General features: G+C 47.9%; 8 protein-coding genes across 17 annotated transcripts in view; 2 read left to right on the forward strand and 6 right to left on the reverse strand.

Moving 5' to 3' along the window:
* The window catches only part of WDR46 (WD repeat domain 46), a 14,213-nt gene extending 13,896 nt beyond the window's left edge, over positions 1-317 (reverse strand). For both annotated transcript variants that reach the window (XM_044305969.1, XM_044305968.1), the window contains exon 1: positions 277-317. In XM_044305969.1, coding sequence (XP_044161904.1) covers positions 277-303 — 27 coding nt within the window. In that variant the 5' untranslated portion in view covers positions 304-317. The remainder of the gene's footprint in view (positions 1-276) is intronic.
* Positions 318-24,292: 23,975 nt separating this feature from the next.
* Positions 24,293-30,898, reverse strand: RPS18 (ribosomal protein S18). Its single transcript, XM_044268676.1, has 6 exons — positions 30,836-30,898; positions 30,143-30,241; positions 29,947-30,033; positions 29,769-29,870; positions 27,634-27,725; positions 24,293-24,412 (listed from the first exon to the last, which is right to left on the reverse strand). Exons 1-6 carry the CDS (start codon positions 30,836-30,838, stop codon positions 24,337-24,339), a joined length of 459 nt encoding a protein of 152 aa, XP_044124611.1. The 5' UTR covers positions 30,839-30,898; the 3' UTR covers positions 24,293-24,336.
* A 52-nt stretch (positions 30,899-30,950) lies between these two features.
* VPS52 (VPS52 subunit of GARP complex) lies at positions 30,951-52,552 on the forward strand. The gene is made up of 20 exons (XM_044268588.1): positions 30,951-31,040; positions 31,609-31,681; positions 32,174-32,226; positions 35,698-35,773; positions 36,367-36,434; positions 36,687-36,862; positions 37,630-37,780; positions 38,043-38,143; positions 44,762-44,894; positions 45,667-45,724; positions 47,133-47,266; positions 48,239-48,394; positions 48,652-48,770; positions 49,015-49,138; positions 50,001-50,096; positions 50,266-50,373; positions 51,057-51,122; positions 51,195-51,306; positions 51,384-51,502; positions 52,254-52,552. Exons 1-20 carry the CDS (start codon positions 31,032-31,034, stop codon positions 52,398-52,400), a joined length of 2,079 nt encoding a protein of 692 aa, XP_044124523.1. The 5' UTR covers positions 30,951-31,031; the 3' UTR covers positions 52,401-52,552.
* Positions 52,553-53,620: 1,068 nt separating this feature from the next.
* On the reverse strand, positions 53,621-62,168 carry RING1 (ring finger protein 1). Of its 2 annotated transcripts, none has more exons than XM_044306173.1 (7): positions 62,109-62,168; positions 59,478-59,571; positions 59,236-59,396; positions 58,873-59,088; positions 58,484-58,783; positions 55,092-55,269; positions 53,621-54,262 (listed from the first exon to the last, which is right to left on the reverse strand). In XM_044306173.1, exons 2-7 carry the CDS (start codon positions 59,553-59,555, stop codon positions 54,161-54,163), a joined length of 1,035 nt encoding a protein of 344 aa, XP_044162108.1. In that variant the 5' UTR covers positions 59,556-59,571; positions 62,109-62,168; the 3' UTR covers positions 53,621-54,160. The 2 variants fall into 2 exon arrangements, with proteins under 2 accessions (XP_044162108.1, XP_044162107.1); XM_044306172.1 differs by having other exon boundaries at positions 59,236-59,399; positions 62,109-62,148.
* A 2,417-nt stretch (positions 62,169-64,585) lies between these two features.
* On the reverse strand, positions 64,586-75,800 carry HSD17B8 (hydroxysteroid 17-beta dehydrogenase 8). Its single transcript, XM_044306313.1, has 9 exons — positions 75,728-75,800; positions 74,656-74,858; positions 74,466-74,582; positions 70,648-70,743; positions 70,461-70,546; positions 70,208-70,292; positions 68,244-68,286; positions 67,049-67,123; positions 64,586-64,784 (listed from the first exon to the last, which is right to left on the reverse strand). Exons 1-9 carry the CDS (start codon positions 75,771-75,773, stop codon positions 64,768-64,770), a joined length of 768 nt encoding a protein of 255 aa, XP_044162248.1. The 5' UTR covers positions 75,774-75,800; the 3' UTR covers positions 64,586-64,767.
* A 4,273-nt stretch (positions 75,801-80,073) lies between these two features.
* SLC39A7 (solute carrier family 39 member 7) lies at positions 80,074-86,590 on the reverse strand. Its single transcript, XM_044306094.1, has 8 exons — positions 86,473-86,590; positions 85,671-86,122; positions 84,168-84,336; positions 83,940-84,005; positions 82,687-82,809; positions 82,485-82,607; positions 82,092-82,288; positions 80,074-81,064 (listed from the first exon to the last, which is right to left on the reverse strand). Exons 2-8 carry the CDS (start codon positions 86,115-86,117, stop codon positions 80,813-80,815), a joined length of 1,377 nt encoding a protein of 458 aa, XP_044162029.1. The 5' UTR covers positions 86,118-86,122; positions 86,473-86,590; the 3' UTR covers positions 80,074-80,812.
* Positions 86,591-102,380: 15,790 nt separating this feature from the next.
* LOC122946427 (origin recognition complex subunit 4-like) lies at positions 102,381-117,937 on the reverse strand. 2 transcript variants are annotated; one of them, XM_044306055.1, is made up of 6 exons: positions 117,869-117,937; positions 112,533-113,092; positions 108,320-108,499; positions 106,349-106,408; positions 104,579-104,699; positions 102,381-104,488 (listed from the first exon to the last, which is right to left on the reverse strand). In XM_044306055.1, the coding sequence occupies exons 2-6, from the start codon at positions 112,986-112,988 to the stop codon at positions 103,983-103,985; spliced, it is 1,323 nt and encodes a 440-aa protein (XP_044161990.1). In that variant the 5' UTR covers positions 112,989-113,092; positions 117,869-117,937; the 3' UTR covers positions 102,381-103,982. The 2 variants fall into 2 exon arrangements, with proteins under 2 accessions (XP_044161990.1, XP_044161989.1); XM_044306054.1 differs by having other exon boundaries at positions 108,320-108,502.
* Positions 117,938-129,904: 11,967 nt separating this feature from the next.
* PHF1 (PHD finger protein 1) overlaps positions 129,905-142,485 on the forward strand; it is a 19,365-nt gene continuing 6,784 nt past the window's right edge. Inside the window, exons 1-7 of one of the 7 annotated variants that reach the window (XM_044305530.1) lie at positions 129,905-130,090; positions 140,032-140,222; positions 140,821-140,914; positions 141,007-141,102; positions 141,182-141,282; positions 141,363-141,511; positions 141,675-141,770. In XM_044305530.1, the coding sequence (XP_044161465.1) occupies positions 140,049-140,222; positions 140,821-140,914; positions 141,007-141,102; positions 141,182-141,282; positions 141,363-141,511; positions 141,675-141,770 (710 nt within the window). In that variant the 5' untranslated portion in view covers positions 129,905-130,090; positions 140,032-140,048. Of the gene's footprint in view, positions 130,091-130,114; positions 130,382-140,031; positions 140,223-140,820; positions 140,915-141,006; positions 141,103-141,181; positions 141,283-141,362; positions 141,512-141,674; positions 141,771-142,485 lie in introns of those variants that run through there. The other 6 variants (XM_044305535.1, XM_044305529.1, XM_044305536.1 and 3 more) reach the window with 6 other exon arrangements.

Consider the following 142,485-nt stretch of genomic DNA (forward strand, 5'->3'; position numbering starts at 1 on the left):
TCCCAGCATGCTCAGACAATATTGGGTGTAGTAGTGCTGTGTCAGCTAGAGACCACTGATGTACTGTCTATGAGGGCTAGGTGGCTACTCTATTACACCAGTCTAAGTAATGAAGGCTATGCCACACAGAACCATGTATGCTAGACTGCTCGGCTACAGAGACACTACAAGTCCCAGCATTCCCGCCTCCAGGTAGGTATAACTGGCGGCAGCCGAGCCCCACAAGTCGTCGGGGTTCACAGCCAAATCCACGGGCGTTACACACGTGGGTCTCACCCGCTTCAGAGGCTTGGTAGTCGCCATGCTGAAATCCTGCTCCTTAGCGGAAGGGAACAATAAAGTTACAAAAAAAAAAACTGTCTCTAGTATGTACGGAATAATAAAGTTTTCTACTTACGCTTATGGTAAGTAAGGGCAGCGGCGAGTGAGCGCCATCTTTAGTGTGGTGAGGTGAGTGCTTATACTGTGGTTGCCATCTCAGTAATAAGTAAGGGAGGTTTTATATTTTTTTCCCCATCATAATTACTAAAACTCAGCAAGTGAATATGAATGACATTAAATGTATACTTTATATCAAAATCATATTTGTGCATTTAGTTCTGTCATTCACTTGGTTTTAGGTTGGTTTTTTAGTCTCATTTGTCAGGCTGAGTTCACACTTCAGTTATTTCCATCCGTTATTGTGACCAAAAACCCGTAGTGAAGCCTCCACAGAGATCAGGCGTAATGGAAAGATTTCCTCCTGTTCTGTGATTTTGACCCGCGCCTGGTTTTGTCTCACAATAGCCGATGGTGTGAACTCAGCCCTAGGCCTCATGCACACGACCGCGCTGTGGATCCACAAAACGAAGATGCCAGCCGTGTGCATCCGGCAATTTACGGAACAGTGCAGTATTACGCTGTGCTCCATGTGGCGGCCATTTTGTCCCGGGCAGGTAATGTTTCGCTACCAGGGTTCTACAGCAGACCGCATAGTGGCGCACCAAGGCGTGTGTCCTAATACCGGTGCAGCGCTCTGCAGTATACCAGTGTAGACCCCCCGCGTAGCGTGGGGGGGCCAGGGGGGCCATTGCCCCGGGCGCCAAATTGTAGGGGGCGCCAGGCAGTAAAATGAGGGTGATGGAAGCCTATGGCTCCCATCCCCTCCGTTCCGCCTGGCCAGAAGCTTTAAGACGCAGTAGAGCGGAGCAGGATTTCAGGAGATCGCGATTATATCACCGAGACCTCCTGCGCCGGGTCTCGCGAGATGATGTGATGACGCGGCACAGGAGGGCAGGGTGATGTGTTCCTGACCGCCTGCGCTGGGACGCCCAAGCAAAGACTTCAAGAAGTGATGAAGAGAGGTGAGTATAATTATTATTATTATTTTTTTTATGTAAGTACTGGGGGCACTATGGAGGTGGGCAGAAGAGATACAAAGGGGCCCAGTATATTTAGAAAGAATGGGCACCATTTTATATTATACAGGGGGCCATAATATATAATAATTAGGGTCCATTCACACGTCCGTTTTTTCTTTCCTGATCTGTTCCGTTTTTTCAGGAACAGATCAGGACCAGATCTGGACCCATTCATTTTCAATGGGTCCTGGAAAAAATCGGACAGCACAATGTGTGCTGTCCGTTTCCGTTGTTCCGTTCCGCATGTCCGTTTAAATATAAAACATGTCCTATTCTTGTCCTGAAAAATCGGATCCTGGTACAATACAAAGTCAATGGATCCGCAAAAAACGGATGACATTCGGATGTCATTCCGTATGTCATCCGTTTTTTGCGGATTCCGTTCCTGGAAACACATAACAAATTTTTTTTATTTTTATTTTTTTAAATTTTTTTTCAAAGAAATCCAAACAACTTTATTTGATTATTGAAATGTATACATGTTTCCGTTTTTTGCGGATCCGCAAAAAACGGATGACATACGGAAACATTTTCAGGAACAACGGATCCGCAAAAAACGGACCGTTTTTCAGGATGAAAAAAAACAGGACGTGTGAATGGACCCTTATACAAGGGGGCCATTATATGTAATAATTATACAGCGGGACCATTATATATTATAATTATACGGAGGGCCCATTATTAATAGCCCCTCTGTATAACTATAATATATAAGGGCCCCCCTGTATATTATATATAGTGACCCCTCTGTAATATTAGGATATATAATGGCCCCCTCTGTATTATTGTTATATATATATATAATGGCCCCTCTGTATAATTACTATATATAATGACCCCCCTGTATTATTATAATATATAATGGCCCCCTCTGTATTATTAGGATATATAATGGCCCATTATATATCATAATATTACAGAGGGGCCATTATATATAATAATAACATAATAATAAAACTCTGCGTAGATGAGACGCGGCTGAACGAAGGTGTCATGGCGGTCTTATTTCCGAATGAAGACGTTGAGGAAAGTCTATATCACAGGAGATGTCAATGGATGGATGAGGTATGTGGTGCTGTATTCTCCTGTATATTTTGTAGTGATGTATGTAATGTCCAAACACATATTTGTTATACAGTAGGGTTGGGGGGGGGGGGGGGGTGGATTGAGAATTTGGCCCACCCTGCCGCATCCTGGCCCCAGACTTCAGGTCACACTGTGCGTGTGTTCTGAATTCTGGGGCCTCACACCCATCTACTACATTATCTGTACTCAGAGAGTTATCTCTGTGTTATCTGAGGTGTTACATAGGACTGCTACATTATCTGTACTCAGAGTTACCACCATGTTATCTGTGGTGTTACATAGTACTGCTACATTATCTGTACTCAGAGTTATCACTGTGTTATATGTGGTGTTACATAGGACTGCTACATTATCTGTACTTAGAGAGTTATCACCATGTTATCTGTGGTGTTACATAGGACTGCTACATTATCTGTAAAAGGGGCGAGGCCACAGGTTGGGAAGGGGGGCGCACTACATGGCTCGCCCCGAGTGCTGGCAACCCACGCTACGCCACTGGGACCATGTGACAGAACACGTATGTGATATGTCATAAATGAGCCGCAGACAACTTCCTGTACAGATCGCTCGCCCTGGGGTGTTATACAGACGCCTCTGACAGGTGCCATACAGCGGTGTCCGTTACCAGGGAGACCCAGCGGAAAGAAAATGGTATGTATTTAACCCCTTCAGTATCGAGACATTTTTCACCTTAAAGGGGATGTCTGAGTTCAGAACTGGACCCGGACATATTCCCGTCTTCACCCCTCAGCATTTCATGCTCTCCCTTGCCCTACGTTGAATCGCGCAGGACAAGGGCTTTTTCATTAGATGAGGTGACGTACCGGGGCTCCGCTAGGTGGAGGCTTCCGCCTAGCAGTGAGCCCAGTGACGTCACCGGCATGAATGGACAGGCTTTAGTGCTGAAGGACGAGGCCAAATTTTGGAAATCTGACTTGTGTCACTTTATCTGGTAATATCTCTGGAACGCTTTCACTTATCCAGGCCGTTCTGAGATTGTTTTATGACAGTACTTCATGTTATTGGTAAATTTGAGTCGATAGACATCACCTTTATTTAGAAGAAAGAAAAAAAGAAAATTTGGAAAAATTCTCAATTTTTAAAAATTTTAATTTCTCTGCTTTTAATTTCCCCACTTCAATGGGGCCGCAAAATATGTGGACAGCACTCTGTGTACTGTCTGCATCTGCTGCTCCCTTCCGTGGCCCTGCAAATATTATAGATCATGTCCTATTCTTGTCCATTTTGCGGCATTTCTATAGGGACCTAGGAGGCACGATACCTAGGACGGGCGGACTCTGGGAAACTGATATGCCTTGTTTAAATCGACGACTCTTGTGAGTAGAATAAATCCGTCTTTTAGCCCAAAGTGCATGCGGCGCCTCACTATCCTGCTCCTTGATTGGATGTGAATAGACTGTGGAGCTGCACCGCACCAGGACGTAGTAGCACTGTTTGGCGACATAAGCAAGAAGAATTGGAGGAAGGATCTGGCATCGGACTTGACTTTTGTTTGTGGATTCCAGGAGAGCAGCGCAGTCCCTTAACCCCTTCACTACCAAGCCACTTTTCATCTTAAATCCCAGGCCACTTTATGTGGTAAAACATTTGGAACGCTTTTACTTATCCAAGCCGTTCAGGGATTGTTTTCTCGTCACACATTGTACTTTATGACAGTGATAAATTTGAGTCCATATACTTCACCTATATTTATTAAATAATCCAAAATGTACCCAAAATGTGCAAAAAATTAGAATTTCTCTACTTTTAAGATAGTTATACCTCATAAGATACTTATCAATCAACATTCCCCATGTGTCTGCTTTATGTTGGAATTATTTAGTAAATGTCATTTTAATATTTTTAGGACGTTAGAAGGCTTTGCATTTTAGAAGCAATTTTTTCCCCAAAATTTCCAAAACAATTTTTTTTTAAGCACCAATTCAGTTATAAAGTGATTTTGAGGGGCTTACGTAATGGAAATCACCCATAAATGACCCTATTTTAGAAATTACACCCCTAAAATTATTCAAAACTGATGTTACAAACTTTGTTAACGCTTGAGTTCTTCCACAAGAATTAAAGGAAAATGGAGTTAAAATTTCACTTTTTTGGTCGATTTCTTTATGTTAATCAATTTTTTTTCTTGACAGCAAAATAAGCCTCAATATGCATTACACTGATTCTGCAGTTTACAGAAATACCCCACATGTGGTGGTAAACTGCTCTATGGGCACGTGGCAGTGGTCAGAAGGGAAGGAGCGCCATATGGATTTTGAAGGCAGATTTTGCTAGAATGATTTTTAGGCACCATTTTGTATTTTTTTTTATCAAATCAGGTTTTATTAGATTTTCATAATAGCAACAGACAATTGTATGCTTCGGTGTCATCATCTACATAGATTATACAATTGTAAAACAATACAAATTTCCATTAAATGTCTATACCAGGTCTTGGGGCTAAATCTTATGGATTCCTTGTACAGTTACAATATCAGATATGCCACAAATATTTTATTGTTTATATTTTTTTGGTATAGCATCGAGTGGATGCAAAAAGAAATAAAATAAGTCTGTTTCTGCCATGCCAGTAGTCCAGTCAGGAAAGAGAATAAAATACAATTGTTTTACTTATACCTTATCGGTTGTAGTAGAGCAAGAGCTAGAACTTAAATCTGTAATGGGTTTAGAAATAGAGTGGAGCAAATAATAGAGCAAACAATGACAGGTAGCAAGGGGTAACTAATGATTTTACTGTATCTTAACCGGGGGTCCCACACTTTCATAAAAGAATCATGTCTATTGGTCTGGCAGCTAGTCAGCCCCTCCATGCGACACAACTGATGTACTTTCTGTAGCCATTGTTGTTCAGATGTTGGTTGAGGTTCTAACCATATCATTTAGCCGCTGCTAACATATGTGTCGCCAGCGAGCTTTTGGATGGGCGATATCGTGGTGAAGGATGGGCCAATAGCACCAAGCCTGCCGTGAGAGTAAAATCTGACGGGCCATGGTGTTTTTGAATTATTGTCCAGAAAGAGCTCACCACCGGGCAAGACCACTAGATGTGACTCAATGTTCCTACTCATAGATGACATCTCCAGCATAACTTTGTGTCTGATAATCCCATTCTAAATAAAAAACCAGGGGTTTTATACCACCCCGATACAAGTTTGTAATGGTTTTCTTGCATCTTGACCCAAGTTGAGAAGCCATGTGAGTGCCTTAAGATAAACTTTTTATCTGCATCCAAATGAGTTCTTTTTCCCATGTCTTCAGAAAGGGGGATTCTTCTGATGCACGAAGCAGAAGATGAGAATATAAATGCGTTAATTTTAGTTTTTTTGCTGTTGTGAAGTAGGATTAATTGTTTATACCAAGATAATTGTCTACTTGCTGAGTTGGCAGATAGGAATAATGAACATATTACCTTGAAGTGTTCATATTGTAGAAAATGTACCACTATGGAAGGAGTAAGCGATTTTAGTTATATAGTCTATTTATTTATTTAATGCACTTCTATAGGGCTACTATATTCTGCAGCGCTTTACAGACATTAGCATCCAACTGTCCCCAGTGGGGCTCACAATCTAAGGTCCCTATCAGTTTGTCTGTGGAGTGTGGGAGGAAACCGGAGAACCCGGAGGAAACCCACGGAAAACACGGGGAGAACATACAAACTCCATGCAGATGTTGTCCCTGGTCGGATTCGAACCAGCTCTGCAGGTACCGTGCTACTGTGGGATTTTGTTGTCTGGCAAACAGTAAGCAATGTTAATTCCTTGCAACTTTGACCAGAATGTTTTCTTACTACGTGTGGTAATAATTGTGCAGGTAGAAGTGGTGGGATGCTTTTGAAAATTGTATTGGAGTTTGTGAGAGTTCGCCATACTTTACCTGCGCCCTTTACTAGCGTGTTGGATAATGTTTGTATATCATTATTATCCGGTATCCAAAGGATTTTCAAATAATCAGGTCCCAATACCATTAGGTCCGAGCGTTGGTAAGGTTCCGAGGAGGGGGGGCTGCTGCCAAATCAAGCCATCTTTGTAAGTGAAGCGCAGTATAATACTGCTTTATATTAGGGAATCCTAGGCCTCCCCTATATTTTTTTTTAGTAAGTATTTGCTTGAGTCGAGGTTTCTTGCCTTTCCACAAGAAGGTGGAAAAGTAATTCTGAATGGTGGCGAAGAAAGACTCAGGCAAGTACATAGGCAACGTCTGTAAATAATAAATAATCTGGGGGAGTATGTAAGTCTGTGGCCTACCCAAGATAAGTACGGAAAGTTATACTCCTTAAGTAATTTGGATAGTTTGAGCAGTAGGGGTTGAAAATTGTATGAGTAGAGTTCTAGTTTATTCGGGATTTGTATCCCCAAGTACTTTATGGAGTTTTCTGCCCAATGAAACGGAGAGGATTGAGGGAGATATTGAGCAGATCTGATTTGGAGTGGTTTATTTTGAAGTTTGAGATGTCGCCATATAGTTCAAAAAGCTCTAATAATCTAGGCAAGAGATCAGTAGTAACAGATCATCTGCAAAAGCTGATATGAGATGTGTTTCTGAGTTTTGGCTGAAACCTTTGATAATATTATCTTGCCTAAGTTTTTGTAACAGAACTTCCATAGACAATATGAATAGGGAAGGGGATAAAGGGCATCCCTGCCTCGTGCCGTTCGTTATGCTGAAAGGAGGGGATAGTGTGCCATTAACCTTGACACGCGCAGATGGGGTTGTGTATAATGTAAAGATTGCCTCTATGAAAGCATCCAGGAAAATTAAACTGTGTTAGTGTGTGGTGCACGAAGTCCCAGGCGACCCCGCCAAAACGTGGCCTGTTTTGTGAGCGTGCTAGAAATATAGAGTTGAGTAAGCGTAATACATTAAATCTACCCGCTCTTCCTTTAACAAAGCTCATCTGATCAGGTTTCAGTATATTAGGTAGCACAGTGGTAAGGCGTCTAGCAAGTAACTTGGCCCATATTTTGATATCCACGTTTAATGATGAGCTAGCTCTGTAGCTGGAACAGATGTTGGGGTCTCTGCCTTCTTCAGGCAGTATTGTGAAATGTGCTTCAAGAGCTTGCTTTACCCAAAAGAAGTCGACTACATAAGAGGGCTAGGCCAGGTAATACAATATCTTGGAATTTTTCAGAGCAGCTTAAGGTGAGACCGTCAGGGTCCTGGACTTTTACCTAAGTGGAAGGAAAGCATTGTGTTTGTACCTTCTCGTATTGTCACTGGTTGTGTTGGAGTTTGTTGGTCTATCTCGGAGATTGTGGGGAGGTGTAGATCTGCAAAGAAGGATCGAATACTAGCTTGCTTGTTAGATGTGCGGGCTGGGGTGCTTGAGCTAGCTAGCTTGTATAATGAGGAGTAGTGGTCACTAAATGTTGCTGCAATTTCGGAGGTGCGGGTTCCTTTATTACCTGTCTGGGTGGTTATGCTTCTTAATTAAGGCAGTCATTAATTTGCCTCCCTTATCCCCGTGAGCGTATATTTTTTGTTGGTAATACAATACATTTTTTGCTAGTTTTGTGTTCAATAACAATTTGAGTTGATCCCTCAGTTTAGACAGTTCAGTGAATATGAGGGGTGTGGGGGTTTGTTTATGTAGCTTTTCCTGGGACCCAATCTGAGATAGGAGATCTAGGATAGCTTTTTCCCTTCTTTTTTTGACCCTCACACCAAGTGCTATTAAGAGGCCTCTCAAATATGATTTATGTGTTTCCCATATTATAGGTTCAGTAATATCAGGAGTAGGGATGAGCGAACTCGAACTGTATAGTTCGGGTTCGTATCGAATTTTGGGGTGTCCGTGACACGGACCCGAACCCGGACATTTTCGTAAAAGTCCGGGTTCGGGTTCGGTGTTCGTCGCTTTCTTGGCGCTTTTTGACGCTTTCTTGGCGCTTTTTGAAAGGCTGCAAAGCAGCCAATCAACAAGCGTCATACTACTTGCCCCAAGAGGCCGTCACAGCCATGCCTACTATTGGCATGGCTGTGATTGGCCAGAGCACCATGTGACCCAGCCTCTATTTAAGCTGGAGTCACATAGCGCCGCCCGTCACTCTGCTCTGATTAGCGTAGGGAGAGGTTGCGGCTGCGACAGTAGGGCGAGATTAGGCAGATTAACTCCTCCAAAAGACTCCATCCATTGATCGATCTGCAGCTGTGGATCATTGAGCTGCTGATACTCAATTGCTCACTGTTTTTAGGCTGCCCAGACCGTTTGTCAGTCACTTTTTTCTGGGGTGATCGGCGGCCATTTTGTGTCTTGTGGTGCGCCAGCACAAGCTGCGACCAAGTGCATTTAACCCTCAATGGTGTGGTTGTTTTTTGGCTAAAGCCTACATCAGGGTGAAGCTGTCACACCAAGTGCATTTAACCAGCAATAGTCTGTTCATTTTTTGGCCATATACTACATCAGGGGCAAGCTGCGCCTGTCACCAAGTGCATTTAACCAGCAATAGTGTGGTTATTTTTTGGCCATATACTACATCAGGGGCAAGCTGCGCCCGTCACCAAGTGCATTTAACCAGCAATAGTGTGGTTATTTTTTGGCCATATCCCAGTCTAATTCTGTCAGTAAATCTATACCGGTAACCCAGCGCCTAAATACTAGGCCTCAAATTTATATCCCGCTAAATCTGTCGTTACCGCTGTACTGTTGTGGCTGGGCAAGTTATTTAGTGTCCGTCAAAGCACATTTTTTGTTCTGGGTTGAAATACAATTCCCAATTTAGCAATTTCATAATTTAGTGGTTTCTGCTGTATCAGAGCTATTTGAAATCTATCCCTAAAAGGGTATATAATATTCAAGGTGCACATAGGGTCATTCAGAATAACTTCACACACCCGCTACTGTGCATTTCCAAGTCTAATTCCGTCAGTAAATCTATACCTGTCACCCAGCGCCTAAATACTAGGCCTCAAATTTATATTCAGCTGAATTTGAATACAATACATTGGGCCAAATAATATTTTTGTTGTTGTGGTGAACCATAACAATGAGGAAAACATCTAGTAAAGGACGCGGACGTGGACATGGTCGTGGTGGTGTTAGTGGACCCTCTGGTGCTGGGAGAGGACGTGGCCGTTCTGCCACATCCACACGTCCTAGTGTACCAACTACCTCAGGTCCCAGTAGCGGCCAGAATTTACAGCGATATATGGTGGGGCCCAATGCCGTTCTAAGGATGGTAAGGCCTGAGCAGGTACAGGCATTAGTCAATTGGGTGGCCGACAGTGGATCCAGCACGTTCACATTATCTCCCACCCAGTCTTCTGCAGATGGCGCCTGAAAACCAACCCCATCAGTCTGTCACATCACCCCCATGCATACCAGGGAAACTGTCTCAGCCTCAAGTTATGCAGCAGTCTCTTATGCTGTTTGAAGACTCCGCTGGCAGGGTTTCCCAAGGGCATCCACCTAGCCCTTCCCCAGCGGTGAAAGACATAGAATGCACTGACGCACAACCACTTATGTTTCCTGATGATGAGGACATGGGAATACCACCTCAGCACGTCTATGATGATGACGAAACACAGGTGCCAACTGCTGCGTCTTTCTGCAGTCTGCAGACTGAACAGGAGGTCAGGGATCAAGACTGGGTGGAAGACGATGCAGGGGACGATGAGGTCCTAGACCCCACATGGAATGAAGGTCGTGCCACTGACTTTCACAGTTCGGAGGAAGAGGCAGTGGTGAGACCGAGCCAACAGCGTAGCAAAAGAGGGAGCAGTGGGCAAAAGCAGAACACCCGCCGCCAAGAGACTCCGCCTGCTACTGCCCGCCGCCATCTGGGACCGAGCACCCCAAAGGCAGCTTCAAGGAGTTCCCTGGCATGGCACTTCTTCAAACAATGTGCTGACGACAAGACCCGAGTGGTTTGCACGCTGTGCCATCAGAGCCTGAAGCGAGGCATTAACGTTCTGAACCTGAGCACAACCTGCATGACCAGGCACCTGCATGCAAAGCATGAACTGCAGTGGAGTAAACACCTTAAAACCAAGGAAGTCACTCAGGCTCCCCCTGCTACCTCTTCTGCTGCTGCCGCCTCGGCCTCTTCCTCTGGAGGAACGTTGGCACCTGCCGCCCAGCAAACAGGGGATGTACCACCAACACCACTACCTCCACCATGTCACACTGCAGCGTTCAGCTCTCCATCTCACAAACATTTGAGAGAAAGCGTAAATTCCCACCTAGCCACCCTCGATCCCTGGCCCTGAATGCCAGCATTTCTAAACTACTGGCCTATGAAATGCTGTCATTTAGGCTGGTGGACACAGACAGCTTCAAACAGCTCATGTCGCTTGCTGTCCCACAGTATGTTGTTCCCAGCCGGCACTACTTCTCCAAGAGAGCCGTGCCTTCCCTGCACAACCAAGTATCCGAAAAAATCAAGTGTGCACTGCGCAACGCCATCTGTGGCAAGGTCCACCTAACCACAGATACGTGGACCAGTAAGCACGGCCAGGGACGCTATATCTCCCTAACTGCACACTGGGTAAATGTAGTGGCAGCTGGGCCCCAGGCGGAGAGCTGTTTGGCGCACGTCCTTCCGCCGCCAAGGATCACAGGGCAACATTCTTTGCCTCCTGTTGCCACCTCCTCCTTCTCGGCTTCCTCCTTCTCGGCTTCCTCCTCCTCATCCAGTCAGCCACACACCTTCACCACCAACTTCAGCACAGCCCGGGGTAAACGTCAGCAGGCCATTCTGAAACTCATATGTTTGGGGGACAGGCCCCACACCCCACAGGAGTTGTGGCGGGGTATAGAACAACAGACCGACGAGTGGTTGCTGCCGGTGAGCCTCAAGCCCGGCCTGGTGGTGTGTGATAATGGGCGAAATCTCGTTGCAGCTCTGGGACTAGCCAGTTTGACGCACATCCCTTGCTTGGCGCATGTGCTGAATTTGGTGGTGCAGAAGTTCATTCACAACTACCCCGACATGTCAGAGCTGCTGCATAAAGTGCGGGCCGTCTGTTCGCGCTTCTGGCGTTCACATCCTGCTGCTGCTCGCCTGTCTGCGCTACAGCGTAACTTCGGCCTTCCCGCTCACCGCCTCAAATGCGACGTGCCCACCAGGTGGAACTTCACCTTGCACATGCTGGACAGACTGTGCGAGCAGCAGCAGGCCATGGTGGAGTTTCAGCTGCAGCACGCACGGGTCAGTCGCACTACAGAACAGCACCACTTCATCACCAATGACTGGGCCTCCATGCGAGACCTGTGTGCCCTGTTGCGCTGTTTCGAGTACTCCACCAACATGGCCAGTGGCGATGACGCCGTTGTCAGCGTTACAATACCACTTCTATGTCTCCTTGAGAAAACACTTAGGGCGATGATGGAAGAGGAGGTGGCCCAGGAGGAGGAAGAAGGGTCATTTTTAGCACTTTCAGGCCAGTCTCTTCGAAGTGACTCAGAGGGAGGTTTTTGGCAACAGCAGAGGCCAGGTACAAATGTTGCCAGCCAGGGCCCACTACTGGAGGACGAGGATGAGGAGGAGGTGGAGGAGGATGAGGATGAAGCATGGTTACAGCGGAGTGGCACCCAACGCAGCTCGGGTCCATCACTGGTGCGTGGCTGGGGGGAAATGCAGGACGATGACGATACACCTCCCACAGAGGACAGCTTGTCCTTACCTCTGGGCAGCCTGGCACACATGAGCGACTACATGCTGCAGTGCCTGCGCAACGACAGCAGAGTTGCCCACATTTTAACGTGTGCCGACTACTGGGTTGCCACCCTGCTGGATCCACGCTACAAAGACAATGTGCCCACCTTACTTCCTGCACTGGAGCGTGATAGGAAGATGCGCGAGTACAAGCGCACGTTGGTAGACGCGCTACTGAGAGCATTCCCAAATGTCACAGGGGAACAAGTGGTAGCCCAAGGCCAAGGCAGAGGAGGAGCAAGAGGTCGCCAAGGCAGCTGTGTCACGGCCAGCTCCTCTGAGGGCAGGGTTAGCATGGCAGAGATGTGGAAAAGTTTTGTGAACACGCCACAGCTAACTGCACCACCACCTGATACGCAACGTGTTAGCAGGAGGCAACATTTCACTAACATGGTGGAACAGTACGTGTGCACACTCTCCACGTACTGACTGATGGTTCGGCCCCATTCAACTACTGGGTCTCTAAATTGTCCACGTGGCCAGAGCTAGCCTTTTATGCCTTGGAGGTGCTGGCCTGCCCGGCGGCCAGCGTTTTGTCTGAACGTGTATTCAGCACGGCAGGGGGTGTCATTACAGACAAACGCAGCCGCCTGTCTACAGCCAATGTGGACAAGCTGACGTTCATAAAAATGAACCAGGCATGGATCCCACAGGACCTGTCCGTCCCTTGTCCAGATTAGACATTAACTACCCCCCCTTAACCATATATTATTGTACTCCAGGGCACTTCCTCATTCAATCCTATTTTTATTTTCATTTTACCATTATATTGCGAGGCTACCCAAAGTTGAATGGACCTCTCCTCTGTCTGGGTGCCGGGGCCTAAATATATGCCAATGGACTGTTCCAATGTTGGGTGACGTGAAGCCTGATTCTCTGCTATGACATGCAGACTGATTCTCTGCTGACATGAAGCCAGATTCTCTGTTACGGGACCTCTCTCCTCTGCCTGGGTGCTGGGCCTAAATATATGCCAATGGACTGTTACAGTGGTGGGTGACGTGAAGCCTGATTGTCTGTTACGGGACCTCTCTCCTCTGCCTGGGTGCTGGGCCTAAATATCTGACAATGGACTGTTGCATTGGTGGCTGACGTGAAGCCTGATTCTCTGCTATGATATGAAGACTGATTCTCTGCTGACATGAAGCCAGATTGTCTGTTACGGGACCTCTCTCCTCTGCCTGGGTGCTGGGCCTAAATATCTGACAATGGACTGTTGCATTGGTGGCTGACGTGAAGCCTGATTCTCTGCTATGATATGAAGACTGATTCTCTGCTGACATGAAGCCAGATTGTCTGTTACGGGACCTCTCTCCTCTGCCTGGGTGCTGGGCCTAAATTTATGAAAATGGACTCTTACAGTGGTGGGTGACGTGAAGCCTGATTCTCTGCTATGACATGCAGACTGATTCTCTGCTGACATGAAGCCTGATTGTCTGTTACGGGACCTCTCTCATCTGTCTGGGTGCTGGGCCTAAATATCTGACAATGGACTGTTGCATTGGTGGCTGACGTGAAGCCTGATTCTCTGCTATGATATGAAGACTGATTCTCTGCTGACATGAAGCCAGATTGTCTGTTACGGGACCTCTCTCCTCTGCCTGGGTGCTGGGCCTAAATTTATGAAAATGGACTCTTACAGTGGTGGGTGACGTGAAGCCTGATTCTCTGCTGACATGAAGCCAGATTGTCTGTTACGGGACCTCTCTCCTCTGCCTGTGTGTGTGCTGGGCCTAAATATCTGAGAATGGACTGTTGCATTGGTGGGTGACGTGAAGACTGATTCTCTGCTGACATGAAGACAGATTCTCTGTTACGGGACCTCTCTCCTCTGCCTGGGTGCCGGGGCCTAAATATCTGAGAATGGACTGTTCCAGTGGTGGGTGACGTGAAGCCAGATTCTCTGCTATGGGACCTCTCTCCAATTGATTTTGGTTAATTTTTATTTTAATTCATTTCCCTATCCACATTTGTTTGCAGGGGATTTACCTACATGTTGCTGCCTTTTGCAGCCCTCTAGCCCTTTCCTGGGCTGTTTTACAGCCTTTTTAGTAGCGAAAGGTTCGGGTCCCCATTGACTTCAATGGGGTTCGGGTTCGGGACGAAGTTCGGATCGGGTTCGGATCCCGAACCCGAACATTTCCGGGAAGTTCGTCCGAACTTCTCGAACCCGAACATCCAGGTGTTCGCTCAACTCTAATCAGGAGTAGTATTTGGCTCAAAAAAAGAACCAGAGTTGGCTTGTAAGATGTTAAACTTCCTTCTTATCATCTAGTAAGGTTTCATTAAGACACCAAGTCCAGACCTTCTTAGGTAGATCCCTAATGGACAAATGTATTAGGACTGAAGCATGGTCTCAGAAGGTCCTATATTTGGTTTTTTAAGAGCCAGTATGATACTGTCATGAATAAAAAGGTAATCTGGCCTTTGGTTGGATTTATGTGGGTTTGAGAAGAAGGTGTAATCTAGCTCAGTCGGGTGCAAGGTCCTTCAGGCATGCGAGAGGCCCAACAATTGCAGACGGTTCCTTAGTCTGTTAAGACTATTTCTAGACTGTGCTGAGGACTTTGAGGAAGAATCCAATGAGGGATTAAGAACCAAATTGTTATCCCCCCTCCAGTACTGTCGGGCGGTAATAATTCAATTAAGAATGATTAATTATGGTCATAAAAATAATATAAAACTTAAAATTAGTCATAAAGTGGAGGTCCCACCGTAAGATAGGCCCTTCTGCGAATGCCTGCAGGTCTTTCAATTTGCCCAGTATCCAAGAAACCTGAGAAGTATTTCGGGCATAGATATTTGCAAATGTGTATGTCGTATTACCTATTCTAACTTTTAAGAAAAGAGCGCGACCATCTGAATCTTGGTATTTTGATATGTAAGTAAAGGGGACATCTCTGTGAAAGGCAATGGACACCCCCGTTGAAGCTGAGGCATCGCTTGGATGGTGAAACCAAGACAAGAAGTAGTGTGTAGGTATTTTCGGTATTTTATGTGTTTTGAGGTGCTGTTCCTGGAACATCAGCACGGACAGCCTATCCCTTTTTAGTATCGTCATTACATGATTTTGTTTAGTAGGTGCGTTAAGCCCCCTGACATTGTATGTGCCGACTATAAGATCCGCCATCTATCTGGGTATAAAGAGAGTGGTTTACTCTACTACTGGACTCAACTGGCAAAGCATTAGGCAAATAGTAAACGGGGAAACACAAACAATAACAAAGAGTGCAAGCAAATAGTGCGCCACCTGGTCAAATATAAGATGTCATGTACGCAAACAATTCTGCAGTGTGGCGTCTCGTGACATAAACTACGCAATACAGTATACAGCCAAGATAAACAGGAGGGTAGAAGTAAAGTTGGAATGGGATGAAGGAGCATAGAAAGGAAGAAAACTTAGAGGAAAGAGGAGAACATCCTGAGCCGAGACACATCGTGTCTACTCCATGAATATAAGAGTATAAGCATGTATATTATGCTTGATCTACATATTAACCCTTAGTATCTCTAAAACATGTAGGTGGGGAGTCTCCTGTAGAAGGTCTTCCCCCATACAAAGCGAAGGCAGCATAAGGGAGCAACAGTATAAGGGGACGAGTCGGTCCCGCGACACCACCGTCCACCATGTGTGGTAGGTCTGGTAAGGAGACATCTGGTGGAATCGGCAACCAAGATTGTGCGAGTATAGGGGGTATTCCCAGGCGGTCCTACGCTTCTTTGAGGTCGTCGGGTGTGTGGATGATGATCCGGCGGCCATCTTGTATGCATCGCCATGCAAAAGGGGTATGGCCATGTGTAGGGCAGCTGGAGTTCCCTCCATTTCTGTAGAAGAGGACGGAGCAGGCGTCTCTTCATTAATGTGGTAGGGGAGATATCTTGGTATAGATGGATCTGATAATCGTCGTAACGCAGGTCAGGTTTATCTCTGCTTGCTTTCAAAATGGTGGCCGTGTCCACAAAGCTAAGTAAGCCGCATATAACATCTCTAGCTTGCTCTCCTCCTTTGGGAGTCGGACACAAGGCCCTGTGTATCCGCTCTATAATGATCCTAAGTAGCTCTTTCTGGGCCTAGAAGAGAGGTGAATATTCGCTGCCCCACATCTTCCAAGGCACCGCTGGCGTCTTTCTCTGGCAGTCCTTTGATTCGGATGTTTTTGCAGCGACTTCTATTCTCCATATCTTCTTTTGAGGTGAAGGCTTTGTTAAGCTGTGTCTCCTGGGCTCTTACCATATGTCCTGCCAGATCTCAGAAGTCGAGGGAGCTAGCGACTACTTTCTCTACCCTATGTCCTATTGTCTGGATCTCTTTCGTAATCTCTGAAAATTCCTGTAGCATAGGGTACAAGGCATGCAAGATCGTTTTCTTTAGAAATGCCTTGGTGATGGGCTCGAGATCACTTCCCTGTGGGTTTAGGCTATCCACATCTGTGTCAGAGTCTCCCTCCACATCTGAAGCCACGCCATCTTGGATGTGCGTTGTGGTTGAGGAGCCGTTGCTTTATGCAAGAATTTTTCCATATCTACTTGCTGTTTGGCGGCAGTTAGTGAAGCAGCAGGGTCCCTTGTCTTCTCTTTGCCGATTTTGATCAAGTTGTGGATGCTTCTGACAAGGCTATCACTGTGTCTGTGTGGCGCTGCTAAATCGTGCAGCCATCTCCCTCTGCGGTCAGGCTCCGCCCCCCAGGCACCATTTTGTATTTGAAGAAACCCTGACAATCCCCTACAGTGGAAACCCTCAAAAAGTGACCCTATTTTAGAAACTACACCCCTTAACCACCTCCGGACCGCCTAACGCACATGTGCGTTCCGGAGGTGGCAGGCTGGCGCACAGTCACGCATATACGCGTCATCTCGCGAGACGCGAGATTTCCTGTGAACGCGCGAGCGCGCTCACAGGAACGGAAGGTAAGCGAGTGGATCTCGAGCATGCCAGCGGCGATCGTTCGCTGGCAGGCTGGAGATCCGAATTTTTTAACCCCTAACAGGTATATTAGACGCTGTTTTCATAACAGCGTCTAATATACCTCCTACCTGGTCCTCTGGTGGTCCCTTTTGTTAGGATCGACCACCAGAGTACAGTCGCACCAAACACCACACCACACTACACTACACTACACTACACCCCCCCCCCGTCACTTATTAACCCCTTATAAACCCCTGATCACCCAATATAAACTCCCTGATCACCCCCCTGTCATTGATCACCCCCCCTGTCATGCTCCGTTCAGACGTCCGTATGATTTTTACGGATCCACGGATCGGATCCGCAAAACGCATACGGACGTCTAAATGGAGCCTTACAGGGGGGTGATCAATGACAGGGGGGTGATCACCCATATACACTCCCTGATCACCCCCTGTCATTGATCACCCCCCCTGTAAGGCTCCATTCAGACGTCCGCATGATTTTTACGGATCCATGGATACATGGATCGGATCCGCAAAACGCATACGGACGTCTAAATGGAGCCTTACAGGGGGGGTGATCAATGACAGGGGGGTGATCAATGACAGGGGGGTGATCACCCATATACACTCCCTGATCACCCCCTGTCATTGATCACCCCCCTGTCATTGATCACCCTCCTGTAAGGCTCCATTCAGACGTCCGCATGATTTTTACGGATACATGGATCGGATCCGCAAAACACATGCGGACGTCTGAATGGAGCCTTACAGGGGGTGATCAATGACAGGCGGGTGATCACCCATATACACTCCCTGATCACCCCCCTGTAAGGCTCCATTCAGACGTCCGCATGTGTTTTGTGGATCCGATCCATGTATCCATGGATCCGTAAAAAATCATGCGGATGTCTGAATGGAGCCTTACAGGGGGGGGTGATCACCCTGATCACCCCCTGTCATTGATAACCCCCCTGTAAGGCTCCATTCAGACGTCCGCATGTCTTTTGTGGATCCGATCCATGGATCCGTAAAAAATCATGCGGATGTCTGAATGGAGCCTTACAGGGGGGGGGATCAGTGACAGGGGGGTGATCACCCTGATCACCCCCTGTCATTGATAACCCCCCTGTAAGGCTCCATTCAGACGTCCGCATGATTTTTTACGGATCCATGGATCGGATCCACAAAAGACATGCGGACGTCTGAATGGAGCCTTACAGGGGGGGTGATCAATGACAGGGGGGTGATCCGGGAGTCTATATGGGTGATCACCCCCCCTGTCATTGATCACCCCCCTGTCAGGCTCCATTCAGACATTTTTTTTTGGCACAAGTTAGCGGAAATTTTTTGTTTGTTTTTGTTTTTTCTTACTAAGTCTCATATTCCACTAACTTGTGTCAAAAAATAAAATCTCACATGGACGCACCATACCCCTCACGGAATCCAAATGCGTAAACATTTTTAGACATTTATATTCCAGACTTCTTCTCACGCTTTAGGGCCCCTAAAAAGCCAGGGCAGTATAAATACCCCACATGTGACCCCATTTCGGAAAGAAGACACCCCAAGGTATTCCGTGAGGGGCATATTGAGTCCATGAAAGATTTAAATTTTTGTCCTAAGTTAGCGGAAAAAGTGAGACTTTGTGAGAAAAAAACCCAAAAAATCAATTTCCGCTAACTTATGCAAAAAATAAAAAATTTCTAGGAACTCGCCAGGCCCCTCATTGAATACCTTGGGGTGTCTTCTTTCCAAAGTGGGGTCACATGTGGGGTATTTATACTGCCCTGGCTTTTTAGGGGCCCGAAAGTGTGAGAAGAAGTCTGGGATCCAAATGTCTAAAAATGCCCTCCTAAAAGGAATTTGGGCCCCTTTGCGCATCGAGGCTGCAAAAAAGTGTCACACATCTGGTATCGCCGTACTCAGGAGAAGTTGGGCAATGTGTTTTGGGGTGTCATTTTACATATACCCATGCTGGGTGAGAAAAATATCTTGGTCAAATGCCAACTTTGTATAAAAAAATGGGAAAAGTTGTCTTTTGCCAAGATATTTCTCTCACCCAGCATGGTTATATGTAAAATGACACCCCAAAACACATTCCCCAACTTCTCCTGAGTACGGCGATACCAGATGTGTGACACTTTTTTGCTGCCAAGGTGGGCAAAGGGGCACATATTCCAAAGTGCACCTTTCAGATTTTGCAGGCCATTTTTTACAGATTTTGATTGCAAAGTACTTCTCACACATATGGGCCCCTAAATTGCCAGGGCAGTATAACTACGCCACAAGTGACCCCATTTTGGAAAGAAGACACCCCAAGGTATTCCGTGAGGGGCATGGCGAGTTCCTAGAATTTTTTATTTTTTGTCGCAAGTTAGTGGAATATGAGACTGTGTAAGAAAAAAAAATAAAATAAAAAATCATCATCATTTTCCGCTAACTTGTGACAAAAAATAAAAAGTTCTATGAACTCACTATGCCCATCAGCGAATACCTTAGGGTGTCTACTTTCCGAAATGGGGTCATTTGTGGGGTTTTTCTACTGTCTGGGCGTTGTAGAACCTCAGGAATCATGACAGGTGCTCAGAAAATCAGAGCTGTTTCAAAAAGCGGAAATTCACATTTTTGTACCATAGTTTGTAAATGCTATAACTTTTACCCAAACCATTTTTTTTTTTGCCCAAACATTTTTTTTTTTATCAAAGACATGTAGAACAATAAATTTGGCGAAAAATTTATATATGGATGTCGGTTTTTTTGCTAAATTTTACAGCTGAAAGTGAAAAATGCAAAAAAATCGTTACATTTTGATTAATAACAAAAAAAGTAAAAATGTCAGCAGCAATAAAATACCACCAAATGAAAGCTCCATTAGTGAGAAGAAAAGGAGGTAAAATTCATTTGGGTGGTAAGTTGCATGACCGAGCGATAAACGGTGAAAGTAGTGTAGTGCCGAAGTGTAAAAAGTGCTCTGGTCATGAAGGGGGTTTCACCTAGCGGGGCTGAAGTGGTTAAAGAATATATTGGGGGGCAGGGCACTTACTCCTCTAATGTTAGGGAATTTGGAAACACTTAACTGTGAAAAAGAGAAGTTTCATTTCTTCCAATAAAATGTTGCTTTAGCCCCAAATTTTTCATTTTCACATGGGGTAACAGGAGAAAAAGTACCCCATAATGCATTACCCATTTTATCCTCAACACCCCATATGTGGTGGAAAACCTGCTGTGTGGGCACATGGCAGGATTCAGAATGGAAGAGGTGCCATATGGCTTTTGCAGCTCAGATGTTAATGGATTGGTTTTCATTTTTTGAGTGATTGTCTTATGTCGGGGCTCATTTATTTTTTGCAGGATGAGGTACATGAGACTTTGATCCCTTGGTATTACACTTTGTGAGGCAAGGTGACAAAAAAAAATTAAAAACTGTTTCGGCTGTTTTTTTTTTTTTTTTTTTACAGCATTCACCTGAGGAGACATCTCTTGTGATATTTTTATTGATGCGGCAATACCCAATGGGCCAGATTTATCATGACTGACAGCTCACTCCACTTTAACATATGGGTAAAGTCAGATTTATGATCGGCCCTTTAAGACTGTGATAAATGTGGTTTGACGGTAGCAGTTTATCCGTCAGTAAGCAGCTTTACAAAATTCACATCTTTACGAAAAAGTCACACGTTTTTATGAAAAAGTCGCATGTTCTATTAAAAAGTCTCATAAGATAAGCGTGGTCCTCACTGGAGTGAAATTGCGACTTTTTTTAATAGTCCCAATAGTAAATCTGTTTAGAGATTTATTTACATAAGAAAACACGCCCACTTTCAGAAAACTGGCGAGCATAGCGCAGAGCAGAAAAAAGTCGCAAATTTGTGCGCAGTTTTAGCGTTTGGGACTTTTTCACTCCATTATTCTGACCTGAGCTAATGATAAATCTGGTCCAATGTGTATTATTTTTACACAGTGAAAACATTTTTGAACAAAATAAAAACTTGTTTGTCTTGCCATTTTTTTTTCGGCGATGGTCTTCGGTAGGGTCTCTTTTTTTTTGTGGTATGAGAACATTTAATTGGTACAATTTTGGGGTACATAAGGGTATTTTCACACTAGTGTTTTTCTTTTCCGGCATAGAGTTCCGTCACAGGGGCTCTATACCGGAAAATAACTGATCAGTTTTATCCCCATGCATTCTGAAAGGAGAGAAATCCGTTCAGGATGCATCAGGATGTCTTCAGTTCAGTCTTTTTGACTGATCAGGCAAAAAAGAAAACCGTAGTATGCTACGGTTTTATCTCCGGCAGAAAAAACTGAAGACTTGCCTGAATGCCAGATCCGGCATTCAAAATACCGGATTCGTCCGTCCGGTCTGCACATACCGAAAAAAAAAGGTGAAAAAAATAAAACCGGACCAGTTTTGCTGGATGACACCGTAAAGACGGATCTGGCATTTCAATGCATTTTTAAGACTGATCAGTCAGCATACGTTTTGCCGGATCTCTCTGCCGCAAGTGTGAAAGTAGCCCAAGACTCTGATCACTTGGTATTCTACTTTGTGAGGCAAGAAAATGTTTTTTTTGCACTAATTTTATATTTATTTTTACAGTGTTCATGTGATATTTTTTATAGAGCCGGTCGATACCTAATGTGTAAAAACAAAACACTTACTTGAAAACTAATTTTTTGGTTTAACTTAAAGGGAACCTGTCACCCAAAAATCGCCTATTAAGCTGTTTACAGTACCTTATAGTGCTGTATACTCGTTTCTTGATGCACTTTTTGTTCGTTTTCCCGCATGTCTGCTCATTCAGAAATCGTAGTTATATTCAGCTGCTGCCCCGTGCTTCAAGTCAGGCTTGAAGTCACGGGGGCAGCGGCCTCGGCGTCTTAACAGAGGCAGGGGGCGGGGAGAGGGCCATGTAAGACGCTGACGCCGCTGCCCCCGTGACTTCAAGCCTGACTTGAAGCACGGGGCAGCAGCTGAATATAACTACGATTTCTGAATGAGCAGACATGCGGGAAAACGAACAAAAAGTGCATCAAGAAACGAGTATACAGCACTATAAGGTACTGTAAACAGCTTAATAGGCGATTTTTGGGTGACAGGTTCCCTTTAAAGGGAACTTGTCACCGGGATTTTGTGTATAGAGCTGAGGACATGGGTTGCTAGATGGCCGCTAGCACATCCGCAATACCCAGTCCCCATAGCTCTGTGTGCTTTTATGGTGTAAAAAAACGATTTGATACATATGCAAATTACCCTGAGATGAGTCCTGTACGTGAGATGAGTCAGGGACAGGACTCATCTCAGGTTAATTTGCATATGTATCAAATAGTTTTTTTTACACAATAAAAGCACACAGAGCTATGGGGACTGGGTATTGCAGATGTGCTAGCGGCCATCTAGCAGCCCATGTCCTCAGCTCTGTACCCCAAATCCTGGTGACAGGTTCCCTTTAATTTTTTTTGGTCCCACTCTGGGACTTCAACTTTTGGGGGTCTGAGATCCCCTTTATAATGAATTACAATACTTCTGTATTGTGATGCATTGGCAGTAAGTGTATTACTCACTGCAATACACCTACCGGTTCCTGCCTGTGAGATCCAGGGGGCCGGATCTCACAGGCTGACATGGATGGCATTGGGCTGCCATCACAGGGACCCGATAGGTGCTCCCTCCTGCTCCACACATTGCACATGCCACGCTAACCGAGGCACATCTAGGGTTAAGGCGATGGCATCGGTGTTATCACAGATGACACATACTGCAGGGGTCCGGCTATCAGTCACAGCTGGACCCCTGAAGCTGATCGGGCAGGTGCAGCTCCTGCACCCGCCAAATCAGCAAGCAGTAGTACTACAGCACTGGTATTTAAGCCACAGTAGCCAGGTACTGGTACTGAACATGTTAACTATTTAACTAGCTTAGTGTTAATTGAACCCGCTTCACAACGGACTAGCAGCGCTCATAGTAAGATGCAACCCAAGTTTTCTCTCTGTATATTTTATAAGACTCCGCGGCTTCTGTAGCCGGCTCCTGTGCACCATCCATCGTGTAGTGACCAGAGCTGGTTACTGCAGCACTCCCTCCAAAGGGAGCAGCTGATTGCCACCCCCCCCCCCCCATTCTGTCACAACACCTTTAAATGCGTATTCCCATCTGGGACATTGATAACATATTGCATAAATGCACGCTGGGGGGGGGGGGGGTGTTTTAAAAAAATAGCCAAGAGCCCACAACAGTACATTTATAAGATGTGGCCCATTCCCCCCCCCCCTTTAAAGGGGTTGTCCGGGTTCAGAGCTGAACCCGGACATACCCTTATTTTCACCCCGGCAGCCCTCCTGAGCCTGGCATCGGAGCATCTCATGCTCCGATGCGCTCCAGTGCCCTGCGCTAGATCGCGCAGGGCACGGGCTCTTGTGTTTACAATAACACACTGCCGGGCGGTAACTTCCGCCCAGCAGTGTGTTCGGTGACGTCACCGGCTCTGAGGGGCGGGCTTTAGCTCTGCCCTAGCCGTTTTACTGGCTAGGGCAGAGCCAAATCCCGCCCATCAGTGCCGGTGACGTCACCGGGGTTCCTGTCAGCCCCATAGAGAGCCCGGTATGTCACCGGAACTCAGAAAAATGCCTTTGCCCTGCGCGATTTAGCGCAGGGCAAAGGAGAGCATCGGAGCATGAACTGCTCCGATGCTCATGTCAGGGGGGCTGCTGGGGTGAAAATGGAGGGATGTCCGGGTTCAGCTCTGAACCTGGACAACCCCTTTAACTGGCTATTTACACCAGTGAGTGCCCCATCTTCCATGTATCATTCAAGCCAGGATTCTCATTTGGTTCATGGGACCCAGAAATCACATTGCTTATGGCTGAAGACCACACATTCTTGCTCCATACACATGTACACTGGGCCGAGCACGCACGCATCCTAAACAGGAAGAAAATCTAGCGCAGGAGCAGTGAATCTCTCCACAAAAACTAAAGGAGCAGCGGCTGAAAGCCAACTGGCCAACCTTTATCTCCCCGACGTCGGGAGGCCCCATACACATTAGATGGTTAATCAGATATGTACCAATAAATGCTCTGATCACTCCACCTGCAGGAAGAGCCCCTCACCCAGGATAGCGATTAGCAGATGACCCCTTTCCTGGAGGAAACCACACTCCACGAGGGGTCCCACGAAGATGACAACCTCTACTAATAACGAGATGACGCCTCGGATCTTTGTTTTATACAGAACTTTATTAACAGCACAGGCAGGGCGATTACTTCTTCTTGGACACACCAACTGTACGTCCACGGCGGCCGGTGGTCTTTGTGTGCTGTCCTCTCACACGCAGACTGTAAGGAGAGAAGAAGTGGTGCGTTATTGAGGAACAATACAATAAGACATCAACCCCCAGCAGTTTCTCCTCAGTTACTGTCCTCTGGTTTACAGAATATGAAGGGATAAGGTAAAGTCGCTGGACAATCAACCACTGAAGGATGGTGACCACCACCTCCTATTAAGATCCATTATCTCCAACAGAAAAGTAACTCCTGACAAAAAAGATCAGCTGGGGGTTAGACAGCAGATCCAAGCAGGTGCATGACCACGACCACCAGCAAGAGAAGTCAGGACGTTCTGCTCCTCCGATTCATCAGCCGGGGCCGTCATCTGATGACTAGAACCAGCACTGACAGGCCACCAGGTGGCAGTGCACGGGGTATTGGACAACAATTAATGTGACTAAATTCCTGACAGCTTTTAGTCTACCAGTGTTCTTAACCAGGACACTATTTCCACATTACAAGACAGTAAAGTGGTGGTTGCGCAGCGATAGATATTGATGACCTATCCTCCGTAAATATCTGACTGCCGGCGTACCGGGCGTCAAGTGATCAGCGCTGTGACTTCACACTAATTATAAGTACTGCCTCCATTCAGGTGACTAGAACGAGTACGTCCAAGACACAGAACATGGAAAGCCACCTCTTCAAACAGCTGATTGGCGGGGGTGCTGGGCCCCCGGGTATGACTGCCAGGAGCCACAAGCTATACAGTTACACAGATATGCCTGCACATGACAGTATTACTGCAATTGAGTTTTGAAACATTTAAGGCTACTTTCACACTTGCGTTCGGGGCTCCGCTTGTGAGTTCCGTTTGAAGGCTCACAAGCGGCCCCGAACGCATCCATACGGCCCCAATGCATTCTGAGTGGACGCGGATCCGCTCAGAATGCCTCAGTCTGGCACCGTTTGGCCTCCGCTCAGCAGGCGGACACCCAAACGCAGCTTGCAGCGTTCGGGTGTCCGCCTGGCCGTGCGGAGGCAAATGGATCCGTCCAGACTTACAATGCAAGTCAATGGGGACCGATCCGTTTGAAGTTGACACAATATGGTGCAATTTCAAAACGGATCCGTCCCCCTTTGGCTTTCAATGTAAAGTCTGGACGGATCCGTCTGACTAACTTTCAGACTTAGATTTTTTTTTTCTGAAAGATAATGCAGACAGATCCGTTCTGAACGGATCCCATCGTTTGCATTATAGGAGCGGATCCGTCTGTGCAGACACCAGACTGATCCGCTCCGAACGCAAGTGTGAAAGTAGCCTAAGTGTATTTAAAGCACCTTTCCTACCTGTAATGTAGACAAATTTAGTGAGACTCTTGTTTTTCACAATGTGTTTCAAATCTGGTTTGTATTCAGTTGTTGCTATTCGAGGCAATTCTTTAAGGCTACTTTCACACTAGCGTTAAAGTTTGTTCGGTATTGAGTTCTGTCATAGGGGCTCAAGAAAAAAAAAAAAAAAAAAAAAAAAAAAAAAAAAAAAAAAAAAAGGTAGTTTTGTCCCCCTTCATTGTCAATAGGGACAAAACTGAACCGAATGCTCCAAAACATGTTCCGTTCAGTGGGTTCCCCAGAACAGAGAGAAAACAGCAGCACGCTACGGTTTTCTCTGTCCTGGGAGGAGGAGCAAGACAGATCCATCATGATCCCCAATGCAAGTCAATGGGGACAGATCAGTTTTCTCTGACAACAGAAATTGATCCTTCCCCCTTTGATTTTCAATGGAGTTCATGATAGATCCATCCTTGCTATGTTAGAAATATATTAAACATATTACAACCAGATCCGTTTAATTGGACACAGGCGGTTGTATCATCAGTAACGGATCCAGCAAAAACGCTAGTGTGAAAGTAGCCTAATGTGTAAGAATCATCTCAATTTGAGTTGTGGCTTTATCTGTCACCAGCAGGGCTTTCATATGTGGGATGGTACTTTGGGGGGGTCACGTCCAAAAGCAGGTGCCCAGCCTGACATTAAAAATAAATGACCCCATCATGTTTAAAACATGGCAGAGGCAAGATTGGGGTTAATGAGTCACATTAACCCCCAATCTTACTGGCTGCCTGACAGTACATATGTTTTTTGCCTGACTTTGAGGCCGGCTACTCTTGCACTGTGTGGGGTTGGGGTACCTGGCTGCTCAGTGCACACCGACTCCGAGGACACTCAGGAGGCGGCGGCTGCTGCCATTCGCCAAGCTCACTAGCTCAGACGGCGCAACAGTTTATTCCCTCCCACGTCCCTCCTCCCTCCTTTAATTAGTGGCCCATTCATTGGTAGCAGTGGTGCGGGCAGCTTCAGAGCCCACTCTTTTCATTGGGCTCAGCAGCAGCTGTGTCATAGGAGGGAGGGACGCCACTGTCTGGCCGGAGAGAACATAGTGGCGCTGAGTGCGGCACACGCCATGTTCTCTTATAAGAGGAGATACTAGGCTGCGCAGCCGAGATAGTAAGAGACGGAGCGCTCCCCTGCAAGCCGCAAATGAAGGAGCCGCCATCCTTATGAGTGAGCAAAATAAATGGCTGCACAACCCCTTTAATTTGGGTTCTCTAATCAGTTACAAATCCCAGCAGATCCAGACAACTGGCAGCATGTGTTGTAGTCAGAGGCAGAACCTTGAGACCAACTCCAGAACACAGCAGCGATCATCACTGGGAGCTCTACGGCTATGATAGAGCTCAGCTCGTGCGCCGGCACCATATCTAAACTCACTGTATATGTAGTCATTACTATATGCAGCCTTTCCCCATTCACTTGGAGGACAGAGCCGCAGTACCTGACTGCCTGGTAGTGAAGAGGCCGCAGAGCTCATCCAGGCACAACAACCACTCCCAACAGCTGATGGGCAGATGTCCAGGACCTGATATGGTCTATGCATTAATAATGCCCTAGAATTGAATTAAAAGGGTATTCCAGTTCTATCCTGCCATCCTTGTCCTATGGATAACTAGAAAACCCCATTAAATCCCCATCTGGGTCTCTAAATGCAAACTGATGGCTGCAGCAAAACCGGATGTACCAAATCCACAAGTGTCATGGCAAGGAGGAGGCTTGTTTATAGCACTGCAGCCGAGAAGCTGGATCAGAACTGAAGTGTGAACTAAAGACTCCTTCCCACCAGAGATCCAGCAAGACTGACGTCTCCAGAATAAAAGCAATCCAGCGGATACAGGACAATGGAAGAAAAAGCCGTAAACGCTCAAGTCCGTGTTAAAGCACCAGACACTCACCCCCAGAAGTGACGCAGGCCTCTGTGCGCCTTGATCTTCTTCAGCCTCTCCAGATCCTCACGGAGTTTGTTATCAAGGCCGTTGGCCAAGACCTAAAAGTAACAGAACAGTCAGTTCAAGCCCCAAAACACATTCCTCTTATAAGCCACAGAAATCCATGGTAACTGCCATAAGGGGGTCTGCGGAGAACAGGGCCACATGTAGAGGTGCACCTAACCCCCCCACTATAATATAAACTGTTTTATGCCTCTGTACAGACAGACCTCACCACAGAGCCCGCTTCAGAGTTGGCTATTTAAAGGTCTCTTAACAATAAGCTAATCACAAATTGTCTCCCCTGCTGGGACCTTCAGCAATCAGCTGGGATCTGTGAGAAAACCTGACAGTAGGGCTTCCTGCACACAAACGTGTGCGCCGCAGTTGCCGTATTGCGGGGTCGCATTTGCGGATCTGCAATACACGGGCGCCGTACCTTGGGCATTCTGCATCTCGGATGCAGACCCATTCACCTCAATGGGACCGCAAATCCGTAGATGCGGAATGGTGCAGGACGGAAGCAAGGAAAGGAACCCTACGGGAGCACTACGGAGTGCAGCCGTGGGGTTTCGTCCCGAAATTCCATTCCACAAAAAGATAGAACATGTCCTATCTTTTTTGCGAAACAGACTGACCCTGGACCCATTAAAGTGAATGGGTCCGCGATCCGCTGCACGCATCTTGTGACCCCATTGAAATGAATGGGTCGGCATCCGTTCTGCAAATTTGTGGAACAGATGTGGATCCATTTATACGGTCGTGTGAACGCACCTTAAGGCTTCACTTTCCCTATAGCACCTCCACAGGGGAAGTAAAGTATTACACATAGATTCCCATCAATGAGAGTTTTCTGTGTCATGCAGGACACGTCCTCCAGATACTCTCCAGTCCTGGTAGGTGTATGGAAATGGGTTTTAACCACTTTAGTCATTAAATTGGTGCTTGCTGTGACAGACAAAAGCGATCGGCCAAAAGCCACCATCGAAATAAAATAACCCATCAACCATGGACAACTCAACGACAGGAGTGCCATTATTAAGGAAAGAGGGATAAGTGGCCACTGGCCTCCGGGAGCCGTCACCTCTCCTGACTTGCCTGCATACCCCACGTAACAATTCTGGAACCTCTGTACTTATGGCCATGTAGTGCCGATCCTTTATTATCCCTGCCAAGAGTTATGAATGAATTGCCAGCAGTCTGCAGTAAAGCTACAGTAGTAAACCAGTTGGGGCGACACCCCAACAATGATTGGACAGTCAGACACAACCAGTACTGGTAACACCCATCTGTACCCTTTACTGCTGGCAGGAATAATACCGGAATGGAACATATGGTCTTAAAAATAGATGTTCCAGGAGTAGTTATTACATGGGGAATGCAAGTAGTTACCAAGACCGACATGTCAGGAGAGGGGACGGGTTCTCTTTAGGCTACATGCACACGACCGTATGTGTTTTGTGGTCCGCAAAAAAAGGGATGACGTTCCGTAAGGCATCTGGTTTTTTTTGCGGAGCAACGGAACAGACATACTGATGCGGACAGCACACGGTGTGCTGTCCATGTTTTTTGCGGACCCATTGAAATGAATGGTCTGCATCCTATCAGCAAAAAAAAAAAAAAAAAAGGTCCGGACACAAAATACGGTCGTGTGCATGAGGCCTTAGGAGGCTAGTTCCAAAACAAAACTCTGGATAGGAGAAGAGTCTGATTGGCAGGGATCTGACTGCCGGGGCCCCTGGTGATTATGAGAACTGGGCCCTTCCATTCAACTCTATGGGACTGCCAGAGACAGTGGATATTGAGCGCCCACCCATCTCCAGCATCCGATTGCGCTGAATGGAATAGCAGCTCACCTTACTGGCCTGTCTGGAACTCTATTCAAATGAGGTGAACAGGGACCCCCATCCTTGTGATCGGCAGGGAGCCCAGAAACTTATCCGCAATGCTGTGGATAGGGGATAAGTTCCTGTAACAGGATAACCCTTTTTTGGGAAACAGGTCAATCTTCCCAACCTAGCGGGACGCTGTTGAGAAAGTGGCTGCCCTGATCAGTCATGCCCACACCGAGTGCCACAACGCGCCCCCCCCAGACCACGCACCTGGCTGTATTTCCCGTCCTTGACGTCCTTCTGTCTGTTCAGGAACCAGTCGGGGATCTTGTACTGACGAGGATTCTGCATAATTGTCACCACGCGCTCAACCTGCCAGGAGATCACATGTTAAATCACAGACCCGGACCGAGTGGGGAGAAGAATCACCCTCCGGCCCATCACCCACCTCATCCTCAGTCAGTTCTCCTGCACGCTTTGAGAGGTCAATGTCAGCCTTACGCAGGACCACGTGAGCGTAGCGACGTCCGACACCCTGTGAGAGAGAATGACGTTACTGAGGTGGAACTACAGCTACCAGCCTAGGACATACGGAGCGTTGTCGACATTGCATCCCTGTGTCCAGCTGCGCAATTACGACTCACCTTAATGGCGGTGATGGCGAAGGCGATCTTCCTGCGCCCATCAATGTTGGTGTTCAGGACACGCAGAATGTGCTGGAACTTCTCGGGGATTACGAGCGACTAAAAGGAAGAAGAAAATAGGAAGAGTTGTTATTCTCCAAGTGGGCCTTTTTTACATGCTTCTCAGCACATCTGCTTGCTGTCAGTGAACAAAAGCATCCATATTTACATCCAGAGGCAATAAACCTGTACAGACACGCTCACAGCAACCGTACAAACTCCAGAAACATTAAGCTTCCTATTCACTGACAGCAAGCAGAGTCACTGAAAATGTGGAGGAATTTAAACAAAACTCCATAGAAAGCTGCAGGGGCCCAGAAAACCAGTATAACGTACAATAGACCCATTATTTTTGCTCCCCGCCAAAAATTTGAAGTCCAGGGCCCTATATACAGGCAGGGACCGGACACTACATACCGGTACCTACCGATATACCCACTTTCTGCACTTCCACATAAACAGGCGGCACACTGGGACCTGTCACCCCTTATAATGGCCTGCCAGCGGGACTGCCCTCCAAAATACCCCCACAAAAGGGTCACCGGGACCCCTAGGGACACAAATCAGCAGCCATCACGGCCGGGCGAGCTCTCCCCAGCTCAGATGGCGCCAGATTGCCGGTAACCCCATCTCCTTCCCCGCTATAACACTCACCATGGCGGCGGCTTCAGGGAAAGAGAGAAAAAGGAAGTGACGCGCCTCTCCTTTTATACAAGAGCCCGCCCCTCTACCTCACTTCCGGTAACTGAGCTCAAGGGTTTCTGGGGAGTGTAGTCTGTCTGGAACCCGGAAGCAGGGTCGGAAGTTAGTGGGATTGTGCTGTGTTGTGCAGTGTCCAGAGCTCTCAGAGATGGCTGAGGTGAGATGATGGGGGTGATTGTACCGTATGTCTGCTCTGATGTGGGCGTAGTCCCCCCTGCGTGTTACTGTGGAGATACGGCCTGTAATTAGACTGCAGCTGAGGATGTCACTGCTGACAGGTGCATAGAACTACAAGTCCCATAATGACTTGCAGGTCAGATTTAGAAGGGGGTTTGGGTGACTGCTAGGAACACTGTAATCCTGTCCTGTGCAGCTGCATAGCCAATTCCCGGCCAAGATCTCTGCTTGCTGTCAGCAGATGGAACATTATTCTTTACACCTATACCCTAAAACCCCTCACAGACCCAGTACTTCTCACATCTGGAGGTTCGTTACAGCGGGGTCCAGTCTAGACCGCCCCTGGACACCTGCACTGATACATTGCAACAAATCGTCAGCACACGAGAGGGATTTCTACTGCTGAGGTGGCAGAGGATTGGAGGCAATTGTAACAAAAACTCAGCTGTGACCAATATTTGAACCCTTCATCCTGAGACTTATTTAGTGACAGCAAGCAGAGATCTCGCAAGCATTGAAGAATAAATCTCTGTCAAATTTCCTTCCAGATGGAGGAACTGACCCTGAACCTGGGGGATCTGGACCTGACCTCCGATGACCTCACCCTGGACACGGTGAGCAGTGAGTATCCGACTACTGACCCCATCATCCCTCCCTCTTGTCACTCTGCCACTCGGATCATGAGGAGGAGGCCTGATACGTGGGGGATAGTGCCAGGGGGCCGATAAGGACTTTACAAGGGGCCCCGGAGCTACATAGAGGAGGACGGGAGGCTCTTGGGCCGCAGTATAAATGCAAGCTTCTAGTGCAGGGATCAGCGACCGTCAGCACTCCAGCTGCTGGGAGACTACAACTCCCAGCATGCACAGTTACTCAGCTATTCTTGTAACTCCCATAGAGGTGAAAGGAGGATTCTGGGAGTTGTAGTTTTAGAACAGTCGGAGTGCCGGAGGCTGCTTATCCCTGTTCTAGTTAATTGGCTTTGTAGATGATCAGTCCGGTCCCTCGGTGGGTTGGGGGTCTCAGAATGGGGGTCCGGCGGGGGCTGCAGTCTCTTCACCCTTATATGTCCTCTTAAATCTACACGTCACCCACTGACCTCTCTCTGCTCAGTCCACATTCAGGAGAACCTGGAGGACGCTCTTGTCCAGGAAGCCCTGAAGACGGTGAGTGATCTCAACGCTTTGTGCGGATACGTCTTTTTATTCTTCATGCCGTTCCCCTCTGCAGAGTGCGCGCACGTCCGTCACCCAGCTGCCGATCTCTCTGCTCTCCCCCTCCTTTCTCTAAGGCCTTTTTCACACGACCATGTTTTTTTTTCCGTTTACAGGCCGTTTTTTCATTCCATATACTGAACCATTCATTTCAATGCTTCCGCAAAAAAAAAAAAAAAAGTGTTCCGTATGTATTCCATTTCCGTATTTCCATTTTATTAAAAGATAGAACATGGCCTATTATTACCTGCAAATCACGTTCTGTGGCTCCATTCAAGTCAATTGGTCCGCAAAAAAAACGGAACACATACAGAAATGCATCCGTATGTCTTCCGTATCTGTTCCGTTTTTGCGGAACCATCTATTGAAAATGTTATGCCCAGCCCAATTTCTTCTATGTAATTACTGTATACTGTATATGCCATACTGCAAAACGGAACGGAAAAAACGTAACCGAAGCGGAAACAAAAAACGGATGTGGAAAAAATGGTCCACATAACACTGAAAAGGCCATACGGTTTTGTGAAAGAGGCTTAAAGGGAGTCTGTCACCAAAATATGACGTTGTACACCACTCACACGGCTCTCTAGCACCTATCCGTGATTCAAATGGTACCTGTGTAATTTTCTTCTGAGTTTCACCAGCAGGAAAAACGCACTTTAATCCATATGCAAATGAGGGCTCGCAAGTGCCCGGGGGCGGCGTTCAGTGTGTAGGTGCCCGGGGGCGGCGTTCAGTGTGTAGGTGCCCGGGGGCGGCGTTCAGTGTGTAGGTGCCCGGGGAGGTGGCGTTCTGTGTGTAGGTGCCCGGGGAGGTGGCGTTCTGTGTGTAGGTGCCCGGGGAGGTGGCGTTCTGTGTGTAGGTGCCCAGGGGCGGCGTTCAGTGTGTAGGTGCCCGGGGGCGGCGTTCAGTGTGTAGGTGCCCGGGGAGGTGGCGTTCTGTGTGTAGGTGTCCGGGGGCGGCGTTCTGTGTGTAGGTGTCCGGGGGCGGCGTTCAGTGTGTAGGTGTCCAGGCTGCTCTGCCTTCTTTTTACGTTACTCCTCCCCAGCCTCTTCCTTGGCGCGCCCTGCAAGTCCCTTGCGTCATCCACAGGACCGGCCGATATCCACGGGCATGTGGACTGTGATGCCCATTGTGGGCACGGCATCGCTACATGTAGTGCGCATGCGCCGGCCTCCGGTCCTCCTGTTTGCTTCTGATCCACAACTCCCACATGCCCTGCTGTAGGCTGATACCTGTAGGCTGTTCGGGCATGCTGGGAGTTGTAGTTTTCCAATAGCTGGAGGGCCGCAGTTTGAGGATGCCTGCTCTAGTCACGGGTTTCACGCCTGTGCTGTCGCATGCGCACTACATGTAGCGATGCCGTGCCCACAATTGGCATCACAGTCCACATGCCCGTGTCGGCGGCGCACTGCGCACGCACAGTACATCGGACGGTCCTGTGGATGGCGTAAGGACTTGCAGGACGGGCCAAGGAAGAGGCTGGGGAGGAGTAACGTAAAAAGAAGGCAGAGCAGCCTGGACACCTACACACAGAACGCCGCCCCCGGGCACCTACACACAGAACGCCGCCCCCGGGCACCTACACACAGAACGCCGCCCCCCCGGGCACCTACACACAGAACGCTGCCCCCGGGAACTTGCGAGCCCTCATTTGCATATGGATTAAAGTGCGTTTTTCCTGCTGGTGAAACTCAGAGGAAAATTACACAGGTACCATTTGAATCATGGATAGGTGCTAGAGAGCCGTGTAAGTGGTGTACAACGTTGTGTGTTTTTTTGCGGTCCGCAAATAGCAGATCCACAAAACACAGATGACGTCCGTGTGCGTTCCCCAATGTGTGGAGTGGCCCGGACAGCCATTAATATAACTGTCTATTCTTGTCCGCAAAGCGCGGACAAGAATAGGACAGGTTATTTTATTTTGCGGACCACGGAACGGAGTGCTGAAGTGAATGGGTCCGCATCCGAGCCGCCAAAATTGCGGCTCAGATGCGGACCAAAACAACGGCCGTGTGCATGAGGCCTAAGGCTTCAGAAAGCAAAGCACCCATAGCAGACTGCAGGGGAGGGAGGGGGAATCATCTGATACTCAGCCTCGGGTGAGAGGTAGACGTAGCAGCATTTCAGTGTAAACCGTAATTGTTTCCATTCACTGTCAGCAAGTAAGGACTAAGGGGTCATGCACACGACCGTATTTATTTTGCGATCTGCAAAAAGAACGGATGACGTCTGTGTGACATCCGTTTTTTTTTTTTTTTTTTGCAGATCCATTGTAACAATGCCTGTCCTTGTCCACAAAACGGACAAGAATAGGACATGTTCTATTTTTTTTGCGGACATACGAATGGTTCCGTATACGGGCTGCAAAAAAAAAAAAAACACTGGACACTGGTAAGAAATATGTTCGTGTGCATGAGCCCTAAGGGTGCATTCATGCAACTGTATATATTTTGCTGTCCGCAAAATGTGGATCCGCCAAAACTACTTGTGACGTCCGTGTTGCATCCGTTTTTTTTGTGGACCCATCGTAACAGTGCCTATTCTTGTCTGCGTAACGAACAAGAATCGGTCATGTTTTGTATTTTTTTTGCGGAGCTGCGGAACGGACATACAGGTGCAGACAGAACGCGGTGTGCTGTCCACATTTTTTGCAGACCCATTGAAATTAATGGGTCCTCATCTGATCAACAAAAAATGCGGATCGGATGCGGAGCAAAAATACTATTGTGTGAATGGGGCTTAAAACACAGTGGGGCACATTTACTATAGTGTCTGCGCCTTTTATGTTTTTAAGCAGAAAAATGCAGTTTTAGACTGTCTTATTTTTTTTGTCGCATTTACTACTAAAAATGTGCCAGTTTTTAAGGCTTTTGCACCTCATAGCCTATTTAGATTTTTTTTAGACTAACCTTTGCGCCTATTTTCTGACTTATTTATGTAGGTGCGCGATTTTTTCCGCCTGATTCAGTTGCAAAAACAGTCTAATTTCTACTCCACTCCAGGCCTGGCGTACTTTTCTACATCAGTTTGGAGTGGAGTTGCCTAAAAAGTGTCACTTTCACGGAGACATGCGCCTACTTTCAAGCTCATTTGCGCCGCATTTTCAAGCGCATACAAATTAGACCAGTCTTAGTGAGTATGAACCTGTCGTACTTAGAAACAACCACTAGAGGTCAGACTTGTAGCCATACGCCAAGTCTAATTCATCGAGAGCGAAGTGACTTTTTATAAATGCTCGGCAAAAGACAGACAGGCGGCCAAGCAAATAAATGTTATGCTTAAAAACGGGCAAGTTTGATGAATGTGCCCCAATATGTCAGGTAGGTTATTGTGTGTGATTTATTAACCAGTTAATTATCTTGTTAGTAATTGATTTCTCTCCCCACCCTCTTCCATTGGATCCGCCGCCATCTTGCTCAGGGTGTCGACCTTCGGCAATACTCGAAACAAGTGGAGCTGGAGCTGCAGCAGATTGAACATGTGTCCATCAGAGACTGTATCCTTCACGCCCTGCAGGGATGAGCCCAACCACCACGTCCCTCTGCCTCCATCCCCCTGCCCTCTGTCCCTCTGCCTCCATCCCCCTGCCCTCTGTCCCTCTGCCTCCATCCCCCTGCCCCCGATACCTCTGCCTCCATCCCCCTGCCCCCCGATACCTCTGCCTCCATCCCCCTGCCCCCCGATACCTCTGCCTCCATCCCCCTGCCCCCCGATACCTCTGCCTCCATCCCCCTGCCCCCCGATACCTCTGCCTCCATCCCCCTGCCCTCTGTCCCTCTGCCTCCATTCCCTCTGCCTCCATCCCCCTGCCCCCCGATCCCCCTGCCTCCAGCCCTCTGCCTCCATCCCCCTGCCCCCGATCCCTCTGCCTCCATCCCCCTGCCCCCCGATCCCCCTGCCTCCATCCCCCTGCCCCCCGATTCCTCTGCTTCCACCCCCCTGCGCCCCGATTCCTCTGCTTCCACCCCCCTGCGCCCCGATTCCTCTGCTTCCATCCCCCTGCGCCCCGATCCCCCTGCCCTCCGTCCCTCTACCTCCATCCCATTCCCCTGCTCCGTCTCCTCGCCTTTTTCCTCAGCTTGTTTGCAGACATAGAGCAAAGTCAGAACATCGCCTCCCTCCACAACCAGATCATCGCTTGCGACGCCATCCTAGAGGTGAGGTACCCTCCAGCCACTGCCCGGCTCATATCTGCATGCTTGTCTACCCTGAGATATGATCATGAAGTTACCGGCCCAAAGCCTGAGGCTGCACTACTGAGAGATGTCTCTGACATCATGTAGTGCAGTCTCGGGATTGCGCCCCACGGTGTGTTGAGCAGCGGTCAGTAGTGTGGATGTCTGTGGGGCAGTTTCTGACATGACGTCTCCTTACTCCTGTCATTTGTGTTTTTCAACGGCTGATCGCAGAGGATGGGCCTCATGCTGGGTGGCTTCCAGTCTGACCTCAGCTCCATCAGCTCAGAGATCCAGTCCTTGCAGGAGATGTCACTGGCCATGAACATCAAGCTGAAAAACCGCCAGACAGTGAGGAGTGAGCTGAGCGAGCTGGTGGACGAGCTGATCATTCCCAACACCATGATAAGGTACAGGAGGGAAGGCAGCATGCACACAGAGCGACGCCTGGTGACCGCACAGACAGGCAGTGATTAGAGAGATACCCATAGACAGCCAGTAAGTGACCGAGACGCCCCCCCGACAGCCAGGGAGGACTGAGACGCCCCCCCGACAGCCAGGGAGGACTGAGACGCCCCCCCCCCCCCCCCCCGACAGCCAGGGAGGACGGAGACTCCTTCCGACAGCCAGTGATATATTAGACACACAGAGAGGCCTACAGACAGCCGGTGACAGCACAGACAGGCAGCGATCAGAGAGAAACCCATAGACAGCCAGTAAGTGACCGAGACGCCCTCCGACAGCCACTGCCATAAGTGACCGAGACACCCTCCGACAGCCAGGGAGGACGGAGACTCCCACCCCCCCCCCCCCCCCCCCCCCCCCGACAGCCAGGGAGGACGGAGACGCCCTCCAACAGCCAGTAATATATTAGACACACAGAGAGGCCTACAGACAGCCGGTGACAGCACAGACAGGCAGCGATCAGAGAGAAACCCATAGACAGCCAGTAAGTGACCGAGACGCCCTCCGACAGCCACTGCCATAAGTGACCGAGACACACTCCGACAGCCAGGGAGGACGGAGACTCCCACCCCCCCCCCCCCCCCCCCCCGACAGCCAGGGAGGACGGAGACGCCCTCCAACAGCCAGTAATATATTAGACACACAGAGAGGCCTACAGACAGCCGGTGACAGCACAGACAGCCACAGACGCCCAGTTTTCTCTCTGTTGCAGTGTAATCCTGGAGGTCCCGGTCACAGAGCAGCAGTTTGTGGAGCAGTTACAGGAGCTGAATAATAAGATAAATTACGTGAAGGAGCAGGCGTTCAGAGACACTCAGGCCTGCGGGGACGTACAGGACACTCTGCACAAGCTCAAGATAAAGGTCTGTATCTCCTCATAGTCTTTTTGGTGCCCGGTGACAGCCTCGGGGCATGAAATGTGCCATTAGTTGTTGTCCCCTACTGCATTGGAGTGTATGTAGCTGATGTACTGAGGCCTCCCCACCTGGATCCCCCGATACCTGCTGACCAGCAGTGGATCCCCCAGGATCATCTAATCTCCATGATCACCCCGGGGCAGTGATCTCTGTTATCTTCTTTTCTGTCGCTCTCTGCACTCCTCATGGCTGTTATTCTGGATTTCAGGCCGTGGCTAAAGTTCGAGAATTCATTCTGCAAAAGATCTACTCCTTCCGGAAACCTATGACCAATTACCAGATCCCCCAGAATGCGCTGCTCAAGTACAGGTGGGTGGGTGAGAATAATTCAGCAACAGCTAGAGGTCAGAGTGAAAATGAGCCGGCTCCTCCTGTCCTTCTCTTAGGTCTTCCTGGCAGACAACCACGCTCCCACCCTCTCAATGTGCAGGGCCTAGAGAGGTCATTTGTCAGGAATGTGTCCGACTCTAATATCTGCCATATCAGGTTATCATTGCTTCATTCGTATGCAGACTCCCTGATATTCAGTTCACCACCTGCTCCTAGTGTCATACTTTTCTCATATGGTCACGTCTCTCTCAATAATACTTGCTGGATGTGAGATCTGTGTGTTCAGGATGCTGTTGTCATCACTAGCTCTCATGTATCAGCACAGCTTCTTCTACAGCTCATGATAGATCTTGAAGATGGTGAGGATTCCCCCTCCCTCCCCCTTCAGAGTCTGCCATGGGTGTTCTGAGTTCTCTCTACACTTGTACACAACCTTTTGTGAGTCCCCCCCCCCCCACCTGTAAATTGCCTTGTGTTTGCTTTCCTGTCTTTATACAGGATGCTTCCTGCCTCTCCACACTCTTATCTGCTGTGTACAACCTTCTCCCCCTCCCTGCTGCTGTCTCTAATACTGAGAGAAGGGTGGGAGAGAGCAGAGAGAGTTGTCAGAAACAGCAGCTAGGTGTATGACTTACACACACACACTGTAGAGGCAGAATGGTAGGACATTTCTAATGAAAATTATTTTGGAAGTTCCTTAACCACCTCCGGACCGCCTAACGCACATGTGCGTTCCGGAGGTGGCAGGCTGGCGCACAGTCACGCATATACGCGTCATCTCGCGATACGCGAGATTTCCTGTGAACGCGCGCACACAGGCGCGCGCGCTCACAGGAACGGAAGGTAAGCGAGTGGATCTCCAGCATGCCAGCGGCGATCGTTCGCTGGCAGGCTGGAGATCCGAATTTTTTAACCCCTAACAGGTATATTAGACGCTGTTTTCATAACAGCGTCTAATATACCTCCTACCTGGTCCTCTGGTGGTCCCTTTTGTTAGGATCGACCACCAGAGGACTCAGGTAGGTCAGTACAGTCGCACCAAACACCACACTACACTACACCCCCCCCCCCCGTCACTTATTAACCCCTTATAAACCCCTGATCACCCATGATCACCCCATATAAACTCCCTGATCACCCCCCTGTCATTGATCACCGCCCTGTCATTGATCACCCCCCTGTCAGGCTCCGTTCAGACGTCCGTATGATTTTTACGGATCCACGGATACATGGATCGGATCCGCAAAACGCATACGGACGTCTAAATGGAGCCTTACAGGGGGGTGATCAATGACAGGCGGGTGATCACCCATATACACTCCCTGATCACCCCCTGTCATTGATCACCCCCCTGTCATTGATCACCCCCCTGTAAGGCTCCATTCAGACGTCCGCATGATTTTTACGGATCCATGGATACATGGATCGGATCCGCAAAGCACATGCGGACGTCTGAATGGAGCCTTACAGGGGGGTGATCACCCATATACACTCCCTGATCACCCCCTGTCATTGATCACCCCCCTGTAAGGCTCCATTCAGACGTCCGCATGATTTTTACGGATCCATGGATACATGGATCGGATCCGCAAAACACATGCGGACGTCTGAATGGAGCCTTACAGGGGGTGATCAATGACAGGCGGGTGATCACCCATATACACTCCCTGATCACCCCGTCATTGATAACCCCCCTGTAAGGCTCCATTCAGACGTCCGCATGTTTTTTGTGGATCCGATCCATGTATCCATGGATCCGTAAAAAATCATACGGACGTCTGAATGGAGCCTTACAGGGGGGGTGATCAGTGACAGGGGGGTGATCACCCTGATCACCCCCTGTCATTGATAACCCCCCTGTAAGGCTCCATTCAGACGTCCGCATGTTTTTTGTGGATCCGATCCATGTATCCATGGATCCGTAAAAAATCATGCGGATGTCTGAATGGAGCCTTACAGGGGGGGTGATCAGTGACAGGGGGGTGATCACCCTGATCACCCCCTGTCATTGATAACCCCCCCTGTAAGGCTCCATTCAGACGTCCGCATGTGTTCTGCGGATCCGATCCATGGATCCGTAAAAATTATACGGACGTCTGAATGGAGCCTTACCAGGGGGGTGATCAATGACAGGGGGGTGATCCGGGAGTCTATATGGGTGATTACCCCCCTGTCATTGATCACCCCCCCTGTCATTGATCACCCCCCCCCCCCTGTCATTGATCACCCCCCCCCCCCCCTGTAAGGCTCCATTCAGACATTTTTTTTGGCACAAGTTAGCGGAAATTTTTTTTTTGTTTTTGTTTTTTCTTACTAAGTCTCATATTCCACTAACTTGTGTCAAAAAATAAAATCTCACATGGACGCGCCATACCCCTCACGGAATCCAAATGCGTAAACATTTTTAGACATTTATATTCCAGACTTCTTCTCACGCTTTAGGGCCCCTAAAAAGCCAGGGCAGTATAAATACCCCACATGTGACCCCATTTCGGAAAGAAGACACCCCAAGGTATTCGCTGAGGGGCATATTGAGTCCATGAAAGATTGAATATTTTGTCCTAAGTTAGCGGAAAGTGAGACTTTGTGAGAAAAAAAACAAAAAAATCAATTTCCGCTAACTTATGCAAAAAATAAAAAATTTCTAGGAACTCGCCATGCCCCTCATTGAATACCTTGGGGTGTCTTCTTTCCAAAGTGGGGTCACATGTGGGGTATTTATACTGCCCTGGCTTTTTAGGGGCCCGAAAGTGTGAGAAGAAGTCTGGGATCCAAATGTCTAAAAATGCCCTCCTAAAAGGAATTTGGGCCCCTTTGCGCATCTAGGCTGCAAAAAAGTGTCACACATCTGGTATCGCCGTACTCAGGAGAAGTTGGGGAATGTGTTTTGGGGTGTCTTTTTACATATACCCATGCTGGGTGAGAGAAATATTTTGGTCAAATGCCAACTTTGTATATAAAAATAGGAAAAGTTGTCTTTTGCCAAGATATTTATCTCACCCAGCATGGGTATATGTAAAATGACCCCCCAAAACACATTCCCCAACTTCTCCTGAGTACGGCGATACCAGATGTGTGACACTTTTTTGCAGCCAAGGTGGGCAAAGGGGCACATATTCCAAAGAGCACCTTTCGGATTTCACAGGCCATTTTTTACACATTTTGATTGCAAGGTACTTCTCACACATTTGGGCCCCTAAATTGCCAGGGCAGTATAACTACGCTACAAGTGACCCCATTTTGGAAAGAAGACACCCCAAGGTATTCCGTGAGGGGCATGGCGAGTTCCTAGAATTTTTTATTTTTTGTCACAAGTTAGCGGAAAATGATGATTTTTCTTTTTTTTTTCTTTTTTCCTTACAAAGTCTCATATTCCACTAACTTGCGACAAAAAAAAAAAAATTCTAGGAACTCGCCATGCCCCTCACGGAATACCTTGGGGTGTCTTCTTTCCAAAATGGGGTCACTTGTGGCGTAGTTATACTGCCCTGGCAATTTAGGGGCCCAAATGTGTGAGAAGAACTTTGCAATCAAAATGTGTAAAAAATGACCGGTGAAATCCGAAAGTTGCACTTTGGAATATGTGCCCCTTTGCCCACCTTGGCAGCAAAAAAGTGTCACACATCTGGTATCGCCGTACTCAGGAGAAGTTGGGCAATGTGTTTTGGGGTGTCATTTTACATATACCCATGCTGGGTGAGAAAAATATCTTGGCAAAAGACAACTTTGTATAAAAAAATGGGAAAAGTTGTCTTTTGCCAAGATATTTCTCTCATCCAGCATGGGTATATGTAAAATGACACCCCAAAACACATTCCCCAACTTCTCCTGAGTACGGCGATACCAGATGTGTCACACTTTTTTGCTGCCAAGGTGGGCAAAGGGGCACATATTCCAAAGGGCACCTTTTGGATTTCACCGGTCATTTTTTACACATTTTGATTGCAAAGTTCTTCTCACACATTTGGGCCCCTAAATTGCCAGGGCAGTATAACTACCCCACAAGTGACCCCATTTTGGAAAGAAGACACCCCAAGGTATTCCGTGAGGGGCATGGCGAGTTCCTAGAATTTTTTATTTTTTGTCGCAAGTTAGTGGAATATGAGACTTTGTAAGAAAAATAAAAAAAATAAAAATCATCATCATTTTCCGCTAACTTGTGACAAAAAATAAAAAGTTCGATGAACTCACTATGCCCATCAGCGAATACCTTAGGGTGTCTACTTTCCGAAATGGGGTCATTTGTGGGGGTTTTCTACTGTTTGGGCATTGTAGAACCTCTGGAATCATGACAGGTGCTCAGAAAGTCAGAGCTGCTTCAAAAAGCGGAAATTCACATTTTTGTACCATAGTTTGTAAATGCTATAACTTTTACCCAAACCATTTTTTTTTGGCCCAAACATTTTTTTTTTATCAAAGACATGTAGAACAATAAATTTGGCGAAAAATTTATATATGGATGTCGTTTTTTTTGCAAAATTTTACAGCTGAAAGTGAAAAATGTCATTTTTTTGCAAAAAAATCGTTACATTTTGATTAATAACAAAAAAAGTTAAAATGTCAGCAGCAATAAAATACCACCAAATGAAAGCTCCATTAGTGAGAAGAAAAGGAGGTAAAATTCATTTGTATGGTAAGTTGCATGACCGAGCGATAAACGGTGAAAGTAGTGCAGTGCAGAAGTGTAAAAAGTGCTCTGGTCATGAAGGGGGTTTCACCTAGCGGGGCTGAAGTGGTTAAAGGCTATTTACACCTCCAGGGAACAAATTTTTTTTATGATTGCATTTTACTAGTTTGGGGCTAAAAATCATTTTTTCAGTTGGTCCTTATTAAAATATTGAGCGGGTCTGTCACAAAGGGTTAACTGTTTAGCTATGTGAATGTTACTTTCACTTTCACTTTGTGCCGGTGTTCCGTGATATTTCCACTACCCATGAAATTTCCCTACCCTCGTCACTTCCTGTTGTGACGCGGCTGCCCCGGACATGACGTTCCCAGCTTTGGAAGGAGGTGTGCCGTGCCGCTCAGGCGCACAACGACGGGGTAGGAGAAATTTCACACCAGAGTTGGGGAGAAGGGGCCACCTAATGCGCTTGCGCCTTACCTCTCAGCTGGACACCGGCCGACACTGCGCATGTGCCGGGAGCCTCAGCAGCGGTTAGAGAGTAGGGAAAAATGACGGGCCAGTGCGCAAGCGTGGCTAACTACTCCTGTCGGGATACCAGCGGACAGGGAGATCTCTTATACCGTACATGCATCCGATCACCGCGCCTGCACAGTGTGGGGGTAGGGAGATCTGATGGCCATTTGTTCTGTTAAATCTCTCTACCACTCACTGCGCACGTGTAGTGTCTGATCGTCTGGAGCCAGCTGATAGGTAAGGAGCAAGCGCATTAGGTGGCCCCTTCTCCCCCACTCTGGTGTGAAATTCCCCTACCCCGTCGTTGTGCGCCTGTGCGGCGCGGCGAACGTCCTGTCTGGTGCGGCCATGTCACAAAAGGAAGTGACGAGGGTAGGGAAATTTCACGGAACACCGGTCATCTAATAAAACTTATCTCTAAACTACTGAAAGGTCATAAACACTTATTTAAGGCCTGTATTAGACCTGCAGAGGGCTGGCCAGATCATTGCTAACAAGAGTTCGTAGGAGCATTCATTCGCCATGATCTGCCACCGCACAAGTGCCGCCGATGAACGAGCTCGTTCACTGGGCAATCGCCAAAAATCATTGTTTGCTGGCAGCAGATCGTGCCGGAAAATAACGATTCTGTATGGGGATGAGTGATGGCATTAGCGATCACTACTCCCCATACTATTGAGGAGATCACCTTCACTGACGAGCAGTCGACTGTCAGGAAGACCTGCTTCCTTCCCGTCATAATGCTCATCTGCAGGTGTAATACAGCCCTAAGCCACATTATTATCAGTAAGAGAAGAATTGCGCTAGTAGTGTATAGGAGGTCAGAGATAAGAAGCCGTCTGCTGAGCTGCATGATGAAACAGCTTGAAAATACAGATCCTGCTACTAAAGAATCTCAAAGCTGCACAGAGAAAAGGGCTCAACATTTTTAATAAAGGCTAATTGAAGAAATTATTTTTACCTCAAAATGAGTATGATGCAATAATGAAACAAAATTGTGTGCATAGCCTTTGGTTTTGCATGAAGGAAGCAAAATGAACAAGCAAAACAGTGCAAAGGTGTCCCTAGCCATTAATGATAAAATCGGAGAGGGAGGAAGTCGTTATCCTCCTATTTAGGGCTCAGTAAATAATTCTAGGAAATATAAGACCTGGGATTTCTACTAAACCAATGCAGCAGAATTTTGGTCCTGACTCTGAATAGTGATCGGGCTCAGGCATTTCCTGTGTGTCAGGAGCTGGAGGTAAACTGCAGGGAGGGGTCAGCACTGGGGATAGCTGGAGGTGAGTACCTTTTATTTTTTATTTTTTTATTTTTTAAATATATTTTTAGCTCCTCTGACCCGGCTGCCAATGATTCTTGTTGCTCTGTAGAATCCCTTTAAGAGCTCATCACATCTCCCATATACCTCCTTCCGCTCTATATACATATAATCTACACCTACAACTTCTCTACAGGTTCTTCTATCAATTTCTCCTGGGGAACGAGAGATCTGTAGCTCAGGAAATCCAGGACGAGTACGTGGAGACCATGAGCAAAGTCTACCTGTCCTACTTTAAGTCTTACACCAGCCGCCTGATGAAGGTGCAGGTGAGGAAGGAGAAATGGCGGATAAGCAGCGGCGGCGTACGGAGGCACAGCATATGTTTTATAGGCATTGATTCTTCCCCGTGGAGAAGTCCTGTGCATCCGTGACATGTCCTGCCCCCATGTGTCACGTGACCCAGGTTATATGACTTGTCCCAATACACAGGACACATCCGTGGACTGCCTGATAGGATGACACACGGTGACCCCGCACACGTCCTATGGCATTTAAAGGGAATGGCCCAGGAACATTTATTACCCATACACAGTGAGACACTGCAGTGACTGCTGGGACCCCCAATGATCACGACAACGGGGTACTGCACATGTGTGACCACTGCGCCATCCACAGGCTATAGGATTGACGAGCACAGCACGCGGCTATATCTGTCAGTCCTATAGAAGTGAACTCAGCGGCGCCCACTAGGGAACCTTGGAGCCCTTGTTCTTGTCAACGCAGGGGCCCCAATGGTCGGACCCCCAGCAATCATACACTTATCATCAAGGATAGGTGAAAAAAATGTTTTATGGGCCAATCCCTTTAAACCTGTTGGCAACCGGATGCTGGACACCCTGGGGTGGATGAATGCCGTGCACTGGACTTATCCATGGACTGTACCAGTCGGGTGTATGCACTGGTGTAATAGAGGTAGGTGGGCAGTATTATAGGTATCGGGGGCAGCCTCTCCGCTCCTCTTCCTTACATGATTGGGTGTATGGCGAGTGCATGATAACGTGTTCTCCTTCTCACCCCATTTTTTATTTTTTATTTTAGTATGAGGAAGTCGCAGAGAAGGATGACTTGATGGGCATTGAAGACACAGCCAAAAAAGATATCCTGATCCATGAGACCCCCCCCCCCAGTCACACCTGATACCCATCATCTGTAGATTAAAGGGGTCTTCTGGACGTTACATACTGAAGACCTATCCTCAGGTTACGTCAGTAGGGTTCTGACTCCTGCAGGTTGGTGCCTCTTCCTCTGTGACATCATGTCCATCAGTCCTATTTAATTGCAGTACCAAGCACAGCCACTATACGATGTACGGCGCTGTGCTCAGTCTACGATGACAAGATTCCCTCGCTCATCTGAGTGCCGCCGGCCCCTCAGACAGCTGACCAGCGAGGTGCCAAGAGTCAGAACCCCACTGATCTGGTATGGGTGACCTACCCTGAGGATAAGGCTACTTTTACACTACCGTTTTTTTGTGGATCCGTCATGGATCTGGCAAAAACGCTTCTGTTACAATAATACAACCGCATGCATCCGTCCTGAACGGATCCGGTTGTATTATGTCTTCTATAGCCATGACAGATCCGTCTTGACGACCATTGAAAGTCAAAAGAGGACGGATCAGTTTTCTATTGTGTCAGAGAAAACGGATCCGTCCCCGTTGACTTACACTGTTTGCCAGGATGGATCCGTTTGGCTCTGCTTTGTCAGGCGGGCAGCGTTTTGGTGTCCGCATCCAGGGCGGAATGGAGCTGATGAATTCTGAGCGGATCCCTTTCCATTCAGAATGCATTAGGACAAAACGGATCCGTTTTGGGCCGCTTGTCAGAGCCCTGAACGGATCTCCCAAACGGAAAGCCAAAACGCGAGTGTGAAAGTAGCCTAAGTCGTCAGTATTACAGTCCCGGAAAATCTCTTTATCATGAAAAATGAAAACCAAATACTGTGTAAAAAATGACAATAAATGGGTTCTGCCAAGATGACAAGTTATTCCCTATGCACAGGATCGGGTATAACAGATCGCTGGGGGTCCAACCGCTGGTACCCACACCGATCCCGAGAAGACAGGTCTGTCTCCCCGGTATCTAATGGAGCGTCAGGTTGAGCACGCTCCCTGCACTCTATGGGACTGCTGGAAATAGCTGAGCTGAATCGGCTGTCTCCGAAGCGGCATGACGCATGCACGACCTGCGACTCCATTGGATCGGGGAAACGTGACCACTGATCTTTAGGATCGTGGGGATCCCAGCAGTCGGAGCGCCAGCGATCTGTTATCCCCTATCCTGTGCACAAAGGATAACTTCTAAACCCCTTTAAGAGCATTAAAAAATAGTTATCCCCTTTATCCAACACAAGCTGAAAAAAGCTAAGAACGATCTGGTCGCTAAGGCCCAAAATGTGAGGTTTAAGGGGTTAATTTTGTGATGATCTTGCTCCTCCTCGATATTGGCTGTGTACCTGTCCCGTCCGCCGCTGTGAGGCGTCTATTTCCCTTAACCCCGAGGCACGCTTCTTTTCTAAGCCGGCTTTACGGAATAAGAACACAATATTTACAGTGGGGAACAGAGCCGCCATCATCAGCCCTACTGAGCTGGAGGGTCCGATCGTCGTGCCGCACACCGCGCAGAGGAGCGAAGTCCGAGTAAGTGCTGGTGGTCGCTGGTTGTCAGCCGCAGGGGAGGCAGTGGTGACAACCTGGTCATAGACAGTGGGATCTGACTACGCTGTGGGGCTAAGGGCTCATGCACACGACCGTTGGATGACGTCCGTGTGCGTTCCGTATTTTGCAGGACGGAACAGCTGGCGCCTAATAGAACAGTCCTATCCTTGTCCGTAATGCAGACACTAATAGGACATGTTCTGTTTTTTTGCAGAACGGACATACTGACACGGAATGCACACAGAGTAACTTCCATTTTTTGGGGACCCATTGGAATGAACGTCCGCAAAAAAAAAAAACGGAACGGATACGGAAAGAAAATATGTTTGTGTGCATCAGTCCTAAGTCTGAGTAGTACTGTGGCTGCAATGGCGGCAGCAGCAACCTGCTCAATCCTGCTGGCTTCCATAGGATAAGTGGCACCAAATGCCTGGCGGCCACTTATCATCTTATTGACCTGTTTGATGCAGCAGCGGAGGGCGGTCTAGAGTCCAGTACTCTCTCTCTGGGTCTCCTCACCCCTTCCTCTCTCCGCAGTACCTGTTTGAGTCCCGTACTCTTTCTCTGGGTCTCCGCACCCCCTCCTCTCTCCGCAGTACCTGTTTGAGTCCCGTACTCTCTCTCTGGGTCTCCTCACCCCCTCCTCTCTCCGCAGTACCTGTTTGAGTCCCGTACTCTCTCTCTGGGTCTCCTCACCCCCTCCTCTCTCCGCAGTACCCGTTTGAGTCCCGTACTCTCTCTCTGGGTCTCCTCACCCCCTCCTCTCTCCGCAGTACCCGTTTGAGTCCCGTACTCTCTCTCTGGGTCTCCATACCCCCTCCTCTCCGCAGTACCCGTTTGAGTCCCGTACTCTCTCTCTCTCTCTGGGTCTCCTCACCCCCTCCTCTCTCCGCAGTACCCGTTTGAGTCCCGTACTCTCTCTCTGGGTCTCCTCACCCCCTCCTCTCTCCGCAGTACCCGTTTGAGTCCCTGTTCCGCAGTCAGCACTACGCCCTGCTGGATAACAGCTGCCGGGAGTTCCTCTTCTTGTCGGACTTCTTCCTGGTGAGCGGCGCGGCGGCTCAGGAGCTGTTCAATGCGGTGATGGGCCGGAGTTTATCAATGTTCCTGGTGAGTTGCTGCTGATCCCTCCGACCCAGATGGAGAGTCTTCAAAATGGTGCAGAGTGATGCGAATGATAGCAGCCAATCAGGTGTCTGCATTCATAAGCCAAAGCGCCCTAGGAAATTGAGAGCTGGAATCTGATTGGATGCTCCAGGCTCTCATTTGCACCAGTTTGAGGCTCCCCCTATGGACCTTGTAGATGTCACTGTGTGCGCTGAGTCTGACGAATGTGAACGGTGACACCAAAACGTCTCCATCTACAGAAACACATCGACTCCTACGTGTCCGACTGCTACGACAGCATCGCCATCTTCCTGTGTATACACATTGTGCTGCGATTCAAGGGCATAGCCCAGAGGAGGGACATCCCCGCCATAGACAAGTGAGGCATGCTTTCTTATCGGATTCACAAGGTGTGGACATTTTTGCAACCTTTTTTCATACCGTTGTCTGTATGCAGCTCTTATGCAGACCCGTGTGTTACCATGGTAACAATCAATGGACAAACCCTGTGTATTCTGACCCTGCAGTCTTGTCACCTCTCTGCCCTCTTCTTGATAACCCACTGTGTGTGTGTTTAAGACGACTGACCTACCAGTAATTGCCTTTGTACTTACCTGTAACAGGTACTGGGAGGCTCTGCTGGACATGCTGTGGCCCCGATTCCAGTATATCCTGGAGCTGAATATACAGAGCATCCGGAACACGGACCCTCAGAGACTGGGGACACTGGACACAAGACCGCACTATGTAAGAGCCCATGGTTAATGTGTGCTACATTATATGTGGTATAGAGCAGAGCAGCAGAATAGTGAGTGCAGCTCTGGAGTATAATACAGGATGTGACTCAGGATCAGTAATGTAATGTATGTACACAGTGACTGCACCAGCAGAATAGTGAGTACAGCTCTGGAGTATAATACAGGATGTAACTTTGGATCAGTACAGGATAAGTAATGTACGTACACAGTGACTGCACCAGCAGAATAGTGAGTGCAGCTCTGGAGTATAATACAGGATGTGACTCAGGATCAGTAATGTAATGTATGTACACAGTGACTGCACCAGCAGAATAGTGAGTACAGCTCTGGAGTATAATACAGGATGTAACTCAGGATCAGTACAGGATAAGTAATGTATGTACACAGTGACTGCACCAGCAGAATAGTGAGTACAGCTATGGAGTATAATACAGTATGTAACTCGGGATCAGTACAGGATAAGTAATGTATGTACACAGTGACTGCACCAGCAGAATAGTGAGTGCAGCTCTGGAGTATAATACAGGATGTAACTCAGGATCAGTACAGGATAAGTAATGTATGTACACAGTGACTGCACCAGCAGAATAGTGAGTGCAGCTCTGGAGTATAATACAGGATGTAACTCAGGATCAGTACAGGATAAGTAATGTATGTACACAGTGACTCCACCAGCAGAATAGTGAGTGCAGCTCTGGAGTATAATACAGGATAAGTAATGTATGTACACAGTGACTGCACCTTTATGTAGATTATATAAAAACTGGAAAATGGTGTTTAAAGGTAGAAAATAGCTTTCTGTATGTTCCGCTGTATATATCCGAATCCCGTTTTGTCTCCACCCCTCACAGATCACTCGACGTTACGCAGAATTCTCTTCGGCTATTGTTAGCATAAATCAGACGTTTCCAAATGAGAAGACAAACGTCCTCCTGGGGCAGCTGCAGGTACAGTCATCTAGGGCAGTGTATAGTAAAGGCCATAGGAGAGACACGGAGTCCATATATACGGCACGTGGACTGCAGTATACAGAGGCTGACAGTGTACACCCCCAGCCAGTGGTTAGGAGAACCTGGCCGGTCTCCCAGAATCTTCAGTCCTCCTTTCCGATTTCAGGTGGAGGTGGAGAATTTCGTCTTGAGGATGGCAGCTGAATTCTCGTCCAGGAAGGAGCAGCTCATCTTCCTGATGAATAATTATGACATGATGCTGGGCGTGCTGATGGTGAGTGGTGGGCGCCCGAGCTGGGCGTGCTGATGGTGAGTGGTGGGCGCCCGAGCTGGGCGTGTTGATGGTGAGTGGTGGGCGCCCGAGCTGGGCGTGTTGATGGTGAGTGGTGGGCGCCCGAGCTGGGCGTGTTGATGGTGAGTGGTGGGCGCCCGAGCTGGGCGTGTTGATGGTGAGTGGTGGGCGCCCGAGCTGGGCGTGTTGATGGTGAGTGGTGGGCGCCCGAGCTGGGCGTGCTGATGGTGAGTGGTGGGCGCCCGAGCTGGGCGTGTTGATGGTGAGTGGTGGGCGCCCGAGCTGGGCGTGTTGATGGTGAGTGGTGGGCGCCCGAGCTGGGCGTGTTGATGGTGAGTGGTGGGCGCCCGAGCTGGGCGTGTTGATGGTGAGTGGTGGGCGCCCGAGCTGGGCGGGTTGATGGTGAGTGGTGGGCGCCCGAGCTGGGCGTGCTGATGGTGAGTGGTGGGCGCCCGAGCTGGGCGTGCTGATGGTGAGTGGTGGGCGCCCGAGCTGGGCGTGCTGATGGTGAGTGGTGGGCGCCCGAGCTGGGCGTGCTGATGGTGAGTGTGCTGGTGAGTGGTGGGCGTGCTGGTGGCGAGTGGTGGGCGCCCGACCCCCCCCCCCCCCCCCCGCTCTCTTTATGCTCCCACATCGTCATTGCTCTTCTTGTTGCTCTCTTAAAGGAACGGGCGTCTTCCGACAGTAAGGAAGTGGAGAGCTTCCAGCAGCTTCTGAGCGCGCGGACTCAGGTCAGTGATAGCAGCCACTCTTTACTGCACTGCACTTTATGGCGTTAGGCTGATGTAGGATTTCTACATTAGGAGTTCATAGAAGAGATCTTGTCTCCATCCTTCGGGGGAATGATTTCCTTTGTAAAAGAATCAGAAGCTCTTATTGAGAAGGGGCAGCAGGACCGGCTGCGGAGTGATGAAGGTGGGTGACGCCATGATACCAACCAGGTGTTATAGGGGAGAGATTGCGCTCTAGACTGACTCGCCTCCGTTTTTCAGCTCGTGTGGCTCTGCTCGTCCGAGGCTTCTCTTCCACGTGGAAACAGGCGGTGGAGACGCTGAGTCATGACGTCATGAGGTCATTCACCAACTTCAAAAATGGCACCAGCATCATACAGGTAAAATGTAGACCCAAATTATAGGGTCGTAACTCTGAATCTACTGTTCCTATTTATAGAATTACAGGATAAAGTTCTGCTGACTGCAGCTACCACTAGGGGGAGCTCACTGCATAAAGTTCTATTCAGCTCCTAATTGAGCTCCCCCTAGTGGTGACTAAAACGACAAGAACTTTATCACGTAAGTCTATGGCAGTGTGAAGGGATTCGGCGAGATGATGGCTATAAAATTAATCAGCAGAGAATTTTGCACCAAAAAGTGAAGATCTGCAGTCCCGTGAATAATTAGTTGGGGTTAATGGGTTTTATACACTGATTTGGATGGATACGGTAACGCTTGTCGCCCCCCCTTGTTTGTCCACGTTCTCTTCACCATGGGGTCTGCGTATGTCAAAAACACAAGTGGATCCTCTCCGGAGAAAGCTGCTCTACAGATCCATATAACATGGCACATATCTGTATACACTTGTCCTCTGAAATACTCTGTGCTGCTCCACACCGAGATGGACTTGTACACGCCACTGGTTTTGACGCCAGTTTATAAATATAGATACGCCAGGCATGCTCAACCTGCGGCCCTCCAGCTGTTGCAAAACTACAATTCCCATCATTCCCAGACAGCCTACAGAAGGGCATGGTGGGAGTTGTAGTTTCACAACAGCTGGAGGGCCGCAGGTTGAGCATCCCTGAGATACGCAAACCATGTATATAAATTCACAAAGGCTTTGATTTTTTTGTTTCTGTCCTGCAGGGGGCGCTCACACAGTTGATCCAGTATTATCACCGTTTCCATAAGATCCTGTCCCAGCCCCCGCTCAGGAATCTGCCGGTCTGTTCAGAATTAATTAATCTTCATCATCTGATGGTTGAACTCAAGAAACACAAACCAAACTTCTGAGGCGTCTCCGTGCTTCTGGCCGCATACTGTCATAGGATCTACACTAACGTCTCGCTGCTGCTCCGTCACTCTGTATTTGTTCAGGATGTCTCGTAATGTTTTAAATGTATTTAAAGTAATAAATCTGTCTTGAATATAGTAAAATAACTCGGTTTTCGGATACTTTCTCTTGTTTATAGGTATTTTTCCAGGGCTTAGATTGTGACGACCAGTGATAGGTCACCGATATGGAATCAGTGGGGGGGGGGGGGGTCTGACTTCCAGCTGTTTGAAGGGGCTGCAGTCTTCATTGTATACCAAGCACAGCGCTCTATAGTGGCCGTGCTTGGTACTACAGCTCAATCCCATTTACTTGAATAGGATGGCCCTGCACGAAGGCTAGGTGATGGATGGCCATGACATCACTGACCTGAAGATGATGCGGCAGGGCCTTCAAACAGCGGATTGGAGGGGATGCCAGATTTGGACCCCCACGGATCTGATACTGATAACTCATCGCAATGATAGGTCATTGGCATTCCCAACAACCCTGCTCCAGTACCTATATATTCTAATGCAGTGAGATTTCATCCACAGTGATGGCCACCAGTCACTGTTAGTGGAAGCGATGGGGGAGATATAATGGATCTCTCCATAGCTGTTGCAAAACTACAACTGCCAGCATGCCCAAACAGCCTGCACACTGGGCGCTGCTAGGATCTGCCCCAACATCTGATAGGTGTGGGTTCCACCTCTAGGACCTGCACCTATCTCTAAAACAGAACCTGCAAAGAGAAGGAGAGCGGATTGTGCATGCGCGGCTGCCCTCCATTTCTATGGGACTGCTGACTGTGCGCCACTCGGCTACTTCTGTCAGCCCACCAGAAGTAAATGGAGCCGTGGGGCCACACTTCCCCTTTACTTCCAGCTACTCTGCTATTTTTGACGATTCCATAGAAATTAATGGAGGCCAGCCCCACATGCGCGATCCACTCTCCTTCTCTTTGCGGGCTTTGTTTTAGAGATGCATGCGGGTCCCAGAGGTGGGGCGGAAACCATCAGACATTGGGAGTATATCTCTAGGATATAACCCTAATGTATGAGGCGACACAACCCCTTTAATGCTGTTACAGCTGCGCCACAGATACCGCTATAACCAGACCACTGCAGTGGAGCAGAGCCCGGGAGGTGGCGTTGCTATGCTTTGACCCATAGAATAAAAGTCAAACACAACATGTGGACTCGGTAAAGAAAGTATATATTGCTGCCGACATTTTTTTTTTTTTTTCCCCAAACACAAAAAAAAGCAAAGAAAATTCTAAAAAGTAAACGTTCTAGTATAAAAAACTATGACAATCTTAGGAAAATACCAGCAGAATATAGAATATGTCATATAAATTAATGAGATTCCACACAGGACCAAGGAGCACAGCGGATGAGGATGATGCAGGTGGAACGTGTGCTGGATGCCGGATTGACACTTATGATACAGATTGGGGAAGCAAAGCTGCCGCCGGGTAGAGTCCTGCTGATGCCAACACGGCGGGGTCCATCACGTCGCTCTGCTTCATTGTGCTCCTTCACCAGGGTGGCTGTAATGGTGCCAGTCACACCCTCATCTATGCGGGAGGGGTCTCCAAATGCCGCCCTCCATTCGCCATAGGTCCCTCCCCAGTGAGACGCACGCTCCCACACAGCAGAAACATCAGTCTTATTCTTTTTTCCCCCCAGTCCATCCATCTCCCCACACTGGAGGGGGGGGGGGGGGGGGGGGTCACCTCTTACTTCTGCTCCTTGGTTGGGGCGTAGTACAGCTCCAGGGGTTTGCTCACCTTCCAATATTTCTCATTAACCAGCTCGAGCGTTAACGAACCGTTCAGAGTCTGAGGAGGGGGGAAAAAAAGGAATAATTGTTAACCACTCGCTCTACCATTATCCTTGAGTTTGACTTTTATGCTCCGGTAACATCCAGAGCTGCATTTAGTAACTGCATACAATTCTACTGAATGTTGTGCCTCAGATTTTACACAGAGTTCAGTTGCATGCCGTATTACACAGGAATTGAGTGCGCTATGGGTGTGTACTCCGTGCACTCAGAATTACACAACCAGAGAATTGTTTTCTTTTGCTTTGGCTGTAGATGGAGAAGAAGCACTGATGACACAGACAACCATCACAAACGAAGTAACGCACACGTCACTCGACATTATATGTAGATCCTCTGGTCTCGTTTAGTAGACCGCATCTGACGCTGGGTTCAGACCTGAGCGTTCGCGATGGAGCGCTCTGTATGCGCAATTGTACGGGCGTTTGCAATTGCACACACAGAGACAAGCGAACGCCCATTGTCGCGCGTTCCCGCTGAAGTCTATGTACGGGAACGCGCGACAAGACGCCCCAAAGAAGCTCATGTACTTCTTGGGGCGTCGGGCGTTTTACAGCGCGATCGTACGTGCTGTAAAACGCTCAGGTGAGAACCATTCCCATAGGGAATCATTGGTTCTTGCCCGTTGAGCGTTTTACAGCGCGTAGGAACGCGCTGTAAAACGCTCAGGTCTGAACCCAGCCTTACTGCTGCATGCATAGTAATCTACACAACAATTCCAGCTCTTGTATAACCACAACTCCCAGCATGCCCCATTCACTTCTATGGGGGGCCTGCACCCTGGGTGTTGGTAGTAGGAGCCCTGCTATACAGACTCTTGTACTCACTGTGTACTGTCCTCCTGCTGCCCCTGCACAGATGTATATCGTGTACTGCTTCTCGCTGACCTCCCCCAGAGTTACTCCGTCTGCTCCACCTCGCTGCGCTTGCTCCTCCAGGGCGATGCGAAGAGCCAGATATTTGGAAAGATGATCGACTGTGGCGTTCGCGGTGGTCTTCACAAACCTGTAGGAAGGAGAAGTGGTCAGAGACTGCTGATCGGGAGCCCTGGAATCTTAGGCTACTTTCACACTGGCGTTTTGGTTTCCGTTTGTGAGATCCGTTCAGGGCTCTGACAAGCGGTCCAAAACGGATCAGTTTTGCCCTAATGCATTCTGAATGGAAAAGGATCCGCTCCGAATGCATCAGTTCGCCTCCGATCAGTCTCCATTCCGCCCTGGAGGCAGACACCTAAACGCTGCTTTTTGGTGTCCGTCTGACGAAACTGAGCCAAACGGATTTGTTCTGACACACAAAGTAAGGCTACTTTCACACTCGCGCTTGGTGCAGATCTGTCATGGATCTGCACATACGGATCCGCACTGATAATACAACCGCGCACATCTGTTCAGAACGGATCCATTTGTATTATCTTTAACATAGCCAAAACGGATCCGTCTTGAACACAATTGAAAGTCGATGGGGGTGGATCCGTTTTCTATTGTGTCAGTGAAAATGGATCCGTCCCCATTGACTAACATTGTGTGCCAGGACGGATCCGTTTGCCTCCGCATCGTCAGACAGACACCAAAACGCTGCACCTTCAGAGTGGAATGGACACGTAAGAGGCAAACTGATGCATTCTGAACGGATCCTTATCCATTCAGAATGCATTGGGGCAAAACTGATCCGTCCTGAAACGGATCTCACAAACGGAAACCAAGACGCCAGTGTGAAGGTAGCCTTAGTCAATGGGGACGGATTCGTTTTCTATGACACAATAGAAAACGGATCTGTCCTCCATTGACTTTCAATGGTGTTCAAGACGGATCCGTCTTGGCTATGTTACAGATAATACAGTCCTGATCAAAAGTTTAAAACCACTTGAAAAATGGCAAAAAAATCTTATTTTACATTGTTGGATCTTAACAAGGTTCCAAGTGGAGCTTCAACAAGCAACAAGAAGAAATGGGAGTGAGACAAAACATTTTTTGAGAATTCAATTAATTGAAAAAAACGATTAAACTAAAACAGGCTGTTTTTCAGCTGATCCAAATTTTAGGACCACATGCCTTTAAAAGGCCAAATCTGTGCAAAGATGTGGATTCATTGTCATTTTCTGTCAGGTAGTCACAAAACTCCCTTTTTGACCGTGGTCGGGTTGTTGAACTGCATAAGCAGGGTCTCTCACAGCGCGCCATCGCTGCTGAGGTGGGACGCAGTAAGACAGTCATTTGGAATTTCTTAAATGATCCTGAGGGTTATGGAACAAAAAAGTCAAGTGGAAGACCCAAAAAAAAGTCACCAGCACTGAGCCGGAGGATCCAATTGGCTGTCCGTCAAGACACTGGACGATCCTCGACCCAAATGAAGGCCCTTACTGGTGCTGACTGCAGCCCCATAACCATCAGACGGCATCTGAGACTGAAGGGCTTCAAAAACAAAAAACGTCTTCAAAGACCTCGTCTCCTTGAGCGCCACAGAACTGCTCATTTGGACTTTGCAAGAGAGCACCAAACATGGGACATTCAGAGGTGGAAGAAAGTTTTATTCTCTGATGAGAAAAAATGTAACCTTGATGGTCCTGATGGTTTCCAACGTTACTGGCATGACAAGCAGGTCCCACCTGAGATGTTTTCTACGCGCCACAGTGGAGGGGGCGCCATAATGGTCTGGGGCGCTTTTTCCTTCAGTGGAACAATGGAGCTTCAGGAAGTGCAGAGGCGTCAAACGGACGCTGGCTATGTCCAGATGTTGCAGAGAGCATTCCTCATGACTGAGGGCCCTCGTCTGTGTGGTGATGACTGGGTTTTTCAACAGGACAAGGCTACAGTACACAATACCCGCAGGACAAGGGACTTCTTCCAGGAGAATACCATCACTCTTTTGGCCCATCCTGCGTGTTCCCCTGATCTACATCCAATTGAGAACCTTTGGGGATGGATGGCAAGGGAAGTTTACAAAATGGACAACAGTTCCAGACAGTAGATGGCCTTCGTGCGGCCGTCTTCACCACTTGGAGAAATGTTCCCACTCGCCTCATGGAAACGCTTTGCATCAAGCATGCCGAAACAATAACGGCGGAGCTACTCATTACTGAGGTCATGTTTGGAAGTTGGATTTCTGTTTTGGGGGGGGTTTCGTTTTTTTTGGAGGTGTGGTCCTAAACTTTTGATCAGCTGAAAAACAGCCTGTTTTAGTTTATTCGTTGTTTTCAATAAATTGAATGCTCAAAAAATGTTTAGTCTCACTCCCATTTCTTCTTGTTGCTTGTTGAAGCTCCACTTGGAACCTTGTTAAGATCCAGCCATGTTAAATAGGATTTTTTTGCCATTTTTCAAGTGGTCTTAAACTTTTGATCCGGACTGTACAAACGGATCCGTTCTGATCGGATGCAGACGTTTGTGTTGGCTGAACGGATCCGTCTGTGCAGATCCACGACGGATCCGCACCAAACGCGAGTGTGAAAGTAGCCTTAATATGAAACGCTCTGAATGTGAACAGGCGTTAACCCAATAAACCGGCCTGTCTGATGGAAGGCATTCAGTGGCTCGTAGCGGTGGGGTCCCCAGGACAGACCTATGTTAGATTAGATCAATATCACGATCATATCTACAAGAAGGGAGGTGCTGCATACCCATCAGCATGTGGTATACTTATCCCTGGGCCTCACATGGGAAATGTAAGAGAATAATTTAAAGAGGTTTTCAGAGATTTTTTTTAACTGATAACTTCTGGATAGGTCATTATTATTTGATTAGTGGGGGTCCAAGGTGTCGGACCCCACTAATCAGCTGTATGGGAAGGCACCAGCCCTAATCAGCTGAGCTGCGCCTAGGCCATGTGACCGATGAACATGACATCACTGGCAGCAGCAGTACTGTGAGTGCAGGAGCCTTCTCAAACAGCTCAGCGGTGGGGGTCCCGGGTGTCGGAACCCACCAACCAGATACTGATGACCAATCCAGAGGATAAAAAAAAAATCTCGGAAAACCCCTTTAATAAGAACAACTGCAAAACACACGACATTGTGGCCACGACAAACAAAAATCGGATTCATGAGATTAGAAGTGGTCTGCCCCCACATTAACAGCGCCACACTTCTCCACGGGCTGTGGAAGGTATTGCAGCTCTGCCACATTAAAATGAAAGGGTTGAGCTGCAATACCAAGCAGTGCCTGAGGAAAAGAATGGAGTAATTTCAACCCCTTTAAATCAACTCTAAGCTCAGGGGCGTCACCTGGTTTGGCTGTAGCTGTCCTTCTCCACTAGCAGAGGGTGGGCCCTGAACACCAGCTCAATCTCACTGCCTGCTTCACCAACACCTTGTGGATCCGGACTCCTCACTTCGCCCTCGTGGGACATGTCTGGCTCTGCCCCAGAATCCTCGGAGGCCCGGGATCTTTTACGGCTGGGCCCTGCCTCCTGGTTGCTGTGCACAGACGGATTGCTGACATGCGAGCGGCTGTCACAGTTGTCTTCTCCGCCGCTGAACGTTGTGTTGTCTGATTCTTGATGGTGTTTCCGCACTCGTTGCGCCCTAACACAGGACGGGGAGGTGGTTAGAAATGAGCAGGCATACCGCCATGGCCTCCCCCTGTGGGTGAAGGGAGGTCACTGCGCTCCTACCTGTTCATGGCTTGCATTTTAAGGCCCTCCTCGATGCTGCTGCTCAGAGCCTGCTGGTTGTGGAGCCGGCTCAGCTTGGCTAGGACTCGGTCCTGATGTGCTTCGTACTCGTCTCTGCTGGGGTAGATCTTGGAGATTAAAGCATCGAAATTTGGATCTGGGCGTAGGGAACGTTTAGAGACCAGCTTCTTCCTGCACGTGGGGCATTCCTTGTTCCTGGACGCAAGAGGAAAAAAACAATCACAGGTCAGACCGGCAATATAAGGGTCCAGCCTATTGATGGCTGCAGCATGAACATTCAGAGGTGTAGCGAGGGCACAATGATGTCTACCGCTATACAGCAGGACGCCCTGCAATACTGACCCGCTGCGCAGCGCGGTGACGATACAGTCCGAGCAGAAGCGGTGCAGACATTCTTTGGTTGTCATTGTGTTCTTCAGCATGTCCAGGCAGATAGGGCACATGAGCTCACTGTGAAGGCTCCGAGGGGACACCGCGATCTCCGTACCGTCCATGATGGCTTCCTGCTGACACAGCATTACCATTAACTGACATACCCAACTCTGGGAACAAGAAGCGACCACACTCTGCCACCAACGACCTACCTGTGGCGTGCGGTGCAGCTCATACAGGCTGAGCTCCCACGTCTTGCTGGAGCACTGCGCACTCACTGGAGTCGCCATCTTGTCGCCGGCCGGTCTATGAGAGAAATAGAAGCTTATAATGGAAGGGGCCGCATAATCACCTAAAAAAAAATGGGGGAAGGGGGTCCACAGTCGGAAGAGGAAAGACGCAACGTGGTGGGGGCAAATGTATTTGTTACAATGATATCCCCCATCAGTAGCAGAAATCCATCTCCTGTCCCGAGATGTCTTTGCATAACCGTTCCAACCTTTATACAAAGCCTTGTCTTTTTACAGGACAATCTGTACTATTTATATAACATTTTGGGTACATATGAATTATTATTATTATTTTGGCAAGGCGACCCAAAAAAGTTGATTCAGCCATTTTGATTTTTTTTTTCCTGTTAGAGCGTTCTCTGCGCAGAATACTGGTAAATATTTTAGTACTGCGGACATTTTCAGAATATGTTTGTGTTTATTGATTTTTAGCTGTATAATTGGGGGGGTTGATTAATTTTTTTTTTACTTTTTCTTTTTAAACATTTAGATTCCTAGACTGGAACAGACAGTTGTTACACTACGGAATGCAATAAATTAGTATTGCAAATCACGGTGAATGTGACGTCATGCAGAAAGCGGGTCCGCAATATAGGACACCGGCCGTGTGCACAATGTATTACGGACGCGGACCCAATCTCTCCGCACCGCAAAAAAACAAACAAACAAAAAAAAACATTTTCAATTTTTTTTGCTGTGCGGACAGATCACGGACCCATTCAAGTTTGAATGGGTCTGGATCCGTCTAGGACAGGCATGTCCAAACTGCGGCCCTCCAGCTGTTGCAAAATTAAAACTCCCAGCATGCCCTAATAGCTGTAAGCTATTCAGGCATGCTGGGAGTTATAGTTTTGCAACAGCTGGAGGGCCGCACATTGGACATGCCTGGTCTAGGGCAACAGCACGGATAGTGGCCGTGCATTGGGGACCGCAAATTGCATGGCTGACAAACGTTTGTGTTCATGAGGCCTTAATAGGAAGTTTACAACGGCAGGCCTGGGAGCCTTCACAATCAATCGGACCCCCCATCAAGGGGTGAGGGGCTATAGGACGACAGAAGGAGCCCCTTCCCTTCTGTCTAACCGATATTATACTGTCCTATAGGAGGGGTTAAATGAACAGGATCAGAGTTATCTATGATCCCAGTCACTGAGGGGGTTATACAGTCAGACTAATCAACGTCAGGAAAGGGTTAAAGAGGATACTAAATGTAGCCACAGCTTTTTGGATTACGCTCCCCCTCTTCCCCTTTCCTTCTTGAGCAATTGGTGCTGGTAATTTTGGATCCTGATTAGTGTTGAGCGAACTTGCGTTTTCAAGTTCTGCGCACAAGGTTCGGGTTATCAGAGAATCCCATTATAGATTCCTCTACCACGAACCATAACGGAATTCTATGACTGCATTCGCCACGGAAGCCTATGAGGCATTCCGTCATAATAGAAGTCTATGCTGGCCAATATGAAATGTCTCTTATAGGCTTCTGTGGCGCATGCCGTCATAGAATTCCGTTATGGTCCGTGGTAGAGGAATCCAAAATGAGATTCTCTGATAACACGAACCTTGTGCGCCAAACTTGAAAACGCAAGTTCGCTCAACACTAATCCTGATATGTCAGAGAGGTGATGCCCCCTGGAGCGGATGCCCAGCAAGGAGCGAACAAGGCTTGTCATGATGTCCGCCTCAGAGGTCTGCCTCGATCACTCTTGGCATAATTTGGCGGCAGAACCTGTGGAGCAGCGACAACAGCCAGGCGACTTACAGACGCACAAGATTAGGCCTCATGCACACGACCGCCAACAGTGGATCCGCAAAATACCCGCACCAGCTGTGCGCTCGCCGCTATTTCCTCACTGCCACTGAAGAAATGACTATTCTTGACCGCAAAACGGACAAAAAAAAAACCTGCCACACGAATGATATGGATCCGCGCAAAATCTGAAAAATAAAATGCGGATCGGACACATACCAAAACTAAGATTGCAACGTCCGCTGCCGAAATCCCAACCAATGACAGTGAACGCGGTCACGTTTCTGATCTGGATCTCCGCTAACTGGCGCGTGGCGGTAACTCGTGGGTCGTAACGTCACCGCATTCACCGTCATTAGTTCTGATGTCGCACCGCCACAAGAAATGATCTAGACTGGTACAGTATTACAAACCCTCAGCTGTGAGAAGCATCAGATCTCTGCACCCAAGTTCCCATACGATACAATGCAAAGGCAATGCCTGAAGTTTGGGGGCCCCCCAATGCACAATCTGCACCAGGGGCCCCCACTTTTCCTGGTCCACCGACAACCCTGCTCTCCTCAGCAGAAAGGCAGTATAGTTTCGTGCATGCTACAGAAGAACTATAAGTCCCAGCATGGGCAGAGAGTTACAATAGGATGTCGCAGTACACGTCCCAAAACACGGCACTTCTCCAGTCAGGGGCCAATGCTACGAGCTGGGGGCCCCACCAGTACTCTACAATACATAACAGTGTATGCTGGAACTTATAGTTCCACAAGGCACCCTCATCATTATCGCTGCCCAGTCGCGTCCCGGAGACTTACATCACGTTAACCCCGGGGCTCGGTGGAAGAAAAAAAAAAAAGAAAAAAAAAAAAAAAAAGACAGAAAAACAGGAAAACGTTACCTGCTTCCGGTCATACGTCACTTCCTGTGAGCGGTGGTAGGTAGTTGTTGTTTTTTTTTCCGAGACCTGGCAGCGGTAGACCATGAAACCCCGCCCATCGGTCGCGAGGAGCCAATTAGAGCTCAGTCAAAGAGATACTCATAGTTCCCGCCTACTACACGCGGCTCTCTGTGACCGTCCAATCAGATGGTTCAGCCGCTGCTTGAGAGCCCCGCCCCTTATGTGACAAGGGAAGCCATAAGGAGAATTCCTCAGTTCTTGGATGTATCGCATCAGAGAGAACATCAAATGTGGGGAAACGTGACTGAAAAATGTCCTTTGTTTTAGGACTTTCCAAACATGGTGGGGGGCCGGGGGCCAAAAGTGGTTGCTATGGGCAACTCCACTTTTAATGCTGCCTTAGTATTGATAATTATCGGTCATGAAGGGGATGCATGGGCTTCGGGGCCACGACATATGGCAGAAATGATAAATAAGATGTGGGTCCTACCATTGGAGCGTCCGCCTGTTCACTGCTATGGGAGAGCTACAGGAAGGGGCCCCATTCCTAAAAACGGGAACCTGCATCCCTGGAAAATTGATGGCCTATTTATCCCATGTATTTGCCATAAAAGTTCTGGTGGGAAACACGAGCTACACACTCTGTACCCTCACTTCCTTAAAGGGGTTATCCCATAAACGAGAGGATAAGACTACTTTCACACTAGCGGCAGGACGGATCCGACAGGCTGTTCACCCTATCGGATCAGTCCTGCCGCTATTTCGCCGCTCCGTCCCCATTGACTATAATAGGGACGGGGGCAAAAACCCGCCAGACTAAAAGTACTGCATGTCTGGCTTTATAGTCCTCCGGTGGCCTCTCGCCGGAGCTCTGCCCCCGTTATAGTCAATGGGGGCGGTCCGGTGAAATAGCGGCAGGACGGATCCGACAGCGTGAACAGCCTGTCGGATCCGTCCTGCCGCAAGTGTGAAAGTAGCAGAGGGAGACCCTCTGCGATCTGTGGGTAAACCTGGCTGTAAAGGTTCAATTTCCCTACAGCGCCACCACAGGAGAAATGAAGCATTACACAGTGCCCCTTCCAATCAGTGGAGGACAGGACGGGTCGGGTCCTCCAGAGCGAGGGACGCTCTTTGTAACTTTGAACTGTACAAACCTTAGAACAGGTCATCATTAACACATGGGGGGTTCTGGCACCCCTGTAACGTTACATTACCCCACTTTGTGAGATTTCCCTACCTCCTTACTTCCGGTCGCACAGTTATTGACGTGAGGAGGCGGCGTTCCTGAGTTTTGACGATCTGCGCATGCGCAGACGGACAATTTAGGGAAAATCTCAGCAGAGTTCAGCTGCACACTGGGAGACTGTGCATGCGCTGGAGAGCCTCAGTAGGGAAATATTACGGCCCAGTGCGCAAGCGCGGCTAACTCCAGAAGATCCCTCCGATCACCGCGCCTGCGCAGTGTGGGGGTAGGGAGATCTCATGGCCATATTTTCTGTTAAATAAGGATAAATTTATAGATAAATAATGATGGATATATATATTTATTTAACAGAAAATATGGCCATGAGATCTCCCTACCCCCACACTGCGCAGACGATCGGAGGGATGTTCTGGAGTTAACCGCGCTTGCGCACTGGGCCGTAATATTTCCTTACTGAGGCTCTCCGGCGCATGCGCAGTGTCCCGGTGTGCAGCTGAACTCCGCTGTCAGATTTTCCCTAAATCATCCGTCTGCGCATGCGCAGATCGTCAAAACTCAGGAACGCCTCCTCACATCATTAGCTGTGCGACCGGAAGTAAGGAGGTAGGGGAATCTCACGAAGTAGGGTAATGTAGCGTTACACCCCCACCGATCAGCTGTTTCAGGGAGCCGATGTGCTCCTGTGATATAGGCTCCTGGATAACCCCTTTAATGAGGATGTAACCCAAAACACGATTCTCCCCCATACGAGTCATATGTATGAGCAGCGGGGTAGCTGCCGAGGACGCTGTATAAAGCTATGGACCTCTGGTGGCAGTATACTCTGCACAGAACTGCCTTCTCTTATTGGATGGCCATGACACACACGGTGGCCACCACTAGGGGGAGCTCACTGCTTACAGATGTATACAGCTCCCATTTTAAAGGGTTTCTTTCCTCTAGAAATTATTGCATACAGTTAAATTCAGGCCTTTATTATAAACAGATTTTGTATCAGATATTCCAGGAGTAATGTCAGTACAGCGCCCCCCACTGCCTCTATCGAGCAGCCTTTCTGTGGTCACCCCAGTAAATGTGCCGAGGTGGACGCACATGCTCAGTCTGGATCCTCTCCGCTCCTTCAGGTGTGGTTTCCGACCGGTAACGGGATCGCTCACACTCAATAACACAAACATCCTGGAGAAGATGAATACAGAATATATAATATTTATTTATTTTCTATAAGATTAGTCTTTTCGGTAATTATTTACAATTAAGGCTACAATTAGGAGACGCGGTGTCCGTGACCGGGAAAACGCAACTCGGTGGGACGCCGACCCGCTGGCTTTCAGGGTCTTGTCCAGAAGGCACAGGCGGCAGAGGGCAGGCTACATCATAAATACAGGCCACCTGGGGGAGACGAGAGAAAATATCATACAGATCAGAACGGAATGGTATGGAGAACGGAATGGAGCTGCAGTGTAAAGTACAAGGGAGCAGCAGTGTGAGCCAGGATGTGTGCTTTCACAGCTATCAACTATGGGGAAACCTGGCAGTACAGTGGGATGCAAAAGTTTTGGCAACCTTGTTAATCGTCATGATTTTCCTGTATAAATCGTTGGTTGTTACGATATAAAATGTCAGTTAAATCTATCATACAGGAGACACACACAGTGATATCTGAGAAGTGAAATGAAGTTTATTGGATTTACAGAAAGTGCTATAATTGTTTAAACACAATCAGGCCGGTGCTACATGTGGTCACTGTTGTTGTTGTCATTTTATTGATTCCAAAACCTTTAGAACTAATTATTGGAACTCAGATTGGCTTGGTAAGCTCAGCGACCCCCGACCTACATACACAGGTGAATCCAATTATGAGAAAGAGTATTTAAGGGGGTCAATTGTAAGTTTCCCTCCTCGGAAGAGTAGCCACATGGGGGTCTCAAAACAACTCTCAAATGACCTGAAGACAAAGAATGTTCATCATCATGGTTTAGGGGAAGGATGCAGAAAGCGGTCTCAGAGATTTCCGCCGTCTGTTTCCACAGTTAGGAACATATTGAGGAAATGGAAGAGCACAGGCTCAGGTCAAGTTAAGGCTCGAAGCGGCAGACCAAGAAAAATCTCGGATAGACAGAAGCGACGAATGGTGAGAACAGTCAGAGTCAACCCACAGACCAGCACCAAAGACCTACAACATCATCTTGCTGCAGATGGAGTCACTGTGCATCGTTCAACCATTCGGCGCACTTTACACAAGGAGATGCTGTTTGCGAGAGTGACGCAGAGGAAGCCATTTCTCCGCCCACAGCACAAAAAGTGCCGCTTGAGGTGCCGCTAGAGCACATTGGGACAAGCCAGCTTCATTTTGGAATAAGGTGCTGTGGACTGATGAAACAAAAATTGAGTTATTTGGCCATAACAAGGGGCGTTATGCATGGAGGAAAAAGAACACAGCATTCCAGGAAAAACACCAGCTACCTACAGTGAAATATGGTGGTGGTTCCATCATGCTGTGGGGCTGCGTGGCCAGTGCAGGGACTGGGAATCTTGTCAAAGTTGAGGGACGCATGGATTCCACTCAGTACCAGCAGATTCTGGAGACCAATGTCCAGGAATCGGTGACAAAGCTGAAGCTGCGCCGAGGCTGGATCTTCCAACAAGACAACGACCCTAAGGCTGGGTTCACACCTGAGCGTTTTACAAGGAGAAACCAATGCTTCCCTATGGGAATGGTTCTCACCTGGGCGTTTTACAGCGCGTACGATCGCGCTGTAAAACGCCCGACGCCCCAAGAAGTACATGAGCTTCTTTGGGGCGTCTTGTCGCACGTTCCCGTACATAGACTTTTGGGAACGCGCGACAATGGGCGTTCGCTTGTCTCTGTATGCGCGATTGCAAACGCCGGTACAATCGCGCATACAGAGCGCTCCTTTCAGAACGCTCAGGTGTGAACCCAGGGTAAACACTGCTCAAAATCCACTAAGGCGTTTATGCAGAGGAACAAGTACAACGTTCTGGAAGGGCCATCTCAGTCCCCAGACCTGAAGATAATTGAAAATCTGTGGTGTGACTTACAGAGAGCTGTCCATGCTCGGAAGCCATCAAACCTGAATGAACTAAAGATGTTTTGTAAAGAGGAATGGTCCAAAATACCTTCAACCAGAATCCAGACTCTCATTGGAACCTACAGGAAGCGTTTAGAGGCTGAAATTTCGGCAAAAGGAGAATCTACTAAATATTGATTTCATTTATTTTTTGTGGTGCCCAAATTTATGCACCTGCCTGATTGTGTTTAAACAATTATAGCACTTTCTGTAAATACAATAAACTTCATTTCACTTCTCAAATATCACTGTGTGTGTCTCCTATATGATATATTTAACTGACTTTTTATTGTAACAACCAACGATTTATACAGGAAAATCATGACGATTAACAAAGTTGCCCAAACTTTCGCATCCCACTGTAAGTGTTCAATTCCCCTGCAGCGCCCCCGCAGGGGAAATCAAGTATTACACAGTGTCCACGTCAATGTGTGATCTCTATATAACCTGACGGGTCAATCCCTTTAAATTCACGGCAGCCTCCCTGCAGTAAGTGAAGGATCCTCAGAGGTCAGCAAGATGTAGGTGTGATGCAGATGTACCCTGCCGCGTCCGAACACTTACCTGTCACTTCTATACTCGCCCCTGTGATATATCTGCTGTCGTCTGAAGCCAGGAAAGCGCAAACATCGGCGACATCTGAAAGGATGAGATTAGTTTTATCATTCGAGTGGCAATTTGTGGCCCTGGTGGTTCTTGGAGCCGCTTTACGGAAACCTTTCAGGCGTTTAAAGAGGCTCTGCCACCCAGATCAAGTCTACGCTACCAGGCATATAGCCCGGCATGGCCAACGATGCAGACAAAAAAAAACACACCTCTATTTCTCATGTCGGTGGTCCGGTTAGGCAGAAAAAGCAACTTTTAAAAATATGCCCCCGTTCATTGCTAATGCTGTCCTTCCGCACCTAATCACGCCCCCATGTCTTTTGATTGGCAGCACTAGACCCATCGGTCTATCGCTGAGATCCCGCGCCTGCGCAGTCGTTTCCTGGATATTTTCCGCTCTTCCAGGCTTGTCCGTATGTCTAGTGCGCACGCGCCGTCACACACAAGCCTGGAAGAACGGAAAATATGTGTGCAAGTGCACAGGATCTTAATCAAAAGATATAGGGGGGTGACTAGGTGCAGGCGGACAGCATTAGCAATGAACGGGGGCGTCGCAGAAGCAGTGCTCAAAATGGCATAAGCCGCCTCAGAGTGCTCAAAAGTTGCTTTTTCTGCGTAACCGGACCACCGACACGAGGAATAAAAAGGTATGTTTTTTGTCTGCATCGTCGGCCCTACCGGGCTATATGCCTGGTAGGGTAGACTTGATCTGGGTGACAGAGCCTCTTTAAAGATTCCCCATGACGTCCTCCCGGCACTGTCCTGACCCTCCTGCTGCTCTTCCTGTCATTCAGGTCCTGATGCAACATCATGCCGCAGAGTCACATGACATCACATAGGAACCAGTGGAGCGACAGAAGTGCAGAAAGGAAAATAAGGATCAGTCAGCCTTCCCTTGACAGGAGGAGACCTGCCCCGCTGTCTGTCTTCTGCGCGGTGTGACGTGGCTGTGAGCCTTCTGGTCTGCTCACACTTATGTCAGGGTTTTGTTCTTCTGTTCCGTCCCAGGCGCAGAAAAACGGCGCCCGATGAACCCCACTGACTTATAACGGGTCCACGGGTACCGCCGTGGCATCCATAATTTTGAAAGGAAGTATAGTGCTGCATGCTGTGCTAATCTTCCCATCTGAGAGAACAGGTCACAAGGATGTACCTTCAGGCTGGCCGAGCCTCCCCATCGGAATCAGACCCGCAATCTGCGGAAAAGAGGAAAATAATGACGTCAGTGAATGCAGAAAACGGACTGAAACTGGACAGTCATGGGATTTTTTTGGCGATTCCCTCTATGACCATGCTCCAGAGCCGAGAGATAACTTACAGGGTTACTGCGCTTAGAACAAGTCATCTCCACCGCAGAGGTGATGACAGATCGCGAGGGTCCGAACACTGGGACCCAGCGATCATACGCGCAGGGATCCTGTCCAGCATGCGCACTACTGTGCCACTCAAACTCAATAGGTCGGCAGGAGGCAACTGGGCGCTGTACTCTGCCATCTCTAGCAGGACCTCAGTTTTCATGATCAGTGGGGGTCTTAGCAGTCTGGCCCCCACCAATCTAACAGTTATCCCCTATCCTGTGTTAGGCCAGTTTCAAATGAGAGAGTGTTCGATCTGTGCGACACATGCTTTTCCCGGGCCGGCCACAGCTGACAAGAACTTACTGTATTATAGCGATCTATGCAGCTGTGAGTTCCAGCCCAACCAGGGGTCTACAGTCTGCCGTTCACAGCATCAATTGCATACAAAACAGCAAGTATGATCTGTATGCTGTGAGCTCCCCCTGGTGGTGGCTGTATAATCTGTATGCTGTGAGCTCCCTCTAGTGGTGGCTGTATGATCTGCATGTACTGAGCTCCCTCTAGTGGTGGCTGTATAATCTGTATGCTGTGAGCTCCCCCTAGTGGTGGCTGTATAATCTGTATGCTGTGAGCTCCCCCTAGTGGTGGCTGTATGATCTGCATGTACTGAGCTCCCTCTAGTGGTGGCTGTATAATCTGTATGCTGTGAGCTCCCTCTAGTGGTGGCTGTATAATCTGTATGCTGTGAGCTCTCCCTAGTGGTGGCTGTATAATCTGTATGCTGTGAGCTCTCCCTAGTGGTGGCTGTATAATCTGTATGCTGTGAGCTCTCCCTAGTGGTGGCTGTATGATCTGTATGTAGGGTGCTCCCCCTAGTGGTGGCTGTATAGTCTGTATGTACTGAGCTCTCTCTAGTGGTGACTGTATGATCCCTATGCTTTGAGCTCCCTCTAGTGGTGGCTATTTAGTCTGTATGTAGAGAGCTCCCCATAGTGGTGCCTATATGATCTGTATGCTGTGAGCTCCCTCTAGTGGTGGCTGTATAATATTTATGTAGTGAGCTCCCTCTAATGGTGGCTGTATAATATTTATGTAGTGAGCTCCCCCTAGTGGTGGCTGTATGATCTGCATGTACTGCGCTCCCTCTAGTGGTGACTGTATGATCCGTATGCAGTGAGCTCCCCCTGGTGATGGTTGTATAATCTGTATGTAGTATGCTTCCCGTAGTGGTGGCTGTATAATCTGTATGCTGTGAGCTCCCCCTAGTGGTGGCTGTATGATCTGTATGTAGGGTGCTCCCTCTAGTGGTGACTGTATGATCACTATGCTTTGAGCTTCCCCTGGTGGTGGCTGTATAGTCTGTATGTAGAGAGCTCCTCCTAGTGGTGTCTGTATGCAGGATGCTCCCCCTAGTGGTGGCTGTATAATCTGTATGCAGGATGCTCCCCCTGGTGGTGGCTGTATAGTCTGTATGCAGGGTGTTCCCCCAGTGGTGGCTGTATAATCTGTATGTAGTGAGCTCTCTGGTGGTGACTGTATAATCTGTATGTAGTGAGCTCCCTCTAGTGGTGGCTGTATATATCTGTATGTAGTGAGCTCCCTCTAGTGGTGGCTGTATAGTCTGTATGCAGGGTGTTCCCCCAGTGGCGGTTGCAGGTAACCACCATGACAATGTCAGACTACAGTGGGGAGGCAGATCAGTGAAGTCACATGGCCATTAACGTGAAGCCACAAATGTGCAATAAAATGGCGATATAATATCCTAGCAAAGGCAATAAGTAAGAAACGTCCTGACACAGGACTGTCCACACCAGCTCACCTTGTCCAGCACTTTCTGTGGGACTTTATCAGTCATTGGGGTGGCTATAAATCCGGGTAATACTGTGTTACAGCGGATACCAAACCTGTGAGGGGAGAAAGTGAAGGAAATCAGTGAATGGAAACTCTCATTGTTCACATTCAGATCCCGTCCTGTTCCGATACACTGTAACAAGCGCTGCTCCTGTGCTAGCACGCTCAGGGAAGATGATGGATGTCAGCGATGCTTCCATTTGTGACCAGTTTCTACTCACTTGGCCAGTTCTTTGGCTGCAGTCTTCGTAAGACCTTCCACTCCAGCTTTAGAGGCAGCGTAGCTGGCCTGGCCGAGATTACCTACCTGCAGCAGACAGAACAGGTAGGTCAGTGTACTACTTACTGCCTGCTAAATTCTGGATCCAAACAACTTTGCATACACCTGCCCCTTTTCGGGCGTCTCACCTTTCCCACGATGCTGCCCATGTTGATGATGGAGCCACCGTTCTGCCCGCTGGTTACAATGGATTGGGCCACGGCCTGTGTGATGAGGAACGGACCCTGCAGGGAACAACAAGAAGGGTAAGAGTCATGGGCGTGACCCCCAGGGATGCAATCTCAGACAGTGGCCTCCTGGGAGACGTCAGGAATAGGGACTCCGACATATGCAGGGGAGGGGGTCAGTATGAGACACTCATGAGCGACAACCCTTCGCTTTGCATACTGTGTTGTCAGGAATTGGTGGGGTATACGCTTTGGACATCCCCGTCTCAGGGGTTCACACACTATCAGCTCCGGCTATAAGAGGAACCCCCCCTATTATCTCATATCCCTTTAAGATAGAAAGATGTACATACGGGGAGAGGAACCTGTCCAGAAGAGCTTACAGTCTGCCAGGGTAAGAGATGGCAGGAGAAGGTAGAAGCTGCTCAGATGGCTGTGTGGTGGCAGCAGGGTGAGGCTACTTTCACACTCGCGTTTCAGATAATACAACCGTCTGCATCCGTTCAGAACGGATCCGGTTGTATTATCTGTAACATAGCCATGACGGATCCGTTTTCTATTGTGCCAGATTGTGTCATAGAAAACGGATCCGTCCCCGTTGACTTACATTGTGTGTCAGGACATTGACTTACATTGTGTTTGGCTCTGCATCGTCAGACGGACACCAGAGCACTGCAGGCAGCCACCAAAGCGGAATGGAGACGGAAAAGAGGTAAACGGATGCATTCTGAGCGGATCCTTATCCATTCAGAATGCAAACTGATCCATTTTGGACCGCTTGTGAGAGCGCTAAACGGATCTCACAAACGGAAAGCCAAAACACCAGTGTGAAAGTAGCCTTACTGTAGGCGGAGGGTTTTCAGGTTAGATGGTGAGGTAGCGAGCTCCAGAGTATGGGGGCTGTATGGGAGAAATCCTGTAGATGAATGTGTGAGGACCTGACGAGGAGGTCCTGTGAGGATCTGAGGTTACGTGTGGGGATGTCCCGGGAGATCAGGTCAGAGATGTAAGGAGGGGACTGGCTGTGGACGGACTTGCAGCAGAGTTGAGGTGTCATAGTGTAAAGGCCCCATAGACATTAGTGTGCTGTTGGGTGAACCCACTGTTCTTGGCAGGTTCGGCCGACACTCTAATGTGTGTGGGGGCTCCCGACTCTGCCCCAACAGATGATGTCATTTTCGCCTAATCTGTTTGTTCTCCGGGGAGATAGCCACTGCCAGACGTTTCAGGCGGTGGATTTTCTCCTTATTGAACAAACAGATATTCAGCCCAGCCGAAGGTGTATGCAGAGTCGGGGGGAGACGGCCGCCAGCTACTGACGGGGTATGCAGAGTCGGGGGGAGACGGCCGCCAGCTACTGACGGGGTATGCAGAGTCGGGGGGGGAGACGGCCGCCAGCTACTGACGGGGTATGCGGAGTCGGGGGGGAGACGGCCGCCAGCTACTGACGGGGTATGCGGAGTCGGGGGGAGACGGCCGCCAGCTACTGACGGGGTATGCGGAGTCGGGGGGAGACGGCCGCCAGCTACTGACGGGGTATGCGGAGTCGGGGGGAGACGGCCGCCAGCTACTGACGGGGTATGCGGAGTCGGGGGGAGACGGCCGCCAGCTACTGACGGGGTATGCGGAGTCGGGGGGAGACGGCCGCCAGCTACTGACGGTGTATGCGGAGTCGGGGGGAGACGGCCGCCAGCTACTGACGGTGTATGCGGAGTCGGGGGGAGACGGCCGCCAGCTACTGACGGTGTATGCGGAGTCGGGGGGAGACGGCCGCCAGCTACTGACGGTGTATGCGGAGTCGGGGGGAGACTGCCGCCAGCTACTGACGGTGTATGCGGAGTCGGGGGGAGACTGCCGCCAGCTACTGACGGTGTATGCGGAGTCGGGGGGAGACGGCCGCCAGCTACTGACGGTGTATGCGGAGTCGGGGGGAGACGGCCGCCAGCTACTGAAGGTGTATGCGGAGTCGGGGGGAGACGGCCGCCAGCTACTGACGCTGTATGCGGAGTCGGGGGGAGACGGCCGCCAGCTACTGACGGTGTATGCGGAGTCGGGGGGGGAGACGGCCGCCAGCTACTGACGGGGTATGCGGAGTCGGGGGGAGACGGCCGCCAGCTACTGAAGGTGTATGCGGAGTCGGGGGGAGACGGCCGCCAGCTACTGAAGGTGTATGCGGAGTCGGGGGGAGACGGCCGCCAGCTACTGACGGTGTATGCAGAGTCGGGGGGAGACGGCTGTCAGCTACTGAAGGTGTATGCGGAGTCGGGGGGGAGACGGCCGCCAGCTACTGACGGGGTATGCAGAGTCGGGGGGAGACGGCTGTCAGCTACTGAAGGTGTATGCGGAGTCGGGGGGGAGACGGCCGTCAGCTACTGATGGGGTATGCGGAGTCGGGGGAAGACAGCCGTCAGCTACTGAAGGTGTATGCGGAGTCGGGGGAGACGGCTGTCAGCTACTGAAGGTGTATGGCCTTTAGATGGGAGGTGACAGAGGAGGACGTTGCAGTAGTCTAGGAAGGAGACGATGGGTGGATAGGAGAAATGTTTTTGAGGTAGAAGTTGCGAGGGCTCAAAAGTCTGGTCCGAAATACAAGACAGAATCAAAAGTGATCCTGAGGCAGAGTGGGCAGTTAAAGGGCATCTGTCAGCAGTTTTGTCCCTATGACACTGGCTGACCTGTTACATGCGCACTTAGCAGCTGAAGGCATCTGTGTTTGTCCCATGTTCATATGTGTCTGCATGTTTTATGATATGCAAATGAGCCTCTAGGAGCAACCTAGAGGCTCTGCTCTCTCTGCAACTGCTGCGCCCTCAGCACTTTGATTGACAGGACCAGGCAGTGTAAATGTGATCACACCTGGTCCTGTCAAAGTGCAGAGGGGTCGGCAGTTGGAGAGAGCAGGCCCTCTAGGTGTAATGGTAACGCCCTCATTGCTCCTAGAGGCTCATTTGCATATATTAAAACATAATTTTTCCCAGCAATGCAGGCACATATGTACATGGGACTAACACAGATGTCTTCAGCTGCCAAGTGCACATGTAACAGGTCAGCTGGTGTCATAGAGACAAAACTGCTGACAGATGCCCTTTAATTGTAATGGAAGAGAAGGTGAAGTCAGTTTCCTCCAGGAGGGGGGGACGGGACATAAGCCATGAGATATAGACAGTGTGAGACAGTGACAGGTCTCACTCAGGTTAGAGGCAAGGAAGGGGTGGATAGTGCGGTCCACACCCCTATTCCACCACAGGTGAGGCAAGCTGGAGATAATAAGGGCTGGCATAAAGCACCTCCCAGGGTGTCAGCAAGGGGGAAGTGTTGTCTTGGGACAGAGACTGTGACAGAGGCCTGGAGGCTCTGTGAGTGTGGTCTCAGCCAGGAAAGGCTGAGGGGCCACGAGGCTGGGTGGTAGCCTGGAGTTGGGGGACATTGGCTGACAAAGCCGCATGAGTTCGCAGGGTGTGAACTCTGACCTAGGTGAGTCAGGAAACGTTGTGTTTAGTTAGAGCCTGGACGGGCGAGTGTTTATTATTTTGTCATCTTGTTGTTGCTGGTGTTGCACAATAAATGCAATGTTTGGACATTATATACGTGTCTGGTGAAGTAACCTGTGAGAATGACCCCCGGAGAAGAGCTAAACCCCCACAACAGATACATAGAGATGAGATTGCTAGACAGATAGATAATTAGACCTAGATTAGACAGATAGAGATGAGATTGACAGATGATAGATAATTAGACAGTCACAGATAGATCAGACAGACGGTTGGATGGACGGATACCTTGAGGTTGACATCCAGCACGGACTGGAAGGATTCCTCTGACAGACGAAGCAGAAACTCGTCCCTGGTGATTCCTGCGTTGTTGACGGTCACACGAGGAGGAGCAGAGAAGTGAGACTGAGGGGAGAAGACAGCGCCGGTCACTGACCAGTACACTACTGTGTGCACTGCCGGGGGAGGGGCCGGTTACCTGTATCTGCTCCATGAGAGCCCTGACACTCTCAGACCTGGAGACGTCTGCAGTGAGGGCCACATGGTCCTGCCCTGGGACCCCACGTGACAGGCTCCGGAGGGTTTCATTAGCCGAGTCAATGTTACAATCAACGACGACGACTGAAGCCCCTTCCTGCGACAGGCGCTGACAGACGGCGCGACCGATCCCGCCGCCCCCACCTGAGGAGACAGGGTTACTGCTGGGGAAGTACAGCAAGCGTTCTGGTGAAAAATCAAGTAACCTCCCTCTGCATGCTGTCAGGGAACGGGAAAATCCCTGTGTACATTCAGATACTGTAAACCTGACCTAAGCATGCACACAGCTGCCGATCTGCTACAATGGAACAGGAAAGATGTAGCAATGACTTTTGCTGCTGTGGTGCACAGGTCAGACAGGCTGTGGGAGCTGGACTAGGTCAGGGCCAGTCTGTGCATGTATACAAGAAGGTTTCCATTCACTGGCAGCAAGCAGGGGTCTGTTCACTGTGCTTTACACTGCGGCTCTGCTCCATTAGACATGGAATCTGTCCACTGTGCTTTACACTGCAGCTCTGCTCCATTAGACGTGGATTCTGTCCACTGTGCTTTACACTGCAGCTCTGCTCCATTAGACGTGGATTCTGTCCACTGTGCTTTACACTGCAGCTCTGCTCCATTAGACATGGATTCTGTCCACTGTGCTTTACACTGCAGCTCTGCTCCTTAGGCCTGGCTGCTGTAAGTCAATGGACACAGCACTGATTTCTTCAGCAACACGTCCCTCATTAACACACTGACTACGTGGAAGAGATAAGCAGCTGCATTTGGCGCCGCTTATCCCAAGGAACAGGATCTAATATAATCCACTCCTTGTAGACAGCAGTCAGACTGAGATCACCATAGGATCCCATACGGCTATCTGACTTCTATAGCTGCCTATCCATGCTGCACAGCCAGGCGGCTCTCCTAGAAGGGACAGAGTCCTTCCTGTAGAGGCACAGGTGAGACGGCCGCTGGACGAGGGGATGAGACCCCCGGGGGGCACCAGCATAGTAAATAGAGACAATGACCTGTCACTAGAGCCAGCGTGGACTTCAACCTCATGGGCGCCGCCATGACACCTCCAGACCCAACACCATAGAGGCGGCGGACCGGAAGTTACTGACCATAGAGAAGAGGCGGGGAAAGAGCGTCTCCTGGCGCAGCGCTTCTATTGTCCATGCAGCCATTGTTCTGTCTGGGGCTTTATGTCTCGTGTGTGGAGCTATAGACAGAGGCTGGCGTCACCTGTGACCCCGAAGAATGGCGGGAGTAGTAGTTATACAGCAGCTAGAGGGGGTTACCTGCAGCGTAAAAGTAATAAACTGTATCCACACTGTATGTGTATATAAAATCAGTGCTTATATAGGGTCCGATCTACCGGGACATTTATACTATAGCGTGCGGTCTATCGGGACAGTTATACTATAGCGTGCCGTCTATCAGGACATTTATACTATAGCGTGCGATCTATCGGGACATTAATACTATAGCGTGCGATCTATCGGGACATTTATACTATAGCGTGCGGTCTATCGGGACATTTATACTATAGCGTGCCGTCTATCGGGACATTTATACTATAGCGTGCCGTCTATCGGGACATTTATACTATAGCGTGCCGTCTATCGGGACATTTATACTATAGCGTGCCGTCTATCGGGACATTTATACTATAGCGTGCCGTCTATCGGGACATTTATACTATAGCGTGCCGTCTATCGGGACATTTATACTATAGCGTGCCGTCTATCGGGACATTAATACTATAGCGTGCCGTCTATCGGGACATTAATACTATAGCGTGCCGTCTATCGGGACATTTATACTATAGCGTGCGATCTATCGGGACATTAATACTATAGCGTGCGATCTATCGGGACATTTATACTATAGCGTGCGGTCTATCGGGACATTTATACTATAGCGTGCCGTCTATCAGGACATTTATACTATAGCGTGCGGTCTATCGGGACATTTATACTATAGCGTGCGGTCTATCGGGACATTTATACTATAGCGTGCCGTCTATCAGGACATTTATACTATAGCGTGCGGTCTATCTGGACATTTATACTATAGCGTGCGGTCTATCGGGACATTTATACTATAGCGTGCCGTCTATCAGGACATTAATACTATAGTGTGCAGTCTATCGGGACATTTATACTATAGCGTGCCGTCTATCAGAACATTAATACTATAGTGTGCGGTCTATCGGGACATTTATACTATAGCATGCCATCTATCAGGACATTTATACTATAGCGTGCCGTCTATCGGGACATTAATACTATAGCGTGCCGTCTATCGGGACATTTATACTATAGCGTGCCATCTATCAGGACATTTATACTATAGCGTGCCGTCTATCGGGACATTTATACTATAGCGTGCCGTCTATCGGGACATTTATACTATAGCGTGCTGTCTATCGGGACATTTATACTATAGCGTGCGGTCTATCGGGACATTAATACTATAGCGTGCGGTCTATCGGGACATTTATACTATAGCATGCCATCTATCAGGACATTTATACTATAGCGTGCCGTCTATCGGGACATTAATACTATAGCGTGCCGTCTATCGGGACATTTATACTATAGCGTGCGGTCTATATGGACATTTATACTATAGCGTGCCGTCTATCGGGACATTTATACTATAGCGTGCGGTCTATATGGACATTTATACTATAGCGTGCCGTCTATATGGACATTTATACTATAGCGTGCCGTCTATATGGATATTTATACTATAGCGTGCCGTCTATATGGACATTTATACTATAGCGTGCCGTCTATCTGGACATTTATACTATAGCGTGCTGTCTATCTGGACATGTATACTATAGTGTGCCGTGTATCAGGACATTTATACTACAGTGTACCGTCCAGAAGGACCAAGTAATCGGTCCCCGTAGAGCTTGTCTGTGGTCGGTGGCCAGACTTCTGGTTTTCAGCCAGTCCGGTTTCCTGGATCCCTGTCCTCCGTCCGGCGCAGGGCCTGGATGGACACTGGGGTGTCTTCCTTTTCAGTGGCTCCACGCTTGAACAGCAGTTGTAGCCACAAATTAAGGCTCCTCTCACCCCAGCTGACTGACATCTCTCAGCAACTGATTGAGGGTCTTCACTCCACTTTTTTTTCTCTCTATTTCTGCCTGGCACTGTTACTGGGAGGGGCGTGACTTGATGGACTTACAGCATGGCCTACGTCCTTTTTGGTCTGGAGCAGGTAGCTTCTCCCTCAGCAGCCTGGTTTTTCTTGGCCAGACTGTTAGCTCCAAATTGGGCCTTGGTTCGGGGCTCCCACAGCTCTTCACCATTCCTGCTGCCAGAAGTTGAGGCCGAGCAGCTCGGGAGGAACGAGGTCAGAAGCTCCTTGGTCAGTGATACAGAAGCTACTAGAGCGTGCGGTCTAAGGAGCACCGGGGGAGAGCGCTGTGACCTTGTCTACATAAAAAGCAGAACATTCTCATATACAAAGTGTCATATACAGTCCTGCACTTGTCCAGTTAAGACGGTTCCAGCTCATGGTCCCATAAAAGGACATGACTGACCATTTTATGGAATTTTTTTGTCCAAATTATGAGGCCTCAACATATGTACACTTACTCAACCGGCAGAATAGTGAGTGCAGCTCTTGGGTATAATACAGGATATAACTCAGGATCAGTACAGGATAAGTAATGTATGTACACAGTGACTGCACCAGCAGAATAGTGAGTGCAGCTCTGGAGTGTAATACAGGATATAACTCAGGATCAGTACAGGATAAATAATGTACTATATGTACACAGTGACTGCACCAGCAGAATAGTGAGTGCAGCTCTGGAGTGTAATACAGGATATAACTCAGGATCAGTACAGGATAAATAATGTACTATATGTACACAGTGACTGCACCAGCAGAATAGTGAGTGCAGCTCTGGAGTATAATATAAGATGTAACTCAGGATCAGTACAGGATAAGTAATGTATGTACACAGTGACTGCACCAGCAGAATAGTGAGTGCAGCTCTGGAGTATAATACAGGATGTAACTCAGGATCAGTACAGGATAAGTAATGTATGTACACAGTGACTGCACCAGCAGAATAGCGAGTGCAGCTCTGGAGTATAATACAGGATGTAATTCAGGATCAGTACAGGATAAGTAATGTATGTACACAGTGACTACATCAGTAGAATAGTGAGTGCAGCTCTGGAGTATAACACAGGATGTAATTCAGGATTAGTAACGTAATGTGTGTACACAGTGACTCCACCAGCAGAATAGTGAGTGCAGCTCTGGGGTATAATACAGGATGTAACTGTCACGGTCCCTGCTGTGACAGAGCTTAGAAGATCTGAGAGACTGGCTGCATGTTAGGTTATCTGACAGCCTATCTGCTTTCACTTGTTGCAGTGTTGTTGTTGGTAATGAGCACACCTCTTGTCTCAGGTGCAGCTTGTGGTCATTACTGCTCCTCTATTTAGTCTGGACTCATACTTCTTACCATGTGGTTGATATTCTCTGCCTGGAGTTGGAAGAGCTGGTGTGTGGTCCTCATCTAAGTTCCTGCTAATCCATTTTCTATTGAAGATATGTGTTCTTCTCTTCTCTGTTGCTCCCATTTGCTCATTGTTTACTAGGCTTCAGGGAGACACTGGTTAGTTTATCTGGGAAGGAACCAGTAGTCTCAGACCCTGTCACTAATCCTAGGGCTTTTCAGGGTTACTAGGGCCTAGGTTTACGGTGTATGAATATTCCCACCTTCAGGATCTAATTATACTGACAGGAGTCAGAGGTAGGTTTAGGGTTTTCTTAGGTGGTCACCATTTCCCTTTCCCTAGCCTTGAGGCCTAGTTCCTGGTCACTTTTCTTCTGTTGTCATTCTGGTGTTCCTCCCCTCCCCTGTGCGCACACACACGCACGCACGCACGCACACACACACACACACACACACACACACACACACACACGGCCGTTGCGTATTGTGGCCCGCAATATGCAGGCAGTGGCCGTGTGCTCCCCGCATGACTGATGCAGACCCATTTACTTGAATGGGTCCGGAATACGGAGCTGCGGTGCGGAACAGAGGCACGGAACCCCCACGGAGTGCTTCCGTGGTGTTTCTGTCCGTGCCTCCGCACCGCAAATAAAATAGAACATGTTGAATGGCTCTTGATCCATCCCGCCTGGCGCACGGACAATGCCCGTGCATTGGGGACCGCAATGCACGGAACGGCCACACAAAGGCCATGTGCATGATGCTGATTTCCTATGATGTTTTCCTGCATTTATTTCACTGCAGCAATCATACAATTATCCCACAAACTGCCCCTCGCTCAGATTTACATCCACACTACGCAGCCCAAATTGAGATCAGACACAGATTTTCATTCTTTTATTTCTGTTACTTAAAAAATATGGAGAAAAATCTCCAAGGACCCAAAGTGAAAGCTTCCAGCAGCCCGAAGAAAGCACTTAGATACGGAGAGTCAGAAGCGCATGAGTGCAGCCCTCTAGCCTACACACTAGATGGCGCTGCCACTCTGCATGACGTCTAGACTGAAGAGGACAGTGTGACTACTGGGCAGTGTTCTATCTTGATGACAGCGGACAGACTGCACCGTAATGCGTTTTCATAGTACAGACCACCACTGTATTCCCTAATTATACACAAAGAACAGGACGAATGTCCCCTCACCACTTCTCCTCTAAGTCCTCATAGTCCACACTGGTGCTGCTGCAATATGTGATTACAAGATAAACCAGATGGACCGAAGGAAAGGGATTCTGACCTATTGAGTTATCACAAGATAATCTACTGGTATAAAATAATGCACGAAATGGGGAGCCCACAGTAAAATGACCAGTACGTGTCAACAGGGGAGGGGAGACTTTCCTCAGTACATTGTAGTTTGGTCCAAAAAAAAAAAAAAAAATTGCCCAAAAAAAAAAAAAAGGACTATGAAGTGGAGAGAGCTGTGATCTCAGACTGCGGCATCACTGTGTGTCCAGAATAAGGACGTCTCAGCAGTCACATGACCTCCTCTACAGCACAGGACGCCACCGTCAGTAGACTTGCATCTCAGCACAGGCCCCCGCTTCACCATACAGAGCATCTTCTACTCAAACTGTGCAATCAGAACCATCATGGCAACGCCCAGGAGCAGGCCAAAAGTCTCCATGACTGACTGCACAGGGCGCGAGTCCTTCAGGAGCTCCGGGATGACGGAGACGGTCGCAATGTAGATGAAACCACCGGCGGTGAATGGAAGGATCCACAAGGTGGCGGCTTCACCGATTCCCTCTGCCAGGAGAGAGCAGGCCGTGCCGGCGAGTGCGCCAAGAGCGGTGCTGAGCTGTAGCATCATAGCCTGGAACAGAGAGGGAACGTCAGTGGGTCCAACAAGTACCAGCGCAACTGCCTTCTGGACACGGCTATGTACAAGAAGCCGGAATGATTTTACGTTTCTGTCCTTGCATTCCCCATGTAATTCAGGAGCATCTATTCCTGTTAATCCATGCTGTGCCATCCCTCAACTATTCCTACTAGAATTGTATGAATTGCCAGCAGTCAGCAATGAAGGTGCATAGTCCAACACTATCCGCTGCCAGCTTTATTCACTCGTCAGTGTTTTCCGTCAGTGATAGTGAGCCAAAACCAGGAGTGAAGCCTCCGCAGAGATCAGGTGTAATGGAAAGATTTGCTTCTGTTCTTTGTTTACAGCCACACCTAGTTTTGGCTCAAAATCACTGATGGAAAACACCGACTGTGTGAATAAGACATTAGACGGTGCAATGACATCCCCCCCCCCCCCCTCCTCCCCCAACTGCAGTTTTATTGCAGACTGTTAGCAATTCATTTATAAACTTCTAGTGGGAATAGCAGAGGAATGAGAACAGAGTCATAAGAATAGATGCTGCAGAATTATTATTGCAAGTCGTGCAGTTTTATTAGTTATGTATTTTTGTTACCCAAATTAAAAGGACTTTGTAAGCAAACAAAATGATTGTGGGTTCATATGCTTGATTTAAAAAAAAAAACGAAAAAAAAAACGAAAAAAAAAAAAAACTTTGGGGCTCTTTGACTTTTTCCATGTATTTTTTCTCCATTCGTACCTAGAGCAGTCAGAAAAAGTAAAATCTAGAGGTCGCCCTTGGAAACTGACAGCGACTTATCTCCACCGTGCTGTCAGACATGTGACCTGACCGATTAGCGGACACTGTAATTTAGGTCAAACGAGCAACCAGCAAAAATCTGCATGAGCTTTAGAAGTGAACGGAGAAGAGAAAAAAAAACAAAAAAACAAAAAAAACACTTTACTGGACCAGATTGTTCAACTGATATTTGAAGGTTGGAAATGAAGCAGAGTTCCCCTTTAATGCTTTACGGATACTGACCTTCCTCTTGGTGCAGCCGCTCTGCACCAGAATAGCGAAGTCTCCGATCTCGTGCGGCACCTCATGGAGCAGGATGGTGATGGTGGTGACGATTCCGACGTTGCTGCTGACCAAGAAAGAGGCTCCGATCGCCAGACCGTCCGTGAAATTATGTGTGAAGTCGGCAGCGAGGTTCAGGTACCCAGAGACTGTCATGTCTGCAGGGGGAGGGGAAGGAAAATGGTTAAAGGGGTATTCCGGTTATACAAAGTTATCCCCTAAGGAGCCCCCTGGAATGGACTGGAGCCAAGCACTGTACTGTGGATAGGGGATAACTCCGTGTAACTGGAATACCCCTTTAAGAGGGGGCCGATCAGTGGAGGGATATCCTCAGCATCCTCCCTGCGCCATCACCTGTGCGAGGCTTCTCTTTGCCGGACTTGCCGCTCTTGGTGTTCGCCTCCTTGCTCCTCTGTCTCACTCCGTCTTTCCCATCTTGCTTCTCTTCCTTCTCCTTGGCCGAGTTTGGCTTGGGTTCTGCGAGGAACGTAACAATGAGACATGAGCCGTCTTTTCCTTCCAGAGACACGTCAGGATGGACAGGGACGTGACGTACCGTGACTGTGGCTGTGGCCGTCCTGACCCTTCAGATGTCGCACAAACTTCTCCACCACAAGGAAAGCGATGATTCCCGCCAGCACCCACAGACCGACAGACATCATGTGGGCATGACTGTGATCTGATCCAAGGAAAGATGGCAAGTTAAAGGGGAACTCCTCAATAATATATTCCAGATGAGTCTGTATATTGGGGCCACAGCAAGCGCCCAACATGAGAGCGACGGTGACCACAGGAATGGATAAGCCGTAATGTCTGACGGATGCAGGGCCCACCTCTAGGACCCGCATCAATCTCCAGAAAAGGGGTCCCATAACCCCCGCCTGATGAGGTGCCTGCTGGCTGCTATATCCATATGTGCAAAGAATGGAGAGATGGGCACATTGCTTCCTCCATTAACTTCAGAAGTGAATGGAGAGAGACCCCCACGTGTTCGGCCACCTGCCCATTCATTCTCTGCCACCATCCTCACCAGGGGGGTGCCACCATCCTCACCAGGGGGGGGGGGGTGTCAGGGATCCCCGTTCTTTAGAGATGGGACCTTCATGGCCTATCCTGTAACGAGCCGTACACCAGTATCACTAAAGACATTATTTGAATTTTTATATTATGAATGAAACAAGAATGTTTCTGTTCAATGCCAGCAAGCAGAGATCTGTGAATAGTGAGGGTAAAAAAAAAAAAAAAAGTAAATAAGAAAATGGAAGAACTATGCAGAATTTAAGCTGTGAAAGCCTTAGGGCTCAGGCACACAAACGTATTTTCCTTCCGTGTCCGTTCCATTTTTTATTTTGCGGACCGTATGCGGAACCATTCATTTCAATGGGTCCGCAAAAAAAAAAAAAAAAAGGGATGTTACGCTATGTGCATTCCGTTTCCGTGTCTCCGTTCCGCAAATTATGGACAAGGATAGGACTGTTCTATTAAGGGCCAGCTGTTCCGTTCTGCAAAATACGGAATGCACACGGACATCATCCCTATATTTTTGCAGATCCGTGTTTTGTGGACTGCAAAATACATACGGTTGTGTGCATAAGCCCTCAATCTGTGTCTTAAAAGGATTTAAAAAAAAAACACGGCTGCGTTCCTCCAGGAACAGCGCCACTCTTGTCCACGGGCCGTGTCTGGTACTGCAGCTCCAATGAAGTGAATGGAACTGAGCAGCAATAACATCTCACACAGACTGTGGACAGGAGGCAGCCGTGTACTTCTGATCCTGTACAACCCCTTTAAGAGATGCTGCCTTCTCACCGTGAGAGTGTCCGTGTCCATGAGAGCCATGAGCCTCTTCGTCAGGCTGGTGGTGAGAGTGCGGCTCTGCGAGAAGATACAATGGTCATTATAGCATAATGGTCTGAGATATACAACTCCTGCTCCAAAATGAGACTACAACTCCTAGCATACTCTCGGTATACTGGCAGCTGCAGAGTCACAGGCTACAGACCAGAGATGTAACACAAAACATCGAGGACGTCTTACCCAGTGCGTGGGGAATAAGATGCAGAAAGGCATCTCCCAGCAGCCCCCCCGAGGCGAAGCTCAGCAGCAGCTTCAGCAGGGACTGGTGCTGGCTGCTATTGGACTGCACCGGGATCAGGAAGAGGATGAAGAAAGGAGCGGCGGAGATCAGCAGCGTGGCACATATCGCCTGCAAGAAAGAGAGCGTCACTGGGAGCAAGAAGCAAACAAGGCGTGAGAAGAGAGCAGACGTCCAAATACACAGCGGGGTAAAAATACCAGGAGCGGGAAACGGGTGAGAACAAAACCACATGTACACGGCGGGGTCAGGGACACATCCTGAGTTATCTACTGTATTATACTGCAGAGCTGCGCTCACTATTCTGCTGGTGGAGTCACTGTGTACATACATTACTTATCCTGTACTGATCCTGAGTTACATCCTGTATTATACTCCAGAGCTGCACTCACTATTCTGCTGGTGCAGTCACTGTGTACATACATTACTTATCCTGTACTGATCCTGAGTTACATCTTATATTATACTCCAGAGCTGTACTCACTATTCTGCTGGTGGAGTCACTGTGTACATACATTACTTATCCTGTACTGATCCTGAGTTACATCCTGTATTATACTCCAGAGCTGCACTCACTATTCTGCTGGTGCAGTCACTGTGTACATACATTACCTATCCTGTACTGATCCTGAGTTACATCCTATATTATACTCCAGAGCTGTACTCACTATTCTGCTGGTGCAGTCACTGTGTACATACATTACATTACTTATCCTGTACTGATCCTGAGTTACATCCTGTATTATACTCCAGAGCTGCACTCACTATTCTGCTGGTGCAGTCACTGTGTACATACATTACATTACTTATCCTGTACTGATCCTGAGTTACTTCCTGTATTATACTCCAGAGCTGCACTCACTATTCTGCTGGTGGAGTCACTGTACATACAATACATATCCTGTACTGATCCTGAGTTACATCCTGTATTATACTCCAGAGCTGCACTCACTATTCTGCTGGTGGAGTCACTGTACATACAATACATATCCTGTACTGATCCTGAGTTACATCCTGTATTATACTCCAGAGCTGCACTCACTATTCTGCTGGTGGAGTCACTGTACATACAATACATATCCTGTACTGATCCTGAGATACATCCTGTATTATACTGCTGAGGGTTTGTTACAATTGTATCCAATCAAGACAATCCTGTCAGATAAACACGTCAGCAGCAAACATCTCTGACAGTTTGGTACAATGTTTCAGAGCAGGCATTATGTCTCTGTTAGTAAACAGATTGTTCTCATTCACAGACAGTAAGCAGGGATCTTACAAATGGCGATAAACCTAAACACAAAGGGGCTGATGTATCAAAGCTGTTGCTGAATAACATGGAGCAGAGCTGCTTCTCACTACACGATGACCAAGTTTTACTCACAACAGGAAAAGCCCTTTAAATATGAAGCTGCCGCAGGAGGTGCAGAGCAGCGCTCACTTACATAGGTCCAGAGCGTCACCGGCTCCATCTTCTCTCTGGAGTCATGGGGGGGCGGTAGGGCTTCTCTCTTCGCACGTTCCTCTGCAGCTCCCCGAGACGGAGCATCTCCCATGGTCCAGCGGTTCTTAAATTCTGTTAGATCATCATGACCATGACCATGGTGGAGATCTTCATGACCGTGGCCGTGACCATGGTGGTCTTCATGGCTGTGGCCGTGGTGGTCTTCATGGCTGTGGCCGTGACCATGGTGGTCTTCATGGCTGTGGCTGTGACCATGGTGGTCTTCATGGCTGTGACCATGGTGGTCATGACTGTGGCTATGGTGACCATGACTGTGGCCCTGATGCCCGTGGCTATGACCATGATGCACATCCTGAGCAAACGCAGCACTTATCAGGACGCTGAGCGCGGCGAGGACCGCGCATCTTCTCAGCCAATGAGCCACCATCTTACCTGGAAGAGAAGACAGCGACCATGAGAGGTCACCAGAGACAGCAGAGCAGCGAGTAATGCCAGGACCCCGATCCTCTAATACCCCACCGGTTCTCCCCCCTCCTCACTGTTACACCGGCAGCCTCCCCCTCCTCACTGTTACACCGGCAGCCTCCCCCTCCTCACTGTTACACCGGCAGCCTCCTCCTCCTCACCGTTACACCGGCAGCCTCCCCCCCACCTCCTCACTGTTACACCGGCAGCCTCCTCCTCCTCACTGTTACACCGGCAGCCTCCTCCTCCTCACCGTTACACCGGCAGCCTCCCCCCCCACCTCCTCACTGTTACACCGGCAGCCTCCTCCTCCTCACCTCGCTCGTTTCTTTCTGTGGACCCGGTGCGGCTCAGACGTGGCACAATACAATCCGGGTTCAAATCTCGCGAGAAAAAGTAAGGGCGGAAGTGCGGGGAAGACAGGGCAAAGCAGCAGCTGCCGCCTGCCAGTAGTACGGGCCGCGGGATGGGATAAACTAGTGCTGATGGCGACACCTGTGGACGGGATGGATATACAGCATCTAGGGACCGACGTGTATCCATGCCATGCTGAGACTTGTAGTCCCTCACGATGTATATGACATGTTTCAGTCTCTGTGTAGCAGTTAATGCTGGGACTTGTAGGTGCACGCCTCGTCATAAATTAGACTTATGTAGCAGCAGCGCCGAGGGGAAACTAAGACCGCCGTAAAAAAGCCGGCTCATGCACACGACCATATGTATTTTGCGGCCCGCAAAAAATAAGGATGACGTCTGTGTGACATCCGTATTGCATCCGTTTTTTTGTTTTGTTGCTATGACGCCGTGCGCTTCATGCCGCCGCTGCACTACAGTAATACACTCATATAGATCATACCAGTGTATTACTGTAGTGCAGCGGCGGCATGAAGCGCACGGCGTCATAGCAACCAATGACGCCGTGCGCTCCTGTCAGCAGGATACCAGGCCGGGATACCACAGACCGCTCACGTCCGTGTGCATTCGGCCTCATGCTTATCCTTGTCTGCAAAACGGACACAAATAGGACATGTTCTATTTATTTATTTTTTGGCGGAATGGCCATGCGGACATACCGAAACGCAGGTTTTTATTTTATGGTTCTGCACAGGATCGGATTGGCAATGTTGGGGGCCGATGGCTTTTTTCTATAAAGTGGGCCGCCAGCTTAACACATTGTGGCTTCGCATTATAATCAAAGCACAAGGACTTTGCCTTCCAGGCCGCCAGTGGCCCTGCTGTCATTATAACAAGTGAGGCCCGGTACGGCAGCCCATCGGGCCTTCTAATCCAGCGCTACTGGACGGAGCGGAGAGAATCTGCAATCTACTGGATCGCCTGGCGAGTAGCGAGACTGCATGGCATTAGAAACAGAGGAAGGGAGCTGGTGACAGGGACACACGCATCCGGAGATGGCACTGTCGGGGCAGGATCTAGTGGGGACTCCGGAGCGCTCCTTAGTAGTTTGATCACAGTATAGGAGGCTGGTAAACAAAACTTATAGGGGGAAGCAGTAATCCCAGTGCTATGTATAGAAGTCATTATACACTGAACAAAAATATAAACGCAACACTTTCGGCTTTGCTCCCATTTTGCATGAGCTGAACTCAAAGATCTGAAACATTTTCTACAGACACAAAAGACCCATTACTCTCAAATATTGTTCACAAATCTGTGTTAGTGAGCACTTCTCCTTTGCCGAGATAATCCATCCCACCTCACGGGTGTGGCATATCAAGGTGCTGATTAGACAGCATGAATATTGCACAGGTGTGCCTTAGACTGCCCACAATAAAAGGCCACTCTGAAATGTGCAGTTTGATCACACAGCACAATGCCACAGATGGCGCAACGTTTGAGGGAGCGTGCAATTGGCATGCTGACTGCAGGAATGTCTACCAGAGCTGTTGTGCATTTCTCTCCAAAGGCGTTTCAGAGAATTTGGCAGTACATCTAACCGGCCTCACAACCGCAGACCACGTGTAACCACACCAGCCCAGGACCTCCACATCCAGCATGTTTACCTCCATGATCGTCTGAGACCAGCCACCCGCACAGCTGCAGAAACAATCGGTTTGCATAACCCAAGAATTTCTGCACAAACTGTCAGAAACCGTCTCGGGGAAGCTCATCTGCATGCTCGTCGTCCTCATCGGGGTCTGGACCTGACTGCAGTTCGTCATCGTAACCGACTTGAGGTGGGCAAATGCTCACATTCGATGGCATCTGGCACGTTGGAGAGGCGTTCTGTTCACGGATGAGCCCCGTTTTTCACTGTTCAGGGCAGATGGCAGACAGCGTGGGTGGCGTCGTGTGGGTGAGCGGTTTGCTGACGTCAACGCTGTGGATGGAGTGGCCCATGGTGGCGGTGGGGTTATGGTATGGGCAGGCGTATGTTATGGACAACGAACACAGGTGCATTTTATTGATGGCATTCTGAATGCACAGAGATACCGTGAGGAGATCCTGAGGCCCATTGTTGTGCCATTCATCCACGACCATCACCTCATGGTTCAGCATGATAATGCACGGCCCCATATTGCAAGGATCTGGACACAATTCCTGGAAGCTGAAAACATCCCAGTTCTTGCATGGCCAGCATACTCACCGGACATGTCACCATTGAGCATGTTTGGGATGCTCTGGATCGGCGTATACGACAGCGTGTTCCAGTTTCTGCCAATATTCTGCAACTTCGCACAGCTATTGAAGAGGAGCGGACCAACATTCCACAGACCACAATCCACAACCTGATCAACTCTATGCCACGGAGATGTGTTGCACCTCGTGAGGCAAGTGGTGGCCACACCAGATACTGGCTGGTTTTCTGTTTGGACACACCTTCTCATTCAAAGAGTTTTCTTTATTTTCATGACTATGAACATTGTAGATTCACACTGAAGGCATCAAAACTATGAATTAACACATGTGGAATTATATACATAACAAAAAAGTGTGAAACAACTGAAAATATGTCATATTCTAGGTTCTTCAAAGTAGCCACCTTTTGCTTTGATTACTGCTTTGCACACTCTTGGCATTCTCTTGATGAGCTTCCAGAGGTAGTCACCTGAAATGGTTTTCACTTCACAGGTGTGCCCTGTCAGGTTTAATAAGTGGGATTTCTTGCCTTATAAATGGGGTTGGGACCATCAGTTGCGTTGTGGAGAAGTCAGGTGGATACGCAGCTGATAGTCCTACTGAATAGACTGTTAGAATTTGTATTATGGCAAGAAAAAAGCAGCTAAGTAAAGAAAAACGAGTGGCCATCATTACTTTAAGAAATGAAGTGTCCCCAAGTGCAGTCACAAAAACCATCAAGCGCTACAAAGAAACTGGCTCACATGCGGACCGCCCCAGGAAAGGAAGACCAAGAGTCACCTCTGCTGCGGAGGATAAGTTCATCCGAGTCACCAGCCTCAGAAATCGCAGGTTAACAGCAGCTCAGATTAGAGACCAGGTCAATGCCACACAGAGTTCTAGCAGCAGACACATCTCTAGAACAACTGTTAAGAGGAGACTGTGTGAATCAGGTCTTCATGGTAGAATATCTGCTAGGAAACCACTGCTAAGGACAGGCAACAAGCAGAAGAGACTTGTTTGGGCTAAAGAACACAAGGAATGGACATTAGACCAGTGGAAATCTGTGCTTTGGTCTGATGAGTCCAAATTTGAGATCTTTGGTTCCAACCACCGTGTCTTTGTGCGACGCAGAAAAGGTGAACGGATGGACTCTACATGCCTGGTTCCCACCGTGAAGCATGAAGGAGGAGGTGTGATGGTGTGGGGGTGCTTTGCTGGTGACACTGTTGGGGATTTATTCAAATTTGAAGGCATACTGAACCAGCATGGCTACCACAGCATCTTGCAGCGGCATGCTATTCCATCCGGTTTGCGCTTAGTTGGACCATCATTTATTTTTCAACAGGACAATGACCCCAAACACACCTCCAGGCTGTGTAAGGGCTATTTGACCATGAAGGAGAGTGATGGGGTGCTGCGCCAGATGACCTGGCCTCCACAGTCACCGGACCTGAACCCAATCGAGATGGTTTGGGGTGAGCTGGACCACAGAGTCAAGGCAAAAGGGCCAACAAGTGCTAAGCATCTCTGGGAACTCCTTCAAGACTGTTGGAAGACCATTTCAGGTGACTACCTCTTGAAGCTCATCAAGAGAATGCCAAGAGTGTGCAAACTTTTGGTCTGTATTGTATATATATATATATATGCATACCCTATAGGTGACACAGACTTTGGTTTGGTTCCGCATCTGCGGCTCGGGTGCGAACCCATTAACTTCAATGGGGATGCAAAATAGGCGGACAGCACTCCGCGTTCTGTCCGCATCCGTTGCTCCGTTCCGTGGCCCCAAAAATATAGATCATGTCCTATTCTTGTCCGTTTTGCGGACAAGAATAGGCATTTCTATAATGGGCCGTCTGTTCCGTTCCGCAAATTGCGGAAGGCATACAGGCGACATCCGAGTTTTGCGGATCCGCAAAACACGGCACGTTCATGTGCAAGAGGCCTGAGTCCAGTACAGATCTGGAGGAAGGACGATGTTAATCCTAAAAAGATTGGGTGAATTACTGGGGACACTATAGGAGCATCACAGAAGAGGACATGTTTAATGCTGGGGGCAGTATAAGACGGCAGTATTATTACTGAGGTCATTATAGAGGAAATATTCCAGCGGACATGTTAGCTAAAGTATTATTAGTGGGGGCACTATTTTACCTGCAGTACATTGGGGCATCAGGGGCAGTATTGGGGGTGGCAGCAGGGTGATACTGTCGGGGTAGAAGGATGGGAAGTTAGTGTTGAAAAGGTGGGGAGGATGATAGAAAATTGAGGAATCCAAGATGTCTGTGATGCGAACTCTGCAGAGACGAGATGTGGCTAAACTAAGTCCTCACGATGCTCTTGACCGAATTGAGAAGATGAGAAAAAAGAATGTCTACATCAGAGAAGAGATCGCTGGATGAAACAGGCATGATGTAGTGCGGTATTCTTCTGTATGATCAGGCGGTATGCACTTGGTAGTGGTGGCTCGCTGCTGTGGCCTGTGTCTCACCTCCTTCATATCTTGATGAGAGACAATTGGAAGAGGAGTGCAGAACATGCCAGCTGTAGCCACCACAGAGGGGCAGCTTTGGGCGGTAATGTGTGCCCCTGGGGCAGTATTTTGTACTGCACTGTGGTATTTGGTATGTAGTATTGCTAGCCCCACCTACTTGTGTTGGCCACACCTTCTGTCAGTTTGGATCCGCCTACAAACTGGGGCCACTTTTAGTAATTTTTTCCAGGGCCACTTTAAGTTCTTAGTCCGCCCCTGGTTCTGCATACGGGCCACAAAAACACCAAAACCTAACGGACACGGAAATAAATACGTTTGTGTGAATGAGCCCTTAGTAACTGTGCCCCATTCACTTTGCTGGTGCTGCACACAACGGACCTGACGCATTTCAGTCCTTTTTTTAATTATTGCATTATATAGTAATCATTTTGAGATAAAAATATATTTTTTTAATTGATCGTTATTATAAATATGGCGTCCTTTTTTCTGTACAGAGCCGAGATACTCTAGTAGCACCCCTTGGATTTTCTGTCAGACCAGGAGCTGACGGGCTCCTTATCTCTGCTATCTGATCTTATAAACACTCATTATCATAAGAATGTGGCTAAATAAGTGTTTATGACCTCTCAGTAGTTTAGAGATAAGGGTTATTAGCTGACCGTCACAAAGTGAAAGTACCAGTCACACAGCTAGAAAAACAGTTAACCCTTTGTGACAGAATGGCTCAATATTTTTAATAAAGGCCAATTGAAAATATGATTTTTTTAGCCAAAAATAAGTAAAATGCAATCATAAACAAAAAATTGCCTCCGAAGGTGTACACAGCCTTTAAAGGGGCTGTCGCATCTGAGACACTGGTGGCATATGCCTAGGAGGTACCAGCAGAACGTGAAGGAGAGGGGAGCACTTAGGCATGGAGTGAACTCTATCCATTTTTATGGGGGAAGGGGTTCTGATAGTACCTGAGTGAGCGTGCTCGGCTATTTTCAGAAGTCCCGTAGAAATGAATGGAAAGCACACTGCGCAAGCTCGGCCATCACTTCTGTGGGACTGCCGGAGATAGCCATACCAGACAGTCCCATAGAAATGAATGGAGGGTGGCTGCTCTCTATTCTGGAGATAGGTGCAGGTCCTAGAGGTGGGACCAGCACCTATCTGACATTGCTGACACGTCCTAGGCATATTCCACCAATGTCTCAGATGAGACGGCCCCTTTACACACTCGTGGGTGCGCACCGATTGTCATGCGGATTTCTCTGGTTTTCTGCACCAAATCCTCCCCTTAAACCGCACAAGTTACTTACATTTTTTGTTGCGGATTTGCGGACATGCTGCAGATCTCTAAATTTGCACAGCTGGTCAATTTCCTGAAAAAAAGCGTGCATGAGATACGTCTAATCTCATTCACTATGCTAGAACTGTATTACGCTGAGGATATCCTGCACGCAGAAAAAAACACAATCTGCAGCATATCCCGTGGGAGTTTTCCACATGTTTTTTTTGTGCAGAAAATCCGGAGCGTAATACAGGAACAGCTGGGGGTCCTTTTACACGGCAGAGAGCTTATACAAACGCTCACCCTGATGAGAGTACGACCGTGCGGCACGCTCGTGTGGCGCTTGTGACACGGCCATGCTGCCTTTCGAGTAAGGACCCCAGCGGGATCTAATTAAACTAATGAGGCCGCACCGGTGAGTGGGTCTGTATTGTTGATGGCGGTAATCAAACGCAGAACACGGGCGTGCCACAAGCGCCACATGACCGCACCGTGAGCTCGTTCCCTATACTGCCAGATAATCAGTCCGTGTAAAAGGACCGTAACGATGAGATTTCCAGAACCTCGTCTACACTGTGCAGATACTGACCTGCGGCGTGGATTTTGAAATGTGCTCTTGGTGTGACATTTTTTTCAGCCACTTTTCCATACCTCCCCCCAGGGGCGTAACTACCATAGCGGCAGACCATGCGACTGCTATGGGGCCCAGAGCAAGAGGGGGCCCAGTATTAGTTGGGATTATCTCCTTTTCTACTGTAGGTGAAAACTTGGTCAGGACTTTACCCTCTAAAGCAGGGATGCCTAACCTGCGGCCCTCCAGCTGTTGCAACTTCCAGCATGCTTGGACAGCCTACAGTTATTGTATGCTGGGAGTTGTAGTTTTGCAACAGCTGGAGGGCTGCAGGTTGAGCATCCCTGCTCTAAAGGAACAACTTTTAGTAAATGAGGCAGCGGAAAAATGGCCCATGGGTCACTGAAAAATGTTTAGCCAGAAACCCTTCTGTCCTGTGTGGGAGGCCTGGTTTGATCCTTGCTATGGGGCCCCTTACTTCTCTATGTACGCCACTACCCCCCCCCCCCCCCCCCCCCCCACAACACACAGACCACATTTTGATGTGTTTTTTTTTGTTGCCACTATAAAAAGCCATAAAATCCAAATGGCATTTTTTGGCTTCCTACGTGCATTGTTATGGCTCATGCACACAACCGTTGGATATTGTGCAGTCCGCAAATTGATGATCTGCAAAACATAGATTCTGTTCATTCTTCATTTGCAAAACCGGAACCTATAAGAAAAAAATATATATATAGCAAAAAAAAAAAAAAAACCTGCTCTGAGATTATTTCCTACAGACTTTCAGTGAAGATCTTTCCCATCATTAGCATCTATATATAAAAAAAATGTAAAAAATTCACGGCACTTATTTTTCCAGAAAAAAAAAGCCACAAAAATTGTGCGAAGGAAGCCGAGGAGCAGATGTGCAGTGTCATTTATGTGGATTTTCGTGCACTTTTCACTGCATTGCGTTACTTGCGGATTTGCCGTGTCCTACAGCGCCCCCTAGAGCTGTGAGCTCAGTCATTGCAGGTCATCATTGATGTAGAGCAAATGCAATTTTCTGTGCTGGCACTTTGTATTAGGCCTCATGCACACGAACGTTGTTTGGGTCTGCATCCGAGCCCCATTTTTTGTGGATCGGATGTTGTGGACCCATTCACTCCAATGGGGCAAAAGATGTGGACAACGCTCTGCGTATTGTCTGCATCCGTACCGCCCTATTTTTGTCTGGATAGGACTGGTCCATTGAGGGCCAGACCTTCCGTTTTGGTCGGTATCTATGACTTGCGGACCGCAAAACACAGCTGATCCATTTCTTAATATATGTTTAGTGTGGTCAGAGCTCCATTTTTCTGATACAGAGCTCCGAATCCACTGCATAGATTCTACAAATGACGCGCTGCCTTCAGCTGCCACTAGAGGGAGCCAAGTAGCTTAGTGTATGCAGTGAGCTCCCTCTAGTGGAGGCTGCGGGTAGTCTGAAAGTTATCTTTCAAAATCTACTCAGGAGATTTGGAGCTGTGTGTCAGAAAAATGGAGGCCCGACCACGATAAAGATATATTAAGAAATTAAACCGGACAGAAGAACAATAAAGGGTGACCCAGGACGAACGTCCCCATTGTAGTCTCGTTGATATGTTAATGCTTGTATGTACTTCTTAGTGTGAACCGTGCTGAGCTGGGTTGTCACTGCTCCTCCCCTCCCACAGGCTCCTCCCAATTACACAGCACCTCCGGGGAAAAGACCGCAGTAGGAATGAATGCGCGGCGTCACTTTAATATTTACACAACAGACAAGTTACTAATTTTCTATAAAATGTATCTAAAGTCGTCTGGAGCTCGGAGTTCATCATTTAACGACTTGAAGATGGAGAAGCAGGAAGATCAGGATCTTGGCAGCCTCTGCTCCGGGTCCCCTGAGGTTTCCTGTAGACAGATAAGACAAGTTACAATAGCGCCACACCTGTCCGTGGATCGTGTCTGGTATTGCAGCTCAGCCCCCCATCGAAGTCAATGGAGCTGCAGTACCACACACAACCTGTGGACACGAGTGGCGCTGTTTCTGGAAGTAAGCACCCCCTGGTGTTAGGTTACTCAATATTCTGGATTGAGAGCCTTTGGGATGAAAGCCAAAAAATCTAATGGAGACATAATCTCTGCTGTTTCTCTCCTTTTTTATTCTTCTCGTGAACTTCCATATTTTCTGCGCCGATATATCAGACTTTCTGGATTACTGGCATTTTCCTGTATAATCCTCAGAAACTTCCCACAATGCTGGAGAAGTCTGAAGATGTCATTCTCTCCGTACACGTGAAGCGTGACGTGGTTGTGGGAGCTGCTGATCCTTCTCCATGGATCACAGGTGACATTAGCGCGTGTAAATATTTGGAGAGGATTTATGTGGCTGAGCGCCGCAGGGCGGTATTATATGCCGTGTAATATTATCGCCTCTCACCCTACAGCTACACGCACAGAAAAGCCAGCGCTCCAGTCACCTTCCCAACGGAGAGGCCTCTCCTGTAAAGCGACTCCCTCCACCACTTTTAGGCCAGGCCTCCGGGGGGCCCTTTGCAGAAGAATAGCCGCATTAGGGTTCATTCAGGCGACCGTATTTCTGGGACCGCATACGTTCCGCAATCTTGTGCATTGTTCCATTCCGCGGCCCCTGCAAACAAGATAGAACATGTCCTATTCTTGTCCATTTTGCGGACAAAAATAAGCATTTCAATTATGGGCCGCCGGTTCCGTTCCGCTAATTGCAGAACGCACACGGGTGTCATCCGTGTTTTGCAGACCGCAAAAACACAGCATGGTCGTGTGAATGAGCCCTCACTTTGACCCAAACTGTCATGAGAATATATGTCTCCTTTCACCTTAGAGCTCCTGTCCCTCCCTCTGCTCCTCCTGGCACCTGGCAAAAATGAGAATATATGTCTCCTTTCACCTTAGAGCTCATGTCCCTCCCTTTGCTCCTCCTGGCAGCTTGCATACAATGAGAATATATGTCTCCTTTCACCTTAGAGCTCCTGTCCCTCCCTCTGCTCCTCCTGGCACCTGGCACAAAAAAATGAGAACACATGTCTCCTCTTACCTTAGAGCTCCAGATCTTCTTCTCCCTCCTCCTGCATCAGAAGCTGATCCTTCAGTGCCCGGTACATTGCCGTCCAGGGCACTATGTGGTACAGCTTGTAAGACACCTCGCCCAGTAGAATCAAGAGGAAGACGGCAAAAAGCGTCAGAAAAATCCTGTCTGCTACATGGACGATCTTCATCTTGGTGCTGCGCTGCTCCCAGGGGATGGTGTCTGGAGAGGGGGTCAGCCTCGCAAGGATCTCAAAAGCATCATCTTCTTCATCATCATCATCATCATCATCCTCATCAGCTGGAGGGGGCGCAGACAGGAGGGACGTGGGGGGGTCCTCAGAGTCACTGCTACTGGAGTCCATTGCATGTGCCCAGAGAGGATGTGAGAGTGATCTTAAAGGGATAGAGCAAAAATAGCCAGGGAGGGCGCAATCCAGAAGGGAACGGTGACCCTCAAATATGATGAGCATCAAATGCCAAAAGTCTTCAGAGGGAGTGACGGCTCCGAAAAACGTAGGAAAATCAGAAGGAAAAAAGGGACAGGAATAAACGTCCGGCTTAGATAGAGTAACAATAGGGGAGCGCGATACGGCCCAGGAGGGAGAGCGGTAAGACTGTGAGACGTCTAATCCGAGGACGAGACCGCCGCAGTCAGCAGACAGCGGATTACAGCTCACGCCATATGTTCCCTGTAATACTGCAGACATTATCGCCGCTGCTCCAAACCTTAAACTAATATTTTCATACAAAAATCGAAAATTGTTTCTTAAAGGGATAGTCCAACATTTCCTCATAGATTTTCACTTCTTTCATTTCATTTTGGTAAAATAATCAGAGGGCCCTGGGGTCCCCTAACCTTTACCTGTATATGGGACAGGGGTAGGCAACCTCCGGCACTCCAGCTGTTGTGAAACTACAACTCCCAGCATGCTTACTTCTCAGAACTCCCTCAGAAATGTATGGAGCATGCTGGGAATTGTAGTTTCACAACAGCTGGAGCGCCGCAGGGTGCTGACACCTGCTCTAGGGGATACTCACATGGGAATGTCATGGACTTGGCTTGGGAAGGATGAGAATCCGATTTAGTCTGGTGCCACATGTACTTTTTTTTTTGTGTTATCGTTTTGTGGCTTTTGATGTATTTTTTTTTGTGTGCCAATTTTAAGGCAAAAAAGCACTAGTTCCAGATAAAAGTCTATGGAAAAGATTAAAGGCAGGACAAACAGTTGTGTGTGGGGGGGGGTCTTTTTACGTCAAGAGTCGTCCCCCCCCGAACTGCAGCACGCTCTGGGTCAGGAGGTTTTCCCCTTATTGCCGGCCATTTCTCTCCCACAGACCATCGTTGTTGTTTTTTTTGCCGCTTCAAAAAATTCCATACTTCTTCAAACCCAAAAAAAAAAAACAACATAAAGAATACCAAGTGATAAAACACTGTATATGGGAGGGAGGAGGGGGGGGTGACTAAGGCCTCATGCTCGTTCCGTTTTTTTTTTGCGGACCGTATACGGAACCATTCATTTCAATAGGTCAGCAAAAAAAAAACGTCACTCAGTGTGCATTCAGTTTCCGTATGTCCGTATTTCCATTCCGCATTAAAAAAAAATAATAATAAAATCGAACATCTCCTATTAGGCCTCATTCACACGAGCATGACGAATCGGCTCCGTATGCGTTCAGTGAAACTCGCACCGTTTTGCAAGCAGTTTTGTCTGCGATTGCGTTCAGTTTTTTGCAATGCGTTTTGATGCACTTGATAAAAAACTGAAGGTTTACAAACATCTCTTAGCAACCATCAGTGAAAAACGCATCGCACCCGCACGGAAAACTCGCTCGTGTGAAAGGGGCCTTATTGTCCACATTACGGACAAGGATAGGACTGTTCTATTAGGGGCCAGCTTGTTCCGTTGCAGAATGCACACGGGCGCCATCCGTATTTTTTGCGGACCGCAAAATACTTACGGTCGTTTGCAGGAGGCCTAAAATACATGCTACGAGTCAGGTGCTTCTTGAAGCTTTTTTTTATTTTTTGCCCCCCCAAAAATACCCCATCAGGGCCAAGCCTGTGTGTGAAGGAGCCTTAATGGAGCTGTCTATGTGTATCGGGCGCCGACTACATCTTCGTCATCTTCATTTTCAAAGGGAACCTGTCACCGGGATTTTGTGTATAGAGCTGAGGACACGGGCTGCTAGATAGCCGCTAGCACATCCACAATACCCAGTCCCCATAGCTCTGTGTGCTTTTATTGTGTAAAAAAAAATATTTGATACATATGCAAATTAACCTGAGATGAGTCCTGTATGTGAGATGAGTCAGGGACAGGACTCATCTCAGGTTAATTTGCATATCTATTAAATTGTTTTTTTACACAATAAAAGCACACAGAGCTATGGGGACTGGGTATTGCGGATGTGCTAGCGGCCATCTAGCAACCCATGTCCTCAGCTCTATACACAAAATCTCGGTGACAGGTTCCCTTTAACAATTTTTTAAAACTCTTGGACAACCCTATTAAGACCATGAAGTCTGCATCGAGTGATATTCATGGTTGAGGTCTCCCGGTCTCCTTACTCAGATGACAAGCTTCTCGCTGCTCTCCAGTCACTGCAGTCAGACATGTATACAGGCCGCAGCGAGGGGCGCAGTGATGTCACTGCGGAGGAAGGTCTTGGCGGGCGATACTACTGCCTAGTCTCTGTATCTTGTCCTGGATTCAGACGATGGGACTGTCCAGGACTCATCAGGACACGCGGCGGTGCTGCAGCATAAACGTCTGCACTGTACATCCTCCTGAACGTCCGTCTTGTGTGTTTTACCACCGCGGTCGCACCCTTGTGCCAACATGGATTAGCTTACAGGGATAGGAACATCCACATGACAGCCGCATCCTGGGAGTCAGCAAGGCAAGCAGAGCAGGATATATGCAGGATTACAGGGCATCTGTCAGCAGTTCTGTACCTATGACACTGGCTGACCTGTTACATGTGCACTTGTCACACATTTTTGTGTCACATGACTATTCTTGAATTGAGGGTGGATTTTTATAAGAAAATGCTATTTTATTACATTCATCTGCTCTGTAGGGAGATCCCTTAGGCCTCTTTCACACGGGCGTCATGTTTTTTGCCCGGATAAGATGCGGGTGCGTTGCAGGAAAATGCACAATTTTTTCGCGCAAATGCAAAACATTGTAATGCGTTTTGCAATCACGTGAGAGAAATTGGCATGTTTGGTACCCAAACCCGAACTTCTTCACAGAAGTTCGGGTTTGGGTTAGGTGTCCTGTCGATTGTATTATTTTCCCTTATAACATGGTTAGACAGGAAAACAATAGCATTGTGAATACAGAATGCATAGTAAAATAGGGCTGGAGGGGTTAAAAAAAAAATAAAAAATAAATGTAACTCACCTTAATCCACTTGATCGCGCAGCCAGCATCTCTTCTGTCTTCTTCTTTGCTGTGCACAGGAATAGGAGCATCACATGGTCCAATCACATGGTTCATCACCATGGTGAGGGACCATGTGATTGGATCATGTGATGTGACGTCACCACAGGTCCTTAGCCAGCAGCTCAACATTACAGAAGAAGACAGAGATCCGCAACTACACGATGAAGTGGACTCGGTGAGTTCATTTATTTTTTATTTTTAACCCCTCCAGCCCTATTTTACTAAGCATTCTGTATTTAGAATGCTATTATTTTCCCTTATAACCACGTTATAAAGGAAAATAATACAGATCGGCTCCACAGCCCGATCGTCACCTAGCAACCATGCGTGAAAAACGCACCGCATCTGCACTTGCTTGCGGATGCTTGCGATTTTTTACGCTGCCCCATTCACTTCTATGGGGCCTGCGTTGCGTAAAAAATGCCGAATATAGAGCTTGCTGCGTTTTTCACGCAACGCACAAGTGATGCGTGAAAATCACTGCTCATGTGCACAGCCCGATAGAAATGAATGGGTGCGGATTCAGTGCGGGTGCAATGCATTCAACTCACGCATTGCACCCATGCGGAAAACTCGCCCGTGTGAAAGGGGCCTTATGATGCAGAGGCATAATTTGGGAGGCTTGAAAAAGCGTAGATTTGCACGAAACGACTGTTGCCCGCTGGCTCGTACCGCGTCTTACACTGCTTGTATTTTACGGACTGATAAAGAGAAGAAGTTTTATGGTGGGTGCGGCGCACTTTGCATTTTTTGTTTCTTGGCCCGTATATTGTAGAATTGTGAGAACACAGCCGAGTCACAGGCAACCTGCGCGTCGCGTAGAGTTGTTGCGATACCAAATTTTTTATTCGGTTTCGATATCATAAAAAAGTATTGCGATACTCGATACCATTCGATACCTAGCGAAAAAAATGAACCAAAAAAGCCACGTGCATTCCACATTAAAAAAAAAAAGACAAATCGCGCGGTTTTTCTTTATTTTTTCTGTTCCGGCGGGACCGCAAAGATTATTTTAATAGTTTGGACTTTTCGGATGTGGCGATATGTGATATGTTTATCTATTTATTGTTTATATATTTTATATGTGAAATTGGGAAAGGGGGTGATTTATACTTAATACGTTGGTGTTTTTTTTACACTTTTTATTTAATAACTATTTCCCCCCTTAGGGGCCAGAACCTGGAATCTTCTAATCTCTTGTCCTATTCACCCTAATAGATCTCTATCAGGGTGAATAGGACTTCACACTCTCCCTACTGCCCTGTGCACACAGCAGCAGGGAGGTTACCATGGCAGCCAGGGCTTCAGTAGCGTCCTGGCTGCCATGGTAACCAATCGGAGCCCCAGGATTACACAGCTGGGGCTCCGATCAGAAGCTGCCACTGCACCACCAATGAGGGGAAGGGGAGAGGACCCTGTGGCCACTGCCACCAATGAGGAGGAAGGGAGGGGACCCTGTGGCCACTGCCACCAATGATTTTAATACTGGGGGGTTTAGAGGGGCAGGAACACTGTGCCACCAATGATTTTAATGGGGTGGGGGGGTTGGGGGAGAGCACTGCGCCACCAATGATTATTCCCCCTTAATACAGGAGGCGGGTACTGGCAGATCAGCGGCAGTTAACCCCTAAGGTGCCGCACCTGAGGGGTTAACTGCCTCTGATCGCAGCTCCCTGTCAGAGGCAGGGTGCCGGCTATGCGATTCTGCTGCCAGCACCCGCCTCCTGTATTATGGGTTAAAGACCACCTTATATGGGTCCAGACTTTAAGTTACCAGGCTACACAGAGCGGCGCCCAGAGATGTCATAGCACTTATTATTCCTGGGCGCCGCTCCGTTCGCCCGCTGTGCCCCATTACTGTCTCCTGCTAGACTGCGCAGCAGCACAGCTCAGTATTGAAAAAATGGAAATCCCAATATCATATCGATACAGGGACAAAAGTATCGATTGGGTATTGAAATTTCGATACCCGCAACAACCCTAGTGCGGCGCACAACTTACATTAAAGCGAATGAAGTAAAAGTCAGCACGCCTTGCATCCTCCATCACTAGATACATCCAAGTCTGGATTTTTTTTTGCAACCGACATGTCACAGTACGTCTGACCCGTGCCCCTTAAAGTGGTTGTCCAGAATTTTGATATTGATGGCCTGTCCTCAAGGCATTAATATCAGATCGGTGGGCATCCTACCGCTGGGATCCGCACCGATCATGAGAACCCTACCCCCCTGAAATGAATAGAGCAGCCGGTCAGGCATGCATGTGGGCGCTCCATTAATTTCTATGGAAATTCCAGGGATAGCCGAGTACACCGCCATAGAAATGAATGGAGCGGCCGCATGCACATGTGCGTCAGGCCCCTCCGTTCATTTCAGGGCGGCTGCAGGGAGTAGAGGGCCCCCTGTTCTCATGATCGGTGGTGGTTCCCAGCAGTAGGACTCTACCAATCTAATAGTTATCATGTAGATAGGGGATAACGATCTAACCGGAATACCCCTTTATACATCTTTCATCCCAAATTAGCTATCGACTGTAGCATCTAAGGGGTTAATTGAGCAGGATCTGTATTATCCCCATTCCCGGCCATTTCAGCAGGGTGACAGGAGGAACATACAGCCGACACCCGCTGCTGACGGCACGAGTGACGTCACCGAGCCATATACACACGCCATTATGTGGCAACTACCCGACAAGGAAGGGAAGACTGCATCCGGGGGGAAAGAAATAGACCTAGGATTTACTGAAAAATAATTTAACAGACGACGACGAAGAATTATCCCATTTATTAAACCATCAAATGTCTACAAATAATACATGATGAACAAAATGGCAGGAAAAGTGACATCACAACGTATTCAGATCGGAATTCAGGCACAGGGATGATGAGAGTGCTAGTTATCAAGGCCCAATGTGGCCATCTTGAAAATATAACACAATGGAGTAAATATTAATGACCTACCCTCAGGACAGGGGATCAGTTTCTGACTGGTGGGGGTCCGACTCCCGACACCCCCGCCAATTAGCAATTAGAAGAGGCAGGTGAGCTCCATTGCCTCTTCCTAGGCCAGTGAAGTCACATTCATTGGTCACATGACCTTTGTGAAGCCCAGTCCCATTCAAGTGAATGGGTCTGAACTGCAATACCAAGCACAGCCACTACACAAGGTGCGGCGCTGTACCTGGCAGAATATGAAGAGGCTGCACAGCAAGCAGCCTATTCGCACAGTTAATTGGCAGGGGTGCAGGGAGTCAACCTCCGACCGATCTGGTACAATAGGTCATCAACATTTGAAGGAGTTGTCCCATCTATGGCACATCGATAAGACCACCTCTGGGACACGCTCCTATCTCAGGAACGGGACCATGGAGAGCATGGTGTCCTCTCGAGTCACTGCTCCCTCAGCTATTTTCAGAAGTCCGATAAAGGGGAATGGAGAAAGAAGCGCGTGTGCAGCATGAGTTCCATTCACGGAGATGCCCCATTTTGAGACGGGAGCAGGTCTCAGAGGTGGGACACACACCTACCAGACATTTATAGCATATCCCATCAATATGTCATAAATGTCCCAGATGGGAATACACCTTTAACTTCCGGAAAGCCCCTTTAATACTGGCACAGAAGCATCTTCTACAAGGCATACATTCTGCTAATAAGGGCCAAGAAATTTTCAGGGAATGGCCAGAAGTCCTTTTTAAGAGTAGGGCCCATCTACAACGGCAGATAATCTAATCTACTATCTAATCTAGAAAGTCAATCGGCACAATTTACTTCTATTTAAGTAACCGTTCGTTCCCATACAAGTCAGATGATCGACAACAACAATCAAAGGACAGGTTCACATGGGGCGATGATCAGGAACCAATGTTCCTACAAACAACCCTTCGACCCATCATCGCACAGTGTCCATGGCTTTAGTCGGGCAAAGGTTCTACATGGGCGTTTGTAGGCTTTTGTTGATGTAAATTCTCATGAACAGACACAATGGTGGATCAGTTTTGATTACAGTGGAGAGAAGATGTTGAGGCAGCTGAATACCTGTCAGGAGAACCACTGAAGGAAACAGGGTATGAGACTTGTCCATGACATTGTGAGAGGTGGCTGGAGAAGAAAGTTCCTGGGGAGATCCTGATGAGCTGATGGTTGCTGCTACATGATGGGGGCAGAAAAATGGTATGTGCAACATCGAAGATCACTTCATGATGGTCCACAGAGCTGGTAGGAAGTGTTAGTGTTAGGAACATCTGCACATTCATCAGAAAGCCCTAAAGAAGTTCTCTTTTGGAAAGTTCTTGCAGACAAGATGAGGAACAAGGACTGTGCAGCCAGTTAGGGCCCAGGTAAATGAACGATGGATTCAGCCTGAAGTATACAAGGCCGGTCACCTTCAAAGATCTTCTTTTTTGAGTAGACATGGATCTAAGGCCGAATTTGAAGAAGACTCTACCTGTGTGTCATGAGAGGGGATACGGAAAGATAAGATTTCTCCATTGATATTGGCAGAGGTATCTGCAAGAGGCTGAGGGGCATCTGTAGCAACTTCAGGTGGAAAGTCCTGCCGAGGACTGAGCAAAGAAGTCACATGGGCACAAGATGACTGCTGTGAAAATAAATCCGCAGCGCTGAAAACGCTGACTAAGGACTGAAGGATTAAGCCAAGCTGATGGATCTGAGCAGATACTCCAGCAATGGCCGATCTAACCAACTCAGCCCCTTCTACCACGTTCAACCTTGTAGTCGCCAGCTCCTCGGTCACTTGAGATCTGAACTCTGACAACTCCGTGAGGACAGCTTGCTGGAAGTGAGGATGCTTTGTCCTTGGAGGATGTGCAGATGAAGAGTCTTCGAGAACTAAGTATGCCTCTGAGCTGGTGTCATGTGAGACAACTACATCTGTAGGAGAGCAATGGTGACTGTAAACCACGAGTGGCTTGGATGCACACTTTCAGTGGGCTTTATTTTTTCTGTAAGCTATATTCTTACCTCTTGTACGTATATGATTTTTCTCCCATTCTGAGTCTTGGTAGGTCTGTGCATCTGTCTGGGGCAGATAGTCTTCGTCCATCGCTTCCTTCACACTAAAACCATGACATACGTGAGGCATCTAGGTATAAACGATATGTTGACTTAATTACAATTTGGAAGCTGTGGTCAGCCATGGCAGACCTGGGCGCCTTTGGTAACTCCACGGCATCACAGGCAGGGCACTGATCGGCCAACAGAAGGTGCCTCAGCCCTCTAAGTCCTTAGATTCCACGGTCAACACTGAACGCAGAATCTAAGGGGTTTAACTACCAGGACTGGGGTTGTGGAGAAGAGGCCATGCACACATGTCCATGTGCCAAGCATTGACCTGTACATGGGGAACTTTACATAAGTTTCCTACATAGGCCCACTCACCAGGGCACAAAGGCCTCTCTCGAGTGGGTCTCTACTCTAATTTGCCGCAGCTCTGCATGGTGACCACTGCCACACAGCATCTGCTGCAAAGTCCAACCGACCAACAGCTCCCCTGCTGTCCAAACCAACCCACAGCAGCCCCAGCTACCATCCGTATGTTTCTGCAGTGAGGTCCATGTTTGCATAGGGCACAGACCATGCAACCACCAGAGACACCGTTCCCCAACTGTCTCCAGATTCATGTTCCGTGAAATGCGGACCAAACTAGTGTCCTGAAATATTCTACGTGGACCCTCGGCATAGCACCGTTTACTTCTATGGGTCCATGTAATGCACGTTGTATACATGGATGCAAATTATGTTTGTGTGAATTAGGTCTCAGGTAAATTAGTACTCTGGAGTATAAAACAGGATGTAACTCAGGGTCAGTACAGGATAAGTAATGTATGTACACAGTGACTGCACCAGCAGAATAGTGAGTGCCGCTCTGGAGTATAATACAAGATGTAACTCAGGGTCAGTACAGGATAAGTAATGTATGTACACAGTGACTGCACCAGCAGAATAGTGAGTGCAGCTCTGGAGTATAATACAGGATGTAACTCAGGATCAGTACAGGATAAGTAATGTATGTACACAGTGACTGCACCAGCAGAATAGTGAGTGCAGCTCTGGAGTATAATACAGGATGTAACTTGGGATCAGTACAGGATAAGTAATGTATGTACACAGTGACTGAACCAGCAGAATAGTGAGTGCAGCTCTGCAGTATAATACAGGATGTAACTCAGGATCAGTACAGGATAAGTAATGTAATGTATGTACACAGTGACTGCACCAGCAGAATAGTGAGTGCAGCTCTGGAGTATAATACAGGAGGTAACTCAGGATCAGTACAGGATAAGTAATGTATGTACCAGTGACTGCACCAGCAGAATAGTGAGTGCAGCTCTGGAGTATAATACAGTATGTTTGGAGGGAATACGGTGGCTCTCCTGTGTGGGCAATATGCAAGGTGCACGTGTCTAAGCTGACTCACCCAGTCAGAAAAGGCAGGCGTATAGGAACATAGGAAGACAGGCACTCTATATGAGGTCACCAGCATACACAATCCCTTGTCCTTTGTTGATATCTGCTGGTGACCTCATATAGAGTGCCTGTCTTCCTATGCTCCTATAATACAGTATGTAACTCAGGATAAGTAATGTAATGTATGTAAACTACTGTTTATGTACTTTAATACTAAACTCAAATTATAAATTAGTACTGGATGGTGAATAAATAAGATGAAAAAACACGAAGAGACAGAACAGGAGACAAAGACAGATCTAAAGAAGAGAACTGTCAACCGACCTGCTCACCGTTCTCTACTATGGCAGTCTGGCATTTCTTGGGTCGCCCTCGTTTTCTCTCCTACAAGACGACATTCTGCATTAGACATGTTACATGTATGTCATGGGATTGCTCTGTGAAATATGTTAAAATGTAATAATAATTCTAAGAGAACTGGTACTAATATATAATAACCTATCAAAAGAATGTCACCAGTACGTAAACAATATGGCTGCAACGTCCTCACCCCCGGCGTCAGGCCAATGGTCCTGTGACTATATCACCCGTGGGCATCACGTGGACCATCATTTATCCTGCAATGTGGCATCAGCTACTTACTGAAAGCTATCTCCACACACTCCTTTACCGTTTATATTCCACGGTCACGTTGTACAGTACTAGCAACGTGGATGAGAGTTCTGCGCGAAATCGGCAGCATGTCCGCTTATACAGCGGATTTAACTCTTTGCAATGAGAAATCTGATTGCTTTTCTCCAGCAAAAAAACACAAACCTTTTTTTGTGTGTTTTTTTTTTTGCATGGAAACTCAGCAAAAACCACAGCAGATATTTCTGCCGGATATTCAGTGACTTGTGAACCCGTGAGGTCGAGCACCCTCCTTTCTCCTATTCATCCATACATCTCCCTCCACATTCATCGGGGTCTCCCTGACCAGGGTTGCCAACTATCCGTGAATTTACACGCGGACACCGGCAATGTGAGTTCCGCATTTTGCAGACCGCACATCGCCGGCAATAATCGAATATGACTATTCTTGTCCACAATATTTTTTTAGGGAATAAAATTGCGGACCCGGAAGTGCGGGTCCGCAATTCTGTATCCGGGCAGCACATCGTGCAGCCCCATAGAAATGAATGGGTCCGCAATTCCGTTCCGCATTTGCGGACGTGTCAATGGGGCCTTATGAATTCACAAGAAAACATGTATAAAACGAGGGCCCTATTTATGAAATATATGTATACGTATTAATGGTTCTTGGTTTTTATATTCATTTAGATTTATTATAATGTTAAAAAATATATAAAAATATATGTTTCCAAACTATATAGGGATGTATCTATATTTATTCCAGTAGGAGGAGTGCCCATCATTACATATAGAAGAAAAAAAACATTTTATACTGACCGCTAGGGTTGTAGTGGGTATGGAATCATCGATACTTTTGTACCGGTATCGATTCGATACCGGGATTTGACATTTACCGATACTAGGCTGCCCTACTGCACGGCCTAGTATCAGAGAACATGGAGCACGCTGCTCTCAGCGCGCTCCATGTTCTCCTCAGCAGCACAAGGGAGAAGGAGTCTCCCAGGTTCTAGCCCCTAAGGGGGAAAATAGTTATTAAATAAAAAGTAAAAAAAATAAAAATAAATTAGGTTTAAATCACCCCCTTTCACAATTTTATATATAAACAATAAATAAACATATTACATATCGCCACGCCCAAAAAGTATGAAATATTAAAATCGAAAAAAAATATCTCCTATGTGGTGAACGCTGTAACAGAAATAAAAACCGAAACACCAGTGTGAAAGTAGCCTTTAAGTTTGCACTGCGCATGCGCCAAAACGTCACAGCGCAAACTAGGTACCTCTGCGGCATTGGCCCAGACGCTCCCGCCATTTGTATGTGGGGGTGGAGGGGGTGATGATAATGTGTATGCAGTATTCGCCGGGGAGGAAGGTACCATGTACTGTGTGTGCCTGCCCACAGGAACAGCTACAGAACCGATATCTGGGTCACTCTTGCAGAGCAGAGCCGACTCTGCTGTCCGTTCTTGTGGCACGGTCAGGGCAGGTGCGCCAGGACTAAAGTAAAGTATACGGTCCACCTTGTCATTGCAGGGAGGTTGTTTTCACAGCTGCCATTTAGCGGCTACAAATTGGGCGTGCCCTCTCTACGGGGGGCGTGATATAGGGCAGTTAAAATTTTGACCCTGGCAATCCTGGCAGTGACTTCCTCCATTACTACCTTTGTTTCTTCCCTCTTGTTGGCCCTCAGATGAGCGTCCTTGTTTGTTTTCCTCACTTTCATGGTCAGTACTTTCAGTTGTGGCACGTGCGAGTTCTGATCGAGGAGAAGGAGCTGCGTTTTTCTGGGTCTCCCTCTTCCTTTCTTCTCTGCCTGGAAGGAAGCAGATGGTTCGCCATCCTGCTGGAATAAAAGAAATTTGAGGTGATAAATAATAAAGCTAAAGGGGTATTCCGATAGATAAACAGGCTATCCCCTATCCACTGCATACTTATTAGATCGGCCGTGTCCAACCTATGGGACTCCCACTAATCACAAGGAAAGGGGGGGGGGGGTTCTTGTTTAAATGGAGCGGTGGTCGAACATATGCTCTGCTACTCCATCCATCACTAAGGGACTGCCAGAGATGGCGAGCGCTCAGCCATCCCATGGAGTTTGTAATGGCAGTGGACATGCTCGACCACCACTCCACCGACACAAGGACACAGGACTCTTGTTCTCATAATTGGTAGAAGTCCCAAAGGTCGGACCCACACTGAGCTCTTTGCCGCTGCACCCTCCCTATACCACATAGCATACCCAGCACCCTTAGGCCCCTTGCAAACGAGCATGTACGGATCAGGTCCGGAAGCGTTGCGAATGCGTTCAGTGAAAAAGGTGCGACTTTGCAAACAAAGTCATTCAGTTTTTATCGAGCGGGTGCAATGCGATTTAATGCGTTTTGCACGTGTGTGATAAAAAAACGGAATCTCTTAGCAACTATCCGTGAAAAAACGCATGCCAGTGCGGATGCGATTTTCACGCAGCTCTATTCACGTCAATGGGGCCAGCGTTCCGCGAAAATCGCTAAATATAGAACATGCTGCAAATGCCAGTGATGCGTGAAAACCAACGCACAGCCCCAGAGATGTTGTTTGAAATTTCGTGCGGGCGCAATGCATTCGCATCACGCACTGTACCTGCGCGGAATACTCGCTCGTGTGAAAGGGGCCTTAAATTCCCATACTGGAGGGCTCAGCTGTTTCTGCGACTCAGGGCACCTTGGTCGTCACATAAGACAGCGGGTGGCGCAACTAAGGCTCCTTTCACACCTGCGTTCAGGTGTCCGCTCGTGAGCTCCGTTTGAAGGGGCTCACGAGCGGCCCTGAACGCAGCCGTCTGGCCCTAATGCATTCTCAGTGGAGGCGGATCCACTGAGAATGCATCCGCCTGCCAGCGCTCAGCCTCCGCTCCGCTCAGTGAGCGGACACCTGAACGCTGCAAGCAGCGTTCGGGTGTCCGCCTGGCCGTGCGGAGGCGAGCGGATCCGTTCCGACTTATAATGGAAGTCAATGGGGACGGATCCGCTTGAAGATGACACCATATGGCTCAATCTTCAAGCGGATCCGTCCCCCATTGACTTTCAATGTAAAGTCGGAACGGATCCGCTCAGGCTACTTTCACACTTAGAAAAATTTTCTAAGTTATAATGCAGACGGATCCGTTCTGAACGGAGCCACCGTCTGCATTAATATGAGCGGATCCGTTCAGAACGGATCCGCTCGAACGCTAGTGTGAAAGTAGCCTAACGTGGGCACAGACCACGACCACGAGGTGGGACCAGCCACTGAACAACTACGTCTGTTCCTGACATACATTGCCTGCATTTTTCAGCAGCCACCACTAGAAGGGCGCTGCACAAAAATATTATTTACAGCTTCCATTCATCACAATGGTAATTGAATAAATTATTAGTTACTGAGCTCCCCCTAGTGTTTGTCGCAGGCAGACACATGAGATATTGTATGAAGGGAGGTGCTCCAATCCAAGATGGGAATGGCCCTTTAATTATCTGACTACACTTACCTATAGGCTGGGTTCACACCTGAGCGTTTTACAGCGCGTTCCTACGCGCTGTAAAACGCTCAACAAGGAGAAACCAATGATTCCCTATGGGAATGGTTCACACCTGGGCGTTTTACAGCGCGTACGATCGCGCTGTAAAACGCCCGACGCTCAAAAAAGTACATGAGCGACTTTGGGGCGTCTTGTCGCGCGTTCCCGTACATAGACTTCCGGGAACGCGCGACAATGGGCGTTCGCATACTACTGGAGCCGCGTAGGTGAGACGCCGGAGAATCGCGCATACACAGCGCTCAGGTCAGGACGCTCAGGTCTGAACCCAGCCTTAATCCCTGGCACTGGACCTGTAAGGCCCCTTTCACACAAGTAAGTATTCCGCGCGGGTGCAATGCGTGACATGAATGCATTGCGCCTGCACGGAATCCGGACCCATTTATTACAATGGGGCTATGTACATGTGCGTTGGTTTTCACGCATCACTTGTGCGTTGTGTGAAAATCGCAGCATGTTCTATATTCTGCGATTTTCACGCAGCCCTGGCCCCATAGAAGTGAATGGAGCTGGGTGAAAATCGCATCGCATCCGCAAGCAAGTGCGGATGCGATGCGTTTTTCACGGATGGTTGCTAAGAGATGTTGTTTGTATACCTTCAGTTTTTTATCACGCCCGTGAAAAACGCATTAAATCGCATTGCACCCGAGTGCATTTTTCCCTGAACGCGTTTGCAACGCATCCGGACCTAATCCGCACACGCTCGTCTGCCATAGGCCTATCTGTTTGGACACCCAAGCTGACTTGTAGACTACGTGACCTACTACTACTTCATCCCCTGTATACCTGTCCAGCTCTGCTTCATCCCCTGTATACCTGTCCAGCTCTGCTTTATCCCCTGTATACCTGTCCAGCTCTGCTTCATCCCCTGTATACCTCTCCAGCTCTGCTTCATCCCCTGTATACCTCTCCAGCTCTGCTTCATCCCCTGTATACCTCTCCAGCTCTTGCTTCATCCCCTGTATACCTCTCCAGCTCTGCTTCATCCCCTGTATACCTCTCCAGCTCTGCTTCATCCCCTGTATACCTCTCCAGCTCTGCTTCATCCCCTGTATACCTCTCCAGCTCTGCTTCATCCCCTGTATACATCTCCAGCTCTGCTTCATCCCCTGTATACCTCTCCAGCTCTGCTTCATCAGCTGTATACCTGTCCAGCCCTGCTTCATCCCCTGTATACCTGTCCAGCTCTGCTTCATCCCCTGTATACCTGTCCAGCTCTGCTTCATCCCCTGTATACCTGTCCAGCTCTGCTTCATCCCCTGTATACCTGTCCAGCTCTGCTTCATCCCCTGTATACCTGTCCAGCTCTGCTTCATCCCCTGTATACCTGTCCAGCTCTGCTTCATCCCCTGTATACCTGTCCAGCTCTGCTTCATCCCCTGTATACCTGTCCAGCTCTGCTTCATCCCCTGTATACCTGTCCAGCTCTGCCTCATCCCCTGTATACCTCTCCAGCTCTGCTTCATCCCCTGTATACCCCTCCAGCTCTGCTTCATCCGCTGTATACCTCTCCAGCTCTGCTTCATCCGCTGTATACCTCTCCAGCTCTGCTTCATCCGCTGTATACCTCTCCAGCTCTGCTTCATCCCCTGTATACCTGTCCAGCTCTGCTTCATCCCCTGTATACCTGTCCAGCTCTGCTTCATCCCCTGTATACCTGTCCAGCTCTGCTTGATCCCCTGTATACCTGTCCAGCTCTGCTTCATCCCCTGTATACCTGTCCAGCTCTGCCTCATCCCCTGTATACCTCTCCAGCTCTGCTTCATCAGCTGTATACCTCTCCAGCTCTGCTTCATCCGCTGTATACCTCTCCAGCTCTGCTTCATCAGCTGTATACCTCTCCAGCTCTGCTTCATCCCCTGTATACCTGTCCAGCTCTGCTTCATCCCCTGTATACCTCTCCAGCTCTGCTTCATCCCCTGTATACCCCTCCAGCTCTGCTTCATCCCCTGTATACCTGTCCAGCTCTGCTTCATCCCCTGTATACCTCTCCAGCTCTGCTTCATCCGCTGTGTACCTCTCCAGCTCTGCTTCATCCCCTGTATACCTCTCCAGCTCTGCTTCATCCCCTGTATACCTGTCCAGCTCTGCTTCATCCCCTGTATACCTCTCCAGCTCTGCTTCATCCCCTGTATACCTCTCCAGCTCTGCTTCATCCCCTGTATACCTCTCCAGCTCTGCTTCATCCCCTGTATACCTCTCCAGCTCTGCTTCATCCCCTGTATACCTCTCCAGCTCTGCTTCATCCCCTGTATACCTGTCCAGCTCTGCTTCATCCCCTGTATACCTGTCCAGTACCATTTCATAATTCCCATCTTACCACAAACTTCTTGGTGCTTCCCTGAGGCCGCCCACGGCCCCTTTTTGTTAGGACCCCCGTGTCTTCTTTTTTTTCTTTGTTCAGCACAGTCCCAGTCTTGCTCTGCGAGGGTCTTCCTCTCCTCCTCTTCTCTGATACCCCCACATTTTCAGCTTGGTCACCGGTGACGATCGTCATCTCCTCATTTCTGGAGGATCTTTGAGGGGTTCTAGGAGGAAATGTTTGCTCCCCCTCCTCTGACGCTTCCACACTTTGCTGCACGTTATTGTAGAGTCTCTCCAATATGGGGACATCCACTTTGTCATGTCTGCTTAGCGGTGGTCTCCCTCTTCTTCGTTTCCCTGACGTGGCTACGGGTCCCGTCGAGCTGTCATGTGGTGGTTTCACCTGGGCCACCACACTTTCATCCCAGCTCTTGGCCAGTCCATCATGTCTCATCTTCTCTGGGTTCTCCATATTTCCCCAAATCTTCCACTCTTAAAGTCTTCAAGATCTCGCTGCTACACCCACACACGCTGGGACGCGGCTGCGGGGACCAACGTTTGCAGCTTCTTCAGGATCTTAAAAGAAAAAGCACTAAATCAGAAAAACAACATGGACTCTTACGAAGCTGCAGAAACCATATTGGGAGCGGATTCTACCTTTCTAGACCCGGAGAACCTCCTGCAGGACTGCTGATGGACAGTCCTCCGCTAATATCCAGCAACATCATAAATTTACGGCTCAACTCAAACTGCACAATTCTACGTTATTCTCCCCGTCCGTGGATCCTCCTTCTCTAATAATCTGGTAACGCACAGATCTATAAGGTCCTATCACTAGTATACGCCACGACGTCCAACCTCTGAGACCTCCACCATCCGGAGAAGGAAGGGGTCACCGTGTTGATTTAGACCAGGGGTGCACAACCTGCGGCCCGCGGGCCGCATGCGGCCCCCAGAGCCATGGTTTGCGGCCCCCGCCCTGCTGGGCAGAAACACAGCTGATCCTGCAATGAGCTGTGTTTCTGCACAGAGCGCCGCACAGCAGATGGATCACAGGTTTTGCACTGTAGCAGGAGCAGAAAGGGTCCCCGGCTATAAGTGAGAGCGGGGAAGCAGAGGAGAAGACAGAAGCGCTTTATTAGTGCTTCTGCCTTCTCCTCTATGAGCGCTCTGCAGTGTAGACCCAGCGATCACGTGATCGCTGGGTGTCTCGGGAACAGAGGAGCGCTGCCCTCGTACAAAGCCTCCGCAGCAGGCTGGTCTCCCTGTAACTGGGGCTCCTTTGGATGCTCCAGTTACAGTGGTAATAGTACAAAAAAAAGTCACTTATTGTCTCCCAAAGGTCTTTCAGTGACCTCTTGGGGACAAATTATGTGGTAAAAATATATTAAAAAAAGTTTTAAAAAAATGTGAAAACTAAATAAATTAAAAAATGTAATAAAAAGGAAAAAGTGCTTAATAAAAGAGGGTTCACTGTCCCACCACAGTCTTTTTATGAAAAAGTGCAAAATGTAAAAAAGTGACAGTGTGCCCCAAAGTCTTTTTATGACCTCTTGGGGGACATATTATGTAGCAGAAATATATTAAATAAAAAAAAAGATACATAAAAGAAAAAACACCCACACCAATCAAAACCGTCACCATTAACGCCCCATTCATGTGAAACTTTTCATATTATATTGCAAAATGGCCTACAAAAAATAGAGAACTAATTATAATAATGTATTTTGGTGTCAGTTTGCATATTTAAAGAATAAGGAGCTATAGTTTAAAAAAATATATACTTTTTAAAAACGTTTTGTACAGTTTCCCCCAAATAAAAATTGTTGCAAAAATTATTTTGGTAGTCCAACAAATAAGATAGTTACAATCGTTTGAACCACCACGCGCACTAAATCACAAAAAAGTGTTTGGTCCTTAAAGGGAACCTGTCACCGGGATTTTGTGTATAGAGCTGAGGACATAGGTTGCTAGATGGCCGCTAGCACATCCGCAATACCCGGTCCCCATAGCTCTCTGTGCTTTTATTGTGTAAAAAAAACGATTTGATACATATGCAAATTAACCTCAGATGAATCCTGTCTCTGACTCATCTCACATACAGGACTCCTCTCAGGATAATTTGCATATGTATCAAATCGTTTTTTTTACACAATAAAAGCACACAGAGCTATGGGGACTGGGTATTGCGGATGTGCTAGCGGCCATCTAGCAGCCCATGTCCTCAGCTCTATACCCAAAATCCCGGTGACAGGTTCCCTTTAAGGCCTTTTCGGGCCTGGTCATTCAAGCGTTAACCAATAGGCGCCTTCCCCACTAGCAAGGTAAGGCCTCTTTCACACTTGCGTTGTCCGGATCCGGCGTGTACTCCACTTGCCGGAATTACACGCCGGATCCGGAAAAACACAAGTGTACTGAAAGCATTTGAAGACGGATCCGTCTTCAAAATGCTTTCAGTGTTACTATGGCACCCAGGACGCTATTAAAGTCCTGGTTGCCATAGTAGTAGCGGGGAGCGGTATACTTACTGTCCGTGCGGCTCCCGGGGCGCTCCAGAATGACGTCAGAGCGCCCCATGCGCATGGATCATGTTGGTAAGTATGCTGCTCCCCGCTCCCCACTACAGTTTACCATGGCTGCCAGGACTTTAGCGTCCCGGCAGCCATGGTAACCATTGAGAAAAAGCTAAACGTCGCATCCGGCAATGCGCCGAAACGACGTTTAGCTTAAGGCCGGATCCGGATCAATGCCTTTCAATGGGCATTCATTCCGGATCCGGCCTTGCGGCAAGTGTTCCGGATTTTTGGCCGGAGCAAAAAGCGCAGCATGCTGCGCTATTTGCTGCGGCCAAAAAACGTTCCGTTCCGGAACGGAAGACATCCTGATGCATCCTGAAGGACGGACTGTCCATTCAGAATGCATTAGGATAATCCTGATCAGTATTCTTCCGGCATAGAGCCCCGACGACGGAACTCTATGCCGGAAGAAAAGAACGCAGATGTGAAAGAGCCCTAATGTGCTTACTGGTTTACTGCAGGGCGCCTATAACTGGATTGGCAGGAGATGGTAGTAACCAGTGAGCTCTGTCCTCTGCAGTGAAGGAAAATGCTGATTTATAAATAGGAGGCAGGATGGAAGGAAATGTCACCACTTTTCTGGTAAAAATGATTTTTAACAAGTTCCTGCAGCATGGCCTCTGAAATCGAAAATTCATAATTACCTGCTTCAGTCTGGTCCTCTGCACTGCCCCCGCTGCCTCCATCTTCCGGTTCCTGCTCTGTTTACACCTGTCAGTGCATGGCCATAGTCACTTGCACGGATCCAGTCAATGACTGGCTTCAGCAGTGACACGTTGCTTGTGGCCACATCACCGCCTAAGCCAGTCATTGGCTGGAGTGGTGTATGACCATGTCCATGCACTGCCAGGTGTAAACAGCGGAGGCAATTCGAAGAACCAGAGAGGCAGGGAGCAAGTAAGTATAACTCTTCGGTTTCAGGGGTTATGCTGCAGCACGATATTTGGGACAATTACTGGGAACAAGTGTTCATTGGAGCTCTCATATCTTATATCTGGCCAGTATAATCCTGCAGCTGATCAGTCGATAAACAAGGAATTGCTCATTTGTCGGCTGATTTGCATATTTTATCAGGATGAAAGATGTCCGATCATCTGCAGCACGACTGTGACAGCGATCACTCCTCCCCAGTCACTTTGCACTTGGCTTGTGTAATAGGCAGATGAGCGCCGATCAACATTTTTTTATTTGCGGCCCCTTGAAATAGAGCGATGTGACAATGCGGCCCCCAGACCAAAAAAGGTTGTGCACCCCTGATTTAGACCCTTCAGACCGGGTCTACACAGGACAGATGCTTTGCCAATTTGCCGCTGCGTTAAACTTGCGAAAGAGTGGAAGAAATCAAATCCACGCTCTGCGAAAACGGACTTGCGGCAGAGATTTTAAATCCGCAGCATCGCAACTTACGCTGCGGAGGATCCCTGTGGATTTTTACACTTGGCAATGCACAGGGTGACATTTGTGGCAACTCCGCAGCAAAATCTTTGACAAACCTGCTACGGAAATGCGGCAAAACTGCTGTGCGGCTCCGTAACCTGTGCAGGGAACCGAAGACAACCGCGGTCATTAGAATGGAGCTTCAGTACGGCTGCCCGTCACCGGGGGAAAAGCTAACCATACACATTCCATATCTGTCACTCAGCCGGCAGTCACCTCTCCCGACTGCCCCATGTGCAGCTCGACCAAAAACATACAGAGAACGCCGCTGCCGGACGTTTCTGATGGCGGCTTATCTCCCGAGAGAACGGGCCTGATTCTCGTCTCCCCATCATCTGTCAGGCGTAAGACATTTGTCGTGGGTAGTCCGACCCTGCCGCTCTGTGCGACATAAGATGTGTTCTAGCGATACGCCATCCCTTTATCAGATTGGAATAACGCGGTTTTATTTTTGAGGTATTGGTGCAGCACGTTCGTCGGGTCTATAGTTTATAACTAGTCAGAGACCACCCAACCTCGGAAGCCATGACAGCTTAGGCCTCCTGCACACGACCGTATCCGTTTTGCGGTGCATGTGCTTCTGGCAATTTTCACGGGATCCACTGTAAAAAAAAATAAAAAAAAAGCCAAATCTTGTCCGCAAAAAGGACAAGAATAGGCCAGGTTCTATCATTTGCTGTCAAGCCGCACGGAGGCGGAGAGCACACGGATATGGCATCTGTGTGCTGACCCATATAAATAAACAGGTCCGTGTGCAATCCGTGGATCAGACACAGGGAAAAATTACAGCCGTGCGCACGAGGCCTCAAATAGGTCGTCCGTGATTTTCATTGTGGGACCTGTGTACTTACCTGCTCCCCGCCATGGTCCTCCATGTAAACCTACTGCACGGACGGGGGTCACCTGCGCCGCTGCCAATGGCTGGCCTTAGCATGACCCAGCAATGACGTACCGCTTGGGGACACTTCACTGCTGAGGCCAGTCAATGGCGGCGCAGGTGAGGATAACCCTCGAACCCAGCGACCAGAAGCAGGCATGTACAGATCCCACTGCGGGAGGGAAGGGGTTAACATAAAGAAAGCAAGGACAACCCCTTTAATTGTTTTTTTTTTTCAACGTTTGATGTAATTTTGCAGCATTTTCAGAACTTCTGCATCCTGTGTGACCTCAGGCTCCTGTGCAGACAGAGGGCAGGGACATCAGGCATGGTGCAGAGCTGTGCATGGCTGCCTGCCTCCTCCATGAGCCCTGTGCACACATCCCCTGCACAATGCAGCTCCTACATCCCCTACCATCACTCCCATCATCCCTGTCCCCCTCCCCCTTCCCCGGTACCCACCTATTGCACTAGGCAGCACGCTGAGGACTGTGTGTCTGCTGCACGCTCTTCCTCTTCCGTTCACCTGCAGTGATTTCCGGCCACTAGGTGGCGACCTCCGAGCTGTGCTCTAGGAGGGGCTGACAGCAGCAGATAGGGGGGCTTGTTCTATTAGCAGAGACAGCAGATAGGGGGGCTTGTTCTATTAGCAGAGACAGCAGATAGGGGGGCTTGTTCTAATGGCAGAGACAGCAGCAGATAGGGGGGCTTGTTCTAATAGCAGAGACAGCAGCAGATAGGGGGGCTTGTTCTATTAGCAGAGACAGCAGATAGGGGGGCTTGTTCTATTAGCAGAGACAGCAGATAGGGGGGCTTGTTCTATTAGCAGAGACAGCAGATAGGGGGGCTTGTTCTATTAGCAGAGACAGCAGCAGATAGGGGGGCTTGTTCTATTAGCAGAGACAGCAGCAGATAGGGGGGCTTGTTCTATTAGCAGAGACAGCAGCAGATAGGGGGGCTAGTTCTAATAGCAGAGACAGCAGCAGATAGGGGGGCTTGTTCTATTAGCAGAGACAGCAGCAGATAGGGGGGCTAGTTCTAATAGCAGAGACAGCAGCAGATAGGGGGGCTTGTTCTATTAGCAGAGACAGCAGCAGATAGGGGGGCTTGTTCTATTAGCAGAGACAGCAGCAGATAGGGGGGCTAGTTCTAATAGCAGAGACAGCAGATAGGGGGGCTTGTTCTATTAGCAGAGACAGCAGATAGGGGGGCTTGTTCTATTAGCAGAGACAGCAGCAGATAGGGGGGCTTGTTCTATTAGCAGAGACAGCAGCAGATAGGGGGGCTAGTTCTAATAGCAGAGACAGCAGCAGATAGGGGGGCTTGTTCTACTAGCAGAGACAGCAGCAGATAGGGGGGCTTGTTCTATTAGCAGAGACAGCAGCAGATAGGGGGGCTAGTTCTAATAGCAGAGACAGCAGCAGATAGGGGGGTTTGTTCTATTAGCAGAGACAGCAGCAGATAGGGGGGCTTGTTCTAATAGCAGAGACAGCAGCAGATAGGGGGGTTTGTTCTATTAGCAGAGACAGCAGCAGATAGGGGGGCTAGTTCTAATAGCAGAGACAGCAGCAGATAGGGGGGCTAGTTCTAATAGCAGAGACAGCAGATAGGGGGGCTAGTTCTAATAGCAGAGACAGCAGATAGGGGGGCTAGTTCTAATAGCAGAGACAGCAGATAGGGGGGCTTGTTCTATTAGCAGAGACAGCAGCAGATAGGGGGGCTTGTTCTAATAGCAGAGACAGCAGCAGATAGGGGGGCTTGTTCTAATAGCAGAGACAGCAGCAGATAGGGGGGCTTGTTCTACTAGCAGAGACAGCAGCAGATAGGGGGGCTTGTTCTAATAGCAGAGACAGCAGCAGATAGGGGGGCTTGTTCTATTAGCAGAGACAGCAGCAGATAGGGGGGCTTGTTCTAATAGCAGAGACAGCAGCAGATAGGGGGGCTTGTTCTAATAGCAGAGACAGCAGATAGGGGGGGGGGCTTGTTCTAATAGCAGAAGGGTTTTAGTTGTTTGTTTGTTTTTTGTAAAATACTGCCATGTAACAGTATGGATTTTCAGACTCTGCCAATAAACAAGGCTCCCATTCACTACAGGCAAGCAGAGATCTTGAAAACAAAGGCAGAGTTATGGAAATGGACAAGTGGCTCTCGGATATTTCGTAATTCTGGATGGCGCTTATGCACATGAACATATTTTCTTTCCGTGCCCGTTCCGTTTTTTTTTTTCCAGAACCATTCATTTCAATGGGTCCGCAAGAAAACAGAAGTTACTCCGTGTACGTTTCATTTCCGTATGTCCGTTCCGCAAATACGTTTTTTTTTTGCGGACCGTATGCGGAATCATTCACTTCAATAGGTCCCCAAAAAATGGAAGTTACTCCGTGTGCATTCCGTGTCAGTATGTCTGTTCTGCAAAAAAATAGAACATGTCTTATTATTGTCGGCATTATGGACAAGGATAGGACTGTTCTATTAGGGGCCAGCTGTTCCGTTCCGGACGCCGTCCATATGTTTTGCGGATTGCAAAATACATACAGCCATGTGCATGAGCCCTTACTGTGGGTTATTCCCATCTGGACCTTAAAAAAAAAAAAAAAAAAGACTCCTGAGCAATCTCCTGCCGCTTCCACGGTGAGACCTCCCGGGTCCTCTGCCTGTCTCTGCTTCCATGTCCCTGCTTAGCCAATCACAGGCGGAGGGCGGTCAGCGCTACGGTTAGCGATTGGTGGAGCGGTCACATATCCAATGTCGAGAGGGACAAGGAAGCGTCAGAACCAGAGCGGCGGGTGACTAGCCAGACAAGGCTCACTTATTTTTCGAAGCCATTTTGCCCCCTTTTTTCCCCCGACCAGAGAACCCCTTTAACCCCATAACCCTTTCATGACCGGGCCTGAATGACCAGGCATTTTTACCTAATTTATTTTAGCGCACTTGGTGGTTTTAGCGACTATTGCTTTTTTATTTCTTGGACTACCAAAATATATTATTATGTGACACCTAGGGCTTTTAAAGTCTCTTTCAAACGAGCGTGACGGATCTACTCCGGTGAAACTCGCACCATTTTGCAAGCAAGTTCAGTCCGTGCGGGTGCAATGCGTTTTTTACGCGCGTGATAAAAAACTGAAGGTTTATAAACAACATCTCTTAGCAACCATCAGTGAAAAACGCATCGCACCCACACTTGCTTCCGGATGCAATGCGTTTTTCACTGAAGCCCCATTCACTTGTATGGGGCCAGGGCTGCGTGAAAAACGTGTTTTTCACGCAACGCAGAACTGATGCATGAAAAAACAACGCTCATGTACACAGACCCACTGCGGGTGCTATGTGTTCACTTTACGCATTGCACCCGCGTGGAAAACTCGCTCGTGTGAAAGGGGCCCAAGTAGTATGTTTTTTTTTTTTTTTTTTAGAGAAATTTTACTTTTTTAGGTTTAATTTGGCAAAAACTGCAAACTATAGATTTATGTTTTTTAACTGTACAAACTGACACCAAAATAAACGATTGCAATAAGTTCCCAATTTTGTGTCGGCCGTTTTGATTTATAATGCGTGGGGAAAGTTTCGGTTGATGTGGGCAATTTTTTTTAACTTTTTTCTATCATTTGTATTTCTTATTATATTTTTTTTACTTATTTTTTTTACTTATTTTTTTATTTTATTTATTTTTTGGCAGATAATATTTCTCCCAAAGGGTCAATAAAAGACCTCTGGGGGACACTGACACTTTTTATTTTTGCTCTATTTCCGCCGTTACTGGGGCATCCACAGGAGCCTGAGGAGAAAACAGCCCCCTGGGGGGGCTGCACACAGGCAGAGCTGATCAAGGTCCCTGCAACTCTGCTCTGGCCCCAGGACAGCTAAAGACCGGCCACATATCTCTATATATACATATACCGTAATATATATATATATATAGAAGAAAAATGGTGGCACTGACTACAATAGGAAAAATATGGGTGCACGTTCCAGGGGAATCGACTTCTTACCCCAATCAATAAATCCAGAAAAAGGACGGCACTCCAACAGTATGAAGGTGAGGTTTCTTTATTCAACCATACGGTGCCATATATATATATATACAGATGGTGGTTGTAAAAGAGTTAACGACCAGACCAATTTTAATTTTTTCACTATAGTTCTATAGTTTCACTATTTATTTTTTCTGCCTTCCATGACCCATAACTTTTTTAATTTTCTGTTCACAAGGTCTTATCTTTTGGGGGACACATTTTTTTAATGGTACCATTTAATTTACCATAGCTTGTATTGGAAACTGTGAAAGAAAATCTTTGTAGGTTGAAATAGAAAAAAAATGAATTTTTGCCATTTTTGGGGGTTTTATTTTCACAGCATTCACTGTGCGCTAAAACGGACATAACGATGAGACCACATTTACATAATTTCATCTATTTGCTGATTTACAGTGACGTCACCCAAAAGAGAAGACGTCATCAGCGCAGGCGCACTGAGGAAGTGCTGAGGAAGCGAGCGTCCTTCTCTCAGAGCGCCTGCGCCGAATGAGGTGCAGGCGTGGAATTTTAATTGCAGACAGGGCCAGCCGGAGGAGGAGATCGTTCGCTGGCCCTGTCAATCAGCAGGAGGAGGGGGCGTTTTTTTTAAAGGAGGATGCGGCGGCTACCAGCAAGTAGACGCCCTACTTGCTGGTAGAGAGGTAATTTACATATTCTAAAAGTGCAGTTTTTAAAGAAACTAGACAACAGAAAAAGGTAAGAGCCCTATATATTGAAAAATCGCAGTATAAGGATTTTAATTAGCCTAAAAAAAAAAATATGACTTTTGGGGGGTGACAGAAGCCCTTTAACCACCTCCCGACCGCCTAACGCACGGATGTGTCCGGAAGGTGGTTGATTTACTCCTCCTGGACGCATCCGTGCGTCATCTCGCGATAGCCGAGATTTCCTGTGAACGCGCGCACGCAGGCGCGCGCGCTCACAGGAACGGAAGGTAAGCGAGTGGCTCTCCAGCCTGCCAGCGGCGATCGCTCGCTGGCAGGCTGGAGATGTGATTTTTTTTAACCCCTAACAGGTATATTAGACGCTGTTTTGATAACAGCGTCTAATATACCTGCTACCTGGTCCTCTGGTGGTCCCTTTTGTTTGGATCGACCACCAGAGGACACAGGCAGCTCACTAAAGTAGCACCAAACACCACTACACTACACTACACCCCCCCCCCCTGTCACTTATTAACCCTTTATGAACCACTGATCACCCCATATACAGTCATGTGAAAAAATTAGGACACCCTTTGAAAGCATGTGGTTTTTTGTAACATTTTTAATAAAAGGTTATTTCATCTCCGTTTCAACAATACAGAGAGATTAAAGTAATCCAACTAAACAAAGAAAACTGAAGAAAAGTCTTTTCAAGATCTTCTGTAAATGTCATTCTACAAAAATGCCTATTCTAACTGAGGAAAAAGATAGGACACCCTCACATGTATTCCCTCTTAAATTGGCTCAGATCTCACACAGGTATATCACACCAGGTGCACATAATTAGTAGATCGTTACTCTGCATGTTGAATGAGGCTTGCCCTATTTAAACCTCAGACATTTAGTTTGGTGTGCTCCTGACTGTTGAAGTGAGAGTGAGCACCATGGTGAGAGCAAAAGAGCTGTCAGAGGACTTCAGAAAAAAGATTGTAGCAGCCTATGAGTCTGGGAAGGGATTTAAAAAGATCTCAAAAGATTTTGAAATCAGCCATTCCACTGTCCGGAAGATAGTCTACAAGTGGAGGGCTTTCAAAACAACTGCCAACATGCCCAGGACTGGTCGCCCCAGCAAGTTCACCCCAAGAGCAGACCGCAAGATGCTAAAAGAGGTCTCCAAAAACCCTAAAGTGTCATCTCGAGAACTACAGCAGGCTCTGGCTACTGTTGATGTAGAAGTACATGCCTCTACAATCAGAAAGAGACTGTACAAGTTTAACTTGCATGGGAGGTGTGCAAGGAGGAAACCTTTGCTTTCCAAGAGAAACATCGAGGCCAGACTGACATTTGCCAGAGATAAAGTTGACAAAGACCAGGACTTCTGGAATAATGTTCTTTGGACAGATGAGTCCAAAATTGAATTATTTGGACACAACAGCAGAGGACATGTTTGGCGTAAACCAAACACAGCATTCCAAGAAAAGAACCTCATACCAACTGTGAAGCATGGAGGTGGAAGTGTCATGGTTTGGGGCTGCTTTGCTGCAGCAGGACCTGGTCAGCTCACCATCAAAGAATCCACGATGAATTCTACTGTGTATCAGAAGGTGCTTGAAGAACATGTGAGACCATCAGTTAGAAAATTAAAGCTGAAGCGGAACTGGACCATGCAACATGACAATGACCCAAAACATACTAGTAAATCAACCAAAGATTGGCTGAAAAAGAAGAAATGGAGAGTCCTGGAATGGCCAAGTCAAAGTCCAGATTTGAATCCCATTGAGATGCTGTGGGGTGACTTGAAAAGGGCTGTACGTGCAAGAAACCCCTCAAACATCTCACAGCTGAAAAAGTTCTGCATTGAGGAGTGGGGTAAAATTTCCTCAGACCGATGTCGAAGACTGGTAGATGGCTACAAGAACCGTCTCACTGCAGTTATTTCAGCCAAAGGAGGTAACACTCGCTATTAGGGGCAAGGGTGTCCTATCTTTTTCCTCAGTTAGAATAGGCATTTTTGTAGAATGACATTTACAGAAGATCTTGAAAAGACTTTTCTTCAGTTTTCTTTGTTTAGTCGGATTACTTTAATCTCTCTGTATTGTTGAAACGGAGATGAAATAACCTTTTATTAAAAATGTTACAAAAAACCACATGCTTTCAAAGGGTGTCCTAATTTTTTCACATGACTGTAGACTCCCTGATCACCCCCCCTGTCATTGATCACCCCCCTGTCATTGATCACCCCCCTGTCAGGCTCCATTCAGAGGTCCGTATGATTTTTACGGATCCACTGATACATGGATCGGATCCGCAAAACACATGCGAACCTCTGAATGGAGCCTTACAGGGGGGTGATCAATGACAGAGGGGTGATCACCCATATAGACTTCCTGATCACTTCCCTGTCATTGATCACCCCCCTGTCATTGATCACCCCCCTGTAAGGCTTCATTCAGACGTCGGTATGATTTTTACGAATCCACTGATACATGGATCGGATCCGCAAAACACATGCGGACCTCTGAATGGAGCCTTACAGGGGGGTGATCAATGACAGAGGGGTGATCACCCATATACACTCCCTGATCACCCCCTGTCATTGATCACCCCCCTGTAAGGCTCCATTCAGACGTCCATATGATTTTTACGGATCCACTGATACATGGATCGGATCTGCAAAACACATGCGGACGTCTGAATGCAGCCTTACAGGGGGGTGATCAATGACAAGGGGGTGATCACGCATATAGACTTCCTGATCACTTCCCTGTCATTGATCACCCCCCTGTAAGGCTCCATTCAGACGTCTGTATGATTTTTACGGATCCACGGATACATGGATCGGATCCGCAAAACACATACGGACGTCTGAATGGAGCCTTACAGGGGGGTGATCAATGACAGGGGGGTGATCACCCATATAGACTCCCTGATCACCCCCCTGTCATTGATCACCCCCCCTGTAAGGCTCCATTCAGACGTCCGTATGCGTTTTGCGGATCCGATCCATGTATCCGTGGATCCGTAAAAAATCATACGGACGTCTGAATGGAGCCTTACAGGGGGGTGATCAATGACAGGGGGGTGATCACCCCATATAGACTCCCTGATCACCCCCCTGTCATTGATCACCCCCCTGTCATTGATCACCCCCTGTAAGGCTCCATTCAGACATTTTTTTGGGCCCAAGTTAGTGGAAATTTTTTGTTTGTTTTTTCTTACAAAGTCTCATATTCCACTAACTTGTGTCAAAAAATAAAATCTCACATGAACTCACCATACCCCTCACGGAATCCAAATGCGTAACATTTTTTAGACATTTATATTCCAGACTTCTTCTCACGCTTTAGGGCCCTAAAATGCCAGGGCAGTATAAATACCCCACATGTGACCCCATTTCGGAAAGAAGACACCCCAAGGTATTCCGTGAGGGGCATATTGAGTCCATGAAAGATTGACATTTTTGTCCCAAGTTAGCGGAAAGGGAGACTTTGTGAGAAAATACAAAAAAAGAAAAATCATCATTTTCCGCTAACTTGTGCCAAAAAAAAAAAATTCTAGGAACTCACCATGCCCCTCACAGAATACCTTGGGGTGTCTTCTTTCCAAAATGGGGTCACATGTGGGGTATTTATACTGCCCTGGCATGTTAGGGGCCCGAAAGCGTGAGAAGAAGTCTGGGATCCAAATGTCTAAAAATGCCCTCCTAAAAGGAATTTGGGACGCTTTGCGCATCTAGGCTGCAAAAAAGTGTCACACATCTGGTATCGCCGTACTCAGGAGAAGTTGGGCAATGTGTTTTGGGGTGTCATTTTACATATACCCATGCTGGGTGAGATAAATATCTTGGTCAAATGCCAACTTTGTATAAAAAAATGGGAAAAGTTGTCTTTTGCCAAGATATTTCTCTCACCCAGCATGGGTATATGTAAAATGACACCCCAAAACACATTCCCCAACTTCTCCTGAGTACAGCGATACAAGATGTGTGACACTTTATTGCAGCCTAGGTGGGCAAAGGGGCACACATTCCAAAGAGCACCTTTCGGATTTCGCAGGCCATTTTTTACACATTTTGATTGCAAAGTACTTCTCACACATATGGGCCCCTAAATTGCCAGGGCAGTATAACTACGCCACAAGTGACCCCATTTTGGAAAGAAGACACCCCAAGGTATTCCGTGAGGGGCATGGCGAGTTCCTAGAATTTTTTATTTTTTGTGGCAAGTTAGTGGAATATGAGACTTTGTAAGAAAAAAAAAAAAAATATCAAAGACATGTAGAAAAATAAATTTAGCGAAAAATTTATATATGGATGTCGTTTTTTTTGCAAAATTTTACAGCTGAAAGTGAAAAATGAAATTTTTTTGCAAAAAAATCGTTAAATTTCGATTAATAACAAAAAAAGTAAAAATGTCAGCAGCAATGAAATACCACCAAATGAAAGCTCTATTAGTGAGAAGAAAAGGAGGTAAAATTCATTTGGGTGGTAAGTTGCATGACCGAGCGATAAACGGTGAAAGGAGTGTAGTGCCGAAGTGTAAAAAGTGGCCTGGTCATTAAGGGGGTTTTAGCTAGCGGGGTTGAAGTGGTTAAAAGGTGAAACTAACATATGAGACTCATTACATGCAAAGTGAGATATTTCAAGCCTTTATTTGTTATAATTTGGATGATTATGGCTTTATAGCTTATGAAAACCCCAAAGTCCCAATTTTGAGGTGCCCTTTGCTCAGGGGTATGGATTAATTAGCCGACTAGAGTGTGACACTCTGAGCCTAGAATATTGAACATTTTCACAATATTTTAATTTTAAGCTGCATTACTGCAATTCCTTTTAATTTGCATTACTGAAATAAATGGACTTTTGCAGGATATTCAAATTTTTCGAGTTTCACCTGTACTATTGCAGTCAGTGAAATATTGACAGGCTTCCAGTTAATGTGCTGCAGGAAGGGCTTAAAGGGGTTCTCCGGGCTTTTAATAATGATTACCTATCTGTCTCCTGTCTCTCGCTGCTGTCTATGGCAAAGCAGCAGCAGAGCAGGTGGACAGTAGGGAGACGGCATGTGCACCATGCGCGCACCGTCTCCTCATACAGTTGATCAGCGATGGTGCCGGGTGTCGGACCCCACCGATCCGAGGATAGGTCATCAATAATCTGTATCCAAAAATCACTTTTCATTTGGCTTCTTCAAATTTTTACAACTGTCAGTAGCGCTCTCCTCTCGTGAGGGACTCAAAGCACAGTCCAAGAGTAGGACCACTTTACCCTACGCTCCTTCTCGGAGGCGCAGTGTAATGACAAGCACTCGCACCATTCACTTGACTACGCTGCCAGGGAGACGGTGGGCAGTGTAATGACCAGGAAGCATGGCTCATATGGAACGCCGCCTCTTCAAACAGCCGATCGGTGGGGGTGCCAGGTGTTAGACCCCCGCCAATATGATATTGATGACCTATCCTGACAATAGGTCATCAATACACAGTGCTGCCCATAATTATTCATACTCCCGGCAAATTTTGACTTAAAGTTACTTTTATTCAACCAGCAAGTAATTTTTTGATGGGAAATGACATAGGTGTCTCCCAAAAGATAATAAGATGATGTACAAGAGACATTATTGTGGAAAAAAAAAACATTTCTCCATTTTTATTTACATTTGGGCAAAAAGTGTCCAGTCAAAAATTATTCATACCCTTCTCAACAATCAATAGAAAAGCCGTTATTGGCTATTACAGCGATCAGACGCTTCCTATAATTGCAGACCAGCTTTTTGCATGTCTCCACAGGTATTTCTGCCCATTCATCTTTAGCAATGAGCTCCAAATCTTTTAGGTTGGAGGGTCTTCTTGCCATCACCCTGATCTTTAGCTCCCTCCACAGATTCTCAATTGGATACAAGTCTGGACTCTGGCTGGGCCTCTCCAAAACGTTAATGTTGTTGTCTGCTAACCATTTCTTCACCACTTTTGCTGCGTGTTTTGGGTCATTGTCATGCTGAAATGTCCACTGGTGCCCTAGGCCAAGTTCCTCTGCAGACTGCCTGATGTTGTCGGTGAGAATCCTCATGTGTTGCTCTTTTTTCATGGTGCCGTTTACTGTGATTAGGTTCCCTGGTCCATTGGCTGAAAAACACCCCCAAAGCATTAGGTTCCCACCACCATGTTTGACAGTGGGGATGGTGTTCTTTGGGTTGAAGGCTTCTCCTTTTTTACGCCAAATGAAGGAAACATCATTGTGACCAAACAATTAAATTTTTGTTTCATCTGACCATAACACAGAAGACCAGAAGCCTTCTTCTTTGTCCAGATGAGCTTTTGCAAAGGCCAAGACAGCTTTTGTGTGCCTTATCTGGAGAAGTGGCGTCCTCCTTGGTCTGCAGCCGTGGAACCCAGCAGTGTGCAGTGTCCGTTGGATTGTCTGCCTTGAGACATTGCCACCAGCAGAGCCAAGATTCACCAGGATGGCCTTGGTGGTGATCCTTGGATTCTTTTTCACCTCTCTAACTATCCTCCTGGCCAGCACAGGTGTCACTTTTGGCTTCCGACCACGTCCTCTGAGATTTTCCACTGAGCGGAACATCTTGTATTATTTAATAATACTTTGCACTGTAGCCACTGGAACTTGTATACATTTAGAAATGGCCTTGTAGCCCTTTCCTGACTTGTGAGCCGCCACAATGCGCAGCCGCAGGTCCTCCCTGAGCTCCTTTGTCTTAGCCATGACTGTCCACAAACCAACTGCGGAGAGCTGCTGTTTTTCACCTGTTGAGTTGATTAAAACAGCTGTTCCCAATTAATCAGGGTAATTAGGAGGCTTCAGAACAGCTTGGACTATTTGGAATGGTATAGAACGTTTGATTTTCCCACAGACTGTGACAGTTTGTGAAGGGTATGAATAATTTTGGACTGTACACTTTTTGCTCAAATGTAAAAAAAGCTGAGAAATGTTGTTTTTTTTCCCCACAAAATTGCCTCTTGTACATCGTCTTATTATCTTTTGGGAGACACCTATGTCATTTCCCGTCGAAAAATTACTTGCTGGTTGAATAAAAGTAACTTTAAGTCAAAATTTGCCAGGGGTATGAATAATTATGGGCAGCACTGTATATGGCTTGCACAAACCCTTCGGGACACAAAAATATTTTTTAGTTTTTATTCTTTACTCACTGCCTTCCCAAAGCCGTAACTTTTTAATTTTTACATTCACCTAACCATAGGAGGGCTTATGTTTTTGCAGGACAAGTTGTACTTTCTAATGGTACCATTTAACATTGCATATAATGTAGTGGGAAGGGGGGAAAATAATATATAATTTTTTTTTTATATGAGGAAGAGGGTAATTTGAATTTTTTCTATCTTTTGATTTTTCTATCTTTTTGAGGCCCTATAATTAATTCCTCCTCAGCCAGTAAACTCTCAGACAGCCATAGGAACTCATTTATACGGTCACTACCTGAAATAATCACTACATACACCATGAGGAAAATTTTTATAGTAAAACCCTATGAGAAGATGCCATTGGCCGTTGCTTTTCCTGCCTGGATCCCACACACTAATTAGACAGTCAATTACCCTCTGAATCTATTAAATTCCCTCATCCTGATTGGCTGCTATGTACCTCAGGGTTTTCCCGCGTTCTATCTACGATCGCTGATTGGCCGTGTCCGAACGTGACTGACGTTTTCGAAACCCCGCCCACCTCAAGGGGGAAAAAAATTGCCGAAACAGGGTTCTGCCTTTTCTCCTATCAAACGGTTCCGATTGGCTGGCTCCGGGGGTGGGTGTGGTGACGTGGCCGGGGTCGTTGCCTGGCTCCTCCTGCCTTTAGGCTGCTGCGTCACTCGGGCCGAGGTGCGGCCCGAGGATAAGAAGGAGGAGGACGCGCTGCTGCCCGGACCCCCCCGGGAGAGGCGGGGGAGGAAGACACCGAGCCACTGTGAGGGGAAGAAGAAGAGGAGGAGCCGGGGGAGGAATCTGAGGGGACCCCGGGGTGAGGGGAGCACCGTGTAAGAGGAAAAGCAGAGGCCAATTATCAGGACAGGGGGGCGGGAGCAGGAGAGGCCGTGGGAGAAAAATGATCTCCGAAGGACGGGGCTTGGGTTAATGATCCGGCGCTAATTTCGGCTTCAGAATGAGATTGGAGGCGGCCGTGAAGGGGTTAAGTGAGGGAGAAGGACGCTGGACTGGCTGAAGTGACACCAGCTCCCCCGCTCTGACAGGACTGCCGCACACTTTTCTAACAGGACATTATGCAAATGTAGGCAAATGAGGAGGCAATGCTAATTAGTAATCAGCAGGTAATGGCCGGGGTGAGCGGGCGCTGCATTGTGATTTCTGCAGTCACGTTTCTGCAGGCAGATAATACATAGCATTACCATATACGGCAGTGCCGGAGCCTATAGACGCTATACCTTCCGCTCGTCTTCTCGCCATTTCTCATCCAGATGCAGATTCATTTCATTATTCTTCTGTGTGTTGTCGTCATCTCGTGACGCTGTGTTTATAGTCATTTTTTTACGTCATCCGGAGGCTTTTAGGCTTCTCCATCCCGTGGTCAGTCCCCGTCCTTTTCCGTGTCGTCACCTGTCATCCGACACTGTGACTCAAATACGTTTTCCATCGCGGCGACAGATATTGTAAAATTTTTAGCTTCAAAATGTAAAAAAAAATTTTTTGTTAGATTATTTTATCGAAAGGGGTTCTCTGGGCTTTTTGTTGTTGTCTTTAGAAAATCTCGGAGTCTTCTCGTCAGTGGACGAAAGATCGTTTCCTCAGTTCTTACCCATCCATCGTGCTGCCGATGCTTAGACCGGCTGCGAGCACTTACGCTCAGCTGCCGGCCGGACGTGTTCCTGGGTCTTCCTGTTCAGCTGCATTTACCGTAAAGGCGGCTGAGCAGGAAGATCCAGCAACATCACTTTATCGAGGATTCACTAGAGGCAGGTGCTTGGATTTTGGCACCCATCGTGGATCCCAGTGAGGATTAGCCCTATGGGACAAAATCCTCGGGTTTTCCGTGCGGAACCTGCAGAAATGAGTAACTTGCTACTTATTTCTGAGGAAGTTTATAGATTTTTTTCAGTGGCACGGCTCAGAAATTTTTCAGTGCGTGTAAACAGGGTTGTGGAAAACCAACACACATGCGCAGGATGCGGATTGTTATTGGATTGCGTAAATGGACTCTTACGACCGACGGCGAGCTTTGTCACCCATCGTATAAAAAGTTTTAGTAATTTTTCATTGGATGAGGAACTTGGACATAGATGCAGTTCTCCGACCTGGTTTGGGAGAGTCTCAAATATTTCAAAGCCATCAGTGTAAAGGGATACATGCCATGGGGATGAGGGTTGCGTTTGACAAAGGGATCTTTTTAAGAAAGGGCTAGAGTTGGCTATGCATACATTAGAATTGGTAGGAATGTCTAGTTTTGACTGGCATGTGCCGATGGGTTCCTCTAACCCCCTTCGCCAAGGAACAGTCAGATTTCTGATCACTTGTATTTTTTTAAAAGATCAGGATATGCATGAGCTTAATGAAGATGTTTTCTTGATGTAGACACTTGAAAAAAACAGAAAAAATTAGGGCATGGACAGAGTGGAAAGATTTAGACCACGGGAAGACGTTATGGTGTCCACTTGAGGTGGCCAATGGCCGCGGGATCTTGAAGATAATAACTCATTGCTGGGCTTTTGCTGCAATGTCTGCCCCTTATTTATAGAGAAAAATGATAAAAGGTAATTGACGCTTTCGGCATTTATTGGTCAACTTTAGATGTGGCCAAGAGCTAATGATGATTTTCAGGTCCCCAGCTATATTTTGGGATGTCGCTCAACTATTGAGATGGCTTTTATTGGACATGGGTGCTCCTGTAATTTTATGACATAGTCATAATCAACATTTAGCCTTTACTTAGGTGGAAAGACATGGGAGAATCAATAGACGTAGAACGACCTGTGGAGATGGTCAGAATCAGATTGACCAAGTAGAGCATGGGCCTCAGGGATGGTCAGAATCGGGTTGACCAAGAGAAGCGTGGTGTTCGGGGATGGTCGGAATCAGGTTGACCTGGAGAATCGTGGGCCTCGGGGATGGTAAGAATCGGGTTGACCAGGAGAAGCGCGGGCCTTGGGGATGGTAAGAAGCAGGTTGACCAGGAGAAACGCGGGCCTCAGGGATGGTAAGAATCGGGTTGACCAGGAGAAGCGTGGGCCTTGGGAATGGTCAGAATTGGGTTGACCAGGAGAAGCATAGGCCTCTGCTGTTCCTCTCTTTGCTGTTTTCACTGTTTTGTAGACTTCATCTTCTGAGCATTGTGTTGTCTGTATGATTGTCTGTTTGACCTGTTTACATAAAGTTTTTTTTCATATTGACTCTTGGTGGTTGAATATTAAAGGTGCAATCCTTATTACGAGGTGTCCATTGATCCCACGGTCCTGTAGGTCACGTCGGGGCATGGACCCATCCGGAATTTGGTTTGTGCCCTCATGGCAACTGATTCTGAATAAACGCTTCTCTTCTGCCGTGTGCCCTGCGTTTCTTCCTGAAGGACGGGTTGCACCTTTAATACCTGACAACTGTGTGTGACCTGATCCTGTGGTACGTGGTCACAGAGACATCATCTCCGCATGTGGCTCATCACATTGTACATATTTTTCGGACATCATTTTGATTCATTCAACTTAAAAGCCGTAAAATTGAATGTAATTAGTCAATCTCATGTACTATTCAGAAAGAGATCTGCCTGAGGTCAGCCTGGATACGCGGAAACGGTACAGACAAGCATTTCACAGTTTTTCTGATCTTTGTTTTATTATTTTCCACATTTGTCAGTATCTGTGTTTGCAGTCAGTGAGTGGGAGTTAATATTTAGCGGCTGAAGACCTGATCATGTTTAAACCTTCATGTAAGGGGCAGTATGATAAGGCCTCATTCATTCGCCTATTTGTGGGCGCAAATCCTGGCGCGATGGTGGGTTTAAGGATTTGAACTTGCAGCATGATAGAGCCTTATGATGTGGTTAGTTTGGGTTAGACCCTAAGGCCAGTATTTGTGTACGGGCACTAAATACAACCATCTTATGGTTGTCTGAATGAAGTCCAAGGCCAAATTTAGATGCAACATTAATTTATAAGACTACTTTCACACTTCTGGATGCATCTATTTTGCCTGGATCCGGTTGTATTAAATCAAAACTGAACAAACTGGATCCAGATTGAAAATCATTGTAAATCTATGGGCGCCCGATCCGTTTTTTCCGATAAAAACAAAAAACGGATCCGGCACCATTAACTTACATTGTATTAATGCTATATCTGGTTTGTTCCGTTTTGGTTTTGTCCCTATTGACAATAAATGGGGACAATACTGAACTGTTTAATAATTAAAGAGGTTATCCCATCTTAGACAATGGGGGCATATCGCACCTACAAGGAGGCCAGAGCGAAGAAAGTTGAGGAGGGCGCACTGCGCATGCGCAGCCGCCCTCCATTTATTTCTATGGAGCCGCCGAAAATAGCCGAGCGGTGGCCGCGCATGTGCAGTGCGCTCCCATTCACTTCACTGGGAGAGGCGGGGAGCTGCGCCTGGTGGTGGACGGACCCTGGGAAACCCAGGGTCCTCCAGCCACAACTCTCTCCGGCTCCGTTCTCCTTGTAGGTGCGGATCCCACCTCTGGGACCCTCACCTATCAGACAATGGGGGTATATCCTAGCGATATGCCCCCATTGTCTGAGATTGGAAAACCCCTTTAATTACGGTTTTGAGATCCGCCGCTGGATCTCAAAACTGGAATTTAAACCCCGGATGTGAAAGTAGCCTAACTCTGTAGCTCCAAAATTATTCCTGCCTGATGGGATCCCTTCCTTTTGGATATATTTGATTTAGCTCCAAAAAGAAGTCCTCTCAGACACAGGGGTGTGTGGTGTGCTGCAGTGTAAGAGCTCGTTCACACTAGCACATAGATTTACAGATCTCTTTTTTTTTGCAGTTTGCTCCCTATTGTGTTCTGAGCTGCTCGCTTTTTATCTGTATCTGTTCAGTTTGTTTCCCTGTAATGGATTAGGGCTCTTTCACACTTGCGGCAGGACGGATCCGGCAGGCTGGTCTCCCTGTCGGATCCGTCCTTCCACTGTTTCGCCGAGCCGCCGGACCGCCGCTCCGTCCCCATTGACTATAATGGGGACGGGGGCTGAGCTCCGGCGCAGCACGGCGGTGCACGGCGAAAGCCGCCGGACTAAAAAGTCAGACATGCAGGACTTTTTAGTCCGGCGGCTTTCGCCGTGCTGCGCCGGAGCTAAGCACCCGTCCCCATTATAGTCAATGGGGACGGAGTGGCGGCTCGGCGAAACAGCGGAAGGACGGATCCGTCAGGGAGACCAGCCTGCCGGATCCGTCCTGCCGCAAGTGTGAAAGAGCCCTTAGCTATTATTTTGCTGTTTATGCAATGTTGCAGAAATATGAATGAATAGCACAGATCTTCTTTCCCAGAACTGTACAGTATCTTGTTCTTTTTTTCTTTCTTTCTTTTTTTTTTCTTTTTAGAAATTTACATCTGGGTGTTACCAGTTGGGGACATGTCACTAGATAATCTGCAGTGCTGCCAATGTCAGACTGCGTAGGGACACACAAGAGGAATGGTAACACCCAGGTGTCAATATATTCATACATATGGATCTGGTGAAACATGCTGCGTACTGAAAAAAACGCCTATATTCACTACTCACAAAAAGTTCAGGATATTTGGCTTGTGGGTGAAATTTCAGGATGAACCTAAAATGCACTCTAACCTTTACAGGTGACCTTCTCTAAACTTCTGAATGCACATGTCCTGCTGTTCAATGTTTCAGTACTTTTTACACAACTTGCTGTTCTCTAACAAGGATTAACAGCAAAATTCACAACAGGTGTTTGGTCCATGAATCGCCCAATAAATTTTCTGGTTTAATTAGAATTGGTATTTAAACAGTCCTCCTCATCATGCTGTTCACATTTTGACATCATGAGACCAAGATGACCCCTAACAATTGCAAGGCTTTCAGCAGGATGTTTTTAGACAGAAGTGGCCCCTGAGCTTAGAGTGTCATCAGCAGGTTGTATTAGAGATACAGAGACTGGAAGAGTCACAGAAAGGCAGACAAGTGGACGTCCTTTGGCCACATCCCACACTTATGACCGCTTTATTGTGAACAATGCCCTGTGGAACCGGATGATAAATGCCACACAACTCCAGGCACATTTAAGGGAGGTGAGAGGCACCCAAGTGGGATGGCAGACCATTCAAAACTGTTTACATCAGCGTGGTCTGCGCGCTAAAGAACCTGCAAGGGTACCTGACCACACCACCAGGCACAGGCGCCATCGTCTTGCTTGGGCCAGGGTGCACATACTCTGGATGAGGGACCAGTGGGCCTCAGAGCTGTTCACTGATGAAAGTCGATTCACGCTGAGCAGAAATGATGGCCACCAACGATGTTGGAGACGTCAAGGAGTGCGCTATGCATCAGCCACTGTTGTCACCAGAGCCTTTGGTGGTGGTGGTGTTACATTGTGGGCAGGTGTGTCTAGTCAGTACAGAACTGCCCTACACTTTGTGAATGGTCCAGTGACAAGCCAATTCTACTTGAAGAACATCATTAATCCAGTCATTGTGCCTCTGCATGAACAACACAGGACTATGTCCATCTTCATGGAGGACAATGCGCCAGCTCATTAAGGTCGCATCATTAGGGAATAGGTGCTGGAGACTTGGGGACCTCGAATGGAGTGGACTGCACTTTCCTTGGAGCTGAATACCAATGAAAACCTATGGCAGGGGTGGCCAACCTGGGGCTCTTCAGTTGTTGTAAAACTACAATTCCCACCATGCTCTGCTGTAGACTGATAGCTGTAGGCAGTCTGAGCATGCTGGGAGTTATAGTTTTGCAACAGCTGGAGAGCCAATGGTTGGCCATCTCTGACCTATGGGATCAGCTGAGTCACCGTGTAGAGGCTCAATAAATCAATAAAAAATCTAAAGTAAGTATGCTGACATGGAGAGCGGCGCCCAGGGATCTCCCTGCACTTACTATTATCCCTGGGCGCCGCTCCGTTCTCCTGGTTTAGGCTCAGGTATTTGCAGATTTTCGGCTCAACTGGGAGGAGCCTGCTCTTGTTCTCCTGGGCGTCTCCTTCTCCCAGGCTGGAGTGCTGGTCAATTGCAGCACTCAGCTCATAGCCTGGGAGAAAAAAACCTCTCGGGCTATTATATCATGATATAATATCACTGGAGCCAGAACTTTTTAGGTTTTCCATAAATTTCACCCGAAAGCCAAATAGTAGTGTGTGTGTGTATGTATGTATGTATGTATATATATATATATATATATATATATATATATATATATATATATATAATAAAGAGAAGGTAAATAGTGAAAAGTATATGAAGGTGCAATATTTTCCAGTAGGGATAAAAGCAACAGAATTGATAAAGATCCATAATATGCAGGTGTGTATGAATCCTAAGCATGTATTTACATGGACTGCTAGCTGTCATATGGTGCAGAACTGCATGTTAGGGTTCTCCAGCCACTTAAAAATACTCAGACTGGTGTAAAAGTGTCCTGACGTGTCCTGGGTCCCCCAGTGGTCTCCACATCCTAATCTGTCTTGACATGGACATGGAATGCTACAGCCAGTGATTGGTTACAGCGGCCTAAACAGTGCACATGGAAAAATAGAGTTAGGGTCCATTCACACGCCTGTAGTTTTGGGTTCCCATCCGTTCCGCAATTTTGTGGAACGGGTGCAGACCCATTCATTTCAATGGGGCCACAAAAGATGTGGACAGTGTGGCCCTACAAAAAAAGATATAGCATGTCCTCTTCTTCTCTGCAATTGCGGAGAAGAATAGACATTTCTATCATAGGGGCGACCATGTGCGGAACGCACACGGCTGGTATCCGTGTTTTGTGGATCCCCAATTTGCTGACCGCAAAACACTTACGGACGTGTGAATGGACCCTTCTATGGACTGTCCAGTCAGAGGGCGATAGAAGTCTATGATGGCAAAGGTTTGAGCAAGGAGGTTGAACATCCAACAGAGACAGACCAAGCAGTTATGGGGAACTTCGAGCAAGGGGACCCCCAGTTCAGGTTGGTCCGGCCCTTTGTTACTGGGTAGATCACAGCTGACCCCCTCTACGGAGAAACTTTATTCATAGCGAACATATGAGGAATGGAGGTGGCTCATGAGTCATAGAGGGTAAATGTTTGCTGGCTCCTTTTGTCTTGGGTGGAAAAACCTAAGACCATAATTGGGCTAAGAGGGTGATTTCCCTTGTTGAGAAGGTGATATCAAACCGACAAAAAAAAAAAAAGCCAAAAGCTCCAGCTTGCGTTGCATTTAAAAAAAAAGTCTGAAAAAAAAGAAGAAAAAGGTCCCTGATTTACAAAACAAAAAAAATGCTTGTGCGTCCGGTGTTTGGTGTTTCCCTTAGATCTTCAGCTAACATTTAGGGTGGTGTTTTTACCATTAAAAATGCACCAAATATGTAAGTGCAGAGAAATGCCTGTAAAATCCTATGTGCGAGAGCACATGTTCACCTGCCATAGGACCCCTATAATAGTGACAGCCAGTGGAACCTATAAACAGTGAAAGCCACAGACCCCTGAAATATTGGGAGCCACAGACCACATTATATGTGTCAGTACACAGTCACATACCCCATAACAGTGACATCCACAGATACCACCATAATAGTGACCGCCACTAATTCCAGTGTACCCGCATAACAGTGAACACCATTGAATCCAACATACCCTATGCCAGCGACGACCACAGTTTCCCCAGTGGCAATAAAAGTAAAATTATAGGAAGAAAATAGAAAGAATGTGACTCTAGTGGGTGGCGTTGGGAATACGGAAGTCAATGCAAGCCTAAAGTCTAACTGTTGTTTTGGTTTATTTTTAGTATACTGTAGGGACAGGGATGTTAAACATTTCTCTAATGTACTTTGCTAGGGAAAGAGGTTTCGTTGTACCAGAAAACAAGGTGTAAAGAGTCTTCTTAGCAAAGCTCTACTGAGCACTGAAGACGTCTGTGTAAGAAGTCGGGGACTAGGTTAGTGACAAGAGGCAGGCGGGAAACCTCTATATGTTACACACAGATGTCTTCAGCGCTCAGTACAACACTGAAGACAGACAGAGCTTTGCTAAGGCCAGACGCAGAAGAGCGAGTTCAATGAGAGAAACTTGCAGCGTGTATCAGTGCGAGTTCCCAATCTGATCTCTGCAACCTTGAAAGGATCACGCAGCATTATAATGATTTATAATGCTGTGTGTTCCTGCAAGTCCTGGAATCTATCGAATTACACTGACATAATGCTGTCAATGTAATTCAGTAGATTCCAGATCTCGCAGGCAAACGCAGTATTGTAAATCATTGTCAGGGGAGCAGCGGTCAGAACGGGAACTCACACTGACGCGCAGGTTTCTTGCACTGAACTAGCTCGTCTGTGTCTGGCCTCAGAGGACTTTTTATTTTCTAGTACAAATGAACCTCTTTTCCTTAATAAAGTATATTACAGCAATGTTCCACATCCCGGTCCCTGCACAAGATTAACAATAAACCGAAACAGCAGCACCTGCAAACTAGCGCACCTCCACATCCTCCTGAAATTCCTGCATGCCTGGAATATTTTTACTTGTGCTAAAGTTTGCTGTCTGTGGTGTAGACTGACGAGCGCTAGGAAAAGAGAAAAGTGAGCGGACAGCAACAAGTGGTAAATGCTAGGGATTCTCCAGGGCGGAATCACGTGCGGAGAGGCTGCAGCATTTACAGTGGCAGCTTGTCAAATAATGCTGCTGGTTTTACACCGGGCTGTCAACCTTTCCAGTGCAAAGCTTGAAGGTGGCGGAAGACCCCACGTGATTCCAAATGCAATCCGCCCATTACTGGGGAGTTTTGTGATGGCATTTATGCCAGATCCACCGTGGACCCACTGCATGTCAACATACCCGAACATCGATTCAGGATTCTCAAACTGGTTGTTCTTCTGTTCCAGTCGGTTCTTTCTTCATTCCTACACACTCAGCATAAAAACCTAAAAATTAGAAAAAAAACATCAGTAGTTAAAGGCTTATCGAACCCCTATAATGACCCACCAATGCCCGGGCCCCTCCTATACAGTATACTTAACTGCCCCTCGGCACCTCCGTAGGCCGCGGCTGCATCTACCCGTCGCACGGATGGGGGGAGCAGCCAATAGCAGGCCTCGACGGTGACCAGCCTCCCTAGCGCCACCCGTGAGATGTAGTGGCGGCTGTACAGGGATCAGGAGGGGAGCGGGGTAAGTATAATCTGTATGAGGGGCCTGGGGTGTGGGGGAGTAATTATAGGGGTTGGATATCCCCTTTAAGTAATCGTGGCATTTTTGTTTTATTGTAAGTATTTTTAAAAGTCAAGCCAAGAAGCGCGTGGATGCAATCGTGTGGTTCGTCTCGGACAAGCGAGCAAAGGGCGTTGTTAGAGAGATGCAGCCCATCCGTATTGGAATTATCGGAGGATTGAATCTTGGATGAGATGTATTGCCGTGTATAAGACAATTAGGACAGATGCACATGTCCGTGCTGCACGTATTATACATCCGCATTACTCTGATTAACGGACCCAAACTCACAGCATCGTAGATCCCTATGATGCTTTGAGTTCAGGTCAGTTAATTCCATGGTTAGGCTGTGACACATCCGAGGAATACCAACATATTTTATGTCCGGCGCATGGATCTAAGCGTTAAAAGGGGCAAATAAAGGGGTCCCTTTTCGTCTGCGCCTTAGTATTGTACCGTAGGCTTCTTCTGTCTCTGTAGTTTCAGCTTTACTACATCTCCATATTGACTGCATATTCTTGTCCCTATGAGATTAGTGATGTTCTACTAGAAGCCTCTTCATGTTTTGTCTACAATTGCAGGTTCTTTTTAAAATGTGATGGAGGGGCGGGAGCCCTCGACCAGACCCAGCCGTACCACACCTGCCAGCCCGAGGGTGACTCCTGCACTGGTGAAACGCCCTCGCTTTCAGACCCTGGCGCGTTTTTGGGAGGGTCAAGATGTTTTAGCTCGTTGGACAGATGGACTCCTGTATCTAGGCATCATCAAAAAGGTGAATTTTAATTTGAAGAAGGTGTCTGTACATGGGCTGATAGAGCAGGTAGTGATTAGGAAATATATCTCAGATCATTGCCCGCTCGTGTGCTGTCATGGCTGCTGCATGGTCGGCAGCTATGGTTACTACGATCATTCATCCCCGTACAGTTTAATTGTTTATTGGCAGAGCATCCGAAAGCCATGCATGCACAGCCACCTCTCTATTCACCGCAGCACAAGATGGACCCCAGCCCCGAGATAGGTGAGGGTCTCACCTCCGGGACCCTCTTCTGTTGGACCTTTATGGCGTATACTGTGGATACACCTTCAATGATTGCTGTAAAACATGCAAGGGGGCAAAATGTGTCACCAAAAGTTGATGGGGCTTAACCGTTACACTTCAGTGCTGGGCCACTGGATGGTGCACCAGTAAGTAAGCGTCCCCCGTGTGCATTAGTAGATCTTTTCATTTTTATGGCTCTGTCCTGCAGAGTGGATGCAAAGAGGACGGTATAATCATGGGTGACAGATCTCTTCAGTAGCTATATATGTATGATACGTGCGTTGGATCGTCTTCCATCTACTTTATCTTTCCTGCCGTTCTCTCCTCTCTGGTTCACGAGCAGGTGGACAGCGCACAAGAGACGTGTTTGGTTCGCTTTGAAGATAATTCCCAGTTCTCCGTGCTCTGGAAGGACATCTTCCCCCGTAAGAATCTCATTTATTTCATTATAAATGATTAATTAAGGATTAATGAAGGATTTTCCATAGCCGTGTTATCACACTCTTCATTCTCTCAGCTGCTGTGCCCGGAAAGGAGCAGCTGTGCTGTGTGTGCAACTCGCAGGCGTGTACCCCCGACAATAAGCTGGTGCATTGTGGGAAGTGTAAGCACGGTAAGTAAGCCTGGCATGATTGTCCTGTATGTTTCTGTCACTGTGATGTTGGCACTAAGCTCTGCCCCCTGTCTCACAGCTTATCATCAGGAATGTCATGTACCCGGCGTGCCATGCGATATAGATAGTGCAGGGAGCTCCTGGATGTGCAGACAATGCGTCTTTGCGGTGGCTACCAAGGTACGTCCAGTCCCCCATCGTCCTGCCATTCTCTTTACGGGACCTGCCATTCAGTTTTTCTTCATCAAACCTTCTTACAGAGAGGTGGCGCGCTCAAGAAGGGCCCCTTCGCTCGCTCCATGCTGCAGATGAAGCTGTCTTTGCCCTATCAATTAAAGTCTTTAGAGTGGGACCCACTGCACCTAACCAATAAACAGCAGTGTTACTGCTACTGTGGGGGGCCTGGAGAGTAAGTATGGCGTAAGTAAAAAATGAAGGGGGGCGGTATCCAAAGGGATAGGGTGGGTAGATGGTATGGGTGGGTCCAGCAAAGTAAGTATGAGACGTGTACATAGGGACAGAGGCAGTAGGAGTGTACATCAATATATACACACATATCTCTGCCCCTACAGATGGAACATGAAGATGCTTCAGTGCTGTCGCTGCCTCCAGTGGTTTCATGAAGCTTGTACACAGTGTCTGAGCAAGCCTCTTTTATACGGAGACAGGTGAGTATGAACCCTGGGGAAACTCCGGCATGATGGGTGCACAATTCCAGCATGGGCAAAGATTGTACCTCAGATCTAACACTGTACCCTCACAGCATGTGCACGTGAGAATTGTACCACTGATACAGCAATGCAGGAGAATTGTACCACTGATACAGCAATGCAGGAGAATTGTACCACTGATACAGCAATGCAGGAGAATTGTACCACTGACACAGCAATGCAGGAGAATTGTACCACTGATACAGCAATGTAGGAGAATTGTACCACTGACACAGCAATGTAGGAGAATTGTACCACTGATACAGCAATGTAGGAGAATTGTAGCACTGATACACCAATGCAGGAGAATTGTACCACTGATACACCAATGTAGGAGAATTGTACCACTGATACAGCAATGTAGGAGAATTGTACCACTGATACAGCAATGTAGGAGAATTGTAGCACTGATACACCAATGCAGGAGAATTGTACCACTGATACACCAATGTAGGAGAATTGTACCACTGATACAGCAATGTAGGAGAATTGTACCACTGACACAGCAATGCAGGAGAATTGTACCACTGATACACCAATGCAGGAGAATTGTACCACTGATACAGCAATGTAGGAGAATTGTACCACTGACACAGCAATGCAGGAGAATTGTACCACTGACACAGCAATGTTGGAGAATTGTACCACTGACACAGCAATGTTGGAGAATTGT

The sequence above is a fragment of the Bufo gargarizans genome, chromosome 9, assembly GCF_014858855.1.
Source record: "Bufo gargarizans isolate SCDJY-AF-19 chromosome 9, ASM1485885v1, whole genome shotgun sequence".
Classification (NCBI taxonomy): Eukaryota; Metazoa; Chordata; class Amphibia; order Anura; family Bufonidae; genus Bufo; species Bufo gargarizans.

Excerpts from the sequence above, each read along its gene's own strand:
- RPS18 (XM_044268676.1), bottom strand. Across the intron at positions 29,871-29,946 it reads GAGAACTGACTGAGGATGAG|GTTGAGCGCGTGGTGACAAT; the intron begins GTGGGTGATGGG and ends ATCTCCTGGCAG. Across the intron at positions 27,726-29,768 it reads AGGACGGGAAATACAGCCAG|GTCTTGGCCAACGGCCTTGA; the intron begins GTGCGTGGTCTG and ends TGTTACTTTTAG.
- VPS52 (XM_044268588.1), top strand. Across the intron at positions 32,227-35,697 it reads TCCAGGAAGCCCTGAAGACG|GGTGTCGACCTTCGGCAATA; the intron begins GTGAGTGATCTC and ends CATCTTGCTCAG. Across the intron at positions 45,725-47,132 it reads TGAAGACACAGCCAAAAAAG|GCTTCTTTTCTAAGCCGGCT; the intron begins ATATCCTGATCC and ends ACCCCGAGGCAC.
- RING1 (XM_044306172.1), bottom strand. The coding sequence starts at position 59,555 with ATGGCGACTCCAGTGAGTGCGCAGTGCTCCAGCAAGACGTGGGAGCTC. Across the intron at positions 59,400-59,477 it reads AGCTGCACCGCACGCCACAG|CAGGAAGCCATCATGGACGG; the intron begins GTAGGTCGTTGG and ends ATGCTGTGTCAG. Across the intron at positions 55,270-58,483 it reads GACAGCTACAGCCAAACCAG|GTTTGTGAAGACCACCGCGA; the intron begins GTGACGCCCCTG and ends TCCTTCCTACAG.
- HSD17B8 (XM_044306313.1), bottom strand. The coding sequence starts at position 75,773 with ATGGCGGCGCCCATGAGGTTGAAGTCCACGCTGGCTCTAGTGACAG. Across the intron at positions 74,859-75,727 it reads CACGCTGGCTCTAGTGACAG|GTGGGGGCGGCGGGATCGGT; the intron begins GTCATTGTCTCT and ends CTGTCTCCTCAG. Across the intron at positions 67,124-68,243 it reads GAGGCTCGGCCAGCCTGAAG|ATGTCGCCGATGTTTGCGCT; the intron begins GTACATCCTTGT and ends TCATCCTTTCAG.
- SLC39A7 (XM_044306094.1), bottom strand. The coding sequence starts at position 86,117 with ATGGTGGCTCATTGGCTGAGAAGATGCGCGGTCCTCGCCGCGCTCAGC. Across the intron at positions 84,337-85,670 it reads CGGTGACGCTCTGGACCTAT|GCGATATGTGCCACGCTGCT; the intron begins GTAAGTGAGCGC and ends TCTTTCTTGCAG. Across the intron at positions 82,608-82,686 it reads CGGCCACAGCCACAGTCACG|AACCCAAGCCAAACTCGGCC; the intron begins GTACGTCACGTC and ends CGTTCCTCGCAG.
- LOC122946427 (XM_044306054.1), bottom strand. The coding sequence starts at position 112,988 with ATGGAGAACCCAGAGAAGATGAGACATGATGGACTGGCCAAGAGCTGG. Across the intron at positions 108,503-112,532 it reads GAAGCACCAAGAAGTTTGTG|CAGGATGGCGAACCATCTGC; the intron begins GTAAGATGGGAA and ends CTTTTATTCCAG. Across the intron at positions 104,700-106,348 it reads TAGTAGAGAACGGTGAGCAG|ATGCCTCACGTATGTCATGG; the intron begins GTCGGTTGACAG and ends GTTTATACCTAG.